The sequence below is a fragment of the Lacerta agilis genome, chromosome 14 (genome assembly GCF_009819535.1).
Source record: "Lacerta agilis isolate rLacAgi1 chromosome 14, rLacAgi1.pri, whole genome shotgun sequence".
Lineage (NCBI taxonomy): Eukaryota > Metazoa > Chordata > Lepidosauria > Squamata > Lacertidae > Lacerta > Lacerta agilis.
In genome coordinates this window covers 14,393,634-14,497,672 of record NC_046325.1, presented here as the reverse complement: position 1 = coordinate 14,497,672, position 104,039 = coordinate 14,393,634, and the positions used below count along the sequence as shown (strand labels likewise).

Genomic DNA, 104,039 nt, shown 5'->3' with positions numbered 1-104,039 from the left:
ACCCTTATGTAGCTGGTTTAAATCCCATTTCGTTTCGCTGGAAACCCTTGCGTAGATGGTTTAAATCCTCATCCTGGCTGGGACACCTTTATGTAGGTAGCTTAAATCCCCTCTTGTGGCGAAAACCACTTGTACTTAGGTGCCTTAAATCCCCTCTCTGGAATCGGACCCTAGTTCCCCGTTACCTGTGGTCGCTGTGGTAAGTCCAGAATCTGCCTTCCTGAAAGTTCCTTCGATTCTGTAGCCTCAGAGCCACAACCCTTTTCCGTTACCTTATCCATTTTCCTCAGTTTTTCCAAATAAAAAATTAAAAAAAAATGGGGGAGGGGTCTGGGTAGGCTATGTAGCCCCAGCTCTAGTTATATTTTAATTTTGGGTCCCGGATCGGGACCTCTCTTATGTTTGGGCAGTCGTTATCCGTTATTTTTAATTTTGGACCTGCATCAGGTCCTCTCTTGTGTTTGGGGAGTAATTTGTTGTTTTACGCTACACGCGAAAGTATATATGCTTATGAGACGATTTGTTGTGTTACATTACATATTGAAGTATTTATATATGCCTAAAAGGTTTACAGTGTATCGAATCGATCACTTTTTATGTTCGGCTAGTGGTTTGTTATTTTCATGACTTTATTACTACATTATTGTACAAGTATTTCCTCCTATGAAAGGGATGGATGTTGATGGTATTGCTAGTGTTTATATCGCAGTCTTTATGTAGACTTTGGCGAGGACACTGTCGGCATTGTCGACGTTTGCCTTTTCATGTCAAGGTTTATATCAAAACAAATGGTAATGTTTGTGTCAGATAAATGCTTATGATATCTCTAACCTTCTTTTTTTTATATAACTAAATCAAAAATAATTTAATTTAAAACAAAAAAAGAAAGATGATATGTCGGAATACGTTTCACGGATCCGCCATAGATTCATATTTATTTGGTTATTTTATAAGTTTTTCGAGGTCTACTTTTGGTATAATTGCGCGCAAAAGCGAAAGTGAAAGCATGAATGAATAGTGTGGTTCACTTATGAGATTAATCCGCCTTTATTTTGTAGATCCGGTCATGTTCAAAGTTGTTAATGAGCGTTAAACTTGCTTCCCGCCTTTTTGGAGGGCAGCAACAGTGATTTTATTGGTTAAAGTACTAATGATGATGTCACGTTTGTTCCCTAATAAAAGGCAGAGGCACCCCGCTTAGGCAGGAGAAGTAGCGCGAGACCGCACGTTCTTTTAGAGGAGTTCGTTCATGTTCTTTTAGTTGGGTTTTAGTTGAAGTCAAGTTTAGTTTAAGGGACTAGGAGCGGGCTGGATGGGTTGGATGGGTTTTTCTTTAGTTAGAGTTAGATCGCGGAAGATTATTCGGTTTTAGTTTTAGATAGGTTCTTTTAGGTTAGCCTAGGGTTAGGCCCGCGGAAGATATTTCGGTTTTAGTTTATTTAGTTAGCCTCGCGGAAGATTGGGCGCGCAGGGTCTTTAAGCTTAGGAGAACTTAGCTTAGGGGACGAGCCTATGCGGGTTCTGCCGAAGCCACTAAAGATACAACCGGTGTCTGTCTTCCTTTGGGGTTAAAGGGGGGAGTAAAGTAAAATTTTAATTTTCAGTAAATTGGTCCGCCTATTCAGAGTCAGTATATATATTTTATTTCACGAGGCAACTGTTCGTTAAAGAAGGCAATTAGGAACTCACACTTCATCGGAGTCGTCAATTGGCTTACTCAACATCCTTCAGACTGTGAGGCTTGGCCGGCGACCGTGCTCAAAAGCACGCGGAACGCTGGCCACTTTCCCCGCAACTGGTACCTCGTGCATAACCAATCCAAGGCCGTGCACGAGGAGCTCCAGCACCCAAACCCCGACACATTTTAATCATGGCATTAACACCTGCTAATGTCTGTAGACCAAGCTGTTATTAAAGGCACAGGACCAGGGGCTGGTTTAAAAAAAAAAAAGTTGGCAACCCTATTTTCTACTTTGGGTTGAAGTGTTGTTCTTATGTGTGGCATTTTGGAGGAAGGGGCAGCGCTCTCCTTCAATGTTTGAAAAAATACGCTCTTGTGATTTCATATTCCTTAATATTGGAATACATTAGAGTTGCCAACTTTTTGACCGGGGACTGCAGCTGTGGCAGAGGACAACATTCAAAGCCAACCAATATATGTAAATAAGTAAGTACGTACGTACGTACATAAGTAAAATGCTGATAACCACCACACTGCCTGATTTCTGCACGTCCAACTGCAAAAAAAGACACAACATATTCCAGGCCCTCCAAGTGTCCCTATTTTCCAGGGACGCCCCTGATTTAGAGAAGCCATTCTGTTTTTTTTATTTGATCCTGGAATGTCCCATTTTTCCTTAGGAAGTCCCAATTTTCATTGGAAAAATGTTGGAGGGTATGGAGTAATAATAATAATAATAATAATAATTTATTTGTACTCCACTCATCTGGCTGGGTCTCCCCAGCCACTCTGGGCGGCTTCCAACAAATATTAAAATACATTAGAATATCACAGTTTAAAAACTTCCCTAAACAGGGCTGCCTTCAGGTATTTTCTAAATGTCAGGTAGTTGTTTATCTCCTTGACCTCTGATAGGAGGGCGTTCCACAGGGCGGGCGCCACTACCAAGAAGGCCCTCTGCCTGGTTCCCTGTAGCTTTGCTTCTTGCAGTGAGGGAACCGCCAGAAGGCCCTCGGCGCTGGATCTCAGTGTCCGGGCTGAATGATGGGGGTGGAGACGCTCCTTCAGGTATACTGGGCTGAGGCCGTTTAGGGCTTTAAAGGTCAGCACCAACAATTTGAATTGTGCTCGGAAACGTACTGGGAGCCAATGTAGATCTCTCAGGACCGGTGTTATATGGTCCCGGCGGCCACTCCCAGTCACCAGTCTAACTGCCGCATTCTGGATTATCCAACCCCCAAGCCGTCTGAAGGCAATACTGTACAGGGAAGTTTTTTAAAAAATGTTTAATGTATTATTATGTTTTTATATATGTTGGAAGCTGCCCAGAATGCTGGGGCAACCCAATAAGATGTGTGGGGTATAAATAGTAAAATTATCATTATGGAACGGGACGTCCCTATTTCATCAGAGAAACGTTGGAGGGTATGCATATTATTTTCTGATCAACTGACAATTCTAGAACATGCACTCAGTGAAACACCAACACTTTCCCACCTCCAATCTGGGGATGGGCTTGTTTTCCTGCATACCAAATTGTTATAAATATATCTTTTTTTTCCAAAACAAACAAAGAGTTCTCCCAGATTCATATTATCCCATACTGGAAGTCTTTGAGAAGAGACCTGGAGAACTGCCTGTTTGCTTATTATTTATTAATAAAAATATGAAATATCAAGGCGGTGTACAACAATACAATAAACGTGAGGTCATAAAATGATGCAGTATATTTTGCCCCCCCCCCTTTTTTTTATATGATCTGAAGAAAAACGTAAGCAACTGAATAAGTCTGTAGGGGGAGCTCTAGCTCCGGAATCTGCTGCAATGACTGACCAGACAAGGCCCGCTTCAGCAAATAGGTTTTTGCAATGAAGGAAGAGGGCTGGTTCTTTTCAACTAGAGCCTATTCCCACCACTCACCTTGCCTATTGGGAGGTCTCTGGCACAGACGTATTTTGAAATGTGTGTGTAGGAGGTACGAATGGAGACTATCTTACTCATTTGCTGCAATACAGACAAGAGCACAACATACTTTACAGATGTTTAAACCAGGGCCTCTCCACATAGTGCCCTCCAGTTTTCAATGGTCCATCCCTACTCTTGTGTACTTCATTGGTCACCACCCTCTTCTGGGGATTGCAATTTGTTTTAAACTCTTTTTTTTAATGCTGCATTTTAAATTGTTGTGACCTGCTCTGGGACCTGGGGCTTTAGGGTGAAAGACAGGCAAGCAAATGCCAGAGAGCATCATTTTAGTCAGAGGAGGGTCTGGCCGCAGTCTACGTGCACTTGCCATAAACAACTTCCCACAGTGCCGCCCTGCTTTCCTTCGCAATGAAAGGCAGCAGGGTGCAGTGGTCAGAGTGTTAGACTAGCACCTAGGAGTGCAAGAACTCAGGTCGCCCCTCAGCCATGAAGCTGACTGGGTGATTTTGGCTCAGCCAGAGTCATCTCTCAGTCCAGCAATTGTGCAGGGGAGAGAACTTCACACGCCACCTTGAGTTCTTTTGGGGGGAAAGGTGGGGTATCACAGAAACAAAAAAATTCTATATGCTTTTCAGATCTGTAAAAGAACTGGAGGCATATGGTCTCTCTATTGGCAGAAACAGGGAAGACTGTTGTTTTTAATAGTTTTTGGTTCCCCCTCCCCCCACAAAAGGGTGGTATTTAAATAAGTTTTACTCAGAGTAGCTCCACTGAAATTAATGAACATGACCAAGGCTGCATACACATTCTTTCCCTCAAAGAATTCTGGGCATTGTAGTCTCTCATAAAACTGCAGGTCCCAGCAAACCCTTCAGGCTACAGAGCCCAGAATTATTTGAGGCGGAGAAATATACAGTACTTTAAAAGGCATAGTGCATACGCAACCAAAGTTAGGGCCTTTAATTTCAGTAGGTCTACCCTAAGAAAAACTTGGTTGCATACAACCCCTCCACCCCCCCAAAAAAGTTTTACTGTCTGAACAGCTATATACAGAAGCAAGCAAAAATTATAGTACATTGATGAACTGCTGCCCTGGGTGTTGCCGATAGTGAATGAGGACTGTCCCCCAAAGGAATAGGTCAGGGTAGCCAACCCAGTGCCCTCTAGATGTTGTTGGACTACAGCTCTCATCTGCCCCAGCCAGCATGGCTAATGGTAAGGGATGATGTGAGTTGTAGTCCAACAACATCTGAAGGATGCCTCATTGGTCAATATGGCGAGGTCTCCTGCAGCTTCCCAGTTATATAGAAGAGGGAGCTGGACCTTCCATGACAAACTGAAATTCCCTCTTCTACAACTAGTAAAGCTGTAAGAGCCTTGCCCTCTCTTTCACATCAGCAACCGAACATGCGGTGAGTGGTTACAAAAACTGGGTGTTGTTGCTTTTCTCTCCCTTGTAGGCCACAAAACAGGTGCATGCGGGTAAGTCAGGTAGTCAATATTTTTGTGGGTTAATACGCATATTTAGGCATTCTCTATAAGCTCCTTCCTGTTCCTGCTTCTCCTCTATATACAACAAGATACTTACTTTATAGGTAATTATCTGAGCTTCTCTATTTTACAGTGCAACAAATACGCAGTTGTTTGTACAGCAATAGTTAGAATCTGCAACTACAGCGAAGAAGTCAATAGCATCACCACTGCTGGCTGCACCACTTGTTGGCTTTTGGATTTTGTACTGTGCCAGCTGTTGCTCAATGGTACTTCACCTGCCTTGCACACAGAAGGCCCCAGGTTCAATCTTCAGCATTTCCAAGTAGGGGTGGGAATGTCCTTCCTCTGAAACCCTGGAGATTTGCTGCCATTCAGTGTAAATGTTGCGCTAGATGGACTCAGCATTGGGCAGCTTGCAGGGGGAGGGGTAGGATTCAAAGCCTGCGTCAGTTATGAACAGTGCACTATGGCAAAGTAGACAATGGCATTATCACCATGAATTTGATTCGTTTTGCAATCGCATCCACTTCCACAGAAGAACGCTGCAGCAACATCTATCACGATAGCTTTTCAGGTGATGGGGAAAGCAGGCGCTGTTTTCCTGCCCCACATCCGGTTTCAGAACTGTATGCTTTAACCGGAAGGAAATTATGCAAAATACTTCAGAACTAGTTCTAACCCAGAAGCAAAACGCAGTTGTTTCTAAATTAGGTGGCAGCAGGGCACCTGGGTTGGCAGCAGGCAAAGTGAGATCAGTGGTGGATGTTGGGCTCTCAAATTTCAGCGGTGACCCGTGCGACGCAAAAATATTGCGCTCTTTTCTACTGCCTTTTTGTGGCTCCTCCTACAGCACAGCAGAATTGGTTACACTCCCCTAAAACCGCCTCTGGCGAGATGGACTGTAAGGAAAGGCTCCTGCGTTACAATGACCTTTTCTGTTCCGTCAAAACGCCTTTTGCCTTTCGCAGGTTTGTGAGGCGAAAGCTCAACAAGTGAAACTTTCTCTTTCTAGAATACACAACACAGGGACTCAGCCGTTAAGCTCAGCTGACCACTGGCGCTTACGGAGGTGGCAGAGCCTGGGAGCTGCCACGTTAATTTCCCCACAATGCCCCTGACATAATGTCGCTCCAGGGCATTGTGGGGAATTTCCCCAGCTGCCCTTGTGCCAATTAGAGAGTAGAGAGGCCGGTCATTGGCTCATCTTTGCCATGAGTCCCTCTGTTGTAAGTCAAAAATAGCTGGGCCACCACCACACCTTCAAACCTTGGAAAGAGTTTGAACAGGGCGGCACATGCTGTCCCAGAAGACATCTCTATAGGAGAGTCCCAAACAAGGGAAAGACCAGCATATGCTCTCTCACCAGAGCAGCATTATCATGAGGAGAGAATAATGCTAAGACGCCATTGCTTAGCTCCTCTTTGCCTCATAACCAGAGCAACATAAGCTTACTCCTCCTTGCACTTGATCTGTCAGGCTGCAGCCTATCCAAAGTCAAAACAAAGCTAGAGCTGGAGCTTTCTTGAGAGCCCTGCCCCATAATTCCACGCGGGGGTGCCCTAAATGCATTTTGCACATGCTTCTCATTATCCCTTTCCCAGCTTCTAAAGCTAAGCCCCAATATTTGAAACTGGGACGGGGTGGGGGTGGGGGTGGGGGTGGGGGACGGACAATTTCTATAAGGAAAGAACAGACAACGTACGCAGCCCTTCAGGAGGCGAGAGCGTTTCAGGGAAAGGTTGCCTTACCAGGACCCACTAAAGGGAAAGTGGCCACGTGCACACGTTCAATTACACGAGGGAGGCAACGTGAACTGTAGGGAAGAGCCAAAGGAGGTGACAGACTGGGCATTTCTATCACTTCCAAGACCGCAGTACTTCTCACTACGTTCATGCGTTTTCGGCCTGTGAGATAAAACGATTTGCATGCACGTGTGAATCTGCGGGGCGTCTGTGTGTATACGGAGCCCTCTCCCCAAATAGTGCAACGCGGCTGTTTCTGGGGTGAAATCAGTTCTTCTAAATGTTCCTCCTGCAACCTTCCACGTGAGTATTTTGTAAAGACCTTTTTGCTTTGTGCTAAAATATATTTGTCACTGGAGGGCAGTTGCTGATGCTGGATCAAACTCCTGCAACTTTTGCAGTGTGTGTAATGACTCACCTGCCTTTCAAATCCGGCGTTTGTACTCGGACCCATTCAACCCTGCAGCTTCCATTCTCGCAGACCCGGCCTTCCTCCCCCACCTCTAAGCTTATCTCCATTAGGGTGCCCTAGAGTCCCATCAGGAGGTAGCCAGGTGTGAGGCAGGAAATTAAACAGCGAGTTTAGGAAGAAATTGAGCAAAGGGAGGTGAGAGTGTGCTGTGTTAGTTTCCTCTGCAAAAGGAAGCAAAGCGACAGGGGGGGGGGGCGTGATAACGAGGGTGGGGGAAGAGATCAGGGATTTGTGAATTGGTTATCTGACTCAGTTGGTGAAAGGCCTGGTCTAGACGGTTTCCTCCCCTCCTCTATAACGCAGAAAGAACCCCTGGTGTTTAACCAAACCAGCATTTAGTATAAGGTCCCCTCAAGACTTATTATTATTATTATTATTCTGTATTTATGATTATTTGTGCTCATGATGGTGTCAGGTCATCTATATGCTTTTAAATGTTTTGTCCTGTCTGTTTTCCTTCAGGAGGAAGGGCTTGGGTATAAATGTAGTAAATCACGCCCCTGCTTTCAATATTGTTTTGCGCTAGCAAAAGTTTCAAACCGGAGGCACAGCTTCATTTTCAAAACTGGGGCATGCCCCATAGCTTTGTGCTGAAATCCTGTAACCTTCATACCACAGATGTGCGTGTGAGTGTTTTGCATGTTTTGTGCTAAAGCACAAGAGTGCCCCTCTGGACTGCAGTACAGTAATGCTTTATCTTTTGGGATGCATCGAAAGTCCTAGATCATAGAATCATAGAGTTGGAAGGGATCCTGAGGGTCATCTAGTCCAACCCTCTGCAATGAGGGAATATGCAGCTGTCAGAACAAGTAATAAAGCAGAAGTCCAGTATAAACCCAGCACTAATGCACTGTTACCGTTGTCAATGACATGTTGCAGAAACCTCTCTGTAAACAACAACCCCCAAAACCAGTCAGGAAAAGCCTTAAGTCTCATGTTAAGAGTGGCTGGGGAGACCCGGCCAGATGGACGGGGTATAAATAATAAATTATTATTATTATTATTATTATTATTATTATTATTATTATTATTATTATTATGTTGCCTAAGAAGGAAGACCCGCAGAAGACAACGGACCTTATGCCTTAGCACCGGACATTGCAATCATAACCATGCCTACTCCTATTGAATTCAGTGGGACTTGTTCCCAGGTAAGTGTGGTGACAACTGTACCCTTAACCCAGAGTTTTTAGGACTGCAGAGTTGATTAACTCCAACCCTGTGCTGCTGTAACTCTTTCGAGTAGCTTACACTCACCTTGCAAGAACCACAGAGCCCCACTTCCCATCCTGCTCCCCCTTCTAGGAAACCCAGGAGTTCCTGTCCCCCTCTCCCTCCATATCTCTCCCCCCCCATATCCCCCTCTGAATCTGCTTCCCCTGGGGGGAAACTGGGATGCTCTGTGACTGGGATGGATTTTTTCTCAGCAGGAGTGGAGAAAGAGAACTGAGAGAGGAAGGGGGCGGGGGAAATAGGAGCTGCTGTATAGGGCCAGAGCTGCAGCTGGATGTATCAGTGCCTCAACAGGAAAGCAAAGATGCTGCTCCTCTTGGCATCTCTCTGCCTCTGGAGTTTCCCCCAGACCAGGGCAGCACCATCTAGCACCCAGGAGATGACCAGAGGGTTGGTGAGTCCAAGATGCCTGGGTTCTCAGGAAAGGGGGGGGGGGGTCTGGGGGTTTAGGGTAAGGGTGCTAGGAGTCAGGACTCCTGAGGTTTTTTTAGGGGGGGTGTGATCTAGTGTTTATGGGGAGAGAGGCGCTGGGACAGCAGATTCTCTAGGAGATCATTAGGGTTCAGGGGGTTAAAGCTGGGGAGGAGTTATGCTGGCCAGGACCCCCTTGGGAAGAAGCTGGTGCCTGGAATTAGAAGGGGCTGTGGAAGGACTTGTCGATGCTTGTGAAAAAATAAATATGCCCAGGGGTTTGCAATAAGTGGGAGCTGAACTCTGTCCCGAAGTCTCTGGGAGTGGGGTGAAGGAGGAGCTCCTATCTCTTCATATCTGAAAGAGGGATAAAATCGATCCATTTCCTTGAGGTTTTATGTTACAAACTGCCTGCAGTTGGGAAAGAATTGATCCTAGTTAGTCCCTGTTTTCTCCCTCCTGTCCCTCTGCCTCAGTTATCTAGGGATAATTTTTCGCCTCTTGTTAATGTGCAATCTGACCTCTCTATCCTGTCCCCCACCCCACCCCTTATCTATAGCCATGGAAAAGGGTATATTCTGTCCCATGTCTCCCAATCTGTTGGAGAAAAACTGAGAGATCTGCCACCATCTGTCTGTCCTTTCTCATTTGATGCCTTTAATTTGAGTGGTCCCCACCCCCTAATACCATCCTTTGCCTTGGGGGGGGGGGAACACAAACCCCTGGAACATAGCTGTCAACTTTTCCCTTTTCTTGCAAGGAATCCTATTTGGAATAAGGGAATTTCCCTTAAAAAAAGGGAAAAGTTGACAGCTATGCCCTGGAATCTGCTTATTTTTGAATCATTTTCTGAATATGCAAGGCAAGTTCGAAGAGCAGCTGTCCTCTGTAGCTTTGAGCCTGTACACTTGCTGAGCTCAGATTGTGTCTCAATAAGTCTGCGCATTGGGATCCTGCAGATTTTTCTAACTTTGCATCCCACAGATTCACCCCCAAGCCCCTGTGACTTGATCAGCTCACTTAACAAAGCCAAGGAGTCCTGGTGGCTGAAGCTGCCCACCACCTTTCATTGTTGCTGCTCCTGTTGCCGGATACCCACCCTTCACACTCCTAAATCCTGGGGGGTGGGGGGTGGGATGCAAAATTGATAATACTGTATAATCAGATAGAGGAACTGCCAGAGACACATGCATGCTTCTATGCTAACACATCAAAAGAGGCTTCTGCGCAAGGGTGCTTTCCAGATGGGTGGTAATTGTGGGATGGATGCTTCTCCATGCACAACGGTCATGGGCATCAAAAGGCCAACCTCTCTTCCTGCCCAGCCTCATTTAATCTGGATTGACCCTTCCCAAGAAAAAGCTGGCGAGCTTTTATTTTAAAAGCCAGCTCTTTTGCAAATGACCTGCTGTTTTCAATATTACAATGACCTGTTTACAGTAATAAGCCCACACCTGGAAGAAAGCTGACTAAAAAATGCTAGCATCCTCTTAGATCAGGGGTCAGCAACCTTTTCCAGCCGTGGGCTGGTCCACCATCCCTCAGACCATGTGGTGGGCCAGACTATATTTTTTTTGGGGGGGGGGAATGAACGAATTCCTGCGCCCCACAAATAACCCAGAGATTCATTTTAAATAAAAGGACACATTCTACTCATGTAAAAACACACTGATTCCCGGACCGTCCGCGGGCTGGATTTAGAAGGCTATTGGGCCGCATCCGGCCCCTGGGCCTTAGATTGCCTACCCCTGTCTTAGATAAACGATGGTCTGTTCCCAGGATAGAAGGCTTTGCTTAGAATGAATCAGTATACCATTTCGGCCCAGTGCTGCAGTTTGGTGATGCACTTATTCTTTGGGGCAGGGGATCTCCCTTTAGCTGGTAATAGTGCCTTAGGGTGTTGCTTCCAGACATAGGACTCCTAGTGCTGCCAATTTTTTGTTCTTCTGCTATTAAGGCACGAGTGGGATTGCCATTCACTCTCCGAACTTCCAAGGACATATCCTTTTTTGAGTGTCACTTAGGAATGCAGGAAGGTGCCTTATCCTGAGTCATCTCATTGGTCCATGTAACTCAGTACTGTCTACTCTGACTGGCAGAAGCTCTCCAGGGTTTCAGGCACCTCTACCTGCAGATGCAAGCAGAAGTTCAATCCCCAGGGAGGCAGATGCTGTGCCACTAAGCTATGGCTCTTTCCCAGTAGCTACTCCAAGACACAAGCCAGATTTGCAGTTTGGGAGGTGTCTTCCTGCTCATTGTACTAAGTTCCTGCTCATTGCCTCCTTGCCCTAAAGTCCTACCCTGAACGCACCACTATGTGCACCTGTCCTTCCTGGAATGGAAAACCAGGGCCCAGTTTTTCCCAATGTTGCCAGGGTTTTGCTCTCTAGTGCATATGGGGCCATTGGAAAAATGTTTGCTTGCTTGTGCAGGTTCCCCTTGAGCACAGAGTTGCCACCAAAATTTGGGGGGCAGGACTCGTGCATTTTGAATAATAGATTGGTGCCAGGCAGAACCCTTCAATGGAGTAAACTGTTAAAAGATACAAGATCCTTGCCAGGAAAAGTGGGCCACATAAAAACACACCCGTTGGATGCTCATGCCTCTCATGTTCTGAGCATGATTGCCATAACTGACCATTCAAATAGAATTCCTCTCCCCCTTCTTCCCCAAATCAAACTTGCTAGAGACTCTGGGTTTCTTGTTTTCTTTTTTACTGCTAATACCTGCAACATGCAGTTTGGCTCACTTTCTTGAGTAACCTCCTGTTATCCTTTCTGTAGACAACTACAGAATTGGGGAACAATTTCCTCCTTTCCCTGCTTGTGGGCTCCATTAGTGACGATGAATGCAATTAATATTGCAGAGTGTTCGGCACATTTTCAAAAGTGCTTTTATTATAAATGATTCATAATACACTTTCAGGCAGGTTTTGCGATGTTGTGGGATGCAGCAATAAGACCCTCCCTCCTCTTTGCACCATTTTTTAATAAAAAAAATGCTCGCCCCACTTCTTTAGAGGGGGGGGTCCCTTCCAACTAGTAGATCTTGGGATCTAGCCGCCCTTGGTTTGGACTCCTTCCACTGGTTCCCATAGCTACCTATTTTGTGCTTCCTCTGGGAAGATGATTTCCGCCAGCCGCTTGACCTTTCTAAGAGAAAATGGCAACTCACCCATATCCCACCAGCTGCAAACAGCAGGGTGTGTGTTCGCGCCTCTGTGTAGATAGATAGATACACAGAAGGAGAAAGGTCCATCCTGGAAACTGGTGCAAAAGGGCTGGTTGTGGGGAGGTCATGGGGGTCCAGAGAAACTAGGGGGCGGCTCTTGGATTCCACAGCAGCCTTCAGGGAACGAAACAAAGGGGCCTTTGAGCAGGGCAGGGGGCTGTGGTGAATCGGGAATCTGTGAAGCTCACTCAGGCCAACTCTCCAGCCCAGAGGATGTTGCTGGGAGCTCCCCCATTAGATCACCACTCGGTCTTTGCAGCATGCCCTTCTGGGACTACATGGGAAACAGCCTTACACCAAGCCAGGCAGGCTGTCCATCCATTTAGCCTTGTGCTGTCAGCTCAGACCGAAATCAAAGTGTTGAGCAGAGAAGGCTTTCTCATTACTCTTCCTCCGCCTTGCAAAATATCCAAGGTTCAACCCCTGATATCTCCGGGAGAGACCCACGTCTGATAGCCTAGAGCATGGGTAGCTAAACCAAGACCCGGGGGCCGGATCTGGCCCAATTGCCTTCTAAATCTGGCCCGCAGATGGTCCAGGAATTAGTATGTTTTTACATGAGTAGAATGTGTCCTTTTATTTAAAATGCATCTGGGTTATTTGTGGGGCATAGGAATTCGTTCTCCCCCCCCCAAAAAAAAATAGTCCAGCCCCCCAACAAGGTTTGAGGGACAGTGGACGCTGCTGAAAAAGTTTGCTGACCCTTGCCCTAGAGAGCCTCTGCCACTCATTGCATACCCCTTAACTACCCTGATTAAATTGGGCCATCCTGTTTTGGGGCCACAATTTTGTGCAGGTCACGTGACTTGCAGAAGGAGCACATCCTGGGAGACATGCATCCCAGTGTTTCATGGTGACATGTTGGCGGGCATGTCATTGTGGACAGGACAGAGTTTGCTTGCTTGTGATTTGTTTATGAGTATCGATATTTCTAGATTACCTTTCCGTGGGGCAGTCGGCTAATATTGAAAGGCAGCAAAAGCTTGTACAAACCTTGCTTGCATAATACAGTAAAAACAACAACCCAATCTTTCAAACTGAAAACAAAAGAAAGCTTCATTCTGTTGTGTGTATCCCTGAATCCTCTCCCCATCCCACAGCAGGCTGAAGTGGCGTGCAATTCAGAGCAGTTACCACACCATTTGCTGCTTGTGTGAACAAGGGGCACGGGTTCAGCAAGCCACCACCATTAATTTAGGCTTTCTGTGCAGACTTGCCCCAGAAAACCTGTGTCAGGTATTGAATTTATACCAAGGGCCGTGCTGCTTTCTCCCTGGGAAACCTGCAGTTTAGCGCTGAATGGAAACAAATCGGGTTTCCCATGGATTGCTGTTTGTTCTGGTTTGTTCCGATTTAGCGCTAAAGAGCAGGTTTTCTGGGAGAAACTGCTCAGAACCATGCCTGGAAAGAGCAAGACAATGGAGTGTTAATATTGCTGGCCTCAAGCCTTTTTAAAGGATGAGCAGAGCCACTTTCAGAGAACAGGTTTTCTGAAGCACCTCCCTCCTTCATTAAACCTCACGGCAGCAGCATTTAACAGAGTGCTCTGCAAAGGGCAAAGTGCTCTGCAAAGGGCCTCTCCCCAGCTTGCCTGGACCATCTGCCACCCATGCTGTTCGCTCGTTCACATGCCTGCCGTTCTCCCACCCTGATGGAGTTTGGCAACCACACAAACTACCTTACAGTGTGGCTCAAGCCTTCCCTTTTTATATATACTGTATCTAGGAGGAGTGTGTGCATGTGTGCACAGACTGAGACAAGTTTGACAGATCATGAAGCCCATTGTAGGAAAACTCCATCAAAAGCCAGTTTGGATACAAAGCATTAGAGTCCTTATAAACATGCAAAACATAATAGAAAATCCCAACACCTTCAGCTGAATCTATTCTCAGAGGCCCACGAGACAAATTATGCGATTAAAAGTTTGTTTTGAACTCTGAGAGCTGCAGTGGAAAGCTTCCTCAAGGGACGCTCTTGGCAGATTCACTAAGTTTATACACATGCATTCATATACTGTAGAGGCTTGAGAGCCCCTGGAGTCCTCCGTTTCCTCAGGGAAACCTCCAGAACAAAGGCTACATACACAAGTGTATGCCTTTAAGGCACATTCTTTCCCTCAAAGCATTCTGGGCACTGTAGTTTGTTGAGGATTTCTGGGAACTACAAGGCTGCGAGTGGTTAACCACAGGTGCCCAGAATTCTTTGAGGACAAAGAACGTTCCTCAAATGTGCTTTAAAGGTACAGTGTGTACACAGCCTAGGAAGCTGCATGGGACGCAGGTGGCGCTGTGGTCTAAACCACTGAGCCTCTTGAGCTTGCTGATCGGAAGGTCGGCAGTTCGAATCCCCGTGATGGGGTGAGCTCCTGCTGCTCTGTCCCAGCTCCTGCCAACCTAGCAGTTCGAGAGCACGCCAGTGCAAGTAGATAAATAGGTACCACTGTGGCGGGAAGATAAACAGTGTTTCCATGAGCTCTTGTTTCCGTCACGGTGTTCCATTGCGCCAGAAGCGGCTTAGTCATGCTGGCCACATGACCCAGAAAGCTGTCTGTGGACAAATGCTGCCCCCCTCGGCCTGAAAGTGAGATGATCGCCGCAACCCCATAGTCACCTTTGACTGGACTTAACCGTCCAGGCGTCCTTTACCTTTACCTTTAGGAAGCTGCAAGAGTTTGGAAGCGGGTCAAGTGTCCGGCTCCCTGTCTCACGCCTGCCATTTTCACAATTTTCTTTTAGAATTGAAGAACAACCTTGCTGGAACAGACTGTGGGTTGTACCCAGTGTTATAGTTCTTCTCAGAGAAGGGCCATTTAAATCAAAGGTCACGACCATCCTGAGTCCCTTGATTTTGGTGCGTCTGCTCTGAGGAGTTGCAACAAGGGGGCAAAGCATCTAGCCCAGCATTCTGTATCCCCACAAGCAAGACAGCAGACCTCTTGCCCCGTTAAGCCCCAGCAGTTCATACTCTGAGTCACACTATCTCTGAGCCTCGTGTGTGCCTCTGGGCACCAGGCTGGCCCCATGTACCTAGCCATCATGACTAGTAGCCATTTATAAACCTATCTTCTATGAGTTTGTTTAGTCCTCTTTGAAAGGGGTCATCCCCCCAATCTTGTGACAGCAAGTTCCAAAAATAGTAAATATAATAACGTCCTGGGGGAAAGAAGAACCGTCTTTTTGTCTGTTTGGGATCTCCTTGCAGTTGGTTTCATTGGATAGCTCCTTTCTTCTACTCTTTCTCCTTCTCTTGTGTTCATCTCTTTCTTTCTTTCTTTCTTTCTTTCTTTCTTTCTTTCTTTCTTTCTCTTTCTCTCGTTCTTTCTCTCTTTCTTCATCTGCCACCGACTGCCTGTAAAAATAAGGGCATTTTGGAGTGCCTACCTGGCTAGCTGATGTAAGGTGCCGGCGTTTGCTGAAACTGCCTTCTTCCAGGGACCTGTAGTTCTGCAGCTCATCAATCACACGCTGCCATTTCCAAGATACTTGGAAAAGCTGTTCCCAGACTAATACATATCTTTGTAGTTCAGATATGCCCGGAGAGGAAGGAAAGCATGGTGCCTTTATTCAGAATGGGTGAAGGAATCGGGTGCAGTGAGAGGAGCTGCAGGGCTGTGCTTTAGCCCTATCCCACTGTTGCCACAGAATCATAGAATCGTAGATTCGGAAGGGAACCCAAGGGTCATCTAGTTCAACCCCCTGCAATGCAGAAGTTGGGACAACTTCTGGGTTGAGCACCTTGCAAGGCACCAAGAAGGCTCCCCCCCCACACACACACGTGATTTAGAACCCTGGGCAAATTGTGGTTTTAAAGCATGCAGAAGGTGTGTTCCAATTTGGTGATGGTTGGAGGAGTTGGATGGCTTGTGGGTAGGGGGCTATATATCTGACTCCCCCAATCTCTTTCACCATTCAGTAGTCTGCATACTAATTTCCTGAGAAGGTTTTAGCTTTTAAAAAGGAAAAGCCATTTCCTCTTTATTTAGTTAAGAATGATACAGGGTTGTTGCGGGGGTGGGGTGGGGGGGTGTTTGTTTGTTTCCCTTCAGAGAGTCCACGCCTCTGCTGCAGGTATAAAGAGTTCTTTTTCCTTGTTCTCAATTCCCCTCAAGTAGCAAGAAAGGCACCACTCACTTCATAGAAAAGGAAGGGGAAGTTGGGAATCCCCTCAATAATATCTGTCCTCCTCAGTCACAAAAAATAATTAGAAGACCAAACATGGACTGAAATAATGGGGTGGTGGTGGTGGGAGAGATCCTCCTTATCCATGCTTTCCACATTCTTTAAATCAGAATAGAATGTGATGGGGGTTTCTTTTAGCTCTGATCCTGCATTCACTTGAATACAGACTGCTGAAAATCACAGATGGAGTCAGGGATACACACTCAAGTCCCATCCCCCAGCAGCCACAGGTGTGCAGGCTCCTCTTTAGATCTTGGTCACACTGAGTTCTGAGGTCTGCAAAGGATTTCTAAGGGAGTTCTCTCTTCTGGGGCACAGGGAGGTTTCTAACCATGCTGAGCAGAAAGGCACTTAGGAACCTTCTGCAGATCTTTGCACAGCAGTCTAAAGAGCAGGCTGCTTGCCCAGGTCTCATGTGTGCACTTGTGTTTTTAGGCAAAGCCCTGAGCAGGGTCATACAAGACTTCAGGCTTGTTTGATCAGCTTTGCTTTTTTTCACTCAAACCCCCAAATCTACCAACCAGCTGCAAAAAGGAAGCAAGAGTTTTTAAAAATGGGAGTGTTCCGAGTATTGCCACATCTGCACTATACATCAAAACAGGTATCATAGCACTTTGTGGGAAGTGCAGTTTGTCAAGGATGTTGAGAGTTCTTCAGTTCCTCTCATAGAGTCACAGTTCCAAGAGTTCCCAGGAAGTCTACCTACTGACTAACAAACCCACACCAATTATATCCTCACAGGAGTGGTTAACCCGCTACGGCTACCTCCCTCAACCAGACCCAAGGGCAGCTCGTCTTCAAAGCCCAGAGGAACTGAAAAGCGCCATCAGAACAATGCAAAGGTTTGCAGGGCTGCCTGTGACCGGGACGATGGGTATGTACTGGGTGAACTTGAATCTGGTTACGCCTTCTCCCCACCCCCCGGTGTTGGTTGGGATGTGTTGCCATCTCTCTTTCTGGCAGGTCTCTTGGGTGTCAGGTGTCAGCCTTTCACAGTAGGGAAAGTGTAAGTAAAAACATCTCTAAGCGTGTGTAGATTGCTCTTCCGCAATGAGGGCGTGTCTCATACGACATGTAGCCAGTTCGCAGCTGTCTGTCATGTTTTCCATTATGATCCATGTGGTTGGAGCCCATATGCACCAGCGTGGTGTAGTGCTTAAGAGCGGTGGACTCATAATCTGGGGAACCGGGTTCACGTCTCCGCTCCTCCACATGCAGCTGCTGGGTGACCTTGGGCTAGTCACACTTCTCTGAAGTCTCTCAGCCCCACTCACCTCACAGAGTGTTTGTTGTGGGGGAGGAAGGGAAAGGAGAATGTTAGCCGCTTTGAGACTCCTTAGGGTAGTGATAAAGCGGGATATCAAATCCAAACTCTTCTTCTTCTTAAAAGTTTGACAGGAGCATGTGTCTAAAGATCAGGCCTGTCAGGCTGAAAAGGTTCCTCACCCCTGATCTATGGGATGTTGGGCCCAGAGCAGCGAAGTCAATGTAGTCACCAGCAGAAAAGATGCATTTGGAACCTTGGCAGGGCTCCTCGGGAGTATGCCTGGTGCTCCAACAAGAATTGGAGCTGAATTCTGGAGCACAGCTGGCCTCCGCTGAAGGACAGGGTTCTAGCTTTTGTGGGGGCATGTGCTAGGCCCAGATTCCAGGAACGACAGGCTACTAGTTGCAGATCCAGGAGGCAAAGTCACACCAGGTTCTGGAAGGCAAGGCATAGTCCAGGTCCTGATAGGCAACGTCAGGCAAAGCAGGGATCAAAAACCCCCAAAGCGAGCGAGATAGACGGGCAGCACCCTGGAGAGCTCCAAGTGGTTGGACAAGAAAGGTTTGGGGGAAATGGATCCAACAATCGTAATTTTTTAGCTGAGTCTTAGGGCTCATCCACGCTTCTGCTTGTTGTGTGCTGAGAAAGCGCAGTTCCAAGACGTTTTCTGATTGTTTCATGCTTGCTTTAAGAGCATGGTGTGGATGTGGCCTATGTTCCTCTCCTTTGCAGACCAGAAGACCTTGGACATGATGACCCACCCTCGCTGTTCCCTTCCTGACATTTTTGGCACCTCGGAGTTGATGCGTCGCCGGCGCAGGAGGAGACGCTATGCTCTCAGCGACAGTGTCTGGACAAAGACCAGCTTGACATGGCAGTAAGCAGAGGGTGGGGTTCGGTGGGTAAAACCACATCTCACTTCCTGTTACTCTTTTCTTCCTGTGGTTTTGCACTAAAATATTTTAATGGTGTTGGTTTCTGTCACTATAAATGATTTGTTTCCATTTTCCACACATCCTGTCGTTTTCTTACCTTTTTTGGGCAGCTGTCAGGAATCTTTGGCCTGCTAGAAGATGCCGAACTACAATCCCCATCCTCTTTACCCCTTGGCCATGTTTGCTAGGGCTGATGGGAGTTGTAGTTCAGCAACAGTGGAAGGCCAAAGATTCTTCACCCTCACTTTATGGGTTGCACCCAAATTAAGAGTAGGCCCTCTGAAATTAATGTGCCTAAGTTAGTCACACCTATCATTTCCAATGGATCTCTTCTGAGTAGGTCCAACATTGGATAGAACCCAGGATTCCATCTTTTTGCTCACAACCCTGTCAATCTGTTGCCTTCCTCTCCCTTATTCCCTCATTTTTCATTTTCTCACGGCAGCATCCGTTCCTTCCCCCGTGCCTCCCAGTTGTCCCCCTATAAAGTCCGGGAACTCATTTCCCTCGCCTTCCGGGCCTGGAGCCGTTCCTCAGCTTTGACCTTCCGAGAGGAGACTTCTGGACAAGCTGACATCGTGGTGGACTTCAGCCGCTCCTATCACGAAGACAGCTACCCTTTCGATGGGCCTGGAGGCACCCTGGCCCACGCCTTTTTCCCCGGGGAACACCCCATTTCTGGCGACACTCATTTCGATGATGAAGAGACATGGATACATGACCCGGACAACAAGTATCCAGGTACCTTCAGAATCAAGGTCCCTCCAGACATCCTTTTAATTGTGTGTTTTCATGATGACTTGCGCTCATGTTGCGATCTAGGAGGTCAGACACGATCCCAGCTTTTGGTACCATTTGCACCTGCAAAAGTTCTGGGACTGTTGCACCTGCTTCCTTCCAGTAACTTCCTGCTGAAATCCTTTAACTTTTCTCACCGCAAATGCTTTGGTGTATTTTTTTTTGCCCCCGTGTTTGTTGCGCTGTAGCTTCTCTGGATAGCAAGAATGGGGAAGCATTGGGGACACAAACAGACAAAAGCAGAACAAACCCTTCGCTGATGTGCTGCTGTTGTGTCGAGAACATGCCGAGGAATACACCACAATAAAACACCTGATTGGAGAGGCTGACGGAGAGAAGAAGCCAAGCCCATGTGTAACCTTTCCCTTTTCTCCTGATATCAGGTCAAGGCACAGATCTCTTTGCCGTAGCAGTTCATGAATTTGGCCATGCCTTGGGGCTCTCTCATTCTTCCATCAAGGAATCTATCATGATGCCGTATTACCAGGGACCTGTTGGGTCGCCTGAGCTCTACCAGCTGCCACAGGATGATGCCATGGGGATTGAACAAATCTATGGTGAGAGACTAGCCAATCTCCTCCTGTTTTCATCTGCTGTCTTCCCATCTCGATGGCCAGCATTTCTTCTCCTTCCTCCAGTCACACCCTGTCCCTCCCTCCCTTCCTTCCTTAGTATCCTTTTATAACACCCCCAACACAGAGACACACAGTTGGCAATTAGGGTGCAGTAAAATACACCCAGTGCAGCCTTGCCAAAAGTTATCAGCTTGATTTGCCGACAGCCTGGCCCAAATAACCTACTAAGAGAGCAGGAGCTGTAAATTCCACACTGGCTGGTTAAAGGCCCAGATCAGCCTTGTAAGTGAGTGAGCTTAGCAGAGGAGGGAAGGAAGGAGCACTTCGCCCCTCCTCTGTCAAGCCTGCTCACTCACCTGCATAGAGTACCTAGCTGCCTGTACTGACCAGGTGACTGCTGAAATACAAGGCTGACCAAGCAAACTTCTCCAGCCGCCACAAGAATCTGGGCACCTTCCAAAGCTGAGATGGGGAGGCCTACATCATCCACTGAGTTCAGGCACAGAGGTGACCTCAGATAGCACAGCAGGTGTGTCTTGGGCATAGATTTCTCCGCATCTGCACATGCCACCCCTTTTCGGGTCGTCCTCTTTCTTCCGTCTCAGTTTCTGCTTTTTCTTTCATAATGGCGCTGCTTGCTTCATTTTCTTGTAAGCGTCTATTTTTGACATCCTGTGATAGAGTTGCATAAGGTGAGGCAAGGCCATCTATCCTTTGCCTCTAGAAAGAGAGAGTATCTCAATTTCTCTATTCCATCATCCTTCTGAATACATACGTATTCTCTCTTCCGTTTTCTCCCATGTCAGAGAACACCTTGTGCTTAGATGCATGTTTCATGTTTTTTTTCTGACTTGTTTCCCCCCCCCCCCGTGTGTGTTTTTTTAATTGCCTGCAGGTAAGCGTCAGTCAGGCTCATACCCAGATTCAGATACCCCAAAATTTCCAGTCCCTACAGACCTCCCAATTCCTGACCTGCCACCCAACAGACCCACACAAGGGTGAGTATCTTTCCTTATCATATGGAAACCCCACAAGAAGTGGGTGCTTCCAGATGTTGCTGACCTATAGCCCATAGCATCCTGGACCCCATGGGCTATGAAGAGTGGGGTTGATGGGAGTCATAGTCCAAAACATCTGGAAGGTACTACCTAGGCTATCCCTGCTGTAGGCATTGAAGCTAAATTAACTGTCAGGGAATATGGACTAGGTATGGCACAGAAACCCAGAAAAACCAAAAAAGGTAGTCAACAGCAACAGTTTTCTTTGAGTTGTCTTAGCATACTGGCTGGTAGCTTTGGATACGCCAGGGCAACAGACAGGAGATGAACAGCACCGGCCAGTCAGGTCAGAGAGTGAAGATGGGATCTGATGACTGAAAACAGGAGATGGGGGAAACTTTGCTGGATTCTTTTAGGCCCCCAGAGCCCAATATCCTATCAGTACTTCCTGAAGAGATCCAACATAGGCCAACAGCTGCACTGGTGCACCTTAATCTGGGTCTCACCTAGGCTTAAATTCCAGCTCCGTAATGAGCACACTTGCCTTGAGGAAGCTGTTTCGTTTCTCTCTTGCTTTCAGTTCCCTTTTTGTGTATTTGGGAGCATATTAACGACCTAGCTGACAAGGTTCTTAAGAGGAAAAGGGAACCTAAACACTGCTTATTGGTGACCCTCTATAGTCATTGGCAGAACTTCTGTGATGTCACAACAGGTCCACTTGAAATTCCAGAGTAGTCATGTTAGTTCCAGGGGTGGGTGGGGTGGGGTGGGGTGGGGGAGAAACAAGAGAGTCTATTAGTACCTTCAAGGGCAGCTAGCCTATTTGTACAATTCACTTTTGCTAAAGTGGTAAGTGGGCATCATGCATGGAGGGGGTTCAGGGGATATAACAGTAAACTGGGAAGGTGGGAGAGCGGAAAGAAACTGAAATGCCGAGAGCACATCCTGATAGCTGAGTTGTGAAACACGAAGGTCTGTTGCAAGCAGGTGTCACACACACTGTGATCTGCTAAACTGGGGTCAATCTCCTCAATAGGGGAACCTCAGACTGGTCCCAGGAACAAGAGGAGCTGCATGAAGCAGGGAGGCAGACTTGGGACTCAGACACATGGGCAAAAAAATCAAGGAGAGGGTGCGAGGGGAACAGGAATAGTTGTCTGTACAGTGAACTGTTTTGGGTGTGGGCTGCAGAGCTAAGTAACCAGTTGGGTAGTTTTAAAGTTGCTTTGAGACTCTTTGTTCAAAAGTGATGAATGCGCAGAATAATATAGGGTAAGAACCAGCCAGATCTTGATCTCACAAATCCCCAGTTAGCAGCAATCCTGAGCTGCCCCTCCCTTTCAGGCCACGTCCACCGTCACCTGATCGCTGTGAGGCCCAGTTTGATGCTATCGCCAACATCCGTGGGGAAGTTTTCTTCTTCAAGAGTAAGTAAAGCAACACACATACCCCCCCCCCACAAACACACTCCAGATTAGCTGGCAAGGGAGTGGGCAGGGGGCACCCAAACTTTTCGTTGGGAGAACAAATCTTTGATTTCCAGAATCACACGTAATTTGGCCCACTGGACCTGCAGAGCAACATATCCTTCTCTTATCCAGAGGACTCCATGTGCATAAGAATTGCGGTGCAACCATTTCCTGCTAGTTTGATGGGAGGGGGGATCCTTTTCCAGCAGCTACCAATAATAATGACTTTTTAAACGCAGCGAATGGTTGCACAGGTTACTTGGAGAAGAGCCGTATCTCTGTGATCTGCTTGGCAAGTGGTGCCCGGTTCAGTCTCCAGGTAGAGAACCCCACTGGAAATTCTGGAGAGCCAGCCAGTGTAGACAGCTAGGTGGACCCCCTGGTCTGACTCAGCCGCAGAAGGGAGCTTCTGATGCTCCAGTGTTCATATAATTGTGCTTTTTTGCACACACTTTCCCCTGTGCCACATCCTTGCAAAAGAACAATGCTCAGATTGGCATTTGTAAAGTTTTCTGTGGCATGTTGTTTGCCTTCTGGAGTTTTCAAACGGTGGGTTTAGGAGAGGCGACTGTTATTTGGTTTCTGAGCTGGCTAATAGCACCCTATATAACCCCTTTCGCAGAAAAACATTTCTGGAGGCTGCAACCAAGCCAGCACCTGGTTTCCCTAGAGCCGGCGCAGACACTGCGGTTTTGGAACGGGCTTCCCCAGGATTTCAAGGCCATTGATGCTGTCTATGAACGGGCCAATGACAGCCAAATTGTGTTCTTCATTGGTGAGTGTGACGCACTGACAATGGAAGACGGGGCTTCTGGTCTCTTTGGAAGTAGAGTATTTAAAGAAGGGTGATAACTGGGAGAATGAACTTCCCATCAGGATTCTTCTCTGGGATCCTGGAAATTGGGAGGCTTCCTAGATCCAGCTGCAGGAATCCAAGAGCTGTGAAATCTTAAGTATTCACCTGCAGCAGCAAGGAGGTTGAGCTTGGAATTCTCAGTAGTGCCATATACTACTAATACAATTGCTCTAGGGTGAAAATGCTTAGTGCACATGTTCATCATCATGGGAGATGAAATCTTGTGAAGAAGCTTTCCTTTTCAAACCATTTCTAATTTTATTTGAACATTGCGTACATATTAAAATGTGTGCTGGGCCGTAACGTCTGACATACTTACGCTGTTGGTGTTCCTTGCTTTTACACTGTTGAAAACTATAAATCAAAAACGGCTGTGTATTTAAAACACATCCCCAACCTCAGATGCTTCTGAGCAGAATTCAGTTTGTAAATAATATGAATGCCTATTTAGCCTTGACTATTAGATCCAGGTTCTACAAAGCGGTTGAGTTGAGGGGGTTATATACTGCTTCTTAGCAGGGCTCTTAATACAGGCCTGCAGCAGGATTTCTCCTCAGTCCAAAAAGCAAGGGAGTGGGACTGCTGAGTGATAGGGGGATAGAGCCCAATTAATTCACTGTGTCTGACTGCGACATAAGCAATACTTTGGGGAGTCTGGACTAGAGAGGAAGGTGGGAGTGTAGGATACAAATACAGTAGTCTGTGCTCTGTGGAAATCCTTCACATAAGGCTGCTAGAATCTCTTCTGGTAATGGATCCTTTTTCTTCCTCATTCATTCCTCCTTCTCTGCAGGGTCCCGCTTCTGGGTTTTCACTAATACTCAGGTGAACCCAGGCTACCCCCGCCCTGTGTCCGATCTCGGCCTCCCTGCCCGCACTGTCGTGGGTGCCGTTTTTGTGTGGCCTCACAATGGCAAGACGTACCTCTTCGAAAAGGACCAGTACTGGCGCTATGATGATCGGATGGGTCGGGTGGAACTGGGATACCCCAAGCCTGTCAGCCTTTGGAAAGGAGTGCCTAATGACCTGGATGATATCACAAGCTGGAACGAGGGTATGTTTCCATTGAAACCGACTACCTTTCGGAAAGTATCAAATGTGTCTGTTCCTGGCTGCGGTTTCCCTGACAATAATTGCAGGGGTGGGGAAGACACATACTTTTTTTTTGTTGGACAGCTTTGCAAAAAAAAAAATTCACAGAAGAAAATTAGACCACAGTTTCTCAACTGCCCTGTCGCTAACAGAAGGAAATGGTTGTGGTAATGGGGAACGCTTAACTTTCCAAGATATTTAAGGAAAGCCTACCATTCTAATGCAACCAGTTCTAAAAGAGGCTGTTGTGTGACCCATGTGCCCAGTAGGCCTGTAGCCAGAAATGTTATGGAAATGGGGGCCTTGGGAGTATATTGCTTTGTGTGTGCAGAGGGGGAACGCAAAAACCAGAGCAGCCAGCACCCACATATGGGAAGTCTGATAGGTTTACAGTTGTTTAATAAAATTTTATATTTTAAAAAAATCATTAGGAGACCCCTATTGAACTCAGAGAGCTGTATTTCCCTGGGAAGAGGGACTGGTTGCTAAACCACTTTGGGAACTGTACTCTATGAGGTGAATAAGGGTCTCCTAACAACTCTCAGCACCCTTTACAAATTACATTTCCCAGAATTCTTGGGGGGGAGGGTGTTTGCATGTATGTAAGTGCAGATGGAGGGACGCGGGTGGCGCTGTGGGTTAAACCACAGAGCCTAGGGCTTGCCGATCAGAAGGTCAGCGGTTCAAATCCCCACAAAAGGGTGAGCTCCTGTTGTTCGGTCCCTGCTCCTGCCAACCTAGCAGTTTGAAAGCACGTCAGAGTGCAAGTAGATAAATAGGTACCGCTCCGGTGGGAAGGTAAACGGCGTTTCCGTGCGCTGCTCTGGTTCTCCAGAAGCGGCTTTGTCATGCTGGCCACAGGACCCGGAAGCTGTACACCGGCTCCCTCGGCCAGTAACACGAGATGAGCGCCGCAACCCCAGAGTCAGACACTACTGGACCTAATGGTCAGGGGTCCCTTTACCTTTACCATTTAAGTGCAGATGGAGCCTCTCTGGCTCCCCCAGCTGGCCATAGGCATAACTCACTGCTTGCGTCTCAAGTTCTCAGCTTTGCCTTTGCCTCTCTCTTGACCTGCAGGCGACACTTACTTCTTCAAGGACACCCAGTTCTGGAAGTTCAGTGGCGGCAGCGTGGAGTCCGACGCCGGCTACCCGCGTTTCATTTCCCATCACTGGCTGCACTGCGAGGGCCCTGCCACGTCCTCCCCTCCCTCCCCAAGGCAGGGGCCAGAGAAGGGGATGTGCATCTGCGGGGCAGCTGCCCGAAAGACAGCCCCCGTCCTGGCCTTTGGGATCCTGGCCTTCCTTTGGGCTGTGGTCTGCTGACCTACCTTGAGCAGCTATAAAAGTATTAAAAGACTAATGCACTTTATAATACCCAAAGGAAGGGACCTGCTGGGAAGGGAATGTGGTGTCCCTCCCCAGGAACAGTCTCAGAGCCAAAGCTTTTCCTTCCTTTCCCACCCACCCGCCTTCGATGGTGTTCTCACCCCTTACAACCTGCTTGGCCCCTCTCTACTCCTCCCCACATCCCTCAATTCCATGCTTTGTTGTTGGTTTTTTTATATTAAAAAATAGGTGCTAAGACTGCTTGCAGGCCACACCCACTGACCTGAAAACTCTTCCCCCTAATCCCAGGTGCGTGGCAACGGTCTGATTTCTCAGGGGTGAAGGAAATGCACTCTGTACCTGTTCAGAGGCACTCTCCTTATTATTACTACTTCACACAGCGCAAGCCTGGTTTGGGGGTCAAGCCCTGCCCAGTTTAAATCCTCCCTCTAGCCTCAGTTATCCCCATTGATCTGGCGATGCCACTTCCCTGCCTTTCTTCCAGTGGGAGACATATGGAGGGCTTAATCATCATCTTAAATCAGGGCTTAAGTGCAGACCTGGCACTTAAGGTGTTTTCATGGAGATAGGTGAGTGGGATTAGTGAGAAGACACCTCTTGGGGGGGATTGGGGTACAGGCCCTTAGAGCTTTATTACAAGGGGGGAGATAGGGCTTTTTTCCTGCAAATGCATCACCAGAGAAGGCCTTCTTTCTTGGTGGCGCTTGCCCACGCTGTGACGATAGCCACGCGCGAACTTGTGGAGCAAAACACAAATCAGAGCAGCAGAGTACACATTCGGAAAACCTCCCTCTCTCTTCTCAGAGCCGATGCCAATAAAATATAACAAGGGTGATTAAGTTATTGGGTGATTTAAAATTTGGAATTGGCAGCGAGGGGACATGTAAACAGGTTGTGCCTTGGCCTCCATTTTTATAATAAAATCTAAAAAACAAAACCTGACTCTCTTATTTTTATACAGCTTCATTCGCCTGGAATTGAAAGAAGAGAACTGAGGGGTTCTGGTCAACAACATCTGGAGGGCACCCCTGATCTAAATCGGGGGGGGGGTTGCAGGGAGCCAAGTTAACTTCCAGAACAACTCCCAAGCATTATAGGAGAGAAACCTGCTGGTTTCCTTTCTTTTATTCCCCCTGGGAAGGAGCTTGAGAGCAGGGAACAGCTACCACCTAACAATACATTAATTTTCAAAATTATTTTTACCCTGTCAAAGGAAGTCAAACGTTGCATACATGGCCTGCCTACCCTTTATCCTCACAACAACCCTGCAAAGTTGGCTAGTTAGAAGCAGAGTAGGGTTTGTGGCCAAACAGAAGCAGAGCCTCCTTGGTCTTAAGGTAAAGGTAAAGGGAACCCTGACCGTTAGGTCCAGTCGCGGACGACTCTGGGGTTGCGGCGCTCATCTCACTTTATTGGCCGAGGGAGCCGGCGTACAGCTTACGGGTCATGTGGCCCGCATGACAAAGCCGCTCCTAGCGAACCAGAGCAGCGCACGGAAACGCCATTTACCTTCCTGCTGGAGTGGTACCTATTTATCTACTTGCACTTTGACGTGCTTTTGAACTGCTAGGTTGGCAGGAGCAGGGACCGAACAACGGGAGCTCACCCCATTGCGGGGATTCGAACCGCCGACCTTCTGATCGGCAAGTCCTAGGCTCTGTGGTTTAGACCACAGCGCCACCCGCGTTTCGCTCCTTGGTCTTAGTCCAACACTTAAGCCACTGCATCCACGCTGGCTCTCTTAAGCTCAGGAGTCTATTAATTAAACTATTTAGAAATTTGGTAGGCAGGAAGGAAAAGCAGGTTCCTCTGAAATTCTATGAAAACTGCCGCTGTTTGGTGCACAGGGTAAAAATTACAGGAAAATGTCAACACAAGACTGAATCATATTCCTTTTAATTTATGGGGACATTCTGCTGAGCTCATTGTGCCTCAACTTCCTTTGTTTCAAAACGGCAGAAGTAACATGTCTTGGTACAGAGAGAACAAAATATTTCCAGATACTTGCACCTAACCCAAACCCATTCTGTCGAACACATTCCACTGGGTATCTGCATATTGTAATAAAGAGTTTTCACAAAGCCACCTCCATCTTCCCCCCCTAATTTAAATACTGCTTAAATTAACAAGTGGTCTAGCGCTATACTGATCCCCCCCCAAAAAAAACTCCTGAACTTTCCACTCCCTAGCATTTCAGCAACATTGCTTTCTCTTATCAAAAACTTCTGATCCAACACAAACATTAAACACATCCAACTAAGGTTTACACAGATTAAACCCGCTGAGATCAGTGGACCCAAGTTAGTCATATTGATTAACTTCAACGGGTCTATTCCAAAGCATGGCTAATGAGGGACACAACCTTTTAATTTCTGACAATTCATGTGAGTAGCAATGAGCAGTCACGCCTATAAACAAATTAAAGTTTAGTGCTGTATAAATAAATAAGTCATTTTTATTTGTGTTGTTTTTAAGGAACACTCAAAATTTTTGTTTTTAAATGGCAACTCAGGCGACTTGGACTTGAAATAACCCAATTAACATAGAAATCAGTTTGCAGCTCCTCTTGTAGGTTACAGCAGAACAGCAATGATTTATTAGTGCTAGGAGCCATCTGTCCGAAAGCAGCCAAAATTGCTAGGGTGTACCCAGGCAAAGTTTAACATTCTACCTGGATCCCAGACTCCTCTCAAATCCCATTCCTCTCCCCAGGGAATCCTTAGGTCCTGCTTCCCAGATCCGCATGATTCCTCCTTCCTTTGTAAGCTAGTTGGTCGCTTGAAGAGTTTGCTCACCGGGCCCAGCTGGTTCTGACGCAATTTCATCTGCTAGGGACACTCGATTGCGTTTGAAGAATCCAAACTGGAAAGGAGGGAGAGCGAGAGAGAGAGAGAAACTGATTTAAGTCTTGTCAGGACACCCCATATCTTTTCTAAGGTCTGTCTGATGGCAAAAGGGAGAGATGCCTACCTTAAACAGGACTGCCACGATGATGGCTAAGAGCAGGATTCCTCCGATGGTGCTGCCAATGATGACGGGGATGGGGTTGAATGGTGAAATCAGCTCAACTTCAGTGCTGATCTGCAAAGGAGAGGAATGGCCCATAACGATAAGCAACGCCCCTCAAATCCTCTGGGCCAGACTTGATCCCCCAACCCCCCCCCAAAAAAAATTGCTAACATGTTCAGGTGTTTAAATATCACCAAAGCATATCAGGGAAGTGATACCTTATTGTGTGGCACTCCAGATTTGGGAAGGCTGATTGTGTGCCGAGTAAGAACTCTGCACACCCTCAGAGGCACCCCTAATGTTACTTCATACATTACAGGGCACTGAAAACAGGTTTTTGAGGCCCACAAGGCATTGGAAGGTGGTGCATTCTTCGTTAGAGGTTTTTAAACAAAAGTTGGATGGCCATCTGTTGGGGATTATTTGGCTCCGATTCCTGCATCGCAAGAGATTGGACTAGGTATGACCCTGGAGACCCCTTCAAACACTACAATTCTTTTGAGTCTACATTTCTATGATTCAATGCAACTGAATTCTGTGCTGAGTAATCAGATCCACTATCTGCACGGTGAGGCACACACGTCCAGCATCCACGACATAACCATGCCCTGCAAGTTTACCTGACTGAACTGAAATTCTTCTGGCTGAAAAAACCTGGTCTCATCAACCACCGCAGAGGCTTCACTCCGAAGATGGAGTTTCTGGTCCGCCAGCTGTAGGATCGATAGGCAAATTAAGCAGATCAATAACATTTGGTCCTCAACGTCTCCCCTCTCCCTGGCGTAACTCTGTAGGGCAGGAGTGAGGACTCTTCAGCCCTCCAGATGTTGCTGAACTACAGCTCCCATCAGCCTTAGCAAACCTGGCCAAGAATTCAACATCATCTGGAGGGCCAAAGCTTCTCTGTACCTGCTACAGGGAGACACCCATAGCCAGCTAAATACAAATGAGGGCTCTTTCATTATTTTGCACCCCACCAGAATGTTTATGCAGTCTTTAAGATGCCGAAAACTTAGCACTTTACACAGGCCGCTAATACTGGTCTGTGTCCATTGTTGTGATTACTGTATTATTAGGACTTTAATATTATGATGGATTGTACATTATTGTTTCGTTTTATTTCCAAAAAGGTGCACACTGCTTACTCAAAGAACTCTTTAAGCAGGGTACATATGCATAGAAACACAGCTATAACCCATAAAGCAATATTTTTTATAAAAAAAACCAACCCAATATACGTACAATAATTAGCATTAAAACACAAAACCAATTAAACTTTTTAAATCGATATAGGCAACTGAATTATATGTCTGGGTAAACTTGCTGCAATCAATTAAAAGAACAGCAATAAAAGGAGGACATTTGCCAAATGTCAACAGCAGAGAGGTTCCAAAAGCGAGGTGCTGCTTCAGAGTGTCCGATTTAATTTATTGTTTTACTATTTAGTGCAGCGCTTTCAACCTCTCCAATATACAATAGTATACAGTGGTACCTCGGGTTAAGAACTTAATTCATTCTGGAGGACCGTTCTTAACCTGAAACTGTTCTTAACCTGAGGTACCACTTTAGCTAATGGGGCCTCCCGCTGCCGCCGCGCAATTTCTGTTCTCATCCTGAGGTAAAGTTCTTAACCCGAGGTACTATTTCTGGGTTAGCGGAGTCTGTAACCTGAAGGGTCTGTAACCTGAAGCATCTGTAACCCGAGGTACCACTGTATAAATGTTTTAAAAGAAATACAAATGATAAATAAATGGTCAGGTGTGGAGGTTGATCTAGGAAAAGGAATCCTTAAAAAAAAAAAATCCTATTTTTCCAAGCTTCCAAGCCCTCCAAGCATATTCCTTACCATTTGAAGTGGGCACCACTCACCTTGCTAGCGATGTCGTCTATGCTAAAATTCCATGAAAATTTGAACATGACCCACTCTCCCCGAGAGAGATTGGTGATCAGGCACTGAATCTTGGAGCAGACAGTGGCCCCCAAGCACCCTCTCTGTCAAAACATGAAAAACAGAGAACCTTAGGGTCCTTTCCACTCCAGAGGCAGCTGTGTGTCTGTCCTGAGCAAGAGAGACACCCTTCTATGAACCACCAGCACCACCACCAGCAGCCAACCCTGCATTTTCCACCAGGTTCTCACTGTGATGGGTCCTTTGAGGTCTTCAGTCTTGTGTCTTGTTCTGAGCGAGGGCATTATCAGGCATGAGGACTGGTCTATCTGGAAGAAAACAGGCAATACTCTGTAGGGGTAAAGGTTTCACTCCTGTATTCCAGCCAGTCAGCCAGACGTGCCCTCTCCCAGGATATTCTGTCCCCCAACCCTCACTCAATGGTAGGTCAGCATTTCAGACCCGCTGAGCTGGTCCAGTTCTCCCTGGGCTGCCTTTGGGGGTTTCCGGTCCCCCCCCCCCTTAAGGTTTTGTTGCTGCCGTTGTTTGCAGAAGTGCTTGCAGGTCACCCAAGCTGCTGATACATACCACTTGGATGCGTACTGTTAGCATTTTGTCTGAGTTCACCGTTGGTTTTTATATGATTACTGTAACTAGTTTTCTGTGGGTCTGCCCTAGTATCTGGTCCAGAAGCTCTGCAGAACGCAGAGGCCAAAATAATACCTCACGGGGGGATTATTGGCAACATGATATTCCACTGCCGAGAGAGTTTGCGCTTGTTGCTGATTTGCCAGCTCCACATTTCTTGTGTCAGTTCACAAAGCCCTGATTTAACTTGGGCCCAAAGTACTTTAAGAACTGCCTGATCCCTCGTACTCCACCTTGATCACGGAGACCACCTGAGGGGGCACTTCATTCTCTGGTGGTTCCTCATCCCCCTGAGGTCCAGACAGACTTTCTTAGGAGCTGAGCCTTTAGTGTGGTAGGCCCTGCCCTGTGGAACTCCCCACCACTTCCTCAGGAACTGTCGCTGCCCTCTTTTAGACGTCTTCCGAAAACTGTACTATTTAGACAGGCCTTCACAAAGTGGGCTTCTCTTTTTAACCAGCCAGCATTACTGATGTTAATTAGGTTTTACGGATATATATGGACTGACTTTTCTTCTATTTTATATGCTGAAGGCCATTCTCATATAGCTTATGTAACTGCATTTAAATAATAATAATAATAGTAATAATTATATATGCTTCAAACAAGATGTATCTCCAAAGCACCCTCCCCTCCAAATCTATTCAACTCTCATTCCATTATCCCCTTTCCCACCCACCCCCAATTGTCCAGAAATCCCACCTCAAACAACTTCTATATTTATAAGACCCCCCCTCTGGAGCGCCCCCTTCCTCAAATCTTTTACTCACCACATCCCTGTGGGATGGGGTTACATTCCAGGAGAATCCGAATTCAGTGTTGAAGGGGAGTTCAAAGGCCACGTTGACTGGAGTTGCAGTCGAGTCCAAATTTCTAACCTGCCAAAATATTAATAATAATAATAATAATAATAATAATAATAATTCTAACCTGCCAGAACAGAAGAGGAAATGGGGGGCATTGGAATATCAGCGGAAAGATGATAGAAGTTATCAAGAAGGTGGTCAAAAAGTTTTTTTGGGGGGGGAAATTCTGGGGAAAGGAAGGGTCCCTGCCTTGTCAGGTCGCAAATGGAAGGAACTGAAATTGGGGCCTCTCCCTCAGGTCTTAGAGGGCCGGGTGGCTGGGAGATGAGCCTCAAAGAGATTTGTTCCTGCAAAGCAGGACTGGGGAACCAGTGGTCCTCCAGCTAGAGTTGGACACCAGTTCCCATCAGTCCTAGTCAGAATGACCATCTGTCATGGAAGGTGGGAAGTGTAATCTACCAACATCTCAAGGCCACAGGTTCCCCATTCTTGCTCTAAAGTACAGGCACAGGGAGAAAGGACAGGAGGCTGAACTGGTGTTTGGACTGTGTGGTTGTCTACAGAAGGGAGAAGAAGACACATTACCTCAAAGGCATGCGTGAGCGTCTTCTTCTCTGGCATCTTGGTGGAGAAATTGAGGTACGCCGTGGACGCCAGCCTGGGGGAGGACAAATGTTTATGTAGGTCACCGAGATCACGTCCAGTATTAAACGGAACATTTTTCCAAACTTAACAGGGAGATGCCAGGGATAGAACAAAGGCACTCTGGATTTGCTAAAAAAATCACGAAGAATCGTGGGACTTTTCAGACTGTGTGAAACTCTGAATTTTTCACTCTCTCTGCAGCTCCAAGGGGTGAGCATTTCCCACCCACCCCCGGCAACCCCCCCCCAGAAAGCTAGAACACATGATCAATTTTGTTGCTCCCAAGAGGAATCAAGAGGTTCTGTGACGCATGTGTATGGCACTCCTTTAACTCGGAGGTGGGGAGTTTATTCATCCTGGGGGCCACGTTCCTCCCAAAGGCCCCATGTCAATAGTGGGAGGGGACTTAGACAAAAGTAGGCAGAGCAACGGGTAAAATTTATCTATAGTACAGTATATTGGCTAGTTTCTACGGACACTCACACCCTCATCTCTATCCTTCGCCCAGACAAACAAGAGGCATTATCAGGGTTCAAGATTTCAGCCATGCAAAACCACACAGGGTGCAAAGGAGGACAGTGTGCCTCCAAGGGCCAGACAGAAAAGCATTTGGCCCCCAGGTCTAAAGTTCCCCACTGCTGTTCAACTGGAGATGCTAGAGACTGAACTCGAGTGCAAAACACACACATTTCCATTACACTATGGTTCCTTCCTGATATGTGAGGCCGTTTGTTGTGTAAGGTCCAACATGTACAGCCTCCTTTTGACCCTCCCTCATGGCTCTCCGTGGGGGACAAGGGTGTGTGTGTGTTCAATTACCCCTTCACGATGACGTTGACTCGGTGCAGCACAGGTAGCCGGCCTGTGGCCTCGTTGTCACTCAGTGTGTCATTCTCGTTCTCACTGGAAGGCCAGAAGCGAAAGGAGAGTTAGTGATGGGGAAGGAGAAGTCGCAGAGGCAGACAGAGACATGCTGTGCCTTCCCCTACCTGTGTGCTCGGATGTGGAAGTAAGCAAAAGTGTCATTCCAGGAGTCGCCTTTTGAGGACTGGAGGGAAATCTGGAGTACGGCCTTGAGAGAACGAAAGGCAGAAATGGCTGAGCCTGTAGACACACAGTTTTCCATTTCTGCTCTGTCACCCACCCTCATCATTCTTTCTTAAACTTTTAAATAAAAGCAAGACCGAATGCCCATTTTCGATATAGGTGGCACAGCTGATAGATCACACAGGTGCAGAAGGTTAGAAGATGCCGGACCTCTAGATATATTTATTCTCATCTTAAAACTGATAATTTATTGACTGTCAGACATTCTCAGTAGACTAGAACCAGTGTTGGATCATTTAAGTCTTGAGAGTTGGCTAGAATGAGGGGGAGACAGTTCAAAATCCCAATGAAGCCATTGGTCCAGAGTCAAAAGCATCTGAAATCAACAGGAAAGTGTGCTCTCTGCGTCCCACCCTCCCAGCACCCCCAAATTAAATGTTGTGTTAAGCCAGGTAACCGGTTCCATGATTTCCATGCCTCCCTTTAACTTGGAAGACGCATGGTGTGCAAATATTCTCTCAATGCTGCTCCTGAGCTTCTTGAATTCCCTGTGCAAAGTGAAGAGAATGGAGGGGCTGTTGGGGAGCTGGGCCCTCTGCTGGTCTTGGGAGTGCCAGCAAACATCTGACCTCACCACCCTATTGAGTTGGCCCTGGTGGAAACCCAAAATCCGCAGCCTGTATGAATTGCACAGATGCAGCAGATCTGCTCCCTTGGGCTTATTTTTACATAACTGATTTGGCTTCTACCAGTCAAAGGGAAAGGCAAAAGACTCTCTGGCTTCTTAGATGACACCACACACGCCATCCAGTGTCATGATCCCCCACCCCATCATATGGACGAGAAACGGGGGGTGGGGGTGGGGTTTAAGAACCAAAATAGAAAGAGCAATGCTGAATTCTGTGCTTCTGGGGAACACCAGCAGCTCTGCCTAAAACTTCATCACACACAACAATCTAACACTCTGTTCTCTTTCTTGTACCTTTTTCACGTTCTTAAACTTTCTCTCTCTCTCTCTCTCTCTCTCTCTCTCTCACACACACACACACACACACACACACACACACACACTTTCAATGTCTCACTCATAGCCCAATTATTCCATTTCCACTCGCACACTGATTTTCTCAGGCTTCCACTTCCACTCATTACCTGAGTACCTCCCTTGAGGACTGGTGGGTTGAAGCGGCAGGAGCTGTGACGAACTGACGCATTTCCTTGGGGTCCATGCATTTGGCAGGCCGGAGAGAGACGCCAATTGGACTTGAGTGAGGGATGGAGGGGTGTGTGTGTATGAATCATCATAAGCAACATCACAAGCGGATTACAAAGGAGGAATAGAGATTTCTGTTGTTTACCACCAAGTAGCAGGAAACATAATTAACAGGCAAGAAGGCTTAAAACAGGTGAGGCTCCCCACCACCTCCACCTTGGGCGAAACTGCACGGGGTCGCATGCACATTTTTTCAAGGGGGGTTGGTTGTTTAAACGAACAGCAGCTAAGGGAGGCTGCAGTCTTGAACCAGGGAACAAGGGGGTTGCTTAGCCTTTCCCCCTTGGGTCAACCCCCCCTTCCACCCTTTAGAATTGCCCCACACAAGCTCCTTTCCCCTCCCTTGGAAAAGATACAAGTCTCTGTAACTTTCATAGAATTGTAGAGTTAAGAAGGGAACTAAAAAGGTTATCTCATCCCACCCCCTGCAATGCAGGAATTTCAACTAGATCATACATGACAGATGGCCATCAAACCTCTGCTTTATCTCCAGATAATATGCTCAGGGCTTAAGTCTCCAGAAACTATTTTTGGTTACACACACACACACACACACACACACACACATATAATTGGAGGAGGGATTTATAAACAACAAATTCGTAGCTGGGCCTCTATCATCTTATTATTATTATTATTATTATTATTATTATTATTATTATTATTATTATTATTATATTATCATCAGACACTCTTCTCCTTGCCCACAAGTCTTCAGTTGTCTTCCAGAATCCCTGGCATCCTCTGCCTCCAACCTTTCCCAATCTTCTACTCTCCCCCACCCCCCTAATTATTCATCCAACTCACCTGAAGAACGGAATGCCCTCGGAAGGACAAAACAGAAGAGTAGTAAAATGAAAGCTGTGGGTTGTACGCTGCCTCTCCCACGTTTTCTAGTTTCAGTGTTAAGTTCAGTACGAAATTTGGACTCAGTTTAAGACCTTTTGACCTGAAATTTATTGAGAGAAACGTTTGCTCGGTCTCCAGGAACTCGCTAGTTAGACGCTGGGCAAGCTGGAAGTTCCCTTTGGGCAACATGGCTCAGTGGTTAAAGCATCTGCCTTGCATGCAGAAGGTCCCAAGTTCAATCCCCAGGTAGGGCTGAGACAAAACCCTGTCCAAAACACTGCCTGTCAGTGTAGACAATTCTTAGGTGGGTGGACCAATGGCCTGACTCAATATAAGGCAGCTTCCTATGTTCCTAAGTTTCTCTGTCTCTTCACCTCTGTTTCTCACTCTGTAAAATGGGCACAGTCACACCACTAGTGTTGTAAGAAAACGGTGGTAAAGAATTTGACCTAATGATCAATGTCACTTTGTTGTAGTTGGTGAAGCAGATCACCTGACTCCCACTCTTCAGCTCAAGGTGCCTGAAGAAAGCCAATAATCTGTGTGAGCCAAGAGGAGCTCTTGGGATCCCTGGTGTATGGGGAATTCTGGGAGAAACACTCAGGTTGCACATTAAAGTAACTGGCAAGCACATGATTAAGGAGGTTCACCCAGACATGTTCTGGTGTATTTCTTGACTCATACACTGCTTCATACTCGCCGAGAGTCACAACCCAACATCCCATGTGACATCCGAGAGAATGGCAGGGTTGCACCTCTTGGCTCCTGTTTCGGAGTAAGAGCATAGGAAGGATCCTGTTGGATCAGGCCAGAGATCCTGTTCTCACAGTGGCCAACTAGATGCCTGGGAGAAGCCCACAAGCAGGGCCTGAGCACAACAGTACTACTCTCCCCTCCTGCAATGTTCAGAAGCATTGCTGCCTCGGTGAAGGTCAGGGTCAGGGTACCACTGGAATCACAGCATTTGCAGAGTTGGCCCTGCAATGCAGGAAGATGCAGCTGCCCCATACGGGGATCGAACCTGCAACCTCGGCGCTATCGGCACCGCGCTCCAACCAACCGAGAAGGGGTCCGGAGGCACAGCATCTAAGGGCAGCAAAAAAATATTGGGGTGGCCCTCGTAGGCACAAAATAGGCTACTCACCCTGAAAAGTTAAAGGAGATTCGAAGATCAGATACACAAATTTTATCAAGGCCGCAGTCTTGCTTGAAGGGAACCTGGCAATATAAAAGAAAATGAGCATCCGAGGGTGTTCTAATCTAAGGTCTTGTCTGGTTTCCCACCAGGAGGCAGCTTGGAGCTATCCATGGTGCTACCTGCTTGGACTGCTGGGACTTTTCTCCTCTACTGAGTTTGCTTATCTGGATCTATCCTCTTGCTTTGCTTGGCTAACCTCATTGCAACCATAACTCTGCTTGGCCTGCCCTCGCCCCCTGGACTCTAAGCTCTGGTTGTTTGGCTTTGCTCCTGCTGGAATGTGGCTTCTCCTTGGCCTGACTTTCCTGACTAATTACTGAAATGGGATTACCAGTACGTGACCCTGGGATCCCAGGCCTCTATGGCCAACAGACGCCACCTGACCTTGGGCAAGAACCCCCATCTCCTGGCTGAGGTCACTGCTTGGGCCAGACCAGGGTCATGTTTTGCTTTTATTGCATTTTGGGTTTTTGTGCTGAGATATATTTGAATGAAACGTGGTTGAGACGTTTTAATTAGTAAATAAATGTTTCGGCAAATTCTACAGAAGCATACAAGTTCTCTGTGAGAATGTTTTCTCCCTTTCATCTACAGTTTTCTCCCTTTCATCTACAGTGGTACCTTGGGTTTCGCAAACTTAATCCGTTCCGGAAGTGCGTTCCAAAACCAAAGCGCTCCAAAACCAAGGCACGCTTTCCCATAGAAAGTAATGCAAAATGGACTAATCCGTCCCAGACTTTTAAAAACAACCCCTAAAACAGCAATCTAGCAAGAATTTTACTATCTAACGAGACCATTGATCCATAAAATGAAAGCAATAAACAGTGTACTGCAGTCACAAAATCAATCTATCAATCAGTAGCTGAACTGGGTTCCACACAGTCACAAAAACAAAACAAAAAGAGCCGCAAAAACAAAAATGCAAAATAAATAGCAAAAACAGACAGAACTCAGTGTAACAATCAAAACAGAAGTGTGGCACTCAAAACGGAGCAAGTTCGGCTCCCGAAAATAGTTCGCAAACCGGAACACTTACTTCCGGGTTTGCAGTGTTTGGGTTCCACGTTGTTTGAGTACCAAGGCATTTGAGAACCAAAGTACCACTGTATTTCTTTTGGTCATCATTGTTAAACAAACTAAGGCAACAAAGTTGCTGATTTCTATTTCCACTGTGCATTCAGTATTTATTACAGTATTACATTTATAATACTTTCCCAGTGGTATGCACAAGGTTCCACCACCCAGGCACTGACCAGGCCTAGATCTGCTTAGATTAAGCAAGGTTCATTTATTTAGAACATTTGAGGGCTGCCCAGTCAACAAAGCCCTCTGTACTAAGTACTCTGGGCTGAGCCATTCCTTGGATGGAGGAGGCTTTGTACTAGATCTTAGGACATGGGTAGGCAAACTAAGGCCCGGGGGGCCGGATCCAGCCCAATCGCCTTCTAAATCCGGCCCACAGACAGTCCGGGAATCAGTGTGTTTTTACATGAGTAGAATGTGTCCTTTTATTTAAAATGCATCTCTGGGTTATTTGTGGGGCACAGGAATTCATTCATTATTATTTTTTTCAAAATATAGTCTGTCCCCCCCCCAAGGTCTGAGAGACAATGGACCGACCCCCTGTTGGAAAAGTTTGCTGACCCCTGTCCTAGGAGATGGGCTTGAAGGGAAATGGCCAGGAAATAAGACCTTGATCTCAGTGGACAAATTAGTTCCAGGGTCCAGGACAGGGCGTAGGTTCCTTGCAGAGGCATCTGGTTCTCCCTCGGCCGTTACATCCGCCCGCAGCACAAGTGGAGAGAAGGAATCATCCAGGCAGAGCTGGAAGACAGTAAAAAAAGGGGGGGGGAATCAAAAGTTTCCACCCAGCCAATACACTTCTCCCTGCAAATGCTGTGATCATTCCCACAGCAATGTTTCTAAACATTGTAAGATTCCAAAAATCGGTGTTTCTCCAACAGGTATGTCATTTACTGTATCACTTTTAAACCATTGTAGCTGTCATGGCTTCTACCAAAGGATTCTGGGAGCTGAAGTCTGGTGAGGTGCTGAGGTAATTCTGCATTAGATATTCCTAGCACTGCCACACACACCTGAACACCTACAATTACCCAGGGTGCCATATTTCAACCTACCGGGGCATGGAGAATCTTTTCGACGCAGATTGGCTTAGTTCCAACCAGGATGGTGTCTGAGAATGTGGAAGCCTCATTCTCTAGCGTCAGTCGTGATGGAGACTGCTTAGCATCAGACCAGAGAGTAAATGAGATCGCAGCTTGAAGGGCACCTATTTTCTTTCCAAAACATACAAACAAATGGGATCAAAGGAGCAGAACGAACTAAACATTTTGCCTGTCCAAGATGTACTGAACTCCAGCTCTCATCGTTCCTGACCCAAAGCCATGCTTGCTAGGGCTGATGGGAGATGTGGTTCAGCAACATCTGGAGGGCCAGGGGCTCCCCATTCCTGCGCTAAACGAGTATCTGGAGTCACTATGAATTTAATGAGAGAATCACTGAGAAAATGAAAGACAGAAAGAATTGCTTGTCTTAAACATAATTTTTAATGCAAGAGGGAATGGATAAGAAAAATAAGTGAGAAAATAAGCAACAAGAGTCGGGCTGGGTGAATGGGATCTAATGAAAAATGATAAGATAATGAGCAGCTGCAGAGAGAATAAGTGAGAAAGAAGTCCACAAAAAATAAATAACACTGAGAGGACTCATAAAAGAATGAGAAAAATAACTAAGCAAAAGGAGAACTGAGGTGGTGCCTTTACCGTGGGTCCATTTTGTGCTGACGAGTTTTAGGGTGAAGCAAAGACTGGTTTTCCCACGGGGGGCAATTCCCGAAACCTTCCCGCTTCCACACTTGGGGTCATCCAAGGGGATCCAGCGATGCGAGAAAGTCAGCGAAGAGTTGATTGTGAAAACAGGCCGAGATCTGGGAGGTAGGGGATAAAAGGGGAGGCCTTTTCAAACCAGCGTCTGTTCATATTGCCAGCAGTCCTGGATCAGGCCCAGTCTGGAACCCAGTACCACATTAACTTCCTGGAGCAGGAAGTGCCCCACGCAGACTCCGCATAGCTCTCTGTGCTTCATATTCAGCACGCTTGGTCTTTCAACATCTATAACTCCAGCTAACGCAGGGGTCAGCAACCTTTTTCATCAGGGGGATGGTCCACTGTCCCTCAGACCTTGTGGGGGGCCGGGCTACATTTATTTGAAAAATATAAATACCCTGCAAACTGGTCCCACAGCTGCCTCCGGACCTGGAGGAGGAACACACTCTGCACGTGCTCAGGAGCATGTCTCTGTGCCGCCCGCTCACCAGTGTTGTTGACGAGCAGCATCCGCTCCATCAGCCTGTCCCTGCAGAGCTCCCAGGAGGAGTGCACCACGCACTGCGGCCCGTTGTCCGAGGCCAGGTCGGTGGGCAGGACGCGCACTCGGAACGCTGAGCAGGTGTCGCGCAGCTCACCCTCCAGCTGCTCCAGCGCGGCCGCTGAGGGCACCAGCACCAGCAGCAGCAGCACCAAGCTGGGTGCCAGGCGCAGGGCCAGCAGGTGCGCCAAGCTCCAGCTGAAGCCCCATGTTTGCTGACCCCTGAGCTAATGTATCCACACTTCCAGCAGCCTGATATAATAAGAGCCTTCTTCTTCCCCACCACATGGGGGCAGCATCACAGCTGGCAGGAAGGTGTAGCAATCGTCACAGCAGGCCTAGCCATGCTCAGAAAAATGCAGGCAATTAGGGTGCACCAAACTGACGGCTAGTTGGCCAGAGTACACGCAACAGGTTTGTGGATGTTTTTAAAATAAAGTTCAGGATGCAGAATTTGAAGGCAGTTGGGGAACACACATTGCAATTGTGTCCCTCCCTTTGTGGCCTACCCAGGGGCGTAGCAAGGTAAATTGGTACCCGGGGACAAAAAATTTTTTGTCAACCACCCCCCCCCCCCGGCATGGAAAGGTCAGGTGGGATCCGGTGTGGAAAATTCCTTGTCAACCCCTCCCATTGATCCCATATTTTCTTACAAAGGAATAATAACAAGTAATAATAATAAAAACTTTTATTTATATCCCACCCTCCCCGGCCGAAGTCGGGCTCAGGGTGGCTAACATCAGATACATAACATTGGTATAAAATCAAACAATAATTAAATTACCTCCTAAAAACCTCTCAAAGTCTAATTAGATGGCTTTCCACAGGGTTAGGGTTGGGAACAGTAAGTGTTCTCTGAACTGAAATTCCAGCCTTCATGGCATAGGAAAACAGCCAAGTGAACAGCTATTTTGGTGGAGGAGGGTCAAGATATTACCGGGTAACCGATATGCATGAAATTTCATATATAGCTATATAATCCCTAGTATAGTAAGATAAGACCTTTGGAGCAGGCATTTTCAAAAAAAAAAAATTCAAAAAAAAAATTCAAAAAAAAATTTTTTTCCCAAAAAAAATTGTTCCTTGATAATTTGTCACCCCCTCCATTATGGAACCCCGGGGCGGCCCGCCCCCTCGCCCCCCCTTGCTATGCCCCTGGGCCTACCCACAATCCACACCCATTACCGCCCTCGCCCATTCTTACCGAAGCAGCACAGCACTTCCTAGCGCCCCAACAGCCAGGTCAGTCAGTCCATCCTTGCTCAGATCCATTCTTCCTTGGATGGACTGTCCGAAATAACGGAGCACCAGAGAGAGAGACTTGGCAGCAATCCGCTAAATATTTTGAGGGGGGGGAGAAAGAGAAAACAGGGAAACAAGGAAGGTTAGGGATCCTCAGCAGATGAGGTAGACACACCCTCAGTTCAGCTATTCCGCCTGCCCATTTCTCCACCGTGGCATGCCTTTGTTTTAGACCCAATTAAGAAAATATTAGCCAATTCCGTTTTAAGTCCTTTAAACAATTCATTAATTAAATCTGCATAGGACAAACTGTAATAGTTTTGAAAGAAGAAGCACACTTTCTTTGTACATGTGTGTGTGTGTGTGCGCGCCACAACAGCCCGAATTTATAAAATGTGCTGTTTAGTTACTGGATGCAAGTTGTCGCATCTATTATTATTATTGTTGTTGTTGTTGTTGTTGTTTTTGTTACAGAAGTACAAATTCTGCATTAATCTCTGCAAAGATGATCTGGGCCCAATATTGGGGGGGGGGGAATCACATCTGTCATCCAAAAAGGGAGCGTTTATTGAGATTATGTATTGAACTAGGTTTCTATCAAAACATGGCTGCAATTGCTTTCCAACAACTCTGTTGCTTTACTGTTCCCATTTCACCAATGATCAGTGGAATCGGCTCCTAAGAATCCAATGGAGAGATGTGGAGGGACTGAATCTGCATTGCCTGCATCAGGAATAGGAAACCTGTGCTCCACCCACCCTCCCACCCAACCAGCATGGCCATTGGTCAGAGACGATGGGAGTTGTAGTCCAGCATCACACATTCCCCATCCCTGGCCCCCTCTTTAACCATTGGACCACCTTGCCACACACAAGTTAAGCAGACAATATGCACTTGCTGATCGAATATATGCACTTTTGACCCTCAGGCTCACCTGGCTGTGGTGTTTTTTCAGCCCGCCTGCTTCTCCTAGGAAGATGTAAATGGCTCCACGACCTTCATCCTCCATGGGGGCTCCTATCGCCACATCTGCAAAGCCATCCCCGCTTATGTCCCCTAAAGCGCAGAGTGCTGCCCCAAAATGGCCAAAGCTGCTGCCAGGCTCCCCACGAAGTGTTTGGAGGGAAACTAGGTGACCCTGCCAGAAGGCATGTGACTTATTAACATAGTTATACCCTCTCCAACTTCCCATAACCAAATTCCAAGGCGGCAAATATATTTGCATTAAAACGACTCCAACTTTAACAACCAATAACTGGAACTAGGAACAGCATTTAAAGCAGCATTAGTATAACATGATAGATAGATAGATAGATAGATAGATAGATAGATAGATAGATAGATAGATAGATAGATAGATGTAAATAGACACAGTGGGAAGATGAGCTAAGACCATTCTCTAAAAGCAATGAGGCAATACAACCGAAACACATAACCTGGGTTGAACGCACCTCAGTCAACCTCCTGGGGCCTGACAATGATGTTTACTATCCTAGTGAACTTGAGTCTCCCAGTTAAATCTTATTTCATCTATGAGCTCAAGATGGCAGTCTCTGCCTTGGTAGTTAAGGTCCAGTTCTGTACCATGCTTGACTTGTAAGAAAACAATTAAAATTCAGAGGGGGCGGGCGGAGGTTGTGCAATGCTAGTCCTTACTTGGAGCCAACCATTTCTACACTGAGTAGAACTTAGCTGGATACAACCCATGACGACTTCAACACTTGGAAACAGCTCTGCAGTGTGCCGGGAAGGGTTAATCCTTTCAATCCCCTGCTGTGGCCCCAATGAAAAATCAGGGTCTCAGAGCTGCTACTGATCCTGAGAGAGAAGTGTCCACTGGCAGCAACAGGGCTAAGAGCAGCTTCAGACAGGGATCATTGTGGCAGAGTGTGGCTGTGGTTCTATTCCTGCTCTCCCTTCCCAGGTGGCTATTTATTTATTTATTTATTTATTTATTTATTTAATGTATGCGTTAATTGCTTTCACACAATATCACATCTAGCTTGGCCCCAATAAGAGACCGTGCACAGGGAAAGGGCATAACGGAAGCCAATCACAGGAGGAAGTAAAGAGATCGATCAGCCTTCAAATGCGTCTTGAAAATAAAAAGTGTTGATTTTTACTCTGCAGAGTTAGCACGCAGCAAGGAAACTGACTGCATACCGAGCCCTTGCTGGGAGAGCAAGCTTACCTTGGTTGCAGTTGCACACAGAGACACTTGGTATGGAAAATAAGAAGGGGCTGGGTGGGTTTTTTATAGGCAAGACATACTTGGGTAGAAAAGAGTTCTTAGTTCTAACTAAATCTGGAGATGCAGCAGAGCCATGCTTGGCTCTTGGGATAGCTCAGTTGGTAGAGCATGAGACTCTTAATCTCAGGATCATGGTTTGGGCCCCACGTTGGGCAAAAGATTGCAGGGGGTTGGACTAGATGACCCTCATGGTGCCTTCCAACTCTGCTATTCAATCCTATTCTATTCCCCCCCCTCGCACTCAGCAGAGATACATCCAAAGATGTCCTTTCCCCCATCAGCTTCAGAAGCAAGAGTGCAAAGAAGGAAATTTGATCAGCTATATCAGCCTAACTAACATCAAAGGAAAGTTCAGCACAGAGATCCAAGGACAGTGAGACAGTTTGGAAATCTTTAAAAATTCCCCCTCTCTATGTGCATTAACCCTGTGCAAAGCACTCAGCAAGCTGAGCTGCATCCCAAAATTTCCCATGAAAGGTGGATGGAGCAGACGTTCAGTTTTTTCCAAATGTGAGCAAGTCTGGTCCGTCCTCCTCCTTGCCCCCTTCTTCCCACTCTCTCACCCACCCACCCCAACCCTACCACTGGTGCTTCTCCTCACCTGGTCATTCATAGAGCAGACATCAACAAGCCCACCTTGGTTCCTACTGTAATAATGGGGAGCCCCGATCAGAACAAGGTCAGTATTGTTGTCTTCATCTAGGTCCACGGAGCAGACTTCAGCCCCATAGTAAGAACCCACCTGGAAAGAAATAGAAATAGAAATACAATATGGAGGTGACTGGCAGAAGTGAAGATGACCAATTAGACTAGTGGGCTTAATCTTTGCCAAAACAGACTCATGGGCCAAATTGAGAGGCATGGGTGTAGCCAGGGGGGGGGGGACAGGGTGGGGCAGCTGCCCCCCCCAATAAAAAATAATACATAGCTAACTGAGGTTATGCCTTCCCTAGCAAAAGCCCCTCCCCAACAAAAACCCTGGCTACGCCCATGTCAAAAGGTCTACTCTAGCAGGTTTAATAAGGTCCATGGAAAGAAGATGTAGACCCCAAACCCTCTTGGAATATTGGTGTGAAGCAGTTTGGGACTGACAGGAGTATCCCACGGCAGAATTAATCAGTTAGTCAACTGGAATCTGTGATCAAATAAAGGTCAGTCAGAGAAGGGGCACAAGAAAAAGGAGAAACACAGGAATAGAGCCTTTTCAGATTTTAATAGTCGCAGGGTTTGCTCCTAGTCACTATCAATACGTCTGCTTATTGTTTAGCAGCTGCTCAGTGATTTTTGACAAGTTGTTCGATTATCAACTCCCTCTGTCTTTTCCATGTGTTTGAAGTAAACTTTCTAAGAGAATAAGGGGAAAGGCTGTAGGACACCTGCTTGGCATGCAGAAGGTCCCAGGTTTCCATCCTCAGCATCTCTAGGCATGGATGGGAATATCCGCTGCCTGAAACTGACTGCTGCCAAGTCAGTGTAGACAGTACCAAACTACATCAGTGTAGACAGTACCAAATTCCTATCTCTCTGCTGGTTCTAGGTTAGTTAAGGTAGCCTGCCTTGCTTTGAAACTAAACTTCCATGGCAGCTTACAACTTTCACACCCAACATGAAGTGAATGGGAGACTGGCCTGCACCCCAGTTTCTGCCTCTTACCTGATCCCCTTCAGGGAATGCCGCCAAGCGCTTACTCTGGCTTTCAAAGACTGCGACAGCTCCAACATGCTGGTATCGCGGAGCCCCACCTATGTAGAACTGCTTCTGCCCACGCTGAGCTACAGCCACCGAATAGCCTGTCAGGGACAAAGAAAGAGAAGGTTGTGGACGCCGGGTTGGAAGAGTTAGCTCCTGGCAGGCCATTAGATATGTAAGCAAAAGGAGAAGCTGCCTCACTTACCCAGATATGAGCCATCAAAGGAAATGTTCAGGAATTTTATTTGGGGAGGTTCTCCCAAAGACTGTTCCTCCAGACCCCCAGACCAAGTGTGAGCACCAACAGCTCCAGTCACCACATGTCCCTGGAAGAGGATGGAGGGAAAAGGAATGGAGGCGTGAAGAAAGATAGGGAGGTGAGGGGAGTACAGACTGCAGTCCCAGGTGTGGTGGTGGTTTCTCGGTGTTGAAGGACTGCCTCTCCCCATAGGAACTGACTTGGCCCCTGCACTTGTCATCCCAGGCCGTTTTCTATGTCCTCGCTCCCCAAGAGGTTCGGAGGGTGGAAACACAAGAACGGGCCTTTTCTGTGATGGCTCCCCGACTGTGGAATACTCTCCCCAGAGAAGCTCGCCTGGCGCCATCATTACATGTCTTTAGGCACCAGGCAAAACCATTCAGGCCTTTGGTCATTAAATAATCTATGGCTTGTTAAAGCTGTGGGATTGTATTATTATTATTATTATTATTATTATTATTATTATTCTGTCTATTATTACATTTTTTATTGTGTGTTTTTTGTAGTGCTCCGTAAAATGTGTTCTTGATGTTGTGCACCGCCCTGGGACCTTTTGATAAAGGGTGATATAACAATTGAATTAACAACAACAACAACAACAACAACATCAATAACTGAGCTCTACTCCCCAGCCCACTCTGTTTTAGACATGAGTAGTCAAATTGCACCTCTCTCAGTTCTCCTCCAATTAATGACCAAACCACAGCAACGTCAGGGGCAACAAGCATTTACCCACTCTGCATAACAAAATAACAGGGTGTTCTACATGTAATCATAGAATTATTGTGGTGTTTAAAAAACAACAACACAAATTTATTAAATTTATTCAATGATCATCTAGTTCAAAGCTATTCTCCTACCAGACCTATCCCTTACAGGCCAGTGTACAGAATTAAATCCAGATCAGTTTACAAATAGGAACAGCTTGAACTACAGGAAGATACCTGCAGAGCACAGAGCTGCAAATGACTTGAACCAAACAGTCAAACTACATACACACAAAGGGAACAACATTCCCAGGGTGCGAACCAATTGGGAGGGGGAGAAACTGAGTCCTTCCCTGCTTGCCTTCCATCACTGTGCCATTGAGAGCATGCTCACTTATGGCTTATGTGTTTGGTACGGAAGCTGTGCTTCTCAGGATAGGATAGGGTTGTGCAGAATTATTAAAACAGCAGAGAGCATTATTGGCTGCTCACTTTGCACCTTAGAACAAATCTATATCCCCATGTGCCACAGAAAAGCACTAGACATATCAAGAGATCCATCGCATCCTGGTCACTGTTTCTTCGAGCTCCTGCCATCGGGACTGTGGTGTTCATGCTGGATAAATAAGGAATAAATAAATTGCCTAAGAACATGGTGGAAGTCGAGCTGGACATTCCGAGACCAATATTGGTTGTGTTTGAGTGCAAAGTTCCTTTCTGGTTCTGGTGGCAAAATATGATTTTCATATTTATCCTACATGACCTGAATCTGGCTGCATTAATTGGCTGTGTCTTAAAACTCCATTGCTGGCTAGTAGCAGAGTCACGTCTCTCTTTTTCCAATTTGGTTGCTGTTTAATTTACAACTACATGGCAATGAGTGTATCTTTGATAACCTCATAGCATCTGTTCCTCTTGTTTCTTTGAAGTATATCTGCTAACATCCTGGAGGCCTGGGAAGTGTCAATATGGCCAGGATGCTTGTTCTTTCACTTCCTCCTATCAATCTTGTGTCTTTCTTCTACCTGATCTTGGAATGCTAATTACCTGTAGCCTAGGAAGTAGGGTTAGATCAAAACAGTTCTGCTAAGTTCAAAGATTCTTTGTTCTTCTTCATGGCACATGGCCTGTGGGGGGAGTTTGCTCTGGACACTGTGATTGGATGATTTGAATCTTGGAAGGCGGGTTTTGTGTTCAATAAAAAGTACCTGTATGAGGGCTGAAGGGAAGCTCTCTCTCTGGCTCATCTTTCCTCATACAGGTCGTTTGCTGGTTCAAACGTCTTGTCTTTTCTCTATTCTTTTAAGTAACGTGCCGTGGTAATTCAACTAGAAACACCACAGATTGGTGCCCCTTGTGTGTGGCTAAGTATTATTTTAAAAGGGACAGTTTTAAAAACGAACTCCCTTTCTTTGCAATTTATACCTCCTCGGTGCTGTTTAAATCTGCCTTTGTCGAAGGGGTTAAACAGGCTTAAAGATCTTATCGCTCTGCAGGAGTCCGGTGCGCACCAAACTCAGGTAAGATCATGGGGGGTGGTTTATCAAACCTTCAATTGCAACATAAACAAGATTTAGTATTTTTATTAGCTTCTGCTGGTTATACTGGCGATTATGATAGATTAATTGAACAAATGCTTTGTCAGATTGCTCAAACCTGTGGGTGGTTCCCAGAGGGTGGATCTTTAGATGTTCAGAAATGGGAGAGAGTAGGGGTAGCTTTGCGTAAATCTCCAGAAACGTCTGTTAAAATCTTGCACGTGTGGAGAAAGTGCCGTGATGTAATAGCAAAATTGTCCAGACCTGTATCTCAGTCTCTGGCAGTCTCAAAAACCCCAAAATTGTTGCCTCCATCGCAACTGCCAGGATTATTAAAGTCTGAAAAAAGTCAGCCGACTGTTAGTCCATTGGCTTGCTTTCCCTCTCCTCCTCCTGATTTTCCTGTGCCTCAGTCTGTTGAAAACTTAATACCACCTTCCTATTCTGCTGATTTTTCTGCAGAACAGGTGCCAAAGACTGCTGAGCAACAATTAATTACTCAGGTCATGAAGGAGGAGAATAGTGAGGATATCTCTGAGGCCATGCCTCTTTTGGCAGTCTGTCCTATTGGGCAAAATGCTCCAGGACATAGAATCTGTGAATCCTTATCTCTTTCAGTGTGCAAGGATCTGCAAAAGGTGGTTACTCCAATTGTGATAGTAGAAAGCAGTAAGCAAATTGCTGGCATTCTGCCTGATATAGAATTTCTGCCAGTGGCACAGTTTGCCAGTCCAATCTCCGCTCTTTCTCTGCCTATTGGAGCTACAGAGATGGTTTTTGAAAAAGCTGTCCTCTCTGTTCCTAGTGTGGAAAAATCAGTGTCTGTTTCTCCATTAAGTGCCAAACAGCAGTTTGTTGAAACACTGCCTTTAGGAATTTCCAGCAGTTTTCAAAGTGAGAATGATAAAGAAAGCTCACTCAGTCTTCCTGCTAGTTCTCTAAATGAGCCTGAAATCACTGAGAATTTAATGGCTACTGATTTCAATAGTTGCAAAGGTTTCAGAGGTGTAAATTTAAATGATTGCAATCTCTCAGTGGAAAAGTTTTTGGATTCTGCTCACACTGAGTTTAGGGAAACAGATTGCTGCAGATCTCCAATGAGAACTCTAGGTATTTTGCAAAGCCATCAAGCAAAGTCTTGCAATGTAAAGAATAGCAGAGACTTGCTTCCTTTTCTGTCTAAGCCACTGAATCCTAATTCAGATTGCTTCGCTACTGATGTTATTGTTCCTCTGAAGCACCTCTGCCTTTCATTAGAGTTCCAAAAAGACTCGATTGTTTTCTTATGATCCAGGGAAGTAAGAAATCTGCATTTCTTTCCTGGGGAGCACTGACTAGTAAAAATCTCTTTTCAGTTGCTCAAAGATCTCCTTGTAAAAAGCTGCTAAGATTTTAATCTAGTCCTTTTCAGTCTGCCTTAAAAACTGTTGCTTAAAACCTGTTTGCAAACAGCTCAGACTGAGAAACTCTGTTTTGCTGTAAAGAAGCTGCATAACTGCCTTTGAGAAAAAATCTTAACAACCATAGCTACTTGATTTTTTTTAAATCAATGCCAAAAGTTCCTATCTCATGGTTTCTGTATATTTTTTTTGAGCTTGATTTTGCTGTAAAAAGAGCTGTTACCATTCATGGAAAGAATTTTTTTAAGGGCTTAGTTAAGTGCAAATTAGCTAAGATCACTTCTATCTCTGTGTGTGAGGAATTGCCTCATGGTGGCTTTCACAGGTCTTTCTTTGAAATGCATTCCCTCAAGCCTGATGTTTCTCTATAGAAAATTATTTTATTTCCTAGCCTTGAAATAAGCTGAAGTTTTAATGTTTATCTCTGAAGTCAGCTACAGTATATAAAGTTCATACTCAGTTACATATTTAGGGTTTTTTCTTTTCCCAATGCCTTGATGGTATTTTTTGCTTGGCAGTGGGTTGGACTGGATGACCTTTTGTGGTCTCTTCTAACTCTGTTTTCCAACTGTATGACTCTTAAGATTTTAACAATCTTATGCCTTTTTGTTATTCAAAGCTTCTGAACGATTTTCAGCATTTTTTTGTAGAAATTAGCTTAAGCACACTATTTTTGCCTATGTAGAAATTTCTAGAATATAATGTTAGAATTTCCTTATATTATGATTTAACGACATTTATTTTCCATGCATAGGTTGCCTTAGCAAGTTTCAGTTGAGGAAAAAAAATGATTTTTCAAAAAATAATAATTCAGAATTTCCTGTATTGAGGTTAATTTAGAATGTTTTATGGTGCTAAACTTTATTCAATTGCAGGCTATGATTTTTAGACCTCCAGCAAGATTCCATGGAAAGGAATTATTTTAAAGAATTTCTAAAGAATTCTCAATTCTATTTCTAATGTTGTTTTGTTTCTAGCTTAAGTGCAACGCTTCAGGAATACTGGAAAATCATTGTTAGTTGTGTTTTTCTCTATTTAGTGTTTATGTGGTTTAAATGGTTGTCTAACACTTGAAATTTTATTATTATGTAGGTTTTTTCAGGTTTCTTCTTTCTATTAATATTTTTTCCCATAGGAGGTTTGTTGATCTCTCTCTGAAGACGAAAACAGATCCAGATGCATTACTATAATCTCTGTTTCTTTGTTCTTTGATGTTTTATGTAGCTAAGTTGCTAGTCCTCAAAGTGGTTCAAACGAATGAAAGTGTTATTTCTTTTGCTCACAGCTAGAGGGTGTGTTACAGTTTAATCTATTGTTGTTTTTGTGAATGTTTTCTAAAAAAATTCTTCCTTTGTTAAGGTTTTCCAGAAGCTATTCTTTAAAACTTTTAACTAGTTTTAGAATTAAGTGATATTTTATATTTTAAAAGTTTTCTTTTTCAGATTTCTAAAGTCTATTCTGCAGTGGTGTATTATCTTTGCTCTAATCTTTTGTTTAGAATTGCCCCTCCCCTAGGAGGGAAGCTCAAAGTTCTTAAGTTTGCTTTTACAGGTTTCCTGCTGGAAGAAAGCTTACTCGGGAGTAAATTTACCTACCCGGCTATTTGCTTCAAATTTAGTGTTTTCAAGCCAAATTTTTTTCTGTCTACTGCCAATGGAGTTCTCTACTCAGTGCTACTCAGTTTTTTGGAAGTTCTAGTTTACTGATTTCCAATCTTTCATTTCATAGTTATTATTACAGTTAAATGGTTTTATAATAGTATTTTATGAATTTTCTTTCCTTTCTACTGCATGAAAAAATAAAAATTAGAAATAAAAAAAATAAAAATAAAAAGGTGTATTATATTCCTAGATGTTTTCTGAACTATGTTTTTCTAAAAAATATATTTCTAATCAAAATTTCTCTAATAGACTAAAAATTTCTTTTAGAATTTTGAACAGAATAATTTGATTCTGATTTCCTTAATTAAATATTTCTTTTCACAGGTATTTCTTATGTTGTTATTGATAATCTAAACAATCTCAATTCTCAATTATAGTTTTAATTAAAAAAGTTTTTTCTATATAGTATTAGTTCCAGGATAGAGGTTCTTCTCAATTATTTGATTTGTATGAAGATGAAACAAGATTTTTAATCATATCGCTCAGCTCTAATTTTGGAGCAAAGGAGCAATTGTTTTTGCTTTAACAGGTCTATGGTGCAGTGCTAGATGAAGTGTGTGACCACAGACGTGCAAAATCCTGTAAGATTCCTGTTCCAGAATTTCATCCTCATGCTGAAGTTAACCAGACAATCATAACTGGACAACTAAACTGAGGAAAGTTGAAGACTGTGTTCCAGATGCCAAGTCTTCAAAAGAAGATCAATGTGATCCAGAAAGTTTAAGAGACTTTTTAGCAAAAAGAACTTTTACCCAGAAGACCTTTCTTCTAGTTACAACTGATCAGAAATCCATCATTCTTCAGTTGATTGTTGATTCTATTATTGCTTCAATTTATTGATTGTACCTTCTGTATTGATTTGTATTTTCTGTAAACATTGTGTTTGTATTCTATGATTTTATCTCATGATGTTATTATTGTTGTATGCTTACTTCATAATTGCTATTATTTGTTGTATGCTTATTTCTTATTCAATATTTTCCTGATATGAGGTAGTCTAATTTCATTTTGATATTGCTAGTTTTTGCTTATTTTAGAATGGTTAATGTTTTCTAATTTTCTTAGTTAATGTATGGTATTATGATTTTAGTTAGTTTAGTTTGTGATATGTTGCCTGATACAATGCATTCCTTCTCTCTCTGCAACATTTTCTCTAATATCTTTCCTAGACCTGGTTCAGGTTTGTCTCCAAGGGATTTATACGTTATTCAACAACAGTTCCAGGCGGATGAAGATGATATCATGCCATTGCTTCAGTAATGTGTATAACAGCAATAAAGCAAATAAAATAAAGAAAGAAAGAAAAAAAGAAAATAAAATTAAAAGGTTGATATGTGGTGTTCATGCTGGATAAATAAGGAATAAATAAATTGCCTAAGAACATGGTGGAAGTCGAGCTGGACATTCCGAGACCAATATTGGTTGTGTTTGAGTGCAAAGTTCCTTTCTGGTTCTGGTGGCAAAATATGATTTTCATATTTATCCTACATGACCTGAAACTGGCTGCATTAATTGGCTGTGTCTTAAAACTCCATTGCTGGCTAGTAGCAGAGTCACGTCTCTCTTTTTCCAATTTGGTTGCTGTTTAATTTACAACTACATGGCAATGAGTGTATCTTTGATAACCTCATAGCATCTGTTCCTCTTGTTTCTTTGAAGTATATCTGCTAACATCCTGGAGGCCTGGGAAGTGTCAATATGGCCAGGATGCTTGTTCTTTCACTTCCTCCTATCAATCTTGTGTCTTTCTTCTACCTGATCTTGGAATGCTAATTACCTGTAGCCTAGGAAGTAGGGTTAGATCAAAACAGTTCTGCTAAGTTCAAAGATTCTTTGTTCTTCTTCATGGCACATGGCCTGTGGGGGGAGTTTGCTCTGGACACTGTGATTGGATGATTTGAATCTTGGAAGGCGGGTTTTGTGTTCAATAAAAAGTACCTGTATGAGGGCTGAAGGGAAGCTCTCTCTCTGGCTCATCTTTCCTCATACAGGTCGTTTGCTGGTTCAAACGTCTTGTCTTTTCTCTATTCTTTTAAGTAACGTGCCGTGGTAATTCAACTAGAAACACCACACGGGACGGAGATACAGAGCAGTGAAGGCGAGAACGAGCCGTCTCAAGAACAGTTTCTTCTCTAGAGCAATTTCGGCCTTAAATGGAAAGTCTGGACTTTGAAGTCATCTTATTTTACTTGTTATATTGTATCGTATTGTACTGTTTTAATTAGTGTTTTGTAGTTATTTTAAATTTATGTGGAGTGCCTTATCTGATTGGATAGAGCAACCGAGTAATTCCGTTGTTCCCGCAAGGGGACAATGACAATAAAGACTATCTATTATCTATATATGGTGATCAGACTCTGTGCATCAGCAGAAAACATTCATGAGTAAGTCTCCCCAAAGGAAAATTTTGGGGGGCGGGCGGGGGAAGGCTACACGGCAAAAAGGCAAATCCATCCCACACAGTGTTGTATTGCCAGTTGTGGCAGCCCATGAGAGACTTCCCTTTAAATAGGGACGGTGGTAGGAATTGTTTTCAGAACTCATGAATGAAAGATTAAGAGGAACCGACTGAGATGCATAACTGAATGGGAAAATAGAATTGGATTACTTTTTCACCGTCTCTCATAACATTGGAAGCCAGGGTCCTGAAGGGAGTGGAAGCAAATTATAGCAAATTATAGTTGGGCCCTGGTGGCGCTGTGGGTTAAACCACAGAGCCTAGGGCTTGTTGATCAGAAGGTCGGTGGTTCGAGCGCCGCAACCCCAGAGTCGTCCGTGACTGGACCTAACGGTCAGGGGTCCCTTTACCTTTACCTTTTTAAAACAAAGTTATTGCTCCCTTTTATTTTACACACACACACACACACACACACACACACACACACACTTATTGTTCAAATGGTCTTTTGTAAACCGCTCTTTGAGGTCGGCCTGAAAAGCAGGATATAAATACCCCAAACAAAGCATATGTTCTTATGACAGGAGTTTCTACTCACTGGGGTGAGGAGGGCACTGAATCCACCCTGAGAAAGTTCATTTTGAAATGAATTGCCAGCAGAGATTCCAGAGGTCCCTTTTTGGGAAACGAAACATAATTAAGACAGGCAAGAGATAAAGAATGGAAGGGGGGGCAAGGAGAGGAGGAAGGTTGGCCTCAAAATCTGCCCTTTCTAAATGGTCATGTTAGAGCAGAACAAATGCAGTTTTCCAGGTTTTGGGAGAAGAGTAATCTTTCATACAAGAAGTACTTTTGTTGTGGGGCTTCAGAATGGATGGCACCCCCCAAATTTGCACTTCCTTTGTAAATGGCTGGGCAGAGTCAGGTTGCACAGTGTCAGGCTAATCTGTTGGATGCCTCAGCATTAGCGATAATGACTGACACAACGACTCACCCTGTTCCACAGTGCCCAGGTCGTTTTGTGAATTCTGAAACTTAAATATTATTCCCTTGTTAGGTCCTTCGGTTCTTTACAGCCTGGACCCTCCCTTTACTGTACCACGCCTATAGCTCTTGGACAAAACTGAGCATCAGCAAAGATGCTGTATCACCTTGCGACACTGACCTTCAATGGCAAAGATCTTGTCCTTCAGCTGGTTCTGAATGCTACTGAGCGCATCAAAGCTCTCGACTTCGAAAACATTCGTAGGCGACGAAGCAATTGTGTTCAGCTCATCTTTTCTCGTATCTCTGCCAACCTGGAACAAGCAACAGGGAATTTCTGAAAAGACGTCTTGTCCCCCCCATTACTAATGGGTCCCTGCCACACATAACCTCAGCACTTGGTCCCCCAAGGTACCAATCCTGCACTTGTCTGCTTGCATGGTGCAGCCACAGAATCCACACACTGCAACCTCAATGATGGTTTTGAACTCCATACCCCAATGGCATAACGGATGATGCCTTTCTTATCTGCAGCCGGTATAGCGACTTCAAACGTGGTTTTCTTGTCATTGGATACGCCATCGGTCAAGACAATGAGGAGTTTCTTGCTGTGAGGTCGCATGCCAAGCTCAGGTAAGAAGATTTTATCCCTGCAAAGAAGGCAGCAATTGGCTTGGGTATGAAGGGGCAAAAGGCATCTGGCTCTTCCTCCAACCCAAATATTCATTTCCCTGGTACTCACACAACATAGAGGATGGCAGTCGGGGTGTGAGTATTTCCTTTGGCGTGTTGAATTCTGTCGACTATTTCCTTCACCTTGGTTTTTTGTGCATTGTAGAAATTGAAATCAAAAACCAGGTTGACTTCAGTGGAAAACTGGACCATAGCAAACTGGAAGACATGACAACTGAAAGTTGCACTGCGCCTCTTTCCCCATGCAGCGGGGAGTTCAGATGCACATGTGAAGAATCAATATCATTTGGAGAATGGCTTATGTCATCAATGAAAATACAGAGAGCACACCCCACCCTTTGGCACCGTTAGTCAACAATTCAGGACTTTGAAGCCCAGGAGCTCCTCTCTGGCAAATGACACGTGGTGAGTGGCAATTGTTAAAAGCGGTGGGAAACTGTGGCGTGTGCTGCATACCACCACATCTGCCAGCCTTGAGCTGCCTGCCATGTGCTGCCCAGAAGCATTCTGGGTAAATAAGTCTAGCTGACACAGTGGTTCGCTTCACAGCACCTGCTGCCCAACCATTCAATGTATTTTTCTAAAGCAAGCAGTAGTAACAAGAGGGCATGAGAAGGGCAGCCCAGCCCAACAAGGTCAACAATGGCAGTGAAGGGGAAGGAGTACAGAATTAAGGGCAGCAGATGAAGACTGACCGGTGCCACACGGGGGTTCCTTTCAAACTTGGCAGGGCTTGCGACCAGGTAAAACTCAAAGCTGTAGCTCAGTGGTAGAGCATCTGCTTTGCATGCAAAAAAGTCCAGGTTTAATCCTCAGCATCTCCAGGTGGGGCTGGGAGAGACCCCTCTCTGAAACCTTACAAAGGGGAATTACGGGTCTCCTAAGAACTCTCACCACCCTTAACAAGCTGGTGTTCTTTGGGGGAAGCCATGACTGTTAAAATGCTACAAGAGTGCTTTGAAACTATGGAGGGGGTGTGACCTAAGAAGCAAAGCCCAACGACACCCACCCACCCACCCACCCAGTCACTTCCCACATGCAGTGCCAACAAGCTCCTTATTGCTCTCACCTGCACATCTGCCTCAGAAACAGAAGCCATTAGCTCAAGGATGAAGTTCTTCATTGTGCGAAAGGAATCATCAGAAATGCTCCCAGAGTCGTCAAATAAGATCACAGCATCCACGCCAACAGTGCACTCTGAGTGGGCAAGAGGCATGATGGGTGTGGAAAATGGGTCGCATTCCCACGACATCTCAAAACAAAAGCAAATGAATAGCCTCAACGAGGAACGGAAGCCGATATGCCCCGGCATCCTAAAATAAACTTTGCAGGTCTCCATAATGTGGGGATTGTCCCATTCAAGAGCCACAACATTTCTCTCCAGTCAGAATCCTATGCACAACGGTCTTTAATGCATGATAATCTCAGGTAACAACTGCAAATCAGGAATTTTGTCTGAACGTCCCAAATTAAACTTTGGGCTGCCACAAATCACAGAGCCACACCTCCAAGGGAACATGAGATGGTCCAGAATTATGTCCAACCCAGTATTTGGTTTTGGTACATTACATTGCCAGGTGTACAATTATTGACATCAATAACAGTCAAAAACAAACAAAATGAATAAGGAACCGAGGACATGTACCCCAAACTAAGCTGTGAGTCACCCCAAATCAAACATCCACACCTTCAGGAGAGTGACCTCTGAGACACGATGCAGGTAGAAGACACCATCCTGGAGGTGTGCAAGTATGATTTGCAGTGGTCGAAATTCTTTATTTGTAATTGACATATTGGGTCACTGTGTATTACAGAGCAATGTACAAAAAGAATGGTTTGACTGGAGAGAATTGCCATGGAACTCAAAGGGCATAGCCTGATAAATACAATATGGGGTAGGCCAAAGCTTATCTTGGGGTGCTAGAACTGGAGAATAACTTTCTCCTGACATGCAGATGCAGCAATGATGAAAAGCTGCACATATTGAATTTCTAACTGTGCTGCAGCACTTAAAAGGACACAATATGTGTGACAACCTTGGTCCAACTTCATCCGCACGACTATCTCCTCTTCCCCTTGAGCAAACCGATGCTCCCCAACCTAGCTTATTAATGCAATATGCTTAAGAGGCATGTGAAGCTAATTTTCTCCAAATCTTACCTTGGAAAGCTGGATGGATCTCTCTGGCAGGTTGGTTAAAATTGCTCATGATATAGCAGACACCGTTCAGATAATCAAAGTCCCCACATCCACGCTCCCATGTTGGGCCACAGGCCTGCGTGGACAGGAAGAATGAAAACAGCCATGGGATCCCTGTCTCTTAAGCTGATTGACCCAGGTCATATCCACACCATAGACTTATTTATTGAAATGTTTAGAGCACTCTTATAGCATGGCTCCCCCCCCCACAAAGGATCCTGGGAACTGTAGTTTGGTAAGGGTGCTGAGAGTTGTTAGGAGACTCCCCAGAGAGCTACAATTCCAAGCATCCCTAAACTACATTTCCCATGATTCTTTCAGGGGAGCAAAGGCTGTTAAAAGTGACATAACCGTGCTTTAAATTACAGGTGGGTAGCCGTGTTGGTCTGCCATAGTCAAAACAAAATCGAAAATTCTTTCTAGTAGCACCTTAGAGACCAACTGAGTTTGTTCCTGGTATGAGCTTTCGTGTGCATGCACACTTCTTCAGATACCAAGAATCTGAAGAATCTGAAGAAGTGTGCATGCACACGAAAGCTCATACCAGGAACAAACTCAGTTGGTCTCTAAGGTGCTACTAGAAAGAATTTTCGATTTTGTCGTGCTTTAAATGTATGATATGGATGTGACTCAGCCAAATTGAGAGAAATTCCTCCTCAAGGCCAGCTCAGGGCATTTTCTGCTTGAGCTCATTATTTTCTCTCCAAAGCCAGTTGCAAGGCACCCACAGCTGGTCAAGTTATTCTGTCACCTGAAGCAGAAAACCCCACAAGCCCCTCTCCCCATCCCTGACAGTAAAAATACAATATTAATAAATTTTAAAATGATTTTTCTCTCTCTTTTAATTATGTCCTGAATCAGCTGCCTGAGGTGGCTGCCTCATTCTCACTAATGACAGGGCTGGATCTGTTTCACCTCCTTTCTGAGTGACAGACACTGCAAACCCAGGCACACCCATGGATTTGCACTATTTTGCTATTTGATTCCACTCTGGTTTTACTTACTATTATTTTGGAGTCTGATTTATCAGCAGCCAGCGAAAGTCCCAGAGATATTCCAGAGGTATCTTTGTTTCAGACAAGGAGAGATGGCATGTGGAAAAAAGAGACAGACATATAAGTGAGACTTATAATATATAATTAAAATATATACTTTGTCCTCACGTCTCATGGATACACACACAGAGTTCCTAGCTATTCTGCATACCCTCCAAAATTTAACTGATGAAAATAGGGACTTGTAACATCTGTATCAGTCTGTAGTGCACATATGCCCTCAAGAGTTCCCTCTCTCTTCTCATGAGATGAAATTATCAGATGCGACACTCTCACCTTCAGAAGAATGGAGGCACACAAATTTTTAGCTTACTGTTGTGGTGGAGAACCACTGTCTGGCACTTCTCTGTATCATACGAGCAGCGGAAAAGCGATCCCGTTCGGTTGCCTGACATGGGGGCACTCACTACCAACCTGCACGAGGGAAGCGAGTTTTAGAAAACAACTGTTTACAGGCATGTGGCTGCTCTGAAAAAAATTAACTGGCAACGGTTTGGTTCTCACCAGGACCTGCCGTCGTCCGCTCTCGTCTGGACGACACGGTAGCCGAACTGAGAGGCCTTGTCACCTCGGAAAAACACCGGAGTCTCCGTATCAGTGATGTTGAAATCTGAAGAGACTGCAGAACCTAGAGTGGAAAATGGGAGCAGAATGCTGTAGCACAGAGCAAGAATTCATTTCCTTTTCACAAGCTGCCAGGGGCTCTTCCAGATGAGGAAGATGTCCAAATTCCAAGTTGAGCTTAAAACAATTTTTGTTAAAAGCCCCACCTGAAAGCAGCCTTGGGGCGGGGGCGGGGGGAGCAGTTGGAGAGGCCTCCAATTGAATAAACAGGCCCAAGAGTCCAGGTATTTTTTTCACCTTTTGCCACTGTGAATATTGTATACTATGCCTATGCTCCAGCTGTCCCTATTGACTCACCCCAGTCCCTGGTAAATCATTGTTCCTTTGGGAAGAGGGCAGAAACCTTGTTTACATCTTGTTACTGTAGGTCAGTGTTTTTCAACCTTTTTTGGGCAAAGGCACACTTGTTTCATGAAAAAAATCACGAGGCACACCACCATTAGAAAATGTTTAAAAAAATTAACTCTGTGCCTATATTGACTATATATAAAGTAATTTTTCAATTTTCCCCACGGCACACCAGGCAACATCTCGCGGCACACTAGTGTGCCGCGGAACAGTGGTTGAAAAACACTGCTGTAGGTTGCTAGAGTTATATACTGGACAGTTACACAGACTGGGCCCAAAGGCAAGTGAATGGGCAGGGAGGAGGCCCCCCCCCCCCAAAAAAAACAACAACAACCTGGAGCCAGCACAGGAATATGTTTTCTTCCTAGGCATCTCTGGCAGTTAAATCTTTGGGGAATGGACACATCTTGTCTCTAGGAAATGTGGACAAGTGGCCACAGGTAGAAGCAACAGGTGTCTAGAAAAAGGAGACAAGAGGCCTGAGAAGCTTGCAAGTGGGTGGAAGGGGCCGATAGTAAGGGAAGGTTCAAGGAAGGAGGGGGAATTGCCAAAGAAGAGAAACACAAACGTTCATCAGCTGTAGAGATGAGGAAGCTGAAATTCACATGCTGCTCTTTGGAAACAAGGCAACCTCTGACTGCTTGGATGAAGTCCGTGCTTTCCAAATGCTGGGGTGGAAACTCTGTGGTTGGCACTTTCCAAGAGAGCTACACGGAGCTGGCGTAACCTAATGGCTGAACTATGGATCAGGAATATTATTTTTCTGACAGTAAGAGCTGTTCCACAGTGAAACAGACCCCCTCAGGAATGTAGACTCTCCTTCCTTGGAGGTTTTTAAGCAGAGGTTGGATGGCCATCTGTTACGGACACTTTAGCTGAGATTCCTGCGTTGCAGGGGGGTTGGACTAGATGACTCTCAGGGTCTCTTCCAACTCTACAAATTATTTGATTCTATAAGTTCAAATCTTGCACGTGCAGGAAGCTCCCTCAGGCAATCCATTCTCTCCCAGCAGCAACCCCTGCTCTGCAGTGAGGATGGGGGCAGAAAGGATAGCGCTGCTGACCTACTTTCCAATCTCTCTGCACAAGTTTTACAACAAAACAGCATATGTAAATGGGCTCTGAGTGCTCAAAAATGCTACAAAAATGCCCAGTATTCCTAGGGGTAGCCTGGCTGCAGCAGGATACAAGCCCACCCCCGTTGCAGGTGCCGCTGCCTTCAGCGTATTAGTTTTAATATTTTATTTCCTCATGCATACATTTGGCTCTTGACCCACATGTCTGGCCGGGAGGAAGTTGGCCACATTTGGACATTCCCCAACAAATGGCTCGATGAGTCATTTGACCCTTCTTCCCATTCTTATGGCCTCTTCCCCACCTTCGCAATGCCCTGAATCCCCGTGAGTTTTCTTAGTGTGCCAGTGGGTGCACGTTATTTCTTCACAGAATGTGTCAGAATGCACACAGTGGAAAAAAAGAAAGGGAAGGGTTTGTGGCGGCAAGAAGGCCTTTTTGCTCCCTGAAGGAACTCTAGCCGCCAGAGGCCAGGAAGCCGTGTCAGCTCCCTTGCGCAAGATGCCCTCAGTGACTCCACTCGGGCAGCGGCAGACAGCCCAGATGCCCTTAAACATTGGCTTGATGCCAATGCCAAGGCAGGGGTGGCACTACCATTTGGTAGGCTGAGGAAACAGCTTCAGACATAAGATGTTTGGTGTGTGTGTGTGTGTGCGCGCGCAAGCAGCTACAGGATGGTGGGAAGCAGAGGTGTGTGTACCATGTCATCCGCTGCCCTGCAGCTCCAATCTAGTCTGCTGCCCTCAGGTGGGGCAAAGGATACTCTTCCGCCATCAGTGTTGGACTAAAATGAAAGCTGCCCGTCTAGTAGAGCTTTTGGGGACAATGGTCCCAGCTCTTTCTCTCTCCCCTAGCCCCCTGTTCTGCCAGCCGCCTTCAACAAGGGGGTTGACCTGCCCACCTGTCAAAGGTGGGCAGGGGAAGGGGAGTTCAGTCCCACTTTCTGGGGGGTTCAGGTGCATGATGTACCCTCATGTGCAAGAAGCCTTCTCAGGGACTTCCACCAAGCAGGAATAGGATGTGCCATGCCTCTTCCTGCCCCACACCTTGTGTTACCTATGACATCTGGTGTGATTTAGGGAAAATGTGACCTGGTGTCCATGGGCTGAGGTTTCCCACCCTTGCATTAGGGAGAAAGAGCTGAAACTCATGCTTTTCCCTGCAGTTCTAGTTTTGTGTGTGTCCAGATGGAGGGTTGTTGTTGTTGTTTTTTAATACAGCATTATACTTGTGGTCTCAAGTGGTACAGTCCACTCGACCACCTCAGGAATCTACCATCTCATTTGTTTATGTAAGCATTTCTATCCCACTTTTCAATTCTGAAGAAATGTCAAAGGTGGCTTACAATCAAATCTCAATTAATGGGGGGGGGGCAGGTTATAAAAAAGGTATACAGTAAAACCAGCCAGATAAAGCAGCAATAAAAAAGAAGACACAAATTGAAAAACAATAGGCATCACTAAAGACTCGACATTTCTGTTTACTAAAAGCCTGGGTGAATAAAATAAGCTTGACAATTGCCTAAAACTTAGATGGCGGCCCTGGATGGATGTTGCAGGGGGTGGGTTAGATTAGATACACCTGGGAACAGAAAAGTGCCTGCATTTGCCACTGTCGATTTCTGAGGCTTGAAGGCACCTGAGTCAGGATACATTTGCCTTAGCTTAGAGAACAGACAGGGCCATGTGAAAGCAGGCATCCTTATTCCACGCTCCGATTTGTATAGGGCTGCTTAGGTTAAGCCCAACGATTTCAGCAGAATTTGGAAAGCCAGTGGACATCATTGAAGAGCGGCGACACATTTTGTGAGACCACGCAGCTCTCGTTCTCAAACCCACCACCCTGTTTTGGAACAAACTGAAGATGCTGGGTAGCCTTCAGGGGTAGCCCCACATGTTACACGCTGCAGTAGTCTATAAAGTGGTTGTCTGCTGAACATCTTGAGCCAGCCTCTGTAATCCTGGTAACAGCCATGCACAGTGGGGCAGTATTAACTAGCCTCATATTGGTTGTGAGAGGTAGGAACGCCTCAGATTTTGTTAGCCCCAAACTCTCAAGGTAGCTTTCTACAACTTGATGCACTGCCCCAAACAATATGGAGAGATGAATATTAACCTACCTTACAGGGCTGTTGTAGCAACTACAATGGATTAGTGTGACAGGCTTTAAACACAGGCAAAATAAATGCAAAGCGGGGTTATTAGTTAGTAAGCACTTAATACCACTAGGCCTATAGAAACATTTTTTTTGTTTTTTTAAAAATCCTCATTTCAGTGCTTCACTGAGCAACCCTTCCCACGCACCATTAAGTTTTTGTTCCTTTTTTTTAAAGTCAGTGACTAAAACAGTACAGCCCCCTCCTTACCCCCCTTGCTAGCCCTGATTCAGTTTACCTGCAACCCAACCAGCTGCCCCACTCCTGATTGCTCCAACTTTTAACAAAAATATCCCCAATGCCTGCTCCTGTGCCTTTTAAAACAGCTGTTAAGCAGGTGGCACTGCTTCTCTCCAAGCTGAGAACAGCTTCACCTGCCGATCACTGCAGGTCAACTTGCTGTTAAAGACACAGGAACAAGCCGAAGCCAGTTCCTTTGGGGTCACTTGGCAACCCTACACCTGCCCCACAAGCCAAAGTCGAGCTGCAGTACGTACACCAGCCAATGCAGAGAAAGAAAGCAGCTTTGAGGATCCACTTCGTTTCAGCGACAGGCTCCATGCTGTTGTTTCACCGAGCCCTCTGCGGCCGACTTGCATGGGGACTGCGCTGCTGCAAAGTCTGACATCTCATTTCCTATTATTGCCACACCAGTATCCGTTCCCCCGTTTCAGCATGAATCTCTGATTTGCGCCACCTACAAACCACACCCAACATTAAAAGCTAGACAATGTTAAATTAAGAGTAGGACTGCCTCTTTTCCCAGAGGCTTTCTTTCATTCCACGGTTGCATGGGACAGACCAAACCCAACAGGCAAAGTTTTTCTCGCCACTGAATGTCCAGTGTTCGGCAAAAGTATATCCTTGCATATCAGGTGCTGGGGGCAAACACAGGGTGGTGATCACTTTCAGGATGTGCTTCCTAGAGGGCGACCCATCAATAGACACAGAAAACTGTGCTAGGGATATTTTGCAGTACGTTCCAGTAGGACATCTTAAAGGAAGGGGGGGCTAACCTGTGGTGTTGGGACTCCCAAATCCCATCAGCCCTAGCCAGCGTGACAAATCACCAGGAATGATGCGGCAGTCCAACATCAAGAGTGCTAGATTCCCCATATCTGGCCTCATGCCTCCTGTCTTGAGGCAATGTGGACTTCAGACTACCAAACCTCTATTTTGGTCTGTACATCAGTGGCTTGTTTCTCACAGTCACTGAAGAAGTGTGCATGCACACGAAAGCTCATACCAAGAACAAACTTAGTTGGTCTCTAAGGTGCTACTGGAAGGAAGTTTTTATTTTATTTTGACTATGGCAGACCAACACGGCTACCTACCTGTAACTAGAACATTAACCCGTTATCCATACGCCTGAGCCTGCTAGTGGGGTGTTTTCATCTTTTAAAGATAAAACCCACAATAAATATATTGTGAGAATTCTGGCTTCCGAGGAAGTAATGCGACTGTTTACTTGAGTGTGGGACAACTGTGCTGGATCTTAAATGAGCTCTGATCTACTGGATAACCGACTGGACCAGCATCACAGAAACTAAAGGCACCCCCTTTCCTTGCATCCTCTTTGAAAATGAGGTTTCTTCCTTATGAACAGGAAAAGCTCAAAGCATTGTCACCTCAGGCAGAGCAGAAATCTCTCCATCCCACCAAGTCAAGTTGCATAGTATCCAAAGGTGGTCAAATTATTTTCTGCTCTTGTGGCAGGAAATCTCGTGATTACCTCTCCCAGACAATAAAAAATACTGTAATACCGGTAATTAACTTGCTGCCCTTTCAGAACACCGAAATATCTGTATGTGGCCAACATATGGAAGTTGTTTTTATTTTGCTGTTGGCTTTAATTTCTGCAATTGTCCATTAAAAAAAAATCTGTGCATGTACTAAAAATACCTGTCTTGTTTTAAGGGCTCTGGACTAGTGTGCATTACAAAGGGAAGCCACCATCTGATTTGCCTAAACGCTCTACCCTGTAAGACCTAAGAGGAATGGGTGTAGATGAAAGGGGAAGGGGCACACTTAAAAGCATGGCCTTCTCATGAGGTTTACAACAAGGAGTGGGGTAGTATAAAGGAGCTGAAGAGCAATGAATAAAACTTGAGTCATGAGTAAGTTTGGGTAAAAAAGGGGCCCCTTTAAGCCGACCCCTACAGACGAAAATAGTAATAGACACAAAGTAAACCACAATATCTCCACCAAATATTGTGCAAGGTGGGAGAACAGTGAACTATGTCACTAGCAACTAGTTTTACCCTCTTTACCTCCCCACAAATCTTCTATTTGCTTGTGTATGACATTCTCTCCTCCCCATCACTTAAGATGCTACTGGAAGCATTAAGCAGCAGAAAAGAACTGGCAGCTAGAAGGCTGAATGCCAATCCCTATCCTATGCCCAACTCACAGGAATTGCCAGCCGGGAAACAGTAACCAACCCAGCCAATTTAAGGTTGATTCTTTTTATTTCTCACAAAATGCAAAGCAACCTCAGAATGTGATGGCAAATCAAACCTCTCCCTCTTTCCCTCTGCAAACACACGCACACAAACACACACACGCCTCTCCTCCCCTGGCCCCCACCCCCTAAAGTCCGGCAAGTTCTTTCAGTCCGCCGCTGTGTTGAGTTGCATCTCTTGTGTTATGTGGGGCAGGAGGCGGGTTCCGATCACGTGTAGAGGTCAAAATCAATGCGCTTGGAATTGTAGAACTGGCCCTCGGAATTCTCCACCTTCCGGCAGTAAACCCCATCGGGGAAATAGCCTTGGGATACCCAGTCCTGGAGGGATACAGAAGAGGAAATGTTGAAGAAGGAGAAAGGGAATTGCTGAGAGAAAGAAGGGATGGAGCTGGCAAACTGGTTGGGGACGGGGGGGTGAAGTGAACCAACAAGCACTGGGGGGAAATTATCAGCATAACCAACCAATGTGGTATTCAAACATGACTGACATTAGCATATCAAGGGGACCAACAAAATCTGTACACATGGAGAGCCGAAGAAGAAGAAGAAGAAGAAGAAGAAGAAGGAGGAGGAGGAGGAGGAGGAGGAGGTGGTGGTGCACCTAATGGACATGGGGGTCCTACAAACTAAAATGCGTTAGGTGGTTTTCACCCAAAAACAGGCCTGGAAATGAAGGTTGTGAAAGGCTAGAAACTTGGTTTTAAAGATGAAACCGGAGATTCTGTGGAACCCGAATTCTGCACGCAATGCCCAGTTTTATAACCAAGATTGCACAATACACATTGCTTAGAAAATCCAGAGAACCTCTGTGATGCAATCTTCCAGCAGAAACCTAAAACTAGCACCACGGCGGCCAATAAAAATGGTGTATTTTTTTAATATTGTATATAATAACAGTGAGACCACGGACAGTGATCCGGTATTAACACTGTTTCGTGTACGTCTTCTTCAGCATATGACTGCAAAATAAATGGACAAACAAATAAACCAAAACCTGCATGGAAATGTATCACAGTAATATATCTACTATAAATATGCACGATACAATACAACATAACAATAATAATGTAACATAATAGCACACCTGAACATATATTGGAATGAATTTTCTACTCAGCAATATATTACGGAGGCTAAAAGATTATTATCGGATGAGAAATTTTACCAAGTAACCCCTAGGGATCTTACAGACTCCATTGCTAGTATATTGAGGACAGTTTTGCAGCAAGCATTTAGTATGGGTTATATTAATAAACAAGTGTGTGCGTATTTATTGCCTCCTTATCCACTTTCTTGGGCTCCATGATCACTGCAGATGGTGACAGCAGTCACGAAATTAAAAGACGCCTGCTTCTTGGGAGAAAAGCAATGACAAACCTAGACAGCATCTTAAAAAGCAGAGACATCACCTTGCCGACAAAGGTTCGTATAGTTAAAGCTAGGGTTTTCCCAGTAGTAATGTACGGAAGTGAGAGCTGGACCATAAAGAAGGCTGATCGCCGAAGAATTGATGCTTTTGAATTATGATGCTGGAGGAGACTCTTGAGAGTCCCATGGACTGCAAAAAGATCAAACATATCCCCAAAGAATTAGGGGAAGAAATGAACATAAAAAGGAAAAGAGGGAGGGAAAAAACTAAGGCTACTGAAAGGATGGGGGGGGGGAATCAACAAAAGGCCACTGGTATAGGTGGAAAGAATGAAGACTGAATGATGAAGAGAGAACTGCATACCTAAAACAAGAGAGAGACATGAAAAAATATCTGAAAGAGAAATAACAGCGGTTTGACTGCCCCACTTTGTCTCTTACCTGCATCTGGGAGCTGCTAAAGGGGCCATAGAGTTCGGACGTGTTTGTGTTCTCCCATTTGTATTCCCACATGACCTCGGAAAGAGCGTTGTCGTCGCCCTGCTTTTGCTCCTCACTTCCCACTGCCGGAAGAATATTCGAACTTGTGTCAGGTTGCCAACTCAAACAATAACCCAACAGCTAAGATCCGAAATACAATCGGGACAGTCATGTGGTGCAGCTGTACTACTTCGAACGTCAGGATTCTGGGGGACGGGTGGGTGACCCCACATTTGAATGCTTCCCCACAGAAATACCCTGCATGTAGAAAGCTCAAGTATCGGAGAGAATCTTAAGAGCAGAAAGAGGGAGTGCTTTTCTCTGCACGCAGAAAATGAGCACAACACACCTCCCCCCACCTGCAGTGGTAAATCTCAGCAAGCAGCTGCGCCGGGGGATTTTTTTTATGCAAATCATGCGTTTTTGGTCTTCCCAAAACAGCAACGCAGTCCCCAACAAAAGGACTCACCTGCTGGTGTCTTCTCCCCCAGTTTCGCTTCATCAATATCCTCAGCAAACATGTCGAGTTCCGGTTCGGCTGCGGATGATGCTGCGGGAGGTTGTTCCAGCGCCCGGAGCCTCAGTGCCAGCTTCTCCCGGGTCTCCTGGTAGATCTCATACACGCCTCGCGCCACCATTTGGTCAGCCAGCCCCGAGAGGCGCTCCAGCTGCTCTTTCCGTTCTGGCGACCCGGGCTTCTGGGGCTCTCCTTCCTCGGCTGGCTCTGGCTCCTCTGCCTTGAGGCGGCTCCAAGGCCTCCGCTGGCGCCCGCTGTTCTTGGGCCCGCCCTTGTCTCCGAGCCTCTGGATGGCCCTGGCCACTGTCTCGCCAGGTAGCACCAAGGCCACCATCCCTTCCAGCAGCGTCTTCTTGTCCAAAGGTGCCCGTCCGACTTCAAGATCCTCTTCCTCGTCTTCCTCGGCAGAATCTAGCGGTGGCTTCTTCTGACCAGGACGCTGCTCCTTTATCCTGACCTAGTTGGGAAGCGAAAGGGACAGGAAAGCCGTAAGAGGCAAGTGGTAGACCATTACAAAATGTGGATGAGCTCAGCTTGTCAGAGGATGGTGCCGATAACGCCAAGGCTGCAGTTTCGATCCCCGTAATGGGGCAGCTGCGAATTCCTGGATGGCAGGGGGTTGGACTAGATGGTCCTCAGGGTCCCTTCCAACTGTACGATTCTAATGTATGGGGGCTTCAGATCCAGTCAAAGAACTGTGGCAGGTGCCGCAAGCCAGAAATAATATCCTTTCTGTTATTTGCACTCCCTGTTCCTACTAGATATTCCCAAGAATCCCATCAGCCTTGTTTGATGCAACATTAATTCACTGGTTGCCCAATTATTGTGGTAGTAAAAAGTCATGGAGGTAAGAGAGCAACATTATTCCCGCTTACTTAGTCTTAAAATACTACACCTGACTATGTTTTCACCAACTACAGCCATCTTTCGAAAGGTAATAAAATTCTGAAGTTTAACCTGTGCTGTAAGCATACAAGGGGGGGGATCCACAAACGGGGACGACGACGACCACATCCTAACCCATTTTGCCTATTTCTCATGTCTATCCTTGCACTGGTTTCTATTGTGTAAGGTAGTGTGTGCGCGCAGTGCAGAGCTTGTATGTGAGTACGCAGCATCAAATCCCTACTCAGCTATGAAGCTCACTGGGGTTTGGGAGAGCTGCTGTCTCCAAGGCTATATTGTCTCAGAATTACTCCAAGAGCCGTAAGTCCTGAGGACCATGCAGGAAAGCAGCTTACAGTTATGACAATCAACCTGATTTATTTCTGACTACTCAGGGTACCCAGATTTGAGCCAGGAACCCAGTTTCACTCCTGTCCTAGCTGCAGAACTATAGCCCATTCCCTCCCCTGCTGCTCCCTCTTGCAGACATTTCAAAATTTCTTCCCAGAATCTCTGTATTTATGACTGAACAATGCAAGCAGAAAAACGGATGCTTTGCTTCCTGCTACTGTGCAACTGGGAAATCAATCAAGCTTCTCTCTACACACACTGTAGGAACAGCCAAGATTATCAGCTCCCTGTTTGCATGGGCTGTCTTCTGCTCAGCCCAGACAAGCAACCTTACCCAGTCTATATTGTCCAACCAGTTATCCCGAATCATCGCCTCTTTCTTCAAGAAGTAGTTGCCTTCTGAATCAAAATGGCCTTCTTCCATCTCCTCCTGCAAATTGAATGGAGTGATCCGGACACCATCTTCATAGTCAATAGTTGCAGATTCCTGCCCTACGAGGGTAAATAAAGTGTGGGAGTCAAATTATGCTGGATCAGCCTCTCACAATACTAGAATAAAATGACTGTTAACTTTAATAAATCACTGAAGCAGGGCTGATACGAAACCATAACAACATCCTAGACCCTTTTAAAATGTGGCTCTTTTTGGGTGGGGGTTGTTACTGGGTTGCTGTTTTTATTCTGATTATATATGTTGTGATCATTTCTGTGAGCCGCCCAGAGACCTCTGGGTATAGGGTGGTATATAAACTCAATTAACACCAACACTGAAGAAGTGTGCATGTACACGAAAGCTTATACCAAGAACAAACTTAGTTGGTCTCTAAGGTGCTACTGGACAATTTTTTTTATATATTTCAACACCAACAACTTGAGAAAAGCCTGCTGGATCAGGCCAGTGGCCCACCTAGTCCAGCATTCTCACAGTGGCCAATCAGTTGCCTGTAGAAAACCAGCTAGATTTGAACACAAGAGGCCTCTCCCCTCCTGTGGTTTCCAGCAACTGGTATTCTGAACCATTGCTGCCTCCAACTGTGGAAGCAGAGCACAGCAATCATGGCCCGTGGGCATCGATAGCCCTATCCCCTATGAATCCTTCCGCTCTGAAATCATAATTCTGCTAGCCCTAGTACACCCAATAGTGTTTATACACGTACATATAGAGGCAGGACTCCCCATTTTAGCTCAGCACTCTGACATGGCTTCAGGGGGCTAAGAGGTGTGAGGCTGAAGCATTATGAGTGTCTCAATCACCCATCGCTAAAACAAGCCCCAGTTTTTACCTTGGGCTCTGGAAGGGAGGGCTGGGGGTGAGCAGTGGTGGATGGCCAAGGTACTCCAGCCACTCCAAAGGCCAGCCCCCCAACATGCCCTATTCCCCTATACAAGCTCCAAACATATGGAGCTGAATTGGGGAGTATTCATCTTCCACAGAGGAATTGGGGAGCACTGATCTTCCATAGAGAGGTGTAGTTAAGGGATCAGGGGCTACAATCCTATGCACACTTACCTGGGAGTAAGTGCCAATGAATGCAGTGGGGTTACTTCTGAACAAAACATTCATAAGGCACCTTAAAGGGTCCCGACAACCCAAAATATTGTTTTGGCTGCCAAGACCTTCCAAAATTTGTGAATACCTAAACACAGCCTACCTTAAAAGGATGCTGTAAGGTTTAATGAAATAATGTATACAAAGGGCTTTGAACACATACAGCCCAATCCCACGCATATCTACTCAGAATTAAATCCTATTAAATTCAGTGGGATTTACTCCCAGGTGTCCCTGGATTGCAGCCTTAGTTTTCATGCAGATTTGCCCCCTTAAGTACTGAAATAGATATTCAATGGCTCCATTTCCTTTAGGTTTGCCACATCCATACCACTGCAATTCCAAGCAAAAGTAGCTTCTTCTATCTTGCTGTTTTTGGGTTTTTGGGGGGTTTCAGAAAGTAGAAAGATCACAGAATACAGAATCTCATAATCCAAATATGTACACGTACCATGGTTCCAGTTCCATACTTACCTTCTACATCATCTGATGCAAGGATGTCATATTTGCTGCCTCGCCCTTCCTCCTCATCATCCTCCTCATCACTGTCCAATGAGTGCTTGCCCTTAAAGCGGCTGCCTGGTCCTCCAACTGCAGGTTCCACCAGCTGTTGGGGGGGGGGGTTGGCAAAGAATGTAGAAATTATCCATTCAGAAGCTGAAGAATCTGCCTGTATTCCCCAGCATCACTAATTTAGAGGGTGTTTTTTTCTCTTTCAAATCAGCAGCTTATCCCTCTTTTAAGCTACCCTAAATCTTCAGGATAAGCCATTGTGCAAGCTCCCAGATTTTGTATGTTTTAAATGCACAGTTCCTTGTTCACTTTATCCCCTGAATATGAAGATATTGGAGAATAGCCCCTTTCGCTCACCTTCTTTTTTGGCAAGTTCATTTCCTCCTCATCCTCATCGCCTTGGTCCTCAAAGGTCACCTTGCGTTTTGACATTATGGCTCTACAGAAAGCAAACCAGATTCAAAAGATGAGCAGAGGGGATGCAAGACACCCAACGAGCTATCTGCAAGCAACACAGAAGAGGGGCTTTGCTCTTCTGATGGGTTTGGTTAACCAGAATTTGCATAATGCTGCTTCCACTGCTGATAAGGCCCTTATCTCTACCATGCAGGTCTCATGGGAAAGGGCCTTATCTCCACCATGCAGGTCTCAGGGGAGGGTTTGTAAACAAAGTAACTGTTGACTCCATCTTAGCTGCATATCTCAGGGTTTGCTTGGGGGACACAAAAAGGGGTGTGCGCATGTGTGCAGGCTAATAAGCCTCTAAAGAACAAGCAGTGCAACAATGGAGGTCTGACCACTAAAGTTAACAGCAGCCTTGGGAGAAAGGTAAAATGCTCCAATTACGGTAGTTGGCAGAGCACGAGACTTAATCCCAGGGCCGTGGATTCAAGCCCCACGTTGGGTGAAAGATTTCTGCATCGCAAGGGGTCGGACCAGATGATCCTCGTGGTCCCTTTCCAACTCTTCTATAATTCCTCCTCTTCCTCCTCTGTACTTTGGCTGCTGAAAATAATCCAAATGTAGTCAAGCTTCCCTGCTCTTCATCATCTCAAGGGGACTAAAACGCAAATGAACTGCAGGCAAAATGTGGGTGGTTTTTTATATTGTATAATAATAATAATAATAATAATAATAATAAAGAAACTCCGACACCAATTACGTTCCTAAATTAGCCACTCTAATTGTGGGAGAGGCCTCCCAAACTCCAAAGAAGCCTGTCGCACGGCTCACAGGCCGCCCCGCGCTTTGCAGGTGTGTCATTGACCTGGGAGCGCACCTGGGCAGGTATGCCGCCCCCGCCCCAGCCAGACGTCCAGGTGGGGCGGGAGCCATTAGAATGTGCGCATTACGTCACTCGCGTTCCCCGCTCCTCCCGCCCCCCGCGCGACGGGACGCGGCTCCCACCTGAGTCCTCACGCAGCCGCCGCTGCCCCAACTCTCAAACCACCGCGGCGAGGCAATCAACATCCGGGTCCCGCCGCGCCATTCGACGAGGACGTGACGCTAAGCTAGCGGCGGCGCACGCGCTCCGGAAGTGACCGCAAAGTATTGGCACGCGTCGGCTTCGTTCGCAACGACTAGCACGAAGAGTGTGGGCAAAGCCTTCGAGCGCAGGCCACGCGCGTGCGCGCTGTGGGGGGGGGAGGTATTTCCAAAGGCTGCCGTTGCCTGCAAGGATCTGTGGATTAGGGTACTAATCCAGTCTTTAAGATGTCTTTAGCCCTATTAGTTTGTTGCAGTGAGAGAGTTTTGCGGCACCAGCAAATTTACCATGCCACAAGCAGTAGCTTGTTTCGTCATACTGTAGACAGAATACAATTGTTGGGTTGGGCTACAGTTTCCTTTCCTGTATTTCTAGGCCAAATTTCATTCAAACTGATGTCAGGGTTGTGTGCAATAAACATAAAAATTATTTATTCCAAATAACAACAGCAACAACTTCATACTAACAATAAACAAGAAGAACTATAAAATGATAAGGGAGACTGAGGCAACAAACTATTTAAAACAGCTGGGCAAAGAAAAATGCCTTGGCCTGGCACCAATAATTATATTTTCTGCATTGAAAAGTCAGGATACCATGACAGTAAAAAATCTCTGTTTGATACATAATGTACTTCCATTAGAAAAGGCACTTGAAAAAGGACCTCATTCAAAGATCTTGGGGCATGCACAGGCCAGTGTGATATACAGACTTACTCCCAGCTCAGTTGAGTAAACAAACAAACCCCCGTGTTGCAAAATATGACTCAGCAAAATCGAAAACAACACGATGGCCAGAAACAATTACAGTATAGAAAACTTTATGGAATCATGCAAAACATCAAAACTATCAAACTGAAGTCTCTGAAAGTCCTTGAATAAGTCATGGTGCCAGACTTTACCCAGCGGAGATCAAGCTTCTAAAGCTTTGTATAATCGGCAAATGTCCAATTCTGATGTCCCAACATTGTCAACAGGTCCAAACATAAATCTCTTGCCAAGGACTGGTCATTGCTTCTTAGTCCCCAACCACCTCACTGTCTCAAAATTGCATTATGGGCTCATTAGAATACACTACTCATGCAGATAGAATCATTAGAATTATACGCAAACATTGGCATGTACTCTGGAATGTACCCGGTTGTAATGAATTTCCTTTGATTGGCCTGAGACGGACCAAATCAATTCCTGCATTATTCCATAAAGTTTTCTTTACTGTAATTGTTTCTGGTGATCGTGTTGCTTTCAATTTTGCTGGGATAGCTCAGTTGGCAGAGCATGAGACTCTTAATCTCAGCGTTGAAACTGGGACAAAGGATTCCTGCACTGCAGAGGTTGGACTAGATAGATGACCCTTGTGGTCCCCAAACACAGGCATTAGAAAATAGATATAACATGGCATTGTTGCCCTCCCTCCTAAAACAAAACAGAGGGAACCATCAAGGAAAGCCACAACTTTTCCTGAGCTGCCTTTCCCCACTATTAGGTGGTGATAATTAAAAGTGGAGGTACATTCACCCCCAACCAGTCCAATGAGACTGTAAAGATCCTTTGCCAGGGAGCATACAGCTGCTCAAGTCTTTGGGGTTCCACCCTTTGAGAATTATTGACCCAGCAATTACCCTTCCACTTGGTCTATTATATAGAGTTGATGCTGGTCCTCTCACAGATGAATGACAGGCTGAAATGCAATGGATCCATTTCCAAGGAAAAGTTTTAAGACAGAGTCCAAGAGTAAGCAGAGAGAGAATACAAATTGCTCATCAAAAGCCTAGTGAAGAAAAAATATCCATAATACATCTAAAGACTGCAAGAGATGAAAATTTCTGGTTTCCCCCAGCAGTGCCATTACTGAGAATACCCAGTCCCTATAAACCACCATCTTTTATTAACTAATGATGGACCAGTAAGTATATGATACACCAGAGTGGGTGCATGAGGGGGGACAGGCAAGGTCAGAAAAGGGGGCACTTTATGGGGAACTGTAGCAACCAGAACTTAGATCCCAACGACTGAGATTCCTGCATTGCAGAGGGTTGGACTAGATGACCCTCCGGGCCCCTTCCAACAGTTCTGTTATTCTACCCTCCATTCCTCACAGCTATTTGTTCCTGAAACGAATCCATTCTAAGACAACTCTCTTTAGGACCAGGGAGAACTTTCCTTCGAGGTTAAGTTTCAGTACAGTACTTGGTTGTGGGTTCCTTACTTCCTCTTTCTAGTTGCTTGTTCTTTTTTAACTTGGGAGAGAAACTGTGGGTGGGGAAAGCAAGGTACCACGATCAAAGGGGAGGCAAGCTTCTCCCATAGCTACCTTCTCTTCCTGGATCAAGTGACTTGTGAATCGCCAGGTGAGTTCTGGTCCCGCCCCTTCACCTGGGAAATGTTTCCACTTGAAGAGTGGAAGAAGGAGAAACTGCCATGAAAGAAAACCAAAAGGGGGAACTCAAACGCATCTGACACCAAAGGTAAGGGCATTCATGGGAGTTTGTTTCCCTTTTTTACAATATCCTCATGTTTGCTTGGGACACTTGCTATAGTTACATTTATTTCAAGACAAACTGGGGAAGTTCTTGCTCCTTCCCTCTCACTCGTTCTCCTCCAGCTTTCCCCCTTTCCCAGTATTTTCTTTAATTATGCATAGATTCGTCCTCTCCTTTTTTTCTGCTTGCACCCTTCATCCTATCTTTTCATTACTTTTCTTCCTTCACCACCTTTTGTCCTCACTCCTTCTAAAACCATTATTTCAGTTTGTTTATGTTCTCCTGTCCTGTTATGCTTATTGGTTTGCTCATTCATTAAGTTATTTCCACTTTTGTTGCAACACCCTACTCTAGATCCTGTTCAGTTTTCTTAAAAAAAAATAAAAAAAAATCCATCCCAAATTATAATCTCTCCCAGCTGGATAAACACCACACATTTAAAGCAACCCAATAATCCTGGCAACTGTAGTTTACCCGCAGGGAGCTATACTTCCCAGCACCTTTAACAAACTACATTTCCTAGTTGGTCTCTATGGTGCTACTGGAAAGATTTTTTTATTTTTTATTTTGTTTTGTACATTTCCTAGGATTCCTTTTTTTGGAGGGGAGGGGCGTGCTTTAAATGTAAGATATGTACACAGCTAGAGATCTTTCATCTCTCCTTCAAAAGCATGATCCCTCTTTACGAAAGTGACTTTACCCATACAGAGACATTACTTATAATCGTGTCTGCTTGCTGGCATATATCAGAGGCTGTGGAAGTATTGGACTGTGAATGCAACTGAAAGAGATGAGAAAAGTGCTCCGGAGTCCGAGACATGGGGAGTCCACAAATTATAAAAATTTGGCATAATTGGAATTGTTTTAATTGGGAATTGTATAATTAATTTGGATTTTAATTTGATTGGTAATTGGAGAAATATATTGGAAAATCAATAAATATGATTTAAAAAAACAAAACAAAAGCATCATCCCTCTTTTAATGTGCTTTGCTTCATTTTTTCTTATTGCCTTTCACCCCATCCCTAAGTTATTCCACTCTCTCCCTCATTTCTCTTTACACACACACACACACACACACCCCGTTCTATATCTGCAGTTCCTTTTCAGGGCCCATTATCACCTGTACTTTCCTGACATGCCCACCTGTTTCACTCACTGCCACCAGTCGTCCGTCATAATTTCACCCCTCATTTTTCAGGGTTCTGAGCGCCATGAAACTCCACCTCTCCAGTGCTCTCGCATCTTCCCACCTGAGGAATCTCCCAGACCGGCAGGGATTGCTGTACAAGAAGAGCATCCGCACGGCCTCCTACCGGCCATGCTGGTGCGAGCTTTGGGGCAATATCCTCTTCTGCCGGGACCAATCGGGAGACCGGGGTCCTCTCCGGCTCATCATCCTGGAAGGTTGCACCGTGGAGCTGCAGGAGTCTGCATCTGAACCGCACACCTTTGAGATTTCCTACCCCAACGGTGTACCTGGCGCCCGATCCTACAAAATGGCGGCTGAGAGCCAAGAAACCATGGAGGATTGGGTGCGAGCTCTCAGTACGGCAGGCTTCTGTTACCTCCGAGCTTTGGTGACAGAGCTGGAGAGACAGTTTCAGATGTTGAAGCACCAGCAGCCTCCCAAATGTGAAGGGCAACCGAGACACTTGGCAAGAGACTTGAAACACCTCACTACAAAACCGGCGGTGGATGCTGGTGCCTTCAACATGGATTTTGCCCAGCTCCATCAGCAATTTGGAGAAGATATTGTGAGGCTGAGGCTGAAGTGGCAGGAGAAACAAGGCAAGCAGCAGCCAGAGAATGAGTCCTTGATTGATTTTGAGTAGGGCAATTCAGGCTATATCAAATGTTTGGACCGTGCCTAGTGAGCTTCGGGAAGTCTAGAATCTGTGAAGTTTTAAGGCAAGAAAGTCACGCAGAGCCAATATCTGATTAATGCCTTTGAAACATATGTCAGCACATTCACATTGATTTTTACATGCTACGAGATTTTAATAAATGTGTATTTTTAAACAAAGAAACCTACCAGGCTTGAGAATTGTTTTGTTCACCATAGTAGCAGCCGCAATACCCGATATAGTGAGAAAGGAGGTTGAACTCAGTAACGGTATATTTTGGCGAGCGCTTATTGTGGGTGTAGTCTTCAGCTGTGCCAACCTCCTGAGTGTGGAATCAAAACCATTCCCCAAAGTGAAAGCTTGGCTTCTTTGCCCATGCATTCAGTGGTGTGATGAAAACAGCATTGGCCTACTCTCTGGTCTTTGACTGGTGGGTCAGGACCCTTGCCTTAGCCTTAAGGATGCACTGCCACAACAGCACTATCGCAATATGGTAAAGTAACAATAAAAATGAAGCAGCAAGTACCCACCATGTCTGGCCTAAATGTTGACTGCTATCAAAGCCAGGATTGCCTGGAGAGAGGTGGCTCAGCAGAGGCAGAAGTTTCCCTCAGATTAACTGTAAAGAGATCCTATTAACTGGAAGAGACAGGCCCTTCAACTATGGCCCTTCCAATGGCATCATCTTCCCCAACCCACCATAACACACACACACACACACCAACCATCTTTTTATCAATGATTTCCAGGTAGTTGCCTACGAGACTCATCATAAAATCATTCCTCCAGCACTTTAAAACCTAAAAGGATCTTTGTTCCCAACAACAGTTTGAAGTGGCACAGTCTGTATTTCGATTTTCCAGTTCTGCTCTCGCACCCTTAAGAGTATCCATGTGTAATTTTACTTTATGTTCACTTGCTCCCTGGCTCAACATCATTTATGGCTGCCCAACATGGCACTGGTCCACCTCTGGCTACACAAGCCCACTGATTTTCCCACACACAGATCAACAACGCAGATTCAAGAGAGCCAGGGCAGTGGCTGGTTGGGTGGGGGAAGGTATTCAAATCACCTTTCCACCATGAAGTCCGCTAAAGTGACCATTGCCCAAACTCTGTCTCAGCCCCACCTATTATGCAGGGCTGCCCCAAGTATGTCATCTGTAAGTTTATTGGAGAAAGGTTGCAATATGTGGCAAACATATTGATCTTAAAACTATCAACAGGCTTCCCCAAGGGCTTTCCCAATCATGGCAGAGTTAAGAGGGACATCAAAAGTCAGAGAGTTTTGGGACAGAGAATATTTGACCTGGCAGCTGATGCTGGAATACATCTTCCCTTACTGTGGACCGTGCAAAGTGGAGCTGATAAGAGCTGAATCCAACAGTATCTGGAGAATCCTCTTCCCTGATCAAGGTCCCCCTACCGAATTCATGTTGGCAAGCTAGTAAAATGTGGGCTAGATGGAGCTACCATGACATAAGAGTTGTAATTAGTGAGGGATTGCATCCAAGGAATGCTCATCAGTGGCTCCTGGTCAACCTGAAGAGAAAATGTCCTATCTGCATTACCGTATTTTTCGCTCCATAGGGCGCACCTCGTTTTTAGAGGAGTAAACAAGATTTTTTTTTTTCTGGTTTTCCTCCTCTAAAAGCCCTGTTTTTTTGAGGATCAGCTAAAAGTTGTGCAGCTTTTTTTGCAAAGGGAAAAGCCCTGTTTTTTTGAGGATCAGCTAAAAGTTTTGCAGCTTTTTTGCAAAGGGAAAAAGTGCGTCTTATGGAGCGAAAAATACGGTCTATCTTTTAAGTACTATGGTGATATCACTTCAAAGAGTCCTCTCTTCTCCCCAAAGGATCCTGTAGTTTGTTCAGCGTATTGAGAGTTGTTAGAAGACCACTTTTCCCCTCACAGAGCTACAATTCCCAGTCCCCTGGGAAAAGGGGTTGGTCATTAAACCACTCTGGGAATTGTAGCTCTGTGAGGGGAATAAGGACCTCTTAAAAATTCTCAGCATCCTTAACAGACTACAAGTTCCAGAATTCTTTGTGAGGAATACATGACTTTTAAAAGCTGTATGACACTGCTTTAAAGGTATAGTTCAGATGGAGCCAAAATGACAAGCTGGGTGCTATACAGTTCTGTCTTGGGCCCAGTGTTGTTCAACAATAAATGATTTGAGGAAGGTTGGGGGTGGGATACTCAAAACTGTACGAGCTAACCAATGCTTTAGAAGACGGAGATTATCTTGACAGGAAGGAGACTCACAGAATGAAATTTCAACAGAGAAAAATGTGAAGTTCTGTGTTTAGGAAGGAAATAAATCAGATTCACAAATATTGGATGAGTGGCACCTGGGCTTACTAAGGTAGCACCCGCACACTTCAGCAAAGAAAACACTCCCCTTCTCCAGGATGCAGATACTCTAATCCCACCATCAAAAATCAGCCCAAACCATCAAAAATCAATGAAGACGCTTGACAAACTGGACTGTCATTTTGTTTTGTTAACATTTTTAAACAAAGCAATGGGGAAAAAATCCAGTAAGAACGAGGCACGAACAAAAAGAAAGACATTATTAACAAGGAGGACAGTAAAGACATGTCAGCTGTAAACTTCCAATTTTCTTCTCTTCCTGATTAGCAGTGGTGGTAAAAAAGAAAAGAAAACACTAATAAAAAATTAAAAGGCAAGGGGAGAAAATGAATTCCTAATTTTTCCAGTGTCTGTCCCATTAAATAAGAGCACAAGGTCAAAAAAAATAACCTCAAGGTTCTGTATACATAATTACAATACTGAAACATATATATAATATATGTGTTATAGAGAAAAGTTATATACAGAAATGAGGATGGACTAATGGAGCTTTTTTGCTGGCTTGTAGATGGGATTGTGGAGTCTAGATGCTGCCATTTAGGGCAGGCGTGTTCTGGGAAGCGAGATTCTGAAACCGGCTCATGATTTCCAAGCTATTCACAACTGCAGAAAAATGTGACCTAAGGTGGAGAGCGATGTTGCGGAAGGTGAAAGCAGAAGGGGCAACAGGGAGAGTTATGAAGATGCACAAGTCCAAAGTTGCCCAAATCCATTCAGTCCACTTCCAACCCTGCCTGACCTCCAAGGCAGCAAGAGTTCTGTCTCCCTGTTGCAGAGACCCTTCTGCCCACAACATTTCTAAAATTCTGACCCGCCCAGGCTCTGCTAAGCTACTGTGGGTATCAGCATCCCAGGTCTCGCTAAGCTGCATGGAATAAAAGCCAAGGATCTGACCAGCTGCGTTCTGCACTGCTATCAAAGGAAGGCCTAGCTAGCTAATGCCAGTGTGTAGGAACGTTAAAAGGGTTTGTGGTTGCATAACGAAAACACATAAGAGAAAAATCATTCGAGTTACAGTATTTTAAAGGAACCAATTTGCTTTCCGCTGAGGGACAGGGGAATAAAGCATGCAACTTGGGGGGCATGTACTATATTAACAAATTAAAAGCACTTTAAAACCTGTTTTAAACCGCCGTGCCTCAAATTTTATGAAGGGACTGTGGGGCTTCAAAATATGAACGCATTCTCAGCCATTTCCCCAAATGACAATTCCTTAACCTGACCCTAGGCCAGCCTTCCTCCTCCTGCTGCTGCTCTCTCCAGAAATGTTAGGGTACTGTACCGCCTCTGACTGCTATGCTGGGCTGGGGATCATGGGAGTTTTCATACCAAACACCTGGGAACTTGGGAAAGGGCTCTTCAAGAGAACCCAGAGCAGTCAAAACTAATGGTCCACTGGCTTAAATGTGTTGTGGAGACGAGACGTGTCCTTTGTATCCAGCAAATGACTGGTGCTGGGTGTATGCTAATTAAACAAGGGGCAAAGGACTGATATGGGTACCGGTGCTTGGAGAGGAACAGTGTACAACACAATCTCTCTCTCTCTCTCTCCCTCCCCCCCCCCCGTTGGCAGAAGCTCCCTAGAAACCTGGCTGCCTCCCTCACTGTCTGGAGGCAGCAAATGGGAATGTTTGTGCCAGAAGGTAAATACCCAAGGACAAGAAATTGCTGGAGAGCAAAAACCTTCCTCAAGTGCATATCACCAAAGGGGGAAGGAGGAATCTCAACGTACGGCCCCCTCTCTGCTCCAATCTCTTTTCTCCTTTCTGCTCAAGAAATCTCAACAGACATATATAGGCACCAACTTTTTTTTTCCTCCTGACCACTGCTAAGAAATCTTTGCATAGGAGCAGCCAAATGGCTGAGTTTCTGGGTAGCAGGGTAGCCAGCTCCCCACCCCCAATACACATACACATACACACACTCAGATTCGCATTCACAGAAAGGCTTCCTGTCTCAATTCACTGTATGTGAGGGAGCAATCCAACAGGTTCAGCTTTCCTCTTTGCTGCAGGTCCATGTTGGCTAAAGCCACCTTGATTAAATTTCAACCTGCCATGAGGCTTTCAAAGAACAGAGATACCGCCAGCAAATAAGGCAACTATCGTAGCCTGTGGGTAAACATGCATGGGGACCAGGTAGCCAAAGGAAGGAGGGATTTCTTATATGGGAGACAGTCAAGTCTGGGGTGGAGCCGAGGGAAATAACAGCAATGTTAGAAGGGCCAACCCACAATGGAAGAAACATTTGTTAATATATTGGCGGGAAGACAATACCTTGTTCTCAAAACCAGCCTCTCTGGAGGTGGTGTTTGTAAGCCTGGAGTGGTTAAATAGCTTTAAGGAGAGAGAATTCTATATACAGTACTTGAAATTGGGATGTCAGGAGTTATTATTAATAATATGGTTACCTCCTTGGTTAAGATTCCCAACCTTTCGGTAGGGGAGCGGAGTGATGCAGCTGCTCCTGTCGGTTGCGACAAAAACAGCAGTGGGCGGCCATTTTCTGTAGCCACGCAGAGCACAGCCGCCATCTTGTTTTGGCCCTATTCATTGAGGAGAGGCGAAGGGGAGTGGGTAGGGAGCCACATCCACCTCAGGCACACAAAGGGAGGTAAAAACATGGACCTCCGTTAAATATCCCACTACCCAACCGCGGCCCTAAGTTGTGTGGTTCAGTGCATGGCAGCTATCCCTCGCCTTGGCACAGCTCCTCCCGCCCTCTGGGTCCCCCTACCAAAACAAGTCTCTGGGTGGAAGCCACCACCTTGGTCCTTGGCTGATGGGAGGGAGTCGTCGGGGCCCGTGTGGCCCCCCAGCCCTACTCAAAAGTGTGTGCTTTGTACCACGGACGCCCCTGAGGTTCCCCCCTCCTTCCCCTCCTCAGCGGGCGGCGGAGGGGCTGACTTGGGTTCCTTTTTCCTCAGCGACAACTTCCTCTCCTTCTTTAGCTTGGCCTCCTCTTTGGCTCGCTCCCTTTGCTGCTTCTTCTCCCGCTCCTTCTCCTGCTTCTCGCGCTCCTTCTGCAGCTTCCGCTCGCGCTCCTTCTCCTGCTTCTGCCTTTCCTTCTCCAGCTTCTCCTGCCTCTCGCGCTCCTTCTCTTTCCGCCTCTCCTCCTTGCTGCTGCCCCCCGCTTTCCTGGGGGGCCCCCCGAGCGGCATGTTGTTCCCAGTCGGGGACGGCAAGGCTGGGTGGAGGCCTTCGGACACCACCACCTGGCTCTGGGCGGCGGGAGGAGCCGGGGTGGGGGCAGCCGACACGGCCAAGGAGCCCACCGAGTGCGCCGGGGAGAAGGAGGGGCCGCTGGTACTGCCAATGGCAACCCTCTGCCTCAGGCCGGTGAGGCTCAAAAGGCTGGCACTGGCGCTCAAGGGCGGGTTCATGCGGTGGCTTTCCTCGTGGATGGCCCGCGAGCCATGCAACCGGCGGGAGGGCTTGTACTGCAGCTCTCCCCGCGTCTCCCGCCATTTCTTCAGCTGCGTGGCGTTCTCCCGCTCCACAAGGGCTTCCGTCACCGGGAGGTTAATCACCTGGGCAAGGTGGGGGGGGGGCGGGACAAAAGCAAGCGCAAGAGGAATAGCCACGTGGCATCTTTCACAGATGTCCACCACACTTCCACCCCTGTCTCAGCAGCCCCCTCGTATGTGTAACATCTCCCGGCCCACACAAAACAAAGGCAGTGCCTGGGCAAGGCTACGTCACAGCTGCAATGGAAACCACATGCCATTTGGAGTTCCTGGTTTCTTCCCTCTGTGGTTTTTCTCTCTCACACACACTTTGAAATCAGCCTGGGCAAGCAGAGGAAGGCTGCTTAACCTTTTCCGCTGTGGTCCGCTTTACGGTACACAATCAACTTCCACCACGCCACCTTATAATCTGCATTTGGGGGAATACCAGAATCCGGGACTTCACCCACGTGCAGGCGAAAAAGGGCCTGGTGGAGGGCGATTAGGTACTGAGAAACATGAAGGGGAGGGGTTAGGCAGAACCTTCCCGTTTGCCCTTCCTCCACTCCCAACTCACAGCCTGCCCAGGCAGTTTATGGTTGTATGAAAAATATAAAATCAAAACCATTTTAAAAGTTGAGGGAGAAGCAGCCTCCCGCCCCCCCCCAAAAAAACCCTGAACTCCATGTAATTTGTCACTGTAAGCAGGTGATTAGCAGATTTCTTAAAGCACTTTCCACCAAATCTGGAGACAGCCTACTTTTATGAGCTCATTTAAGCTCCCTTCCTCAATTATCCTACTTTAGCATTTTGAGTGCATTTGTATCTTCAGTTCATGTTTATCTGAATAAATATGGACAATGTCCATGCTTATTCAGTAGCCTGCTTAAGTTGCTTATATGAGGCAGGATAGCGGTTCAAACCAAGGTACTATGTATTTCATGTCCATGTCAATTTGCTATAAGATACAAGTTAGATAATGAAGTTTGAAAAATTCAAGGTTCCCATTAAAAAACAAACAAGGCCAACCACGTATTTCTAGTACCTAAGGTTAAAGAAAAAATGGATTAGGAAGATGGACAAAGTCTGAAAAAGACTTAAAAATCAGGTGGATCATAAGCTCTGAATGATTTTGACCAAGACTGAAATAATCAGAATTGTTACACTATGGAATGGACCGTCTCTTTTTTTAAAATTTGATAGTCCTTCAATAATTTGCATTCTCCAAAATAGAGGAGGGCAGATTTCTGGCTTCCGGAAGCTACTTTGTGTTTTAGCAGAACCGCTGGAGATCCACCTGCTGGAACTTGTGTGTGAAAGGCACATAGCTTTAAGACATATACAGGGGCGGAGCTACCTGCCCCAGCACCCAGAGCGGTGCGGAGGTAGGGATTGCTGCCTGCACAGTGCACAGCAAGCTTCCCTAGCTGCCTTCCGCCCGCACGGTGTCGGGAGGGCACTGCTAGCCGCCCGCGTGATGACTGTTGGAGGGGGGCGCTGCTAGTAGCCCGCGGCAGCATTGTCCCTAGCAGCGCAGCGAATGAGCGGGTGTGTGTGTGTGTGTGTGGTGCAGTGATGTCACCCGCCCTCATGGCTGACACCCGGTGTGTACCGCACCCCCCGCACCTGCCTTCCTCCACCAGTGGACATATATGCGGTGCCTCTGAGCACAGGGATTTCTGAGTACAGGAACTGAGCTGACTTCACAGTTCATCCACCCAAAAATCCATTTTGGGTTACCTGAAGTTCCTTTATTTTAACACTTTAATTTAGGTTCCTTTAAAACAAAAACACCCCCCCCTGTAATTGGTAGTTATAAATCCTTGCCTACGGAATGGATCATCCCTTCTTTAAATCTGATATCCCTTCGATAATTTGCATTCTCTACACCAGAGGGCGGCAGATTTGCAGATCATCCAGAAATCACACAATTGACCCCAATCTGCCTTCTGCCTTCCCCTGCCCTGACTACTTTCCCAACTGGCTTTCTGCTTGACAGATATCATGCAGTAACTCATCCTTGGTGCAGAATCCAAGGCTCCTTGTTCTCTGCTTAGAACTCTGCTCTTACAACCTGTTTCTCACCTCCTGGACAAGGAAGTTCTCTTGCATGGTATCAACAGGCAGGTTCCTTAGTTTCTCCATCGTCTCGTACATGCCTTGGCAGGAGCGCAGCTTGTCTACTGAGCCCAGCGTGTTCCGGAGCAGCACTAAGCCCACACGAAAGATTATCTTCACCCCTGCAAGTGGGAGAGAAGGATCACTCAGGAGTTGGGGTGCGAGGGGAGTAAGGAGCTCGACACATTGTATGACAGGCACCCTCAAACTTGGCCCTCCAGATGTTTTGGGACTACAATTCCCATCATCCCTGACCACTGGTCCCGTTAGCTAGGGATGATGGGAGTTGTAGTCCCAAAACATATGGAGGGCCGAGTTTGGGGATGCCTGTCGTATGAGGCCAGGAATCCCATCATCCTCCGCGAGATGGTGATAAGCGTTTTAAAAAAGGAGACTACACAAGTGGAGTTTGTAACAACCAAGTAAGCAAGGGCTCAGGAGTCACCCTTCTGATTCAGTGATGGAAAGGCAGTTCAAAAGAAAAGCCAAAGGAGAGGATCCAATTTATAGCAGAAAGTGCCGTTGGTTCTTGTATCTTTCTCTCCTGACTGAGTTGGCGTAAGGGGAGGGGGGTTGCAGACACTATGTAATCAAGACACCCAAGGCCTGGCAGAGAGAAAGCGAGTGGGGACCAAGGAATGAGCCTCACCTTCACAGAAGAACATGTCCCAGACGCGCAGTACAGAGCACCAGGGCAAGGTCCGGGAGAAGATGCACATGAACCACTCCGTCATGTACAAGATGGGGTCGACCTTGTACCTTTTCAGGTGGCGGTAGGCAATGGGAGACGCTCGCCGCAGCAGGGCAAAGAAGATCTCCCCGTCCAGCTGAATCGCCTCCTGCGCAGGAAGCACAAGAAACCTCTGGGATGAGAGGAGCACTGGGAGGAAGGGGAATCACCAACCCTATATTTCCCCTCCCCACTACTTTCACCTTTCACCTTTTCATTGTATTCTGCTGTACCAGCCCAAAGGAGGGCTTGTGGGAGTGGTTGGGTGCAGGAATACCAAGGTGGATAAAAATAATTGAAAATCATGGGGGTTAAATTGGATTTTTAAAATAAAATGCTTTTGGAGGAAAAATCTTTCTAAAGATAGTTTTCCATTTAAGTTACATTATACTCCAAAGGCTATTCATCAGGAAATAAGGATTTGTTTTAAGTTTTTAATGCGTGCTAAAACTCAGTCTAGGGTGTTTTTAAAAAACCCAAACACAACCGTTTAACCACATGAGTTAAAAAACATGGATACTTATGCTATAATGTTATTGTTTTAGTTAAAAAAATGTTTAAATTGTTATTAAGGAATTGGTTGTTTTTCTCCTTCCAATAAAGTACAGCAGAAAAGTTGTCCAAATATAAACAGTTAACTTATTAAACCTCACAATAATTTCATAATTATCTGTCAACATATTTCTAATTAGTAATTTTTGATATAACTGTAAAAACTACTCTGAAAATTTATTATTCCAAAAATGAAACCTTCATCTGGTTGTAAATATTAAGATCATACCAGCAAGAATGAGTATTTGTTTAAAAAAATGATTTAAATCAAGTCTTACTAACTAGTGATTTAAATCAAATCTTACTGACTAGTGATTTAAATCCACCCTGAGAAATACCAAAGAAAGATGTAAAAGATCCCAAAGTGCTTTATTAAAAGGAAGGTGTAAAGGTAAAGGTAAAGGGACCCCTGACCATTAGGTCCAGTCGCAGACGACTCTGGGGTTGCGGTGCTCATCTCGCTTTATTGGCCGAGGGAGCCGGCGTACAGCTTCTGGGTCATGTGGCCAGCATGACTAAGCTGCTTCTGGCGAACCAGAGCAGCGCACGGAAACGCCGTTTACCTTCCCACCTGAGCAGTACCTATTTATCTACTTGCACTTTTGATGTGTTTTCGAACTGCTAGGTGGGCAGGAGCAGGGACCGAGCAATGGGAGCTCACCCCGTCACAGGGATTCGAACTGCTGACCTTCTGATCAGCAAGCCCTAGGCTCTGTGGTTTAACCCACAGTGCCACCCGCGTCCCTTAAAAGAAAGGTGTAGACTTCAGCAAATCAGCCGGCCACGTCTCCCAGTCTTACAGATACAGAAACGGCAGGAAGGAGATGGCTTGTCCACGCCCAAACAAAGGTTTATACATCCTTTATACACAAAGCAGCATTTGTCACTTTGGCCATGACTTCCCATCATGGCTCCATCATGGCAAATACCAAAATCTCACAGATAGTCCCCCTTTCTGGGCTCAGAGCCCAGAACCCCAAACCCACAGATAATGAAGCCAATTAGCCTGTTTCAAAGCAAATGAATATATACATGTATGAGCTCACTGCTGTTACAACAACCACCAATTATTTGCAGGATTATCTTGACTACCAAGATGGTGTCTGCAGAGCTTCTGGAACAGTTCACCTTTGATTCAACACACATGGGAGAACAAAGAAGCCAATAAGCAGCTTGAGAAGCCTGGCTTCAGACCCTGAAAGCAGTTGTCACTTCTGAGAGCAAGAGAGAAATACAGAGGGACAGGAAAGTCAGAGACAGTAACTAGGCAGGCCTGAAGTGGTCCCATGGAAGGCTGCATGGAGCTAGAAGAATCGCCGTATTTTTAATGGATAAAGGTTCTGTGACTAATGACTGTATATAAGGCAGAAATAAAGCTTCCCCCAGCATGAAACAAACATAGGAAGCTGCCTTTAAGTGAGCCCATCCAGCTTAGTACTGTCTACAGTAGGTTGCCAAGCAGGGGTCCCTCCTAGCCCCACCTGGAGATACCAGGGGATTGTACCTGGGAACTTCTGCTAGCAAAGAAGGTGTTCTACCACCAAGCTAGGGCCCTTCACCTGTTGATTTTTGCCTGCTTGTCAGTTGTTTAAAGACACAGTCTCTGTCCATATGAAACAGGGATGGGGAATCTGTGGCCACCTAGATGTTGCTGGAGATCCAACTCCCATCAGCACCAGTCAACATGGCCAGTGGTCATGAGAGATGGGATATGTAGCCCAACAATAAGCTAGAGCGCCAGGGGTTAGTCACCCCTACTCTAGTGGGATGGGGAAACGAAAGACTCAAGACATACAGTTAGCCACTGATTCCTCTTTAGCTCTGTTGTTCATATGAATGGTTGGCTTGATTTAATTCACTTTCAACACTCTTTCACCCTGATATTTTTTCCACTGTGGGCCCACTTTTAAGCAGTCACCTGGTTTAAAGCAATGTGTCGATTAATTGCACACAATGTAAAAAAGCAACTACCCCTGCATATATATGCAGCTGAATAATTTTTTTAAAAAATAGTTCCGAAGGGGAAAGGGTATCTTTCCTTTGTTTCGAGAGGATGCACACACATCACGACAGGTAAGATGACAGAAGACGTATTTCCACCACTGAAGGGAACGCCTCTTCTAAAACGGCACTCGCTGCCCAGTTATAATTATAATTCAGCCCATTATAATAGGCTGGGAAAAGAAGAAGTCGGCAACTTGAGCCCAAGGCAAACTCACTCTCCGGACCAGTCATCCGTGGTGGCACGGGGTGGGAGGGCAAGTTCCAGGTGTGACTGGAAGGAGGATGAAGGGAGAAGTGAAACAGGTTGGAAAACAAACCCTTAAAAAGCTAGTGCGATAAACTGGCCTAACAGAGAAATGAAACAGGTGGGTAGCCGTGTTGGTCTGCCATAGTCAAAACAAAATCGAAAATTCTTTCTAGTAGCACCTTAGAGACCAACTGAGTTTGTTCCTGGTATGAGCTTTCGTGTGCATGCACACTTCTTCAGATAGTATCTGAAGAAGTGTGCATGCACACGAAAGCTCATACCAGGAACAAACTCAGTTGGTCTCTAAGGTGCTACTAGAAAGAATTTTCGATTTTGTTTAGAGAAATGAAAGTGAGGAAAGAGCAGGCAGGTGTATAATTATGTGTGTTCCTGCTGCTGCTGCATGTTACCAGACTACAAGCCTCCTGTCCTTTCCCAGGAGGCCTCCATCTTCCAGCAAGTCTCATTCCTCTCCAGAAAAGTAGAGAACAGGAAGATACTGGGCAGTTCTTGCAGGACACTGCTAAGCATAGATATTCCAATGAAGTAGCAATGGGGGGGAACGTCTATTCATTAGAGTGTTTTTTTTTGAAGAGTGCAGAAGCTCTGTGGAAATGCCCGGAGCCTACTGCCCTTCCTCACAGGAGTACCACAGCCGTACTCACCAGTCCAGCGCTGTAATAGCCAGGGAGGTATTTCTCACAGATTTGCACCAGGCACCAGAAAGCTTGCTGAAGAGACAGAGAAACAGAAACTTTCAACACTGATAATCTGGGCAGTCATACCCTCCTGGCTAAGGCAGTCCTTCCACTAGTTCACTTCCCAATTGCATGCAATAAACCCTTACTAGTGCGTTCAGGAAGGACAGCCCAGAGAGTTACCTCCTCTGTTCTGGCTGCCATATTTCCTTTGCAATACTGTGCAGGTGGCACACAAGCAACCAACGTCCAAAAAGAAGAACAAAGGAAGCTGCATTATATTGGGTCAGACCATTGGTCTATCTAGCCTAGCATTATCTACGCTGACCGGCAGTGGCTCTTCATGGCTGCAGGAAGGGAATATTTCCCAGGCCTACCTTGAGGTGTCAAGGATTGAACCTGGGACCTTCTGCATGCAAAGCAGATGTTCTGCTGCTGAGCTACAGCCCTTGACTTCCACTGGAGATGAATAAACATGGCACTACCGATGGATTGCTGTGGGCCTTATAAATTCTGCTGAAATACCATGGCTCTATTTCTGCGTTGGGCAATGTTCGTGGGTAAGGGTGTTGAGAACTAGCCTGAGACTAAGTAACAGGGCAGAAAAGTGGCAGGTTGCCAGAGGGGGTGGGGTTGAGGAGAGAGTGCTCAACAGACTCTTATCTCCTGGTAGACATGCCTTGAGGGCCCATGCATAGTCATAAAGATTGCTGCAAGACTAGCGTTTGGAGGCTCTGAGACATTCGTTTGGTTTGGTGGTTAGAGGGCTGGGCCAAGGACCTGGGAGACCAGGGTTTGAATCCCCACTCAGCCAGGTGACCTCAGCCTGGCAGTCATCAGCACTCGGCCTAGCCTACTGATTGTGAAGATAAAATGAGTTGGGGGGGAGCCTGTCCATCAGCTTGAGCTCCTTGGGGAAAAGAAGGGATGTGAATGCGACAATCAATTTAAAAAACAAACCCACTGCACATGCTCAGTGTCATATAGGAAAAAAAGGCTGCAGCTGAGAACAGTACGCTGGGCTAGACAAGCCTCTGGTCTGACCAAGCAGGGCTTTTCTTAGGTGTCTCTGAGAGCACGGAGCAAGGTGCCGGCTTCCCCTGCCCACTGCCTCAGCAGCACAAAGAACAGTTTCTAGCAGAGAAGGAACCACTAGGTAGGCCTAGTGTAAAAGACCCTCTCATTACCAACACCAAGACCCCAAGAGTTTTGGAGTCAGGATGCTCTCCACCCTCCCACTTTTCCTGCTGAAGATTCTTCCCGGCATATACAAACTCTGGCTCCTCCCAAACCTCATCCACCATATCCCGTCCTTTTCTTTTTCAGAGAACCCACATTCTCAAGGTGTCCGCTGTCCCTCCCTCTGCCACACAATGTCATGAAGGAGCTCCTCACCTCTGCAGGCATATGCATCAGCAAAACCGCAGCCACGGGTGCCTGTGCCTGGCAGTAGCCTTCTTCTGGCCGGTAGATGGTGTAGGCCTTCAGAATGCGGTAGAGGTCCTGCTGCCTGCGACGGAAGAGAAGGGTGAGGACCAGGGATCCAGAACCTCTCTCCTAGCCTTGAAGGGGCATCAGATTCAAAACGGGACCCAGCAGGCTCAGGGAAGGGTTGGAAAGTGTGACGTAGGTCTTTGGCCTCTAGGCAGTGCCATTTCTATCACAAGACTAGGCTGTAAATAAGGGCTGGGCCTCCAAGGGAGGCTCAAGGTTTCCAAAGCACAGGCTGTAATGCTCCTGGGACAGGCAAAAGAGAGGTGGGAGTCATGAGCGTCTGACTACCTATAGGTTCTGCTACTTAGGGTGGGAGATGGAAGGGATGCAGGAGAAGGAAGAATGCTGGAACATGAGTGAGTGCTGACAGTCTTTCCCAACCTGGTGGGCTACAACTCCCATCATCCGCACCCAGCACAAGAAGCTGGAGAGGAAGGGATGAAACAATACCTCTAAGGCTCCTTAGAGAGCGAGTTGTTCAAGTACACGGGAAGGAAGCGCAATTGTAAGAGTCGGAGGTGCTAAGAGAAGCATGGAGACCTCCCAACCCTAGATGGCGCTCTTTTTGGCCACTGTAACAAAACCATTCCCCGCCACCCGTCTTCCGTTCTCTCACCCGTGGCCTCCCCGCGCTGCAAACATCTCGTGGAAAGGGAATTGCCTGTGTAGGTCTTTTTCAATCACATCTAGCCATTTGGGATCTCCAGGCTGGCGTTCCAATTCCTAAGAAAAAAGCAGGCAAGAAACAAAACAAAACAAAAAGGAGAGGGGAAACGGCTGAAAACTTGTTCTCTCTTCTTTTCCCAACAGAGAGCCTGACGTCCCCCTCCCATCAGCATAGCAGCCAAGACAAGATACTTGGAAATACCTCAAATTTCCCTGGATTTTGATCCAGAAGCTCCTTGCTGTTTGAGAGAAGTTGCCACGCTTTGGCACGGAGAGAAGAGGGGATCCCCTTCCGGCAGCGCAATTTCACCTGCAAGGAGGTAGTAGAAAAGGAATAGATAAGAATGGACAGAAGAAGTAAGGTAGATATATGTATTGCTAAAGGATAATAGAAATTGACATATATGTCTGATTTTTTTGAATATTGAGTATGATGTTGTATTATTTTCTACGTAGATGTATAGGTTTATGTTATTGGTATGTATTGTGAAGTTTTTACCTAAGGTATAATTTAATTTGGTATTTTTAAATTTAATTTTTTTCTTTTTTCTTTTGAGTGGATATTTATATTTTATTGGTTTTTTCTTCTGTATTTATACAATAAAGTTAATAAAAAAAATGAGATGGAGGAATTAATAAATTCAGTAAGAAAGGAAAGCTCAGATCCCAGTTGGAATCTTCCCCTCTACACAGTCGGGAAGGTGGTACTCAGAAGCTGGTCTCTGCTTACCTTTTGGAATCTGCGTGACAGCCATTTGTCCCAGTGGGAAAACATGTCCAGCCATTTCAGTTCCCTCTGCCTGGCCACATCCACTGGGATAGCGCTTTCACTGCAGGGAAAGAAGAAGAAGAAAGGATAAGGAAGCAGATACTGAGCTAAGGAGAAAAAGGTCGTCAGTTCTACTCAGTGCCAAGTGAGTTTCATACATGCTTATTATGCTCATTTTGCAAGAACTACACAACATTCATGGAAAGAGCTAAAGGGCTATGCAATATACTGGTGCCCTCAGCATCTTGGCCAGCTTCTGAGCTTTCAAAAGGACACAACTACAAATTCCTTTTTTGAAAAATGCAGATTATGCAGCTGCACTGGGGAGGTGGGACCACTGGGAGGCACCAAACTCCCCCAGCCCAGTGTCCTTCTCTTGCTCCCCAGCTTCATGGTCCCTGTGAGTCCCCCTCTTTCAGACCCTTCTAGGGAAAGGGATTGGCAGGAAAAGCCCTCCAGGCAGGTAACAAACACTTTCTGAGCCAGCCACCCACTACTCGCTACCCTGAACATACCATCTTTGTAATTTCTACTCAACACATGGGAAAATCCTAGACTGAGCTTTCCTACTGTCAAACTCATTGCTCTTGGTTTGTGGCCACCAAGGGGATTGTGGGAGGGCATTGAGAAATGGAGCAGTTTCTTCCTGTGTAACCTGAGAAAATGTTACAGGGTAAGGTTCCAGTCAGAGTGTCTGCGGTTTCCCACTACCCATTCCTGCCTCCAGGCTCACCAGCTGTGTACTACATGACTGCAAGCACATGCAAGCTTCACAACGTATTCAGCTTTCCCCGCTCCTCCCCCACAAAAGAAAACTTCAAAGAGTATCGGGGATAACTCCGATAAGCATGAATGAAAGTAAGAAGCCCTTCAGCTAGTCGTGATGTGATTCACGATTAGCTGGGCCGTGGGGCAACAGGCAATTCAAGCTTGTTATATATATATATATATATATATATATATATATATATATATATATATATTCAAAATGCAAACACACAAAAAATAAAGAAAGAAAAAAGGCAACTCAAGCTTGTCATTGTATTGGGGAAGGGGGGGGGAGAATAGTGAGGTGCCTAATTTCACTTGCTTCCACCCCTTATCCCGCATCAGTTTCAGTCAAGAGGCCTTAGGCAAGGCGAACATACAGAAGGATCTGGGCAGGGCTCCCTTTAACAGAACCCAGCAAGAAACAGGAAGTGTGGTTTGCCAAACAGGAAGTGGTGGGGCTGCTTAATTGAAAAAAGCCAGGGAAGGAGTTTGGTGGGGAAGGAACAGCAGTATTCTCCCACGGCCACACCCATCGGAGGAAACCAGTGGCCGGGGCTTATGTGGGGCTCCACTTCTCTGCAAGGCAACCTACAAGCCTCCAGCACTATAAGGCTTTAGCCCACTCATAGAGAAACCAGGAACCTCCACTCATTTCCTACAGCGCATTGGGGGGTGGGTGCAGCCCTGGGCTTAGCCAACATCCCTATGCCCCATTTCTATCCTGGTCTTCCTTCCAAGGAACTTAGAGAAGCACGTGTGGGGTTTATTTGATCTTCACAACAATTTTGTGAGTGACTTGTCCAACGTCACCCAGGGGAGCATTGTGGCTGAGCAGCAATTTGAACCAGAGCTGCCTACACACCCAGTACTCAAGCCATGAGTCAAAAGCTCTACTTCGCCCCAAAATCCGCTAGAGGAATCAGCATTTCATAGCCTAAGACAAATCAAAAGAGATATATTTTAACCAATGTGGATAAGGCAGGGAAGAAAACCAAACACAAAACAAATCCTGAATACTGGCTCGGCTCGGCTCCCAATATCTCAGGTTCCAATATTTTCTGCTCTAACCCTGTTGGCTGCCGATACCCATAGTTCTGTTTCTATTGACTACTGTTTACTTTGTCAATTGTTCTTCCTCAATAACTGGCTTTCCTTACAGGTTCCAGCATCAGCCAAAAGATGACAGAAGGTGGTACAGATGGCTGAGCAGGAACAGCAGCTTATCCGCATCCAATAAGAGAAACTTCAGGCAATTGGTCCCACACCCGCCAAGCAAAGAAAGCAACCCCCAGGCTGCTGCCACCTACATGCATTCGCCAGCTGAAACAAAACAACACCCCACTAATCCTTAACACAGACATGCCTCATTACTAACTGTTATTCTGCAGACGAACAAGCTGACTGTCAGCAGACTGCAAAACCACTAGGAATTTGCACTTGTCGGAACTATCAACTAAAAAGGACACTCCACAATTGAAATCAATCCTGCAAATTAGGACTGCCAGCATAAACTAGTTTTCATATTTAATTTGCATGTAATTTTTCTTGTGGGCAAAACTGGGAACTGTTTCTTCCAGCCGCATCCTTGCATCTTGTAAGAGGACTTTAAAAATGGATCCAACACACTGCTGGAAATTCCAGCGATTAGACAGCTTATAACAGAACCTCCCCAAGCCCCACTCCCTTCTTCAGAAAGTGAATACTTCCAATTGCTAGAGACAAACAATAGGGAGAAAGCTGTCAGCACCACCTTGCCCTCTGGAGGTATTTGACCAGCCAGCTATTGGAAACAAAGGGTCTTAGGTGCTATGTAAAAAAGGATCTGGCCAAAGGCTCCTCTAGTTCAGTGTCCTATTCTCATAGTGGCCAAACAGATGCTTGTGGGAAGCCTAATATTATGTTGAAAACAGGGAGAAGAGGGCTGGCATCCGATGAGGTTTTCCTCATCAAACGTGAGCTCAGCAGACTTCCTTTCTCTTTAAAAGGAAACTAAAACTCTTAGGATTCAGAGATGGCTGCCAAATCCTGTGTTAGTGGCTGTAACTACAGGTACGTCACTTTCTAAATACACACATACACAATGTTCCACATGCCATACACACTATTCCACACTCCCATGTGAAACCAGGGCAACAGGGGAGAGGTGATGCTTCCTCCTCCACGCCCTTTAGTGGCATCTGATTAGGGGCCTAGGTAAGTCTTTGAAGCTAAAAGACCTCCCTAGACATCCATCAGTCAGTGGCACTTGCCATTACTACGCTCAGGAATCCAGGGAAGTGAGACAAACTGCACCACTGGGCTTAACTGCATGAATGAAGGCCACAGACAACTGCTGCTGCACAGTTACAGGGTCAGCTTTTGAACCCACCCAGAATCTCCTGAATTTTCAGGGCTAGAATAGGCAGCAAGTCTGGGTAGAGTGATACACTGCCATGGAGAGGAAGAGGGGAAACACCTTCCAATAGATAACCGCTCAAAAGCTCTTCAAAAGCAACAGTATAACGGTCAGCCCACGCTGCACAAATCACCTGAGCACTAATTCACTCTCTCTCTTTCCTTGCCCCATGTAGATGACAAACTGCTTTTAGAAGAAGCTGCTTGTAACTGAGGACCTGGGGAATGGTACTCTTCAAAATAAGGAAACAAAAGCCAAGCACACTTCCCAGAATATCTCTTCAACAGCCACAGCTGTATACACTTTATTGAGAGCCTGAAGACAATTAAGAGCACAAAGGGCAAGTTGAATGTGGTCCATCCATCCCTGCATCTCATCTCCAGGAGGGGCAAGGAAGCGGTGTTGGAAACTCAGATAATATAAGCTAATCGTCAAATGGCATCTTAAACCTGGGCTGCAGTTGTCACAATGGTATGTCTAGGCACCATTCCCACCCACCCCAAAGAAGATTATGATTATGATTATTTTCATTTCTATACCACTTTATAATTTAAAGATAAAATCTCAAAGTGGTTTACGGCACATTAAAACATCAAATAAAACAACACTGAATAAAACAAATTCAAGCTTCAGGGAAAATATTTCATATCCTTCTTTAAGTGACATTTTGCTTTCCCCATATTTATTTAACTATTTAATTTATATAGCTGCCCAATAGCAGAAGTACTCTAGGAAGCCAGTGCAGTGGTTAAGAGTGTTGGGCTAGGACCTGGAAGATCAGGGTTCAAAACCCCACTCAGTCATGAAGCTTAGTAGGTGACCTAGGGCCAGTCACAGCCTCTTAACCTAACTCACAGGGTTGTTGTAGGGATTGACTGAGGAGGGGGGTGAACCATGTACTCCTTGGAGAAAAAGGCAAGATATAAATGCAATAAATAAGCTGTTCTGCTTACCTGCTTAAGAAAGGTGGAGGGGCCAGCCAGATGGAGATGTCAGTCACCAACCTGGCATCCAGAGATCTCCATGTGGTCGCAACTGGGCCCATGACAGTCACAAAACATGCCTGGTTCCTGTATGGCTAATTTCTAACACTGCCAGAAAGCAACGGGGCAGTAATCAGTTAATTCATCATCTCATTCCCTCCTAGCTGTTAGAGGACTGACAAGTGAGCAGGGGATTGTGTCCTTTGGCTATAGTTAGCAACTACAGATGCAGAGATCCTATATGAAAATGTTTAACCTTTGACCTGCTCACATCCTGAGACAGTGAATTCCCTTAGCAACTTTGTCTCCAACCACACCACAAATGCATGGAATGGCCATTTAGAGGAGATGGCAACTGGAGTAAGAGGATATGGGGGATATAGAGTAATACACAACTGAAATATAATAGACATGATAGTCTGAATTCACACTACTGAGACTAATGTTACAACACTACTTCCCATGTTTGGGACAAAGACTGACTGGCATGCACGAAAGAAAGGTGATCAGTCACAATAAAGGAGCATGTAGCATCCTTCCAGTGAAACCACACATTCAGAGAGATGGTTTGAATTTCAGGCCAATGAGGGCAGCATCCAAGCTGAAGAGAAAAAACAGAGTTATGGGGGAAAGGGCAGAAATTAAATCCCAGTCATATTTGGATGGAGAAATGAGTCACTTGGTCTAATTGAAGGATTGTGCTGAAGAGATAGCTCTAGGGTTTAGGAAGACAATTAAGGTGGTTCCAAAAGAGTCATGATCAGCAGTCCCCCCACCCCAATTCATACAAACGTTTTACAGCAGCATCAGGAAGCCTCGAACTCCACAATGTCCTCCTGCCTAGAGGAGAATCAATGTATTTCACCTCTTTGGAAAAACTCAAGTGCTATCGTTCCTTTGCTGTATGCCAAGCACAGGATGATAAAGTCGGTTTAGAGGGGGGGAAATAAGGATTTTCTTAAAGAGGAATGACCACACAATCTGTTCCTAATGTCAACCAATAAAAGCAAAATCTATGCCATATTCCCCAAAAGTCAAATATTAGAGCCAGTACTTCCCAAACTAGTGAGATACCATTCACAAAGTCTGATGGACAAGCATCTGTGTGTGATGCTTAGGTTTACCTACACTGTCAGGGTACCAATCTGGGCAAGGATCCCAGTCATCCCTAAGATTCTCCCCACAATCCAACTTTTCCAAGATGACAGCTTGCGCCCCCTAGGGGAAGAACATCATATATTCTTTTCCCAGCACCCTAGCCAGAGTGGAATTGTGGTCATCACTGGATATCTTGCTGAACTTGTTGGTCCTGTATAAAAGACTAACATCTTCCCTCCCTCCCTTCCCCGCAGCATGGGGAACTCATCATCTTGGTCCCAATACTTACACTGAACCAACATATTGGCTGCCCCCTAGGAAGCCATATTTATCGGTCCTCCGGTATGCCAATCCATTGATCTCAGAATCTGAACCCATGGAGCTAGCATCATCGAGGAATCCAGAGCGGGCAGTGACTCCATGCCTGACATGAGGCTGACAGAATCCAAGTAGCTCAATGTGTCAGGAGCTGGAGGAGCCCTGGGTGCCGGGGTTCCGAGACTGGACTGGGAACACCATGTCCTGGGACAGTTGTGGAGTGGAGAGATCGTGAGGCACCAGATCTCTGGATGTGGTCGGTGGAGTCTTCTCGGGAGGCGTCACAGGGCTAGGCGCTACCACTACCACTGTGGGCGATTCTGGTGGAACCGGGAGAGATTTTACCATGGTCTCTTTAGGCAAAGCCACAGCTGGCGACACCATCCCAACATCATAGGACGACGTCACCGACATTCCATTACTGTTGCCACGGCTGGTGCGGGATCCACCGAATTGGTCACAGGTACCGTCTCTGTGGAAGGTTTGTCACCCATCGGAATTACGTCCGTAGCTACGGCATCCGATGCCACCTGTGCAGGAAAGGCCATGCTCCCGTTATCGTTGGCCACAGCCATGAGAGACATCTCTACGGTGATCTTGGTTAAGTTGCTTCTGTAGGAATGCAAGGTGCTGTTGTTGTAGCGCTGGTTGGCAGGTCTGCTTCCACGGCTTCCATTGTTACTGCATTGGCTGTTGCCAGGGGCGAAGCTGTCATGTTGTCTGCAGGCACTCCTACAGCCCAGGAGCCGGGCTCACCTTCTGAGGGCATGGAGCACTGAGTGAGGAGCATTATACCTCGGTGGGGGCGGTGGGGGGTCCCCAGAACCGGTCTCCATAACAACAATGGCCCCCTCCCCCCCAACGGGGGGGGAATGCGGCCTAGTCACCAAGCCAAAGCCTGAGCTGTGGTAAGGGGAGGGTGGGGAAGGAGAATAAGGAAGCTCAGAGCCTCGCGCTCCCCCCTGCCCTGGTAGTAGCAGCAGCAGTAGGAGAGGCAACCACCCCAGGCTGCGCGCGCATCTCCAGACAGCATAGGCCGGAGTTCAGCCAATGAGAGTCAAGGAGGAAAATGACTTTAGCCAATCACTGAAATGGAACACAAGCGGAACAGAAAGTGATGGGGAGGGGTCTGAGGGCGGGGCTATGGTGCGCAGCCAATCCTTAAAGGGAAGCAAGAGATGTCGATCAAAATGAGGAAGGGCGGGGGACTACTTGCCAATCAGAGACACAGACCCAAAACCAGAAATCCGTTTTCTTAGCCGGGAGGCCGGCGAAGCTAAACCAATCGGGACAGAGCTGGCTAAGGTATTTGTAGGAAAGGGCGGAGGAGAGGCGTGCTTAAAGAGCCCCCAGCCAACAGGAAAGAAGAACCGGCAAGGATTGTCCAATCACTAGCGAGAGCGGAACTTAACCCTGCAAAGACGAACGCACGTGATGTTTATAGGCGGCTAACGGGGAAGTAAAAGCGGAGGCTCTCGTCAAATCAAGCGGCAGCCGAAGGTGTCAGCATTTTTGAGTAGCGTGATCTTGAACCAATCTTGAACTTCAGGATGTGAAAATGTGTGCGCGAACGTTTCTGACGTTGCCCAGTCCAGCGAAACGCAAGAGACCTTTCTTGTCGGCTTGTGAGGTGTTGCCACAGTAGCCATAAGAATGGGGTTCGATTTTTAATTGACATTTCCCTAGACCAGTCAGATTTGAAATTGAGTTAGACAGGCGAGAGTCAGAGCCAACGACCAAGAACGAAATGAATTGTGGGGGCGGGGAAGAGAGTGATTGATCGGGCTACGAGGGTTATGATTGGAGCCCAGATAGGTATGGATTTGGGCACACGTCAACGTGTGCGCTGCTTCCCAAGCCAATGCTGGGAGAGCGTTGGCTACGGTAGACCGAGTGGCAGCGTTGGACTGCAGTGGCTCGCCTAAGGCACCCATGAAGCCTCTCGACTCCCCCCCCCCAAAAAAAAGAATTGCTGCCCCTGTGGTCAAACCTGCATTCCTTTGAAAAACACATTGGGCTGAAGGAGGCAGCTGGAAGTGACAACCTTTCCCACTTTCAGCGTTCACACTGGATCTGACTTTTACCCAAATCCAAAGTGTGTGATCTGGGGAAGTGATCAAAAGTCCAATGTGCCCTGGGTCTGAAAATGTTGGCAAACCCTGATGTACTAGAGGATGCGGGTGGCGCTGTGGTCTAAACCACTGAGCCTCTTGGGCTTGCTGATCAGAAGGTTGGCGGTTTGAATCCTCACGGCAGGGTGCTCTGTCCCAGCTTCTGCCAACCCAGCAGTTCAAAAGCACATCAGTGCAAGTAGATAAATAGGTACCGCTGTGGCGGGAAGGTAAACAGCATTTCCGTGCACTCTGGCTTCCGTCACGGTGTTCCGTTGTGCCAGAAGTGGTTTAGTCATGCTGGCTACATGACCTGAAAGCTGTGGACAAGCGATGGCTCCCTCAGCTGGAAAGCAAGATGAGTGCCACAACCCCATAGTCACCTTTGACTGGACTTAACTGTCCAGGTGTCCTTTACCTTTACCTTTGACTAGAGGCAAGGATTCCCAGGTCTTATCTGTGCTGGGAGCCTTTTTAAGCTGAATATAAAGTAGCCACCTACAAATTACTTTAAAAAGAGGAAATGCATCACAAAAAGAAGGCAAAGATTTACATAAAAATCTGCATATACCGTACTACTTTATATAGAGATGCAAATTTAGGAAGTTTTATAATTTAAATACATGTCTGATGCATCTCACCATAGGGGGGAAGACTGACCAGGTGACCTGTGCTTTGTTTTCAGGTGCTAACTGTTTATGAGCAGCTTCAAGAGTCCTCCTCTCCCTTCTTAGGCTTCTTTTATCTTTAAACTGGATTTTGAACAGGCAGCCTTACTATAACTACAGGACTATCCTCTGCAAAGAAAGACACATGGCCACCGTATCTGACAAACAAGAGAATTTTTTTTAAACAAATCAGTTCAGTGTTGGTCTCCTCCCCACCATTTTTAATACAATCAGACTGATTTTAGATATGTACAGATTTACATTAACCCAGTTATAAAGCTTATCCTTTTTCCCTGGCAAGTTTCATTACCTTTCAACAGCTGTGTGCTAGGAAAGAATTCCACAGGCCATGGTATCACTTTCCGCATTGTTAGGAAAAGCTGCACCAATTGCAGGCAGGCCTTGCTGGTGTAAATTACAGGAGTCTTCAGGTGGCATGTGTTCTCAAGGGAAGGGCTGTAGCTCAGTGGTAGAGCGTGTGCTTTGCATTCAGAAGCTCCCAGGTTCAATTCCCAGCATCTCTTGAGTCAGTCTGAGAAAAGACTTCCTGCCTCAACCCCTGGAGAGCTGCTGCCAATTAGTGTGGACGACAGTGAGCCAGATGGACCATAGTCTGGCTTGGAATAAGACAGCTTCTTACACCCAGGGTGCCAGGACCCTTGGGCTTTATTTCCAGGCTGGAAGTACAGAAGGTCCAAGCTAACAGAATATCACCTTCCATTTTGGGTATGTGTCCAGGAGGAGGATGCGTCAGCTCAGCACGGATAGCTGCAAAGGGCTTTAGTAGGTCAGGTTACCCTGAGCTGAGCTGATGGGCTCTTCCCTTTTGCGCTTTTCTACACCTTGGCAAAAATGTCAATTCTCACCCTCCACCCCCACCCATTGGTATGTCTCACTCAAATTTTCCCGTCGCCACCTCCTTTCTTATGTCTTTGTTCCTTCTCTCTGTATTTTTCTTCATTTTTATGTCTCTCCCCTTGCGCCACCCCCCATTTACCGCTCTCTCTTTCAGGACCCTTCCAGACTGTCTTGTCTGTTGCATTCTGAAACACGTCATTGATGCAATATAGTGTGTTAGCGATGAGTTTACATGGCGTATTTCGGAACGCGAAAAACAAACCACCAGTCTGGAAAGGTCCCGAAAGAGAGTGGCAAATTCATATCCCAATCTGCTAGACAGTCTGCACACTATTCCACTGTATTAGTTTTGCAATGCTTCCTGAAAGAGACCTCATTATTGCCATCAGGGAGGGCTTTCTTGTGCTGTAGTACAAAAAAGTGGGGCAAAGAGCCTTCCATCCACCTGGAATATTGTAGTATGTTACTCTTTTTGGCAGAGTCTACAGGAAACTCACTGATGGAAAGAAAGCAGCATGTTCGCCCCAAAACTTTTGGAGGCAGAACCTCCCCGCTACCATTGTGAGCTCTAATAATCATGAATTTACAACTTTTAAAAAGACATCTGGAGAGGCCCTCTGTCTTTCTCATCCATGCACACCTTTCTCGGGAATTGAGAAGATACTAGTGCTCTATCACTGTATTCCATCACTTTGCTGCTGAGTTGTTCCTTTTCCTTAGTCATGCATTTCCTTACTTCATTGCTGTGAGAGGTAGGAAGGTAACATTACATGGGCCTATGTCCCTACTGATAATCTGTAATCTGGTCAATTATTCTGTCCACTTTTAAATCAAACGTCTCCATGTTCACCAATTAGTTGACAGGAGGGCTGCTAAGGAAGGGATCCCTCTCCTCAAAACAAAACAAAACCCTGTATCCAAGTTGTTTCTGTGGCTACAGCACCCTGTTCACACACCCCTTGCCTCTAAATGTGCAGCTGTGGTACCCTTGGGATCTCTAGTTCCCAGTCCCTGTTCTAGCAATCATACTGATCTTTGAAGAGTTGCAGGTGCTCACAGCTTTCACCATTCTGTTTTCCTTCTCTCACATTCTCCCTCTCTTTGCCTTACAGCACATGGTGAGTCTATAACAGGCTCTTTTAGGGGAAATAACTAGGAATAAGTGGGTGAAGTAGGGGGATGAATGGACAGGGCTCCCGTAGTTTTGTCTGCAGTGGAGTGGGGAGGAAGCTCAATATTGCTATCTTTAGGAGCCTCTACTCCAGCCTGGGTGTCTTGCAAGCGACAGCTGGGCCCCACAATCCCAAAAAGGAAATTTTCTCAGGGACATTGGATACCCTTGGCTGGGAGGAAGGGTAGGGAGAGGGCCGAAGGAAAGAAGGCGGATATTGAGGACCTCTGAGGCAAGGAAATGGAGTGAGGAGCTGAAATTTTCTCAGCCCACGATGGAGGCCAGGCAGCAGAGGTCCCACAGAGATCCTCCAGGGCTAGGGAGTGGGGCTGAGCTCTTAAGAGTAGCTGCCAAGCTCAAGGTCCATGGGATAGTGCAATTCTTACTGTGGGTGCCTTCCAGTGTGGTGCCTTCCAGATGTTTTAACTACAATTTCCAGTGACTAGGGATTATGGGAGTTGAAGTCCAACAATATCTTGAGGCTACCACATTGGCTATCCTTGTGTATCAACTCTGACAAATAGTTAGCCCCTGATCCCTGAATTTCATACAAGGAATTAAAAAAACAACAAATTTCCTGCAAAGGCTTTGGCATGCATAACTTCACCTTAACTATACCGACGTACCGCGTGCAGGTGAAATAAATGCACATTCTCTTCTTTGTCTTTCCCCACAACCCCCTTCCCTCCATTTCTTCGGTTGTCTCCCCTGAGTCACACTTTAGATTGTAAACTCCTCGTGGCGGTGACCTGCCCGCTCACACTTTATAATGCAAATTGATGATGCAAGTCACAAATAACTCCAATTGAAGCTTTTGAGTCCCGGCAAAAGATCAGTGGAGCCCTAACCCAGAGTCAGAGGTTCACCCTGACACCAAACTGGGTAGGCGTAGGGCCTACTCTGGGAGAAGGTGGGGTACTACCACAAACCCCTGTGATAGCAAGATTTCTGGGGCAGGAATTGTCAAAAACCCAGCATGCCTTTTCCCTTCTCCAAGAAAGGAGTTGGCCTGTTTGCGTTCCTCTGGAGTCTATTTCTGGACTTTGGTTACCCCCCACCCCTAGCCCTGGAGCCAAACTTGAAGATGTGGCTATAGTTAGTTGCCCCGCCTCCTGCCAGGGGAGTCTATATAACCCCAGGGGAATTCGCAGCCTGTGTCTAGGCTGCTCATCCTTCTGGCCCTTGGGACATCCCCACCGCACCCACAGCTGCTGTTTGCCCACCTGCCTGTCCGCTGAGAAACCAAAATGGTAAGTGGGGTGCAGGTGCCCTGGTTCAATCTAGTGGAAATGTACAAAGTGGAAAGAAAATGGAACGTTGGTTGATCAATCTGCAGCTCTTTTCTTTCAAATAGGAGGAGAAGACTGCGAGACCATTCAGATTGTGTAGGTGAAATACATAATTCAACACCCAAGAGGTTGGGTGTTGGAGAGTGGGGGACAGAGGAATCCCCTTACCAGTTTTCTAAAATTTTATTTCATGGCCAAAACAGTGCTGTACAGGTCTTTCTCTTACCTATTTTTCCTTTCATCAGTTTCTCCACTACTCTTTTTCTCTGTCTCATCTCTCTGTTTCAGTTTCTTTCCACTTAAACATTTTATTCTCTGTGCAGAAGAAATGTATGTGTTCAGGGAATACCTCGGAGCAATTGAGGAGAGATTGGGGGTGGGATGCCAGGTAGCAGCTGGGAAGAACAGCTTTTGATGAGGGGAAGGGAAAGATGAAGCCTAAACCGCATGTAGAATGTCATGTTAAATAGGATTATTTCACATCCTTGCTTTCTAGCTAGCCTTCTTTAATATCCTATTTCCTTCGCTGAGCTATGCACCTTAAAATTCACCAGGGAATTCTTTCAGGCCCTGAATGGCCATATCATGCTCTTTTTTTCTTG

General features: G+C 46.0%; 6 protein-coding genes across 8 annotated transcripts in view; 3 read left to right on the top strand and 3 right to left on the bottom strand.

Annotated features, from left to right (window-relative positions):
• The first annotated feature begins 6,994 nt into the window (after window positions 1–6,994).
• On the top strand, window positions 6,995–26,299 carry MMP25 (matrix metallopeptidase 25). Of its 3 annotated transcripts, none has more exons than XM_033170714.1 (10): window positions 6,995–7,146; window positions 17,110–17,242; window positions 18,368–18,512; window positions 19,016–19,311; window positions 19,752–19,925; window positions 20,839–20,941; window positions 22,286–22,368; window positions 23,033–23,185; window positions 24,060–24,320; window positions 25,439–26,299. In XM_033170714.1, exons 2-10 carry the CDS (start codon window positions 17,203–17,205, stop codon window positions 25,684–25,686), a joined length of 1,503 nt encoding a protein of 500 aa, XP_033026605.1. In that variant the 5' UTR covers window positions 6,995–7,146; window positions 17,110–17,202; the 3' UTR covers window positions 25,687–26,299. The 3 variants fall into 3 exon arrangements, with proteins under 3 accessions (XP_033026605.1, XP_033026604.1, XP_033026603.1); XM_033170713.1 differs by lacking the exon at window positions 6,995–7,146 and adding an exon at window positions 8,373–8,466 and having other exon boundaries at window positions 25,439–25,686; XM_033170712.1 differs by lacking the exon at window positions 6,995–7,146 and adding an exon at window positions 8,785–8,942.
• Window positions 26,300–28,365: 2,066 nt separating this feature from the next.
• Window positions 28,366–63,298, bottom strand: LOC117059084 (integrin alpha-X-like). The gene is made up of 30 exons (XM_033170586.1): window positions 63,235–63,298; window positions 59,041–59,164; window positions 58,850–58,950; window positions 58,486–58,547; window positions 57,443–57,557; window positions 56,352–56,479; window positions 55,332–55,480; window positions 55,086–55,239; window positions 54,771–54,903; window positions 54,204–54,280; window positions 45,848–45,968; window positions 45,607–45,743; window positions 44,555–44,695; window positions 42,637–42,840; window positions 41,665–41,795; window positions 39,857–40,020; window positions 39,212–39,363; window positions 38,766–38,897; window positions 37,020–37,093; window positions 35,834–35,975; window positions 34,906–35,016; window positions 33,696–33,778; window positions 33,526–33,609; window positions 32,647–32,719; window positions 32,026–32,133; window positions 30,859–30,936; window positions 30,589–30,711; window positions 29,340–29,432; window positions 28,681–28,791; window positions 28,366–28,572 (listed from the first exon to the last, which is right to left on the bottom strand). The coding sequence occupies exons 1-30, from the start codon at window positions 63,296–63,298 to the stop codon at window positions 28,477–28,479; spliced, it is 3,465 nt and encodes a 1,154-aa protein (XP_033026477.1). The 3' UTR covers window positions 28,366–28,476.
• A 1,888-nt stretch (window positions 63,299–65,186) lies between these two features.
• Window positions 65,187–72,421, bottom strand: CD2BP2 (CD2 cytoplasmic tail binding protein 2). Its single transcript, XM_033169637.1, has 7 exons — window positions 72,272–72,421; window positions 71,222–71,303; window positions 70,826–70,958; window positions 69,137–69,294; window positions 67,519–68,023; window positions 67,011–67,132; window positions 65,187–65,519 (listed from the first exon to the last, which is right to left on the bottom strand). The coding sequence occupies exons 2-7, from the start codon at window positions 71,294–71,296 to the stop codon at window positions 65,409–65,411; spliced, it is 1,104 nt and encodes a 367-aa protein (XP_033025528.1). The 5' UTR covers window positions 71,297–71,303; window positions 72,272–72,421; the 3' UTR covers window positions 65,187–65,408.
• A 1,932-nt stretch (window positions 72,422–74,353) lies between these two features.
• Window positions 74,354–76,862, top strand: LOC117059306 (sesquipedalian-1-like). Its single transcript, XM_033170937.1, has 2 exons — window positions 74,354–74,817; window positions 76,034–76,862. The coding sequence occupies exon 2, from the start codon at window positions 76,047–76,049 to the stop codon at window positions 76,665–76,667; it is 621 nt and encodes a 206-aa protein (XP_033026828.1). The 5' UTR covers window positions 74,354–74,817; window positions 76,034–76,046; the 3' UTR covers window positions 76,668–76,862.
• Window positions 76,863–80,844: 3,982 nt separating this feature from the next.
• Window positions 80,845–98,364, bottom strand: TBC1D10B (TBC1 domain family member 10B). Its single transcript, XM_033169134.1, is given in 14 exon segments — window positions 80,845–82,581; window positions 84,583–84,737; window positions 85,265–85,454; window positions 88,814–88,879; window positions 90,242–90,356; window positions 90,957–91,063; window positions 91,209–91,316; window positions 91,737–91,836; window positions 97,312–97,426; window positions 97,429–97,564; window positions 97,566–97,762; window positions 97,765–97,944; window positions 97,947–98,097; window positions 98,099–98,364. Coding segments are annotated over 14 exon segments (2,403 nt in total). The 5' UTR covers window positions 98,177–98,364; the 3' UTR covers window positions 80,845–81,876.
• Window positions 98,365–103,282: 4,918 nt separating this feature from the next.
• The window catches only part of MYLPF (myosin light chain, phosphorylatable, fast skeletal muscle), a 9,285-nt gene continuing 8,528 nt past the window's right edge, over window positions 103,283–104,039 (top strand). The window contains 1 exon segment of the mRNA XM_033169837.1: window positions 103,283–103,398. Within this exon segment, the coding sequence (XP_033025728.1) occupies window positions 103,396–103,398 (3 nt within the window). The 5' untranslated portion in view covers window positions 103,283–103,395.

Coding starts and splice junctions, on each gene's coding strand:
- MMP25 (XM_033170712.1), top strand. CDS start 8,823: ATGTATCAGTGCCTCAACAGGAAAGCAAAGATGCTGCTCCTCTTGGCA. Junction 18,513..19,015: donor AAGACCAGCTTGACATGGCA/GTAAGCAGAGGG, acceptor TTCTCACGGCAG/CATCCGTTCCTTCCCCCGTG. Junction 22,369..23,032: donor GGAAGTTTTCTTCTTCAAGA/GTAAGTAAAGCA, acceptor CCCCTTTCGCAG/AAAAACATTTCTGGAGGCTG.
- CD2BP2 (XM_033169637.1), bottom strand. CDS start 71,296: ATGTCAAAACGCAAGGTGACCTTTGAGGACCAAGGCGATGAGGATGAG. Junction 70,959..71,221: donor TGAACTTGCCAAAAAAGAAG/GTGAGCGAAAGG, acceptor CCCCCCCAACAG/CTGGTGGAACCTGCAGTTGG. Junction 69,295..70,825: donor TGCATCAGATGATGTAGAAG/GTAAGTATGGAA, acceptor TTACCCTCGTAG/GGCAGGAATCTGCAACTATT.
- LOC117059306 (XM_033170937.1), top strand. CDS start 76,047: ATGAAACTCCACCTCTCCAGTGCTCTCGCATCTTCCCACCTGAGGAAT.
- LOC117059084 (XM_033170586.1), bottom strand. CDS start 63,298: ATGGAGCCTGTCGCTGAAACGAAGTGGATCCTCAAAGCTGCTTTCTTT. Junction 58,951..59,040: donor GCGGACGACGGCAGGTCCTG/GTGAGAACCAAA, acceptor TCCCTCGTGCAG/GTTGGTAGTGAGTGCCCCCA. Junction 35,976..37,019: donor ATCTCCTTTAACTTTTCAGG/GTGAGTAGCCTA, acceptor AATAAATTTCAG/GTCAAAAGGTCTTAAACTGA.